The sequence below is a fragment of the Aethalodelphis obliquidens genome, unplaced genomic scaffold (assembly GCF_003676395.1).
Source record: "Aethalodelphis obliquidens isolate GAN/ISIS:26980383/991018 unplaced genomic scaffold, ASM367639v1 scaffold23, whole genome shotgun sequence".
Taxonomy (NCBI): domain Eukaryota; kingdom Metazoa; phylum Chordata; class Mammalia; order Artiodactyla; family Delphinidae; genus Aethalodelphis; species Aethalodelphis obliquidens.
Genome location: NW_020837967.1, coordinates 1,429,555 through 1,571,538, shown reverse-complemented (window position 1 = coordinate 1,571,538; position 141,984 = coordinate 1,429,555). Strand labels below are relative to the sequence as shown.

The 141,984-nt window shown below is 45.0% G+C and overlaps 6 protein-coding genes and 1 long non-coding RNA gene across 32 annotated transcripts in view; 3 read left to right on the top strand and 4 right to left on the bottom strand.

Annotated features, from left to right (window-relative positions):
- Positions 1-46,006, bottom strand: part of LOC113628238 (calmodulin-alpha-like) — a 135,987-nt gene extending 89,981 nt beyond the window's left edge. For 6 of the 21 annotated variants that reach the window (XR_003435939.1, XR_003435937.1, XR_003435943.1 and 3 more), the window contains exons 1-6: positions 18,978-19,091; positions 18,469-18,577; positions 10,007-12,810; positions 8,453-8,605; positions 3,967-4,266; positions 1,821-2,746 (exon numbers count right to left, since the gene is read on the bottom strand). Coding sequence is in view for 12 of the 21 variants with exons in the window: in XM_027121534.1 (XP_026977335.1) it covers positions 19,636-19,674; positions 21,134-21,676 (582 nt within the window). In the remaining 9 variants the exon portion in view is untranslated. Of the gene's footprint in view, positions 1-1,820; positions 2,747-3,966; positions 4,267-8,452; positions 8,606-10,006; positions 12,811-18,468; positions 18,578-18,977; positions 19,675-21,133; positions 23,051-27,250; positions 27,431-27,851; positions 29,977-31,947; positions 33,750-45,995 lie in introns of those variants that run through there. The other 15 variants (XM_027121534.1, XM_027121536.1, XM_027121530.1 and 12 more) reach the window with 14 other exon arrangements.
- On the top strand, positions 15,856-20,291 carry LOC113628242 (uncharacterized). Of its 4 annotated transcripts, XR_003435948.1 has the most exons (4): positions 15,856-16,735; positions 17,336-17,390; positions 17,529-17,618; positions 19,044-20,291. It is a non-coding gene; the product is annotated as an uncharacterized LOC113628242 (long non-coding RNA). The 4 variants fall into 4 exon arrangements; XR_003435949.1 differs by lacking the exon at positions 17,529-17,618 and having other exon boundaries at positions 17,377-17,390; XR_003435947.1 differs by lacking the exon at positions 17,529-17,618.
- LOC113628241 (calmodulin-like protein 5) lies at positions 34,005-35,749 on the top strand. The gene is given in 2 exon segments (XM_027121540.1): positions 34,005-35,108; positions 35,111-35,749. Coding segments are annotated over 2 exon segments (438 nt in total). The 5' UTR covers positions 34,005-35,038; the 3' UTR covers positions 35,479-35,749.
- Positions 38,071-44,636, bottom strand: LOC113628236 (uncharacterized). The gene is made up of 3 exons (XM_027121519.1): positions 43,996-44,636; positions 43,277-43,391; positions 38,071-42,872 (listed from the first exon to the last, which is right to left on the bottom strand). The coding sequence occupies exons 1-3, from the start codon at positions 44,546-44,548 to the stop codon at positions 42,374-42,376; spliced, it is 1,167 nt and encodes a 388-aa protein (XP_026977320.1). The 5' UTR covers positions 44,549-44,636; the 3' UTR covers positions 38,071-42,373.
- Positions 46,007-59,321: 13,315 nt separating the features above from the next.
- NET1 (neuroepithelial cell transforming 1) lies at positions 59,322-111,203 on the bottom strand. 3 transcript variants are annotated; one of them, XM_027121515.1, is made up of 13 exons: positions 110,966-111,203; positions 96,658-96,724; positions 95,349-95,411; positions 92,203-92,262; positions 65,320-65,427; positions 64,740-64,907; positions 64,080-64,142; positions 63,652-63,748; positions 63,219-63,295; positions 62,129-62,386; positions 61,517-61,687; positions 60,332-60,518; positions 59,322-60,030 (listed from the first exon to the last, which is right to left on the bottom strand). In XM_027121515.1, exons 1-13 carry the CDS (start codon positions 111,091-111,093, stop codon positions 59,624-59,626), a joined length of 1,854 nt encoding a protein of 617 aa, XP_026977316.1. In that variant the 5' UTR covers positions 111,094-111,203; the 3' UTR covers positions 59,322-59,623. The 3 variants fall into 3 exon arrangements, with proteins under 3 accessions (XP_026977316.1, XP_026977317.1, XP_026977318.1); XM_027121516.1 differs by lacking the exon at positions 95,349-95,411; XM_027121517.1 differs by lacking the exons at positions 92,203-92,262; positions 95,349-95,411; positions 96,658-96,724; positions 110,966-111,203 and adding an exon at positions 70,429-70,665.
- A 3,093-nt stretch (positions 111,204-114,296) lies between these two features.
- On the top strand, positions 114,297-126,328 carry TUBAL3 (tubulin alpha like 3). The gene is made up of 4 exons (XM_027121485.1): positions 114,297-114,377; positions 117,331-117,574; positions 123,531-123,679; positions 125,097-126,328. Exons 1-4 carry the CDS (start codon positions 114,297-114,299, stop codon positions 126,039-126,041), a joined length of 1,419 nt encoding a protein of 472 aa, XP_026977286.1. The 3' UTR covers positions 126,042-126,328.
- A 7,918-nt stretch (positions 126,329-134,246) lies between these two features.
- UCN3 (urocortin 3) lies at positions 134,247-134,729 on the bottom strand. Its single transcript, XM_027122097.1, has one exon. The coding sequence runs from the start codon at positions 134,727-134,729 to the stop codon at positions 134,247-134,249; it is 483 nt and encodes a 160-aa protein (XP_026977898.1).
- Between the last annotated feature and the right edge of the window lie 7,255 nt (positions 134,730-141,984).

Sequence of the window (141,984 nt, the reverse complement as noted above, 5' to 3'; positions counted from 1 at the left end):
TCAGAAGTCTAGAACCAAGGCTTTGAGGGGCTGGTTCTTTCTGGAGGTGTCGAGGAGAATCCATTTCCTTGGCTTTTTCTAGAGGCTGTGCAGTCCCTGGCTCGTGGCCCCTTCCTCACCTACTCCACCATCTGTGAGCTCCTGCTGCTGACCTGACCCTCCTGCCTGCCCCTTGGAAGAAAAAGCTGGTGGTGTAGTTTCAGTCCAAAACCGAAGCAGGGGAGCTGCTGTCCGAGGGCAGGGAGGACGGAGGCCCATGTGCGATGACCCTGTGGTCACACTGGCTATAATCCAACCGCATAACCCAGGGATTCTCCCAGCTCAAGACTTTTAGTTTCGTCATATCTGCAAAGTCCCTTTTGCCTTGTGAGTCCCAGGTCCTGGGGATTAGCATGACATCTTTGGGGAGGTATGGTGTGGTTCAGCCCCACTCCCCTCTCCATTCCGGCTCCCTAACTCATGCCTCCTTACAAATCATCAGAGGCTGCTGGGGAAGCAAAAGATAGGAGGTGTCCTGGCCTCCCACCCAGCCACTGCTTCCACATCGTCCCCACTAGGCCTCCACAGTGGGGGGCCAGTGAGAAGAAAGGCCTCGTCCTGCTCTGCAAGTCCATCCACTGTGGCACAGAAATGCTGAACGGCTAAAAGCAGTGACTTAAAGTCAGGCTCTGGGCATTGCCCTCTGAGTGCAGGTGCTCAGCGGGCAGGGGCTTTCACGGTGCCCGAGAGGCCCCGCAGGGGAGGGATGAGTGAGCTGGTTACCAAGTGGCTCTCTGGCCCCTTATCAGCGGTGGGAGCTTGGAGAAGTCACCAGAGCCCTAAGCCTCAGTGGCCTCATCTGGAAAATGGGGACAACGGTGCCTACCTTACTGGGTTGTCATGCGAATTAATTGGAAATTTCTTTTTTGTATGGAAAGAGCTCAGCAGAAAGCCGAGCACTTACTGAGGGTTCAGCGAATGCTGGTCATAATGAGGATATTCAGAAACTCTGCTCTTTCGTCTGTCCAGCCCTGCAGCATTCGGGGAGCTGACCAGGCCGTGCGGCTGCTGTGTGAGTGTGCATGTGTGTGTGAGCATGTGTGCGTGTGTACAGGGATGGGCGCTATGAGGCCGTTGAATCTCCCAGTGCGGTCCTGATTTCCCGCAAGGGCCCCTCACAGACCTCTGCCCCAAATGTGGGCTCCTGACAGACCTTCCTTCCCTCCCCCTTAGTTCAGGCACTCCACTCCGATGAGAGGATACTGCGTGAAACTGACTTCATCCCTCCAACCCGAGGCCCCCGTGTATCCTCCGGGTTGACCCAGCATTAGTCAGCCTGCGTGACTGCTGAGCTGTGCACTGGCCGCGACGCACCCCACGTGCAGACAGAGGCTCCGCGCTCCTGGAAGGTGCCTGGGTGTTAGCGCCCCGTGGTGCGCTGGGAGGGGTGTGTGTGTGTGATTGTGGGTGAGCGGCTGTGTGCGAGTGCACATAAGTGTGAATATATGAGTGTGAGTGAGCGTAAGAGTGTGAGCGTGCAACGGGCAGGCCGCGCGGGGCCAACCCCCCTCCGGCACCGAGTGGAAGCAGCCCCGGGGCGGGGGCGTGAGCAGAGTGCACCGGGCTCACAGCACCTGGAGTCTGAGCGTGAACCTGCTCTCCTCCCCGATGCTGGGGAACTGACCCCAGTCTCAAGTCACTGAGACGTGATTTCAGGCTCCGCTATCCCGCTGCCTCCGTGGAGGCCCCGGTTCTGGGTTTGCGAAGGATGAGGGAGGCCGGGACTTTCTGGGGAGCGGACGGCTCCCATGAAGGAGCAAAGGCCACGGGGTGAGACTCACCTGGTCCGTGTGGCCTCCGGCAAAGGCAGGCCGCCCTGCGAGCTTCGGTTCCTGATGTGGAACCAGGCCGTGGTTCCCGCCTCCTCCCTGGGCGCAGGAGAGGATTCAGTGAGGGGATGTCGGTGGGTTCCCATCACACAAGAAAGGGCCCAGCGCCCTGCTTGCTAAGCACTCAGGTCCCTCGCCTGGCACAGCACCTGCAGCCCTGCTCTCCCCCCACGCCCATCCCGTGCTCCCCTTCCCCTCCCCCTCTGCAATCTCTGCACGAGGAGGCCGGGAGAAAGTCCTGCCAAAAAGCTCCCTCAGCAGGGCGGAGGCGGCCCGGCCAGGTTCCTGTTTGCCTGAACCAAAGCCGCAAGGCCTTCAAAGGAACCTAGCAAACCCGGATGGAACGGCTTGTTTTTTCCCACACAGAAGGAGAAGGAGACAGAAAAGTGTGCGAAGTCAGGCTCCACTAAGCTCACAAAAGGCCTTTTGTTCCAGCTGAGACGGGTGAAAAAAATCACAGAATTGGGAGAGGGTGTGTGCTTGTTTCTCTGCTTTTAGTGTTTAGGTAAAACCACCTGGCTTCCCTCCCCATCTCCCACCCCGAGTCCTCTACCAATTAACCCTCTTCGTCTGCCGTAGAGAACGCTAGAGCCACGCAGCCAGCAGGGATTTCTGAGGTCTTTAGTCCAGCTGAATTTTAATTTTCCAAACAATGATACGTGATACTTATTAAATTATATAGCTCTGCAGTACTTGTGCATGTTTTGTATTGTTGGGAGTGATGCAACTAAGGCTCCTGCCTCAGGTTAACCAGCTGGTCCCCGGCTGAGCTGGGGCTGGAAGCAGGTCACTTGGGACTCAGCTCGGGCTTAGCCTGGGATCCTCCACTGTCATTTCTGAACTGATGTGGACAGTCTGCTTGTTCCCGACCCTTCTGTCTACAGTAAAGAGAGATCTATATTAAGGTTTGTTTGTTCCCATGAAATCATAAATCCCTCTAGGCAGGTCACTGTATGCCCGGCACCCCTGAAGTTGTGCCGTCGCGCACAACCTGTGAGAGGGAACAGGGCGGGCCTGCTTCCAGGGTTAATCCAATAGTGTCAATTCATCCCTCTGGCATGCATGGAACAGTGCCCTTGGGGGGAAATTATGCCTTTGCTCCTGAGACTGGGGCTCCAAATGCACATAATCTAGTATAACTGGGCCCAGCCGTGTGGAAAGAAACGAGGAAGTAAGGGCTTCTCAGTCCCAGACACCCTGGCTGGGGAGGCCCTTGTGCTCTTAGCCAGGCTGGGCTTAGGGGGAGGTGGATGTGTGGACAGGGGAACCATCCTTAGGGGGCAGACAGGAGAGTGTTTCTGGGGGGCTCTGATGGGGCAGAGCTCTCAGGCCCAAGGCAGCTAGAGAAGGAAGAATTCAGTAGTTTCTGTCTTGACTCAGAGGCAACCCTGTGAGTTTATGAGCTCTTCTCCCTCTCCATTATAAGCTCCGTTTCCTCATCTGTTAAAATGAACAGAGCTCTCCTCGGGCTCATGTGCAGGCCCACTGTCTACTGGGCCATGGACGAAGGCCCTGGCCTTGTGGGAAGAGTCTCAGAAAGGCAACCTTGCCATGGCCGCAGGACCGAGGGCAGAGTAAGGACTAATGGTGAGAATTTCTGGAGAGCACATTTTATCCCAATGGTGGGAAGAAGTTTCTATCAATAATAAGAAAACCCTACAATCGAGGTACGGACTCCCTGGCATCTCGGCCCTCTCTGTCCCTCCCTAACTGAGCTACTGCTGGGATGTGTGTGTGTGTGTGTGTGTGTGTGTGTGTGTATAGCTTAATGACACATCAAAAGTGTGCTGTGCAATCACATTCATGGTAAAAAAAAAGGAAGCTTTTTTGTCCTCAGGTTCTGTTAAAGTAGATATATCTTGAGCCAACCAAACACTGACCCCTGACTACCGAGTTCCACCCCAAAATCAAGGCTCAGTGGACAACCCAGTTAAGCAGCGCTTCTCAAAAAGTGATCCCTTTGGCCAGACTCACTCGTGTCTGGGTATGTCCACATTGGAAAAGCATTCCTACACCGAGTTGTTACGTTGATCTGCCAACGTTGAGTGGGGTAGGCAGACGAGCGTTAACTTCCTTTTGCAAAAGAGGAAATAAATACCTTGCCGGAGGTTGCATGGCCAGCAAGCAGCAGGCCTGGGAGAGGAAGGCGGGTCTTCTGGTTCCTTCTACTAAGCCTTGTCCCGGAAAGGAGTGGGCTGCCTCGGCAGTTGCTGCAGCTCCAAGCAGATAACTGTGGGACCAATCCTGGAAGAACCTCTGGAGCCCGGCTTTGTACTGTCAAAGTGTCCTCCTGCTCTGGTCGGGGCAGAATTTTGAGGAGCATAATTTGGCACTGTGCATGAGAAACTTTAAAGATGCGCTATGATTTGACCAGTTATTTTCATGGCTAAGAATGTACCTTAAAGCAATAATCAGAAATGGACACTAGGTTAAAAAGTTAGACATAGGATTACCATATGACACAGCAATTCCCCTCCTAGGAAATAAAAACATACGTCCGTAAAAAAAATGTTATATGGGAATGTTTATGGCAGCACTGTTTATATTTGCCACTCAAATGAAAACGAGCCAATGTTCGTCAGCTGTTGAGTGGATAAAATGTGACATATTCATACAAGGGAATATTATTCAGCAATAAAGGGAAAGAAGCCCTGACACTTCCCACAACACGGATGACCCTTGAAAACGTCAAATGAAAGAAGCCTCTCACAAAAGGCCATATACTGTATGATTCCATCTATATGAAATGTCCAGAACTGTCTCTATAGGGAAATTGATAGAGACGGAAAGTAGATTAGTGGTTGATTAGGGCTGGGGCAGGTGAGCAGGGAGGAACAGAGATGGGCTGCTATGGGTATAGGGCTTATTTTAGGGGGAACAAAAACATTCTAAAATTAGATTGTGGTGATGGTTGTACCACACTGAAAATACTAAAAAACATTAAACTGTACACTCTAAACAGGTGACTTGTATGGTATGTTATTTGTATCTCATTAGAGCTGTTTTTAAAAAAATGGACACCAGGATGCTGTTCTCAGCATTTTAAAATAATAATAGCAAAATATTTAAAAATAATCCAGATCCCTAGGAAAAATAATTAAAATAATTTAAAAATAATTAAAATAATTAAAAAATTATAATATATCCATAGATGAAATATAAGCAGTCAACAAATATAAGACTACTTTAGACCAAGAGAAAATGCTCATGATATATTATAAAAGATAAAATATAAAACATATGTAAAGTATGATCCCAGTTTTATCTAATTAAAAAAAATTAAATGTTTTATTTTGAGATAATTGTAGGTTCACACTCGGCTTTAAGGAATAATACAGAGAGGTCCTGTGTACCCTTCACCAATTTTCCCCAATGGTAATGTTTTGCAAAACTATAAGTAGTACAACACCACAACGGATACTGACATTAATACATAAGGCACAGAACGTTCCCATCACTGCTAGGATCCCTCAGGATGCCCTCTAAGGGCTATGCCCGCTTTCTGTCCCCATTCCCATCTTAACTCCTGGCAATCCCTAATCTGTTCTCCATATCTATAATTTTGTCATTTCAAAAATGTTACATAAATGGAATTGTACAGTATACAACCTTTAGTGATTCAATTTTTTTCACTCAGCGTAATTCTCTGGAGATTCCTCTAGGTTGTTACATGTATCAATCATTCATTCCTTTTTAGTGCCACGTAATAGTCCATAGTGTGGATGGACCGCATTCACCCAGTGAAGGACATCAGGCTGTTTACAGTTTTAGAGCATAACAAAGCTACTATAAACATTTGTGTACTTAAAATTTAAATATAAGTTATTTCTCTGGGATAATGCCCAAGTGTGCAACTACTTGGGTTGTATGGTAGTTGCATGTTTAGGTTTTCAGGTTTTTTTTATTTTTTACTTTTTGCGGTACGCGGGCCTCTCACTGTTGTGGTCTCTCCCGTTGCGGAGCACAGGCTCCAGACGCGCAGGCTCAGCGGCCATAGCTCATGGGCCCAGCCGCTCCGCGGCATGTGGGATCTTCCCGGACCGGGGCACGAACCCGTGTCCCCTGCATCGGCAGGCGGACTCTCAACCACTGTGCCACCAGGGAAGCCTGGTTTTTAGTTTTTTTCTTAAGAAACTGCCAACCTGTTCTCCAGAGTGGCTGTACCATGTTACATCCCTGCCTACAATGCATATATGATCTAGTTTCTCTGCATCATTGCCCATGTGGTGCTGTCACTCTTTTTTATTTCAATCATGAAGATACATAATGATGTCTCATTGTGGTTTTAATTGGCATTTCCCTAATAAATAATATTAAGCATCTTTTCATGTGCTTATTTGCCACCTGTGCATCCTCTTTGATGAAATGTCTCCTCATGTTCTTTGCCCATTATTTGCTGATTGGATTTTTTTTACTGTTGACTTTTGAGGGTTCTTTACAGATTCTAGATACTAGTCCTTTGTCAAATATGTGGTTTGCAAATATTTTCTCCCAGTCTGGAGTGGACATTCCTGACCTTAGGGAAAAGCACTCAGTCTTTCACTGTTAGGTATAATGTTAGCTGTAGGCTTTTGCAGATGCTGTTTATCAAGTTGAAGAAGTTCTTCTCTACTCCTTTTTTTCTGATAGTTTTAAAATTATAAATGAGTGTTGAATTTTGTCAATTTTCTTTCTGTATCAATTAATATGATCATGTGAATTTTCTTCTTTTGCCTATTAATATGGTGAATTGCACCAATGAATTTTTTTAAAAAATTAATTTAATTAATTTTTTAATATCCACCAATGGATTTTGAACATTGAACCAGTCTTGTATTTCTGGAATAAACCCACTTGGTAACAGTGTATAATTCTTTTTAGATATTGTTGAATTCTATTTGCTACTATTTTAAAATGGATTTTGCATCTGTAGTCATTGAGGATAGTGGTCTATAGTTTCCTCTTTTTTTGTACACTGCTTTTGGTGTTAGGGTAGTGCTGGTTCCATAAAATGAATTGGGAAATGTTCCTTCTCTTCTCTGTAAGAGATTGTATAGATCTTCTGGATCTGGAGATTTATTTTGGGGGGAGTTTTAAAATTACAAATTCAATTTCTTTGATAGTTATAGGGCTCTTCAAATTATCTATTTCATTTTGGGTAAGTTGTTGTAGTTTGTGTTTTTCAAGGAATTGGTCCATTTCGTCCAGTTGTCAGATTTATGTGGGAGAATTGTTTGTAGCATTCCATCAATATCTTTTTGATGTCTCTAGGGTCTGCGGTGGTATTTTATTTTATTTTGTTCCTATTTGTAATTTGTGTCTTCTCTTTTTATCTTTGTCAGTCTTGCTAGAGGTTTGTCAATTTTATTGATCTTACCAAAAACCTAGCCCTTTGTTTTGTTGATTTTCTCCAATTTTCTGTTTTTAATTTAATTGATTTTGGCTTTTCTCTTTGTTATTTCCTTATTTCTGCTTTCCCTGGATTTATGTTGCTCTTCTCTTTCTAGGTTCTTGAGGTGGGAGCTTAGGTTATTCATTTGAGGTTTTTCCTCTTTTCTAATATATTCACTTAGTCCTATAAATTTTCCTTGCAGTGCTGCCTTAGCAGTGTCCCACAAGTTTCAAAGTATTGTGTTTTCACTTTCATCCAGTTCAATGCGTTTCTTTAAAATTGACTTTGAGACTTCCTCTTTGACCCATGGATTGTTTAGATGTGTATTTAGTGATTTGAGGTTTTCCTATTATCCTTTTGTTATTGATTTCTTTTTGTTATTTGATTCCATATGGCTGGATAATATATTCTGTTAAGATTTTTCTGAATGTGTTGAGATTGGTCTTCGGGCACAGAATATGATCTATCTTGGTATCCATATCTTGGACTATAAGAAAATGCTCATGGATGTACTGTTACATAAAATATATAAATTATAAAATGTATGCACAGTGTGATCCCAGTTTTATTTTTTAAATACACACATATCTACATGAGAAAAATCCTGGAAGGCTATACACCAAATGTTGACTGCTCTTTATTTTCTTCCTTATCTTTTTCTGCATTAAAGTTTAAAAAAATCTCGCTTTTATGATCAGAAACTTTTTTTTTTAATAAAAAGAGCAGTGGCTTGTGTATAGGATATAGGTTCAAAGAACTGGGCTATCATTTACTTAACACAGCAATCCAGCCATCTCAGTTATTCTTACTGCGCTTCATTTTCAGCATCTATAAAATGGGAATAATAATATTCCAAGTTGTTGTATTAAATAAGCCAGAGCCAGCATTTGTTAAAGCCCTTGGCAAATGCTAAGAACTGTGTACATGTTACAGTGATGTTCTTCTCCTCATGAGGGAGCTGGGCTTTTTAATCTCTTGGGTCACTACAATGATTTGCTTTTAAGCGTCCGTGATTCTCTCACTGAAGAGCAAATAGAAGGACAATGGCATTAAAAGGAGTTTGAAGTGTGCTGTGCCCGTGGGTAAGGTTCTGCAAAAACTGCTCTTCTTCAGGTATTTCTGGAAGCCTTTGCATATAATTGGGATTATTAGGTAACTAATTTGGATTTTTTGGGAAAGTTCCAATTTGTTCTTTTAGTGTAAGAGTACTTACCGCACCATGTAATTTCATTTCCAGTGAGGAAAATATGGATATTAAATCCAAAGATTCACCCGAAAGGGGAAGACAAATCCCCGGATGTCTGCCATACACCTTCCTCTGGGCTCTTCCCCTCCCTTCTGGGTCCGTAATCCCCAAAGCAGGTGGCTGTAATCAAGAAGTTCCCAAGAATCAGGATATCAGTTGGATTTTATAACCCAATTTCCTAGTGGCCGGAAGGGAGTGGAACCTGCAGGTGTGTCAGGGAGGGACCGAGAGCTCTGGGGGGTGAATGGGTTCCCTCCACTATCACTTAATTTAAAGGTCCTTCTCCCCGCCCCTCTGTGACCCCCCCCCCCCCCCCCCCCCCGCAACTGAGCTGGCTCCCAGGGGACCTGCTGCCCTGTCTCTCACTGTCTCCTTGGGAACCTCCAGTCCTGAGGCTCAGGCTGGGTTCTCCCTTCCCTGACCTGCACCCGTATGATCAACATTGTACATTTTATTACTTAGATGACTATTTATAGGTGATAGTTTCGTGTCCATAGACCCTGGACCGTACATTTCTTGAGGACAGGGACTTTGTTTTGCTCTTTATGGCTCATAGAGGGTGTTCTAGTAGAACCTGTTAGTGGAGTGGTGAACATATAGGTATAGGTTTCCGTAGAAAGTCAGACAAAAACAGATAGAATTAGAGGGAATTAGAGAAAAAACAGAGTTAAGAGGGATTTCCAACTAACCGACATGTTCTTCTCCATCATGTCTGAGACAGAGGACATCCCAAGAAACCCTTCCCTCTAGGGCAGTGCCTGCAAACACAGGGGCGAGGGGCCCTGGACCAGCTCCTGCTGTTCCTGGCCTTGCTCCCGTCCTGCAGCCTGAAGGGAAAGGCTGCTCAGGGCTTTCAGGCCACAGGAAGGAAAAACAGACTGCAATAAGGCTGTGTCCCAAGAGCAAGTTCTTAAACAACTACTGAATAGAGGGGAAAAATATGTCAGGATGAAGTGGAGGTTGGTTGTATTTGGAAAGAAGTGGAAGCTCCAGGGAAAGATGGGGGTGGGTGGGAGAGTCCAGAGTGGGATGTGGAGACCAGAGACAGAAGTAATTGAGGGAAAGCTTAGAGTAAAAGGAAGGAGGGATGGAGGGGGCAGATCTTAAAGTAGAGAGATGCTGGTGACAGCAGGGGAGAGGAGGAGAGAGAAAGAGACAGAGGAGAGAAGACAGGGGAATACAGGTCTAAACGAGGGAAGAATGGAAAGAAAACGATGAGAAGGCTTCGAAAGAGAGTTAAACACATCGAGAATCAGAAACAGAAAACCGACAGCACGAGAGGTCTGGCAGAGAGAAGCCCACACATCAGGGGATGGGGGGCATGGAGGGAGAGAGGAAGTTAGATCTAAAAACAGGGTACAGGATTGGCATCACCACATCTTTTCTTGGCATTTAGGAAGAGCCTGATTTAAATGTTTGCGACTCTTGGACACAGACCCGAGGTGACTTGCGGGGCCGAGAATCTCGACCACCGAGATGACTTCTCGGAACATGTAGACCTTCCCCCAGACCTGCACTGACCTTGAGGAAAAGTAGACTCAGGCTTCTGCTTCTGGACCCTCGTAGGGCGACTCCCTCCACAGCCCGGGAGTGTCCCTGCAAGGTGCTCCCGTGGTGTGTTTGCAGACAATTTGTAGGTGCGGTCGGTCACAGCTGCCCTCACTTTCCTCCCTGATTTAGGCAGGCTGCAGTCACTCCGTGTACAGTCACGTTATCCACACACATTCTGGTAGAGAAACGGCCTCCGGGATGCTTCTCCCACCACTGCTCTGTGGTCTCAGTGCCACGTGAAGACATCCGATGACTCCAGGGCACGGGAGGATGGGGTGGCGAAGAGAAATGAGACTCGACATTTATGGAGCTTGAGGCTGGGCTGGGGAAAAATCTTGCAATCATCAGATGTAACACAGTAAGGGATGGACTTGGTTCCTCTCAAAGCCTAATCAGCACTGAGGTTTTCATGTGTTGGGAATACACACAATGATGTAGCTTGGGCAGTTGTGATGCACCCCACATCTCTTGGGTGACTCGGGATCTCCGGTCCTGGAGATGTTTCAGTTCTGCAGCCCACCTGTTGGTGCTTTCACTGAACAGTAGCTACCTGAAGGCAGGTGTTTCTCATCTCCAGTAAACAGCCTAGTGCCTGGCAGGGAGCAGACAGTCAACAAATAATTGTAAGATTTATAAATGAATGAATGAAACTCACGTTGGAATCAGTATCTGATAGTTCCTTCTCCAAGCACCATGAATGGAGCTTTGTCTGCACAATAGCAGAGACCAGTCCTGATGAAGATGCGATCCCAGATGAAGGAAATGTCCTTTTCCTCACCTACCACCTCCCTTCCAGCAGGTCGACGAAGGTTAGAATTGAGAATGTTGGTGGGGCCGGATTCCAGCATCCAATTTCCTACGCCTTGTTGAAGTCCCCATGTTCTAGGTTAAAGAAATCTTGTTTTTAGCCAGTTCTTTGGAGTTTCCTGACGTCCCTGCATTTTTTTTAAACAGAGCGCTTGCCTGTTGCAAAACCTCTTTGCCTGTTTTTGTTCCCTTTCAGTGGAAACCTCTCTTTGGCGCCAGAACTGAGTTTCCTCACAGGTTTTGGGTTACAAAGAGTCCTCCTCCAGTCCCGGAGCGTCTCCGCTGGGAACACTGTATTATTTTTTGAAATTGTGACTGTGCAGAATCTGAGACTTAGATGAGGCCACAAAGCCTCCAGATCCAAGAACTGAAAATTTACTTTCAAAATTACGTAGAGGACTTTGGACCCAGATTTTTGTTTGGAGAGCCTGGTTCTTGGAAATGCAGCTGGTATCTCTTGGGATATCTTAGAAAAGCTTTCATGCATAACTTCAGGCGTTTACTTACCAACCACCTATGCAAAGCCTGTGAGAGGGGCTTCGTGGAATACAGAGACTCCCCCCACGTAGCCGATGCGCCTGCACAGGTCAATTTTCTCATTCGGTGTTCTCTGTAGGTCTCTCAAGATCTGTGCTATTGTGAAACTCTTTTTCACCCCTGATCAAAATCTTCCCTGTGGATGTTTAAGACCATTTCCTGTGGCTCAGTTCTTCCTGGAAAGGAAGACTATCTTGTTTTTGGCCATGCTGCACGGCTTGTGGGATATTACTTCCCCTACCAGAGATCAAACCCAGGCCTGCAGTGGAAGTGCAGAGTCCTAACCACTGGACCGCCAGGGAATTCCCAGAAGACCATTTCTTTACCAGCTTCTGCCTAATCCCCCTCTTTCTGAGCTGAAAGACCTTAATCCAGTCCCTCTGGAGTATTTTCTTTCCTTCCTTTGGTGGTGCCGATGGTGATGGGGGAGGGGTCCGTGGGGAGAAGTTACAATCTCAGCCCAGGCTGATGACACATTCTGGGCTGTTAGCACCTGTTTTCCAACCAGGTCTGTCACCTTGGCTGCGATGGCTCAGGGAGAAGTTCTGGGGCTTCCAGCCCGCTACAGAAGGGGTACTGAGGATGGGGCCTGAGCTGGCCCAGCTGGAGACCTCCCCTGCAGGGGCGAGGAAGTCCATGGGGATTGATATCTTTATGGTGGTCATTTCCCCCAGTCAGGGTGTAATCAGTACCAGCAGTGCTTTCTGGAGAAAGAAGCTCCCTAAAGAAAAATCCGAAGTTGTGTCAACGGGCTGGGTGGAAACAAACATCAGCCCCTCATCAGAGACCCTGCTTTGTCTTCAGTTTGGAAGGATGGAGGGTCTGAGTGGAAAAAGAGTCTGGGAATAGCAGCCACTCCGCTCGCTGGTGGGCATTGGCCTCAACTGGCAGGACCGCACGCCTGGGGGCAAATGCTCTGCCATCCTCACTGTGGTCCAGGGCAAAGAACCCAGGGACGCACCTCCCCTCTGAAACCCTCTCCTCTGCTTCCGCCACTCTGCTGGCTCCTGGCACCTCTTCCATCCGACCACATGCTTCCGTCTCCGTGGGCACCTGGTGCCCACCATGTTGCAGCCCTGCCCTAGGAGTGAAGGACAGCGTCAGGGGCAGGACTGGGCACGTGGTTCAGGGGGCCCAGTGCAAAACGAAAATGTGGCCCCTGATTCTTAATAATTGAAAAATCGGTAGGAATTTCTGAGAAGGGTGGCGACAGCATAGCATTGAACTAAGCTCGGGGCTTTTCTGAGCGTGGGCTCTGAGCGATGCCTTGAGAGCTTGGATTCTGTCTCCAGCCTGTTTCTCCCCACACTCCAACCTCTCCCAGCTGCCTCGATTCCTGCAGCTTCCTAGGGGCACCGATGACCTCCAGATCTTCCACCCAGCCTGGCCCCAAACTCATGCTTCTGGAATGAGTTTGGAAGGCCCATTACCTGAAAAATCAACAAGACCGAAAAAAAAAAGGAGTTTATTATCTTGTCCCTTCTCCCGTGTCCTCCAGCCGTGAAAATAAAATGGAAATCCTTCTCTCTCTCAATTCTCACTTTCAGACAAGGATTATGCCATCAGCCCAGTTGCCTGAGTCCTTCTGGCCTCTTCCTTTCCTGAATCCCACCAAGCTCTGTCTAGTTATCTTCTTAACCCATTTCCCTCTTTCTGTCATTCACTCCCTGTGGCCACTGCCTTGTGTCACACCCTGTCCTCTCTCGCTTGGGCTGTCACCCAGGTTTCATGACTTGCTTCTGTTTACTGCACCTCTAATCTTCATCTTCGAATGGCCGCCAGCATGTTTTCTCCCCCAAATCAATCCCCTGCGTAAAAGTAACCCTTGCCTCCCCACTGCCTGCGGTGTGAAGACCAGACCTCTGAGAAGGGTGGGCAGGTCTTCATCGCCTCACCATCCTGCCTCCCCACAATGAGCTCCAGTGTCTCTGGTTGGGACACACTTGGTGTCCCCATCCATCCATCCATCCATTCATCCATCCTTCCTTCCTTCCATCCAACCTTGCATCCATCCATCCATCCATCCACCCTTGCATCCATCCTTCCATCCATCCATCCTTCCATCCATCCATCCTTCCACCCATCCACCCATCCATCCATCCTTCCACCCATCCATCCATCCATCCTTCCACCCATCCACCCATCCATCCATCCTTCCACCCACCCATCCATCCATCTATCCATCCATCCATCCTTGCATCCATCCTTGCATCCATCCATCCATCCTTGCATCCATCCATCCATCCTTCCATCCATCCTTCCATCCTTGCATCTATCCATCCATCTATCCTTCCTTCCATCCATCCATCCATCCATCCACGCACTTGCTTTGAACAATGACCCTCTGCCAGTTCTCTGCGAGGCATTCGGAGATGAAGTTGATGAACTCAAAGAGGTGACAGCTCCATGGGGAAATCACAGATCATGACAATATCACAAGGTAAGTGCAGAGGTCACAGGTCTGCAGCAAGTGTCACAGAGGACAGAGCGAAGGGATCTGACCCAACCTGGAGGGATTGGAAAGTCAGCCTTCCTGGAGGATTGAACAGGATTAGAAGGAAGGACAGGAGGTGATCGCTCCTTTGTGCCTCTGTGCCTTCTCCCATGCTGTACACTCAGCCTGGGAAGAGCAAATCCAGGCCTGCTTACCCCCCCACCCCATCACACTGCCTGGCTGCTATCAGGACTCAGCTGGTGAGTCACCTGTGTGTAGTCCTTCCCTGCCCTCCCCTGCCCCTCCACTGGCTGGACAGCCGAGGCATTTCCTCCTCCACACATCCACTTTCTCCTCCACCCCCCGGCACTGTCTTGTAACCACCTCTTTACTGATCTTCCCTCCATTTGTGGTGAGGTCCTGAGTCTTAATCATCTTTGTGTCCCTTGAAGTCCAGCACGTACACACACGCACAACAATATTTGTCAGATGAGCAGCATATCACTTGCGCGCAAGTCTGGTTTGACCACGAGCTTCATTCTTAGAGGTGCCGTATTCAGCACAGGGAGATGTGGCCCCACCGCCACTGGCATTGGTCACACCTGGCTAGGGCTCAGTGACACATCGACAAGAGAGACTTTGAAACGCTTAAGCATGTCAAGAGGTGAGGCGGCCTGAACGTGTGTCACATAAGAAACTCTGGAGGGAATTAGAGCTACTTTGCAGAGGAGAGAGTGTAGGGCAGGACCTGATGGTCTCTATAGCTGTTTGAAGAACTGACAGAGAGAAGGCGTTCGTCATATTTTCTGGGGCTGTGGAATCTACCCAGGATGTAGGTAGAAGGAAGAAAGACACATTTCAGACCCACATAAAGAAACACTTTCTAAGGATAAGAATTATCCAACTGTTGGCCAATTGACCTTGAACTCTCTAATGGACACTTTCAAGGAGATGCAAACCAGCCGTCTCTCTGGGGCGCTGTCATATTTAGGCCTTTCATCCTGGGTGGGAAATCAGGCCAGATAACTCCTAAGGCGGTGTACAGACCCAAGATTCTTCAAGTCTAAAATTTTATCCCTACCTCAGGCTCCCTGGTAAGAACGTCACGTTGCATTCAGTCAGGGGGATGGAGAGAACGCACCCTCAGGTTCTGAAGCACTGTGCATTGTCACGCCGACTCCAGTGACTGTTTTACTTCTCAGAGGTGCTGAGATTGGGAGAGGTGAGTCTGCAGTACCAGAGTCTGGGAAGCGGCAACAGAGTGCATCAGAAGGTGTTTTTCCATGTGGCAAGATCTCTTTTCTCCTTGGATTCTCTCAGAGTCTAGTGTGTATGACTCATGAAATCAGAGCTGGACCAGGAGAAAACCAGTTCTGGGACTCAGACTAAGACAAGAATCTGTGATACCCCTAACCCCGCCTCATACAGGGAGTATTGTGCACTTGTTGGGCAGCTGTAACCAAGAGCCACAAATTGTGGGGCTTAAACAACAGAAATTATTCTCTCCCAGTCCTGGAGGCTGGAGGTCCAACATCAAGGAGTCAGCAGGGCTGGTTCCTCCTGAGGCTGCTCTCCTGGGTACGTAGACGGCTGTCTTCTCCTGGTGTCCTCTCGTGATCGTCCAACTGTGTCCAAATTTACCCATCTTGGGAATTCCCTGGCAGTCCAGTGGTTAGGACTCTGCACTCTCGCTGCCCTGGCCCGGGTTCAGTCCCTGGTCAGGGAACTGAGATCCCACAAGCCATGTGGCATGGTCAAAAAATAATAATAATGAAATAAATAAAAACTGAAAAAACCCTCCACAAATTTCCCCTTCTTAGAAGGACGTCAGTGTTGGGACCCAACCTAATGGCCTCACTCTAACTTAACTGCCTCCATAATGACTCTATCCCCAAATAAGGTCACACCCTGAGGTTCTGGGGGTCAAGACCCCAATATGTGAATTTTGGGGGACATAATTCAACCCACGAGGACATGAGTCTCTTATGATTGCCCATCACCCCACGATGTGAGTCTGGGGGAAGGCAGCATTCTCCAACAGAAGCTTGGAGGCCCAGACATTACCGAGCTCCTCTCTCCAGTGACAAAGGCCTGGGCGGGCCCAGCTTTGGCCAGAGGGATGCCTGCTCAGCACTGCGAACTGATTGGCACCTACTGTCACAAAGACGTGGGCCAGGGCAGAACTCTCTCCTGGTGATGGCGGCCTCCTCCAGTTCCTCGGGGCAGCAGGTGCCCCACACTGCATTGCCCTCCAGTGCCTGGGCAAGGGTGGGGGGCCACGCGGTGAGGACCCCATGCAGGGCCCAGGGCTGTGGGAGGCTTCACAACACTCCCTCTGCAGCCATCCAGGCGCTGGCACAGCGGCTCTCATGGCTCCCTCAACACCAGCTGATGTCTGTCTTCTCTCTGCGTCCTGGCTGCCCACACCCTGCCCAGCAGCTGTTCCCACTTGCAGGCTTTTCCCATTGACGTGCCTTTTGCAGCTCTGCTGGAGCCTCAAGACTTCTGCAAGCTCAGGCTGCCGTCAGTCTCAGGCTGCTTGATCCGAGAAGCTTCTCTGTGATGGTGGGAAGGATGCTGGCTCTGGAGCTGGTCAGACCCAGGTTCAAACTCTGATTTACTAGATGTGTGATTTGGGGGAACCTATTTAGACTCTTGAGGCCTCAATCTTCTCTAAAATGGGCTCATTAAAGCAGCTGCCACACTTGCTTGTTTTGAGGATTTAAGGAGCTGAAAATGCAATGCCTGGTGAGCAGTTCACACCGTCCGGTCTCGGCATGGAAGCCTGCCTTCAGTGAGACCTGAACATCTATCCTGGGAGCCCTCCAAACCAGCCTGCAGGGCACGTGATGGATGAGAGATGGGCCAGCTCGGTGTCCAGGGAGATGAGCTTTACCCATGGGCTGGCAGTGTCGCACGAGGTCCATTTCCCCATGGCGGGTGGGGGAGGGTGGGGGAGGGTGGGGTCCCTCCACCAATGCTCAGCTATCCCAAGCCTGCAGGGCAGCACCAGGTGACCAGCCAGGACATCCTGGGCCCACCTGACGCTAGACTCCAGATGCCACCCCTCCTTCTGTACCAAGGGCCTGGCTCCTTCCCCTCCCTGGAGATTCTGAGGCCATTAGAAAGGTGGGAAGAGTGGAGGAGGTGCTTAGGGGACAGTGTGAGATTCCTTCACTGACTGTCTCCACAGGTACTGTCTCCCCGGGCATGGAAACCCGCCATCCTTTCTAGGTCAATTCAAGCGCGTCTCCCAGGACTAGCCCCAAGACGTTTCCGTTCCCCACGCTTGGCGGAAGGTGCCCCAGCCCCCCAGCCCCTGGCACCTGATCAGAGGGCTAGGGGAGGCCTTTAACCGGTTGCTTCCCCTCTGGGTCGGGGGACGGGGTGTCCAGGCACCTGAGAACCTGGTTGCTATAGAAACAACCACCCAAAAGGCAGGATGGTGGGGAGGTTGGCAGGTGAGTAGGGCCCAGACCTTTTTCAGAGACAGGTTTTTTTTGCTTTGTTTTTTGGTGGAGAAACACATCTTGTATTCCTCATTCATATTCATCGTGGGCAGTCTCCACCCCACACGTGAGTTTTAATTTTAAATTTCTCCAGGGGAACAACGGAGTCATTTTTAGCAGGCTGGTTTGGGGAGACTTTGAGCGGCCCCTGGAATCCGCAGGAGCCTGCGGGGCTGAGCTGTATTTGATTTAAAATTGGAAACAGGAGGCAGAAGAGTGGCTTTATATAGCCTGGGAGGTCCAGGAGCCCTGCACTGATTTATGACAGGCCTGCCGAAAGCACATGGAAGCCGAGGTAATATTTATAAATTCCTTCCCCAAGGATGGATGGAATGTTCTGAGCTGCAGTCAGAAAGCACCTTTTTGGGGGATGAAGGGAGGTTAAGTCCAGTTATTCGTGGACTGAAAGGAAAAGGGAACTTGAGCATGGAGGGGCTGCTCCAAGTCTGTTCCGGAAACGCGGGCTGCTCTGCAGGCCTGGACTCCTCGCTCAGGTCCTCAGGGCCCCACTCCCAACCTCCTCCCTCCCCCCTGCCCCGTCCTACTCAACGAGGCCAAGGACCTACACCTGGCAATTGCAGTGACCGCACTTTACCAACAAAACGTCTATCTAGGTGTCTGGGGACAGCACAAGTCCTGGCACTGTGGGGAGGGAGAAGGAAAAGAAGATGGAGTGTGGCGGGTGGAGAGGAGGCTGAAGACAGACGCGGGTGTGGCCCAGGAGCCCGAGTCCCTGGCCGAGGCCCAGGTGTGACGGGACACCCGGAGTGGGAGTGGCCGGTGCCCGGCATGGAGGTGGGCACTGTGAAGGGTTCGCCTGGCTGTCAGCAATCGTGAAGGACTTGCACCCACTGCAGTTTGGACACACCGACCAAGGCAGGGGACCCCCAGATTCAGAGAGCGCCACCCTCTGTGTGCCCCTTGGCTGGCATCCCTGTCCCTAACCTAGCAGTTTGGGAGAGCGTCCAGCCACGTGGCAGAGCTGGCTGATGGCCTTGCTTGAATGAGAAAGGACAACAGAAAACATTAAAAAAAATTGTGTCAGGAAAGTAAAACCCAGGGGGGCACATTCAGCTCTGTGGTCCCCTCAGCCTTGATGCCTGATTCCCATCTGCACGCAGAAGGGAGGCCCGTGTATCACTAACCTGTGTGTGCCGGTCCCCCATGGGATGCACTCCCCCCAGTGCTCCGGGTCACGAGAGCCAAGCTGGAAACTGGAAACAGCAGGCGGTGGTCTGAGGGGCTCTGCTGTCTCTGGGGACGAGGGAGAAACTGTCATCTTGGTTCCAGTCTGTTCAGACCCCTCATCCGCAGCCTGGTTTCTGGGTGTCACCGGCACACCCACGGGAGGGACAGGAGGTCTTTCCAAAACCAGCTGCGTTCCTGCCCTGGCCCCAGGGGTTCTCATGACAGGTTCTAAAGCCAGTTAAATGCAGGCAGGGTGGTTCCGGTGTGATGCCAGGAGGCCGGACAGAGATGCAGAAAGACACCTCACCCCTTCCAGCTTAAGTGCTGGCAGGCACACAGGTCCCCATACTTCAGGGCACCCACCAGGACAGAGGGGATTGAATGCCAGCTCCCCAGCCAGGCCCACACTGGCAACTGTAGACCCGTGGACACTGTGCAGGGAGACCTGGAACCTCCCCTTCCTTACCTCTGAGCACACGTTCCATGAAAGACACAAGGTCCCTGGGGATGACGTCAGTGCTTCTTTTGGCAGATGGGACCATGATGCACATCTGAGCCTCTGAGATGACAACGGGCTTGGCTCTCTGCTCATGGCACCGGGGCAGCCACATCCATGGCACCTAGACGTTCCGTCCACTCTTACGGGCTTGCTCCCAAGCCTGCACCTGCAGGAGTTCAGCCACCCCCGACTGTTGAGGCTATGGAAGGATGAGCCCAAAGAGGCCGAGCCTGCAAGGCCCCACGGTCAGAGCACTGGTTTCTTTTCCTGCACAAAGGGGGCTCTGCAGCTGCCCCGCCGGGGCCAGTTCCCAAACCAGACCCCAGCTTTTCCCTTGGACTGTTCCGACGGGTGGAAATACAGAGTGTTGGTGCTGGAAGGATGATAGCAATGGTAGCTGTCATTTATTAAGCACCTACTGCATACCAGGCATGTTAAGATGATTTCTGATCCTCACAAGTGCTGGAGGAGGCGCGATTCTCATCATCGGGTCACGGTGGAGGCCATGGAGCTCTAGGGAGGCTGTGAGTGAGATCAGGGGCACAGACCTGCATCCAACTCCAGCTCTGCCCCTTACCAGCTGTGGGACGGGCTGCTTTCTTAAGCTCTCGGTGTCTCGGCTTCCTCATCTGTAGACGGGGAAGCTGCAGAGGGTGGCCCCCTGTAGGGTGGTAGTGAGTCACTGCACAGGCAGTGTGCTCACAGCAGGGCCCGGCGCCCAGGAAGGGCCGCCAGAGTGTCAGCTGTCACCACGGGGAGGACGAGTGATTTGGGCCCAGTCGGCAGGGCAGCAATAACTACATTCCCAGTCTGTCCGGCCCCAGAGCCCATGCTCTTCCTTTTACATATGAGGAAACGTGCATGGTGGGGAGGGTGTCAGGAAAGAGGACTTGTCAAGATGGGCCAGCTGCTCTGTGACTGTCCCAGGGCTGGTAGCCCTCTCTGATGACCCCAGGTGTAGTGTCCACCCCACGAAAACACTGAAATAATCTCTGACAAGCCCCTTCGGCCTTGGGGTTATCTGATGCCACCTCTGGGAGCCAGGGTTTAACGCGGGAAGCACTGTCTCTTACTTTTGCACCACACGGGCCCTCTCCAGCCCTGACTTTCTTCAAACCGCACTTCCCAACAACTCGATCATGAATGTAAGAAATCCATGAACACAGACCACTGTTCCTTCCCCACCATAATCGACTCAGATCTTAGAAGCTCTACATGGATTTTTAACCACCCTTTGCTGCCAACTTCTCCATTTTATTTGAAATAAATATTCAAGATTTACCTTGCCTAGACTCCTCTCTGTTCGCTACGCCCATCAATACAAGATTTCACCGCACTTCCAAAAAGCACAAAAAGAGAGATTCCTGCCTCTTTTAAACCCTGAACTTAACAAGGATCATTTCCACTGGAACCAGAGAAAAACAGACGTTTTCTTTACTCCCCTGTGGCCTCTTTCTCCCTTTCAAATTTCCCTCCAAGAAGGTGAATACAAACGTGTTACAACTGACTCCCAGCTTTAAGAGACGAATCACCTCACAGCGGTTTGGCACAGAGACAGAAGAGAACACAAGAGCGCAGGGGAGTCGGGGGCGGGGAAAGGAGGTGGTGTTTCTCAGGAGGCCAGACCCTGGTTGTCAGCCTCCAAGAGTGCCCCTCGCCCCAGGGCCCTGGTCCACAGCGGATGGAGGTACCGGGTGCGCTTTAGGGATCCCACGCGGAGGGCTCCCGGAGGGCACACCGCGCCCTCCCTGGGGCATGAGCGGCCAGTGAGGCTGTGACCATCCTCCTGCCCTGGTCGGTGCAAAGGGACGTCCCTGAACTTCTGCTCCCGAGGGATGGAACATTTGGGATTTGCTGGGCTTGGGAGCGGCCTGTGTCATCCTGCAAGGAGAAGGTGGGGAGGTAGGCAGGAACGAGGAGAGGAGAGGAAAGGGGGACAGACAGCTGGATCAGGTCAACCAGCGGAGGAGCAGTGCCCGGAGGGGCCGGGGGAACGGAGGCAGGTCCTCCGGCGCCACGTGCAGAGCCCGGACACCCTGGGTGGGGATGGGGGTGGGGGTGGAGGTGGGTCTGTGGCCGCCCTTGGAAACCAGCAAGCGCACGAACACCTCGTAGCGCAGCGGCTCGTCCCCGTCCACGTCCGCCGCCCGGATCATCTCGTCCACTTCCTGGTCTCTCGGCTTCTCGCCCAGCCGGGTCATCACGTGCCGCAGCTCGGCCGTGCCCATCAGGCCGTTGCCGTCCTTGTCGAAGACGCAGAAGGCCTCCCGGATCTGGTCCTTGGCGTCCCTGCCCTTCACCTTACGGGCCATTAGGCCCAGGAGCTCGGGGAAGCCCACGGTGCTGCTGCCGTCGCGGTCCAGCTCGCCCACCAGGTCCTGGAGCTCGGCCTCAGTGGGTTTCTGGCCCGGCGACCGCAGGACGGTGCCCAGCTCCCGCGTGCTGATGGCGCCGTCTCCGTCCTCATCAAAAGGGGAGAGGGCCTCCTTGAACTCGGCCACCTGCTCCTCGGTCAGCTGCTTGGCCCTGACCGTTGCGGGGAGGAGGTCCTGCACACGGACGTGGCCGGGCGCCGGGAGGTGGCCGGGTGCAGGGCCGGCGGCTGGTGTTCTGGCCCCGGCTTGACTTGCTGGCGCTGAAGAAGGAGCTGGGATGCCTCTCACCATGCACGCGCCCGGCCCTGCGGTTGCCTGAAGTCCAGGTCCTGTTGGAACAGGAGTCCAGGCCCAGGCAGTGGGCCGGCCGGCTAGTTGCACTGACGCCAGCAGCTCTGGGAAAGGCTGGGCTCTCCTCCCCACCGCCCAGAGTCCCCGGGACCAGTGGGGACACCTCCAGAGAGGCTGGTAGACAGCCTCTAGAGAGATGAGTTCTGGGTTTGCCTACCGGAATCCCCCCGCCCCCCCCCCCCCAGTCTTCACACCCTCCACTCAGTGAAACCACTGGCTCTGAGCTCTTCACTGCCTGCAGCTGAGGGTTTTGGCAGGAGGAAGAACAGAGGTTGTCTTTGCCTGAAAAGAACTCCCTTTCCTTTTCTTTGGTTTCCGAAGTCTGAAAACCTTAGGGTTCCCAAGAGGGTTTTCAGAGGAGGAGAAAAGAAAAATATTTTTTCTTTAGATAGAAGCAGGCTGTCCCCAGATCCTCCAGAGGCTCATATGTATTCCAACCACAACACAGCTAGTTAGCGAGGAAACTAACAGAAACAAGCAAGATAATGAGATACTTTCAATAAATGCTATCAAGGAAATAAAGGGTGGTGATGGACAGCAGGTGGGGAGGTTACTTCTGCAGCAATGGTTGCGGAAGTCTTCTCTGCAGAGGTGGCACACAAGGGTGACCTGAGGGGGAGAAGGGGCCTTCCAGGCGGAGGCCAACAGGTTCCAGGTCCAAAGGTGGGAGAGGCTCGGTGTGGCCAAGGGACAGAAAAGAGGCTGGTGCAGCTGCAGCCCAGGGTGAAGGGGAGAAAGCGGGAGATGAAGAAAGGAAGACAAGCGAGATTTGTCAGAGGCGAGAGGAATTCACGTTTATCCTCCAATGCATGGGAACCCCTGCACATTTTAGCAAGGCCATGGCTGAAAGTCTGAGCTTCTGGTTTCGGGAATGGGAATGGACAGAGCTGAAGAAAGGGGTGTTTTTAAGAGGAGGTTCTCGAGAAGGTGAAGTGGGATGCCCACCAGGCACACACGCTCGGAGCTCGACTCCCAGGAAGCCCGGGGAAGGACCAGCCACGGAGTGAGAAGAGGTGGCTTTGCCTGTGGGAATCCATGCAGATCCAAAGTGGTGAGACCCAGAGGAGCCAGCGAAGGACGGAAGGAGAGGAACGAGGCCGGATGCTGCCCGACTTCGAAACTTACTGTCGAGCTGCAGTGATCCAGGCAGTGTGGTGCTGGCTGGAGAGCAGACAAGTAGATCAGTGTAACAGAATAGGGAACCTAGAGAGGGACCCCTATCAAGAGAGTCACCTGAGCTTCGACAATGGAGCAAAGACAGTCTCTTCAACAAATGGTCTGTAGTTTGAGTTTGGGTTGGGTTTAGATGATGATCTGTGAAAGAAAGAAATGACAAACTGAATGCTTTAGTCCTAATGTGTCTCCCCTCAAATTCGTATGCTGGGGGGACGTATTCATGAAATGCTGCAAGGGCAGGAGCAGGAGAACCACTGGACAACGGCGTGTAGCTGACAGCGCCCTGGGGAACCAAGGGCCAGCATCACGATGAAACTTGTGCCTGACACTGTCCCGCTGATGGACTGCATCCTGCCTCACCTACGAAGGGTAAGTGGACAACAGGTATCTGCAGGTTTCTGGGTCATGGCCTGTGTTCTTCAAAAAGACACGTTGAAAGGGAGCTCAGTAAGGGTTTTAAACAGAGCTGCTCATGACTCACAAGGCACAGGGCTGTGACAACTAAATTGTTGCAACTCGCTGGTTAGGAAACTATGACAGAGGGAATGTTTTTAATTTGCTAGGCTTCTGTATTCTCCCCCTGCGGCCTCTCAGTGCACTGACTCCTTTCCCTCCAGCATATACTTGTGGTCTTAGGACCCATTTAAACATTTCAAAATTACTGGGGACTCTAAAGAGCTTTTTAAAATGTCTGTCAATATTTACTGGGTTTGAAATTAAAACTAATAAAATTTTAAAATATTTAAATATATTTTTATGTATTTATAACTTTTAAAAAACAAATAAAAAACCCATTACACGTCAATACAAATAACGTAGTTTTATAAAAAAATTAATTACACTGTATAAAAAATAAGAGTGGTACCTAAAAACATAATTTTGCAAATCTCTTTAATGCCCGGATTTATGAAAGCATGTCTGCTTCCGCACTTGATCTGTGGGAAGATGTTTTGATGTGAAGTGCATGATAATCCAGCTTCACACAGCTATGCACAGCTGGCAAAGGAGAGAGCATTTAATGACCATTTCAGGTAACTGTGGTTATTCTTCGTCGGTACCATATCAAAATTTGACAGGCGGTAGCTTCTTAAAGGTTGGTTGTAGTGTGAACTCTGAAACCATGCCAACGAACTTTTCATCCTGTTCCATTAAAATCCATCGCTCACTCCTGTGCTTTGAATGGATCTTTTACTCATGCATGATTCTGTGATGCTATGCATTGGTCATTTGGAAAATCCTGAGTTCTGCAGATCTTCTGCATGTTGAATCATTGCATGTATAATTTTAAAAAATCACATTCATTAATATTACCACCAATCTCATTAGAAAAATCTTTAAGTATTGGGAAGTCTCAAGCTCACAGTGGCAAATACAAAATCTAGAAAGTTCTAATTTTCATTTGGATGCTGAAATTTTATTCTTGCAACAAATACTCAGTTATTTTCCTTGAAGTGCTAGGCTCACTTCATCGCTTTTTGAGAAAATGCCAAATACCAAGTCTGAGTAACCACAGTTTGTCTATCAGCTGTTTTTTCCCAAAAACTGGTGTTCCATGAAAAAAGCTTACCTTGTGACTTACGTATGCACACAAGTGCTTTTCTTACAACAAATCATACTAGACTACGCAGCAGAGTATTAAGGATGTGCGTGCAAGGGTTGAAATAATAATTTTACTACTTCTACAAGAACGTTCTTAAATGAAGCTGGCTTTTTAAAAACTTGAGACCATGTGGTGGTGAAGGCTATAATGACTGCTGGTACAGGAGCCTTGATTCTTGCTAAGGGGCTGGTGATTTCACCCACCAGTGCTCTGAGCTCAGTGCAAAAAGCTGACACGGTGAAAGTGGCAAACCGTGTCTGGTATTACGAGAATAGTTGTGACCACCCAGGCTTCCTGAAAGGGTATTGGGGACACCCTCCCCTCAAATGGATCCGTGGAACACACTTGGAGGACCACAGTGGTAGAGTTGAGAGTCAGGAGTGAACCCGGTGTAGAATTGCCTGGGCTGGAGGTGAGAGGCACCGAGGATGCTGGGATCCTGGTGGGAACAGCGGGGTTGGCCTCACAGAGTATAGTGTTAATAAGGACCTCAACAGACCCACAACAGGGGAGGGCCTGCTGCAGCTATTCCTTAGAAGAGCAGATGACCCAAGGTGTTGCCTTCCCCCCGAAATGGTGCTACTGTAGCTTCTGTTAAACAGAATTTGTGCCTCTCCTGCTGGGCGCTATAGAGAAAGATATAGATTGGGATGCTTAGTCTTTTCAACCAGCTCCATTCCTGTGCCCTCCTAGAATGGGTGTGGCCACGGGCCTCTCTCTCTCCTTCTCTCTCTCCCTCTTTTTCTCCCACCCCCCCATTTCCATACAGCCACTCACCAGCCCTAACATTTACTTATCTACTTCCTTTCCCCCCAGCAAAATGCAAACACCTTGTCTTAGTGTTATCATGTTGCTATAACAACAAGCCACCCCCTGGGGGGCTTGTTAACAGCAGAAACTTATTGCTCACAGTCCTGGAGTCAGGAAGTCTGAGGCCCGGGGAGGCCTGGCAGGGGGAGGGCCCTCTTCCAGGTTGCAGACTTCTTGTGTCCTCCATCACTGGATGGAAAGGACCTGGGCTCTCTCTGGACTCTCTTTAAGGTCGCTAATCCCACTGATGGAGGATCCTCCCTCCGGAACTCATCACCTCCCAAAAGCCCTGCCAACTAATACCATCACCTGGGGGTTAGGATTTCCACATATGAATTTGGCGGGGGCACAAACACTCAGCATAGTACACCTTCCCAGTGGAATATTTATGGGTCAACTGCCTGTTCATTGGGCAGTTACTCTGTAGCAAGCGTGTATCAGGCACTTTCATTCCTATTGTCTCATGTCTCCACGTTACAGATGAAGGATGTGAGAACTAGCAAATGCATGAAGGTCAGATGACCAGCAGGCTGAAAACTCAGGACCTAGACCTTCCAATTCCTACCGCTCCCCGCCTGTGGCTGTTTTCTTCGCGGTTCTCCCCAACTCAGTCTTAGACCTTCTCACTCGGCACCTGGAAAACCCACTCGGGAGGCGGGGGACTCACACGCAGTAGGTATCCTCCATTATGGGAAATGTTGGGACACACCTGCTGGTGCAGAGCCCTCCTGCCAAGCTCCTTGGGGATCCACCTGCCAACTGAGCCCCTGCATTTGATGTTTGGAGAGACCCTCAAAGTTACCATGACGAAGTGGAGCCGTTGGTCCTCATCTGAACCTGCTTCCCCTCAATCTCCCCATCTCTTAAAAAAAACCCGTCCGGTTGTTCAGAACCAAACCCAGAGCCACATCTAATTCCTCCCTTTCTCTCACACCTCATACCCCATCTTTCAGCTTCACCTCAACACATCCTCTGCGCCAGGCCGCATCATCTCCAGGCAGGACCACGGCCCCAGACTCGTAATGGGTCTCCCCTTTTGTGGTATTCTTCAGTGATGTCATTTTCTGCTGAAACGCTATAATGGGCTTTCTTTGGGTTTCAGTAGAATCCAAACTCCCTACGGTGGCCCTCTTGACCACATCACCACAACACTCTGCTCCAAGCACACTGGCCTACTTTCTGCTCCTTGAACACTCCCATCCTGATTTCCACCTTGGTATCTTTGCACGAGCTGCTCCATCTGCCTGGACACTCTGTCCCCGACATTCAAGCGGCCGCTCTCTCTTGTCACTTTAGTCAAAAGTCAAATATCGCTTCATTGCCAAGCCTTCCCCAACCGCCCACTTCTAATTAACCACCCTCCTCCACCTCATCCCTCTCCTGTCTTATTCTTCTCCTTTATTTTCTTCATAACTTTTACTTCTACATTGATCTTGCCTGTGGACCTGCTTCCTTTCTGTTTCTTCCCATGTAATTTTCACAAGAGGCAAGGCTGCTTCTGATTTCTTCCCCTGCCAAGCCCTCTGCGGTAGGATGGCCCCCGCGCCCAGGAAATATTTGCTGAATGAACAGAGTACAGGAGGGTCCGCCTTGCCTCCACCTGCAGGAGGATTGGACCCGTGTCTCTCTTCAAGCCCTTCCCTGTGGTTCAAACCCCATGGGGTGCCTCAGATGCTCTTGCCCAGGTGCCCACTTTATCCACTGTGTGGTCTGTCATCTCCCCTTACTGTTTGCAGGTTTGCCGAGTGGCTCTGTGGGGATGGGTGACCTCTGTGTTGACCCCTGGGAGCAGCTGCTGATGCTTTACCCTCTGTACCTCCACCTGTGGCTTCTCCCCAGTTTCACAGCCCTGCAGTGATGCTAGAAAGGTGCACCCCGCCCCCATGCACACAGTCGTGCATGTCTGGGCCTCAGGAGGATGGACTTACCTCCCAACTCCCTGCAAGCCGTCTGCTACCTGGCACTTTTGTCCGACTTGCTCTTTATTATGGGATGCTGCTGGCCCGGCTCCTTAGAGAGGCCCGAGCACAGTCAGGGTGATGAGGCCTGGCAGATCCAGCGGAGAGCGGACTTCTCCCCTCAAAGCCGAATGTCCGACTGGCATGAATCTAGAGGGACCAGGTGGAGGAAGGGCTCAGGATGGAGGTGGGAGAGGGTCCTGGGAAGCGGAGCGTGGCCCAAGGACCTGGGGTAGGGCCTCCATCTTCTCCCCTGTGGCTTTAGGGACAATCTGGAAACTCCCAATAGCTCCTTGGGGTCTCCCCGATTCCAACCTACTCTTCCCAGGGTGAATGCAGGGCTATCCCTCGTCTCAGGCTGTCTTTGGGGTGTTTGGTCTCAGCAGCTAAAGTTCCTACCTCTGACTTTCCATCCCTAAATCTCCCAGAAATGATGAGACACGCCTGGGTTTGCGGGGGGCATGCAGCTTGCATTGCTGTTCTGGGATGTTTGCAGTTCAGTCTAAGAAGCAACAAGACTGACAAAAACAAACAGAAATGATGAGACACCGACAGTGGAGTTCAGGCTCACCTGGGGACAGCGGTGGCCTCTGTACTGCGCACGTATTCTTGACCAGCTCCTCTACTGCTTCTTACTTTTCAAGGCCGGGAGGGGATGGCGACGCTTTGCTCTACTTTCCGACTTCCACTGACCACGGGAAAAGCAATACTTTCTTAGTCACACTCGTTGCCAGGAGAGGGTCTTCTCAGCTGGGGGGATGGGGGGGCTCCTTGTGTGGGAACCAGGGGTCCTGGCCCGTTCTCACCTCCCACCGAAGGCCGTTCCAGCCTCAGAGCCTGAGCCAGCTCTGAGAATGACGTTTGCTCAGTCTTGGTCTTGTGTGAATCATCAAGATTCCTCCAGGCCTGTCCCGGGCTGGGCTGCAGTTTCAGTTCAGGGAGGAGACCACTGATCTGGGATCGGAGCTGTGCATCGTTGAACTGAAGTCTGACAAATAACCAGGTACGTCATCTTCCAGGACACAGGCACGGCCTTGTGCCTCCTACTCAGGGATCACACGCTGCCGGGTGGTTCGCGTTTATGATTCGAGGCCTCACCTGCGGAATGAAGTCCGCCGAGTGCGGAGGCAGCCAAAGGCCTGGATTGTTCTGAGCGTTTCCTGGGTCTTCCTGGGTTGGCGGGTCCTCCTGGCAGGTCCTGCTGCTTTCTCCAGGCGTCTGGTCTTCAAGTCAGCCTCCAGGGTACACCCCGGGGCCCCACCTGCCTTTAATCCTTCCACCTGCACCCTCAGTCTCTGGGGGCCTCATCGTGCTTTCATGCCCAAGGCGACACAGGGACATAAAGTGGCCTGTGTTTAACTGAGAGCCACTTTAATTCAGCATTAAACCATCACCCAAAACCAAAGCACATCGGTGCTAAATCTCACAATAAAAGTAGCCGAACAAGTCAAAGTCTGCTTTCCTGGGAAAAGGACGATGTTTTGTGATTCCTGAGGGCTCAGTAATCTTTCCCAAGTAGCTCGTCCTGCAGTCACTCACTGCCTGCCCTGTCCGTGGGCAGGGGAAGGGGTTCCGGGCTGGCCTTGGGGCAGAGGCCAGAGGAGAGCAGGCTGGAGGGGCCAGGGCTCACGTGTATGACCCGCCCGCCTTTCAAACTTGTATCTGATGTTTTGAAAAAAATTGACAAACCGAAACGATTACAGGAACTGATATTGCGGAGGCGCTAGAACTCCGTGCTACAAATCTTTTGATATCAAGACGCACTTGGTAAGTGGTTTAGGAGGCCCGTCTGTTCCTCTAAGTCCCCATCGCCAGGGGATGGGGGGGCTGGGTGGCGGTGGTGCTAATTACATTGAGGAGAACAAGCTGCTCTCCCCCGAGGGGTCTGGGACTCACTAAGAGGCTGGAAAGGTGTTGGTTCCAAGTTCCAAGCCTTTGAAGTTTACGGTGGTGATGAAAACCTTTGTGTTTAATACAGGAAGATGCGTGTGCGTGCGCCCGCGTGCGCGAGGACATGCACGAGGCTCAAGCCTTCATGTGTGAATGCGTGTACCTAATGGTGAGCCCGTGAGGTGGGGAGGAAGCAGGAGGCTTGGGGCGTGAGCTGGGCACCTGGACAAGCCATCAGAAGGAGCAAAGTGGCTTGGAAAATCACAGTTCCAGCTCCCTTTGAGGTCATTCATCCAGTGGACTTGAACTTGGTCTCGGAGACCCTTGGACTCTGCAGAGGTCCTTCCAGAGACACCAAGGAAGCAGGAGAAGGTGAAGCGGAGCAACTCGATTTCCTTCCTTTCCCCACCGCCAAGCAGGAAAGTCTGCTTTTAACTGCGTCATCTGTGTTGGGCAAATTGCAGCTCTCTGGTTCATGGTTCTCACCTGTAAACTGGGCGCAGCGTGGCCCAGGGCACTGTGCGTCAATGCATGGAAGGTTCAGGAGGGTAGCTGGAACAGTAAGAGCCCAATGAATGTTAACGATTATCTGTCATACGAGTAAGATTTCATTTGCAACGTGGCTCAACTGCTAATGAAATTCTGAGAGCTACCATCCAGTGCAACACCCTCATTTTCCAGACACTGTAACCCATCAAGTGTGAGCAGTTACCCAGGTCTGTACTACTGCTTAGTGAGGGACAAAAATGGGCCTCGCAGTAGGATCTCCTGGCTCCAAGGCAGGTCCTCTTGGTGCTGCCCAGGATCTCCTGGCCCAAGGCAGGTCCTCTTGGTGCTGTCCTTGGGGAATGGACCTGAGGGCATTTGCAGCGGCAGAGGGAATCTCTCTGCAGCCCCGGTCTCCCTGGAGGAAGGGAGAGTGTCTGGTCACTGCAGGCTCTCGAGGTCTAGCTTAGCTCCGGCACATCTGTTGAATGGATGACAAAGGCTCTGACCAAGGTCACACGGCTGTGCTGGGATAGAACTCAGGTCTCCCGGGACGAGTGACCGACTGGAATTGGGTGAAGGTGGGGGTGGGGTGGGGGCTTGGTACCACTCGTGGCCTGTGTGATGGGGAGGATGGGGCGAGAGGGCTTATGACGCTGTGTCATCAACTGTGTGGTCCCAGCATCCCAGGGAGAACCAAGGTCCAGTCCTGACTCTGAGAGCCACCAACAGAAAGCCCTCCATGTGCCCGCCTGGGGACGTTGAGGCAGGAGGGGTGAGCTCAGTGCAGGGTCTGTCTGGGGACCTGGCACCCCACCCTCCAATACCCCCTCCATCCTCCATTTCCTCACCCAGACCACAGGCTTCGTGCCTGATCTGAGTTCTTGGGAGAGAAGGGACTAAAAGCTGGAATCGCTATTTTCGCTAGTGGGGCGCTAGCAGAACCAACATTTGTGCGGTCTCTGTAACCAACTGGATGCAGGAGAGACGGGCCTCCTGGCACCTGGGAAAGCTGGCTGCTCTGTGGTCAGCTCTGGAGAGCATCCCTGGGCCTGGGCAGCCCCTGACCCCTAGACCTGATGGCATGAAGGCCAAGGCAACCTTTCGGAGGGAAGCCTCGGGAGAGAAGACCCTGGGCGGGCACTGTTTTCATTCCAGAAAGGACATGGACGATGCATGACATGTGAAGTGCTGGGGAAGGGGAGGGTGCTCTGGGTTGGGGGGGAGCTCTTCATGGTGGCCAGTAAGAGAAAGGGCCCCCCAGGCTGTGCCCCAATCCACCCAACACCTTACTAAAAATGAAACAGGGTATTCCAAAACTGTGCCTTCTAGATACAAATAAAGTCCACTTGGAGGAAGGAATTGCAAGTGTATCTCAGGGGAAAGTGGTGTAGCTTGAGGAAACAAACAAAAAACTGTGAACCCAATATTTAGAACTGGTTTAGAGCACTTTTCACTGTAAATGATAACAGCTTGGAATATACTCCAAGGGAAATGGGCCAGTATAAATGACAGGCTCTACGAACAAGAAAAAAAGAGAGAATCACGTAACAGCAAACACCTGCCTTTTCTGATCCTGCGCGCTGTGGAATCAAGCAGGCGAGTCAAGCCAGGATCTGGGGGAGGGCGTGGAGAGCAGGACAAGGAGAACTCCGGCCAGGACAGAACAGAAGGATGTTAAAATTATAATAAAACGGAGGACCAAGGAAGGAGAAAAAGCTCCACTCTCTTTTCAAGATGCCAGAAAGTGGTCAGGCATGCTTTTAAAAAGTGAAGAAAGCTATGAAAGGAGAGTTAAAGGCTAGAGATCTTCAAAACACCTGCATTGTTTCCACCTGTTCAGCAAGCACAGCCATTACTAACACGGGTGAAGAAATTGGAATAAAATTAGGGGAAAAACCTCAAGTTCAAAGGAATCTGCGGAGCCAGAGACGAGGGTCTCAAGATAGAGAGGAGGTCAAGCTAGATCAGAGGGCAGCTTGTCACACAATGTTCCGGAAGATAGGAGAACAGTGGTAGACCTAATGAATACTGACGGCAGCAGGTGATGCTGAAAGGATATTGCAAAATGATGGCGTTCTCGGTAAAATTGTTTCCAAGGGCTTCATAGAGAAGTCCTGAGAACCACCTGTGCACCAAAGCCACTGACCCAGTTAGCTAATTGAAACTGTAAAACTGACTCGAATCAGGTAACCAGCATCATCTAGGCTGTGCCGCCCAGCCAGGTACTTGGTGAGAGGCAGAGAGCGGGGATTGAAACACATCTCCTTCAGGCTCGTCTGTGGTCTTACCATCGATCCACAGCCCCCGCCCTTCTGCCAGAGCAAAGCCAGGTCCCTGAGCAGAGCTGTGCCCGTGCTTTGCCACAGTTCATGCAGTCAGGTGTTGATGGAGTGGTTGAGCCTGGCTGCCAGCTCTCATCAGGGCTCCAAGGGCTGCGGGGGCAGGGCCTGGCTGTCCTCAGCGGCTGGCGTGTGAAGGTCGGTTATCAGAAGCTGAGCTGTGCCGTGATGCGTGATGCGGGACAGAAGGGGTTGGGCTCTGCAGTCAGGCAAACCCAGATGCAAATTCCCGGCTCTTCCATGAACCTGTTTTGTGACTTCTCTGAGCCTCAGTTGCTTCACCTGGAACATAGGAATAAACAGTGAGGACAAGATGAGATCACCCTTTAGAGCCCTTTGCATGGCACCTGGCACACAGGAGCTCAGGTGTGAATATGAACGTCACCCTCTCCCCCAGATAAATGGGGCAGAGGCATAGGCGTGGCTCTACCAGGTTAGGCAATGAGGTGTTGACAGGCGGGGATGGATGTCCACGGAAAGGGTAAAGCTGGTGACAACTGACATCACTGAACACAGATGCAAAAGGTCCTCATCAACCCATCACCGAGGGTGGCAGAGTACCAGGGGCCGTGTTGTATCGTGTACAGAGCTCTTCCTCACTGTCGACCAGTTAAAGCTGATACGAGACTCCAGAGCAGGAAACAGCAATTTCCCTAAAGAAAGAAGCAGTATGAGAAACACATTCTGTTTCTAGGAAACTTGTTGGCTGGATAGGATTGTGGCAGAGAGACCACAGCTATGGTGGCATAGAAAGGGCTCCTAGGGTCTTATGATGAGGGAGGATGGAAAGGAGACACACCAGCTGTGTAGATAAGACAAAAGCCTCAGGGCCACTTCTTAGAATGTAAAAGAGTTAAAAGAGTTACGAGAGGAGGTGGGTGTAGGAATGAATCCCATCAGAGGAAGAAGAAGGCTGAGATTCGAGTTAGGGGTGAGAGGTAAAGGGCGTCTGGATTGGTGAGACCGTGAACCACGGAGGTTGGGAAAATTGCAGTGATGGATAATCACTGCAAATATGTAGATGGTTTTAATAATTAAACATCTGTCCAAGAAGAGACCTGGAAACGTATCTGTGGCTTATGTACAGGCTTTGGAAGCAAGATGCTCAAGGGACCCAGGGCGGTGGTGCTCAGACGCGGGATAACAATAAGGGTGGGTGAGCTTGGGAACCATGAGATGGCTGATGGGAAACAGGACCCGACATCTACCACAGGGGAGGCGAAGTTACCTGCCCCAGCCTTGTGGGGAGCCAGCCCCGTACCCATAGCTTCCTGGGTCCAAAGGCAGTGATCAACCACCTGCTCTGTGGCCTCGGTGGGAGCCCTGTGTTCAGGGTGCGGGCCCAGCAGGGGTCCTGGGAGGGCAGCCCGATCACCCGCCATCTCTACTGGCCTGAAGAAGGGCGCGGAACCAGGGTTAGTCTCCCGGGATGACAGCGACTCCCACACGGTGTCCTCTCTCGCTTCCCGGGGTGGATCTCCCTGGGCAAGGGCAGGGCAGGGCCGTCCCCAGGGAGACTGGCACAGGGGGAGGGACGGGCAGGTCCCTGCAAGTCGGGGGAGGCAGAGGAGCCTCCAAGACCTGTCCTGCAGGTTCCTCGGTATTTCACCCACAAAACCCAAACAGCAGTGGACGCGCTGGCGTGTATTCCCAGGTCAGGGCCCTGGGAAGCTGAAGCCACCTGCCCTCGCGCTGGCTCTGGAGGCCTGCACACCTCCCACCAACACACACTCATGCACACACGTCACTCTCACACAGACACACGGCTACTGCACGTGAAGGCTCTTCCGCCCCAAGGGCTCACCCAGCCGCCCTGGAGGGGGTCACCCGTCCTGTCACAGCTGCAGGGGACTCAACATCCTCCAGGAAGGGGATGCCCCTCTTCCTGCAGGGTCCCCATGGCCCGAGCTCTTGATCTAAACTCTGCTACACAGAGCAGTGGGCAGAGATGAAACAGGTAAGACGGTGGGTCCAGGGAGTTTCCTAAACGGGTTTCTGTGCTTGGGGCTGACAGTAAACCCACGAGCCAGGCCAAGTTCACAGCTTCAGCCACCCGATTCTACATCCTCCTACCCCCTGGCATCTTCAGGGGCTGCCTACTCCAGCCCAGTGCTTTCCAGTCTTCCCGCAGCTCCCAGGCAGGACCCCTCTGAGATTGTAAATGAAGGGTCTCCTCCTTCCTGGTGTCTCTGTAGAGAACCCTGGTCTTAATAGAATGGAATCAGAGAAACTGGGGAGCTAGAGGAGGAGTATTCTGCAGGGACAGGAAGCCTTCTCCTCAGCTCTGAAATCACACTTTGAACATTCAGTTAATAAACAAGTCTCAGCACCACCTGTGCACCAGGCTCTGAATGCAACTGGCTCCCCGCTTTTCCGAAGCAAAAAGGCAGGCAGCCGCATCCCCGCCTAAGGATCTGCCAGCCACACGGGGCTGGAGAGCGATGACGCCCGCAGTGCCATTCTGGGAGAATCCCACTCAATTCTACCACCATCTGCCCTCCACCAGCCCCGCCCCATGGGATGAGAGCTGGCCAGCAGCCCCGAGAGAGCACAGGAACGCTGGACACAGCCCTTCCACTCCTCCAGTGTCTGCCATGTCCACTGAGGGAGGCTCCTCTCCCCTTCCCACCCGTCTCTAAAATTGGGAAAGCCCTCTTGAGCCCCCCTCCCCAGCTTGGCCAGGGTCCCTGTGAGAGTCACATGGGCAAAAGCCTCTGGGGTGCCGTGGTTGGCCATCGGGAGTAGGTGAGGCCCGGGGTGCCTGCCACCTCTCCTGGGCAGACCGGCCGCTCCAGTTCCTGCATTTCTCGCCTGTCCCTCCCCGGGAGGAGGATTTCACCCTAGGACGTGGGGTGGGGAGGGAGTCTTCTTGCTCCCTTTGCTCGGATTTTCAGCAAAGGAGGGGTTCCCATCCTGTGGCAAGGCTGCCGCTGGAGCTCTGTCCTCACACCGACACAGCCTCGGTCCCGCCGCTTGTCCCAGCTCTGACGTGAGCCCCTTGGGCGGGTTGGCAGCAAGCTCTGTAGAAGGTGCGAGAGACATGGCTGAGCAGCTGTCCAAAGAGCAGGCAGCCGAGTTCATGGAGACCTTCCACAGATTCGACAAGGACAAAGTGCCATCAGCACCCAGGAGCTGGGCGCCGTGATGCAGGAGCGGGGCCTGAACCCGTCAGAGGCCGCGCTGAAGGGGTTCATCGCCAGGGACGATGCGGACGGGGATGGTGTCATCAGCTCCCAGGAGTTCCTGGCAGTGATAGCCAAGGGGGTTCAGGCCCGGGCCAGAGCGGATGACCTGAGGACAGCCTTCCACGCCTTTGACCTGGATGGCGACGGCCACATCAGCATGGATGAGCTCAAGCAGGCCATGGCCCAGCTGGAGGTGTCCCAGGAGGAGTTGGACATCATGATCCGGGAAGCTGACGTGGACCAGGACGGGCAGGTGAGCTACGAGGAGTTCGTGCGCGTCCTCATGCTGAAGTGAAGCCTCCCGACCGCCGCCCCCTCCTGCCTGACGCCGGGCCTGCTGCGGGGTCCGGCCCGGCTTCTGAGCCGGGGACGCCAAGGGACAGTCTAGGTGGTGGGTGGGAGGGGCCTCCCCGTGGGGACCCCTGGCCTCTCCTGGGCCCGGTGTCTGCTCTCTGTCCGGCGAGACCTCGTGTGCTCGTACGACGGGGGTGCTCCGTACCTCGCAGGGCTGTTGTGAGGACCCCAAAGTGACGTGGTGATTGGAATAAAAGGGATCTGAGCTTCGAGGTGGTGACACTGCGCTTGAATGGCGGGTGTCCAAGGGCCCCAGACGATGGGGTTCTGTTGAGCCTCTCCCTCTTTCACTTGGCCCTAGTGGGGGACACGGCCAGCAGACCCCCATCTGATGCCCGTGGACGAGGAGGCTGGTGAGCGCCACGGGGTGGGAGGGGGATAGAGGGGGATGGAGGGGGTGGGAGGGGGATGGAGGGGGATGGAGGGGGATGGAGGGGGATGGAGGGGACCCGAGGGTCTGCCTGAGCTTCTGGTCAGGACCTGAGGCCGGAGCCTGGACCAAGGGCTGGGACATACCTGCACCACAAACGAAGTTTATCATCCTTTGCGTGTAGCCAACTGTTCTTCAGGCTCGAACTAAAAGAAAAAGATGCATGTGTGCATGCGTGCATATGTGAGCGCGTGCACGCACACGTATGCTTGTCCTGCCTTTGAGACATGGGATCTTCTACAGTGAAGGTGGTGGCCCCGGAGGACCGGCCCTGCCCCACCTGAAGGAGGGCAGGACAGGTGGGAACGGGAAGGACGAGAGGTGCTGTGATGGGTAAAGGGCAGAGGGCTGCACTTGGGGGGGCGTTTCCCAGTCAGATCTGAGGAGGACACGGCTCAGGGAGGAAGGGGCCCCCCCAGACCCCTTGGCTGCAGCCTCTCAGGGCCTTTCTGTGGTGGGGGGCTCTGAGGTGGCTCCCAGGCTGGGGAGCGCCCATGGAGGGGTGGGGGGAGTCCAGAACATGGAGATGGGAGACGAGGGTCTGCCTGCAGCACTGCCCCCCGCGTCAAGCTGAGGTACCATTTGAACTTGGGTTTCTGTGCTGTTGCTGTGTTTTTAAAAAACTCTCTTAGCCGGGGAATTCCCTGGCAGGCCAGTGGTTAGGACTCTGCGCTTTCATTGCCCAGGGTGTGGGTTTGATACTTGGTCGGGGAACTAAGATCCTTCAAGCTGTGCAGCATGGCTAAAAGAAAAAAACAAAACAAAACACAAACCAAAAAAAAAACAGCAACGAAAATCATCCTAGCCAGAGCCAAGGCGAAGGTTCTCAGCGCAGGGTAGGGAGAGGCAGAGCCCGCTTACCTGAGGAGTTATTGCAAAATACCTGCCCGGCCTTTACCATCCCCCTCATTCCGGCACGTGGGCGGGTGAGTGACAGCTCTGTGCCAGTGCAGTGGGAGCGGTATCACGCTACCCAGGTGCAGCTATGGTATCGATGAAGTTGTTCCATTTGGGGACATTTTCAGTGGGTCACTCAGCCTCCCGTGACCTCACAGAGGGCTGCCCCGTCCATCCTAGCCCTGACTCAGGGTCTGGCCGAAGTCCTTTCCTCAGACCTGGATTGGAGGGTGGGGAGACAGAGAAGAAAGGCAGGAGGCTCCTGTCCCTGAGGGTTCCGGGGGGGCGGGGGCTGGAGCATCTGGAGGAGATAAGACAGGAGACAAGAAGTGGGGCACAATCAGAGGAGGGGACGGTGGCAGCAGCAGGCACCCATCCTGGATGGGGGTGGTTCCCCCGGGTGGTTCCCCCCCCCAAGAAACTCCCCATCCTCTTAGGGACGCAGGTCATAGAAGTTAGTTTCTAAATGAGAGGTTCCTAAATGCCAGGCCGGTCCAGGAGGAAGTGTTCCAGGCTCTGTGTGGAAACAAGAAAAATAAAGACGTTTTGACAAACCTAATGTATTCAGTTTCTTAAATTCTGAGAATATGCTCTTTCTATAGTTTGTGTTAAATGTCCTTTCTTTCATGAAGTGACTATGATGGTAAGTGATAGTTTTGTGAGTTTTTTTTTTCTTTCACGTACTTCCTCTGAAGTGTGGGGAATTCCACAAGTGCCCAACATTAATTTTGACATCTTACTGTCCCGTGAGGCCCAAAGCTCTGAGGACAGTGGCTCAAGTCTGTGGAGTATAAAACTGGTTTTCTTTCCTTAAAAACACTACTCAGTAAACTCCAAGTTCAGGACTGGTGCTTCCTCTGGAGGGGGAGGAGGAGGGATCCGGGAGGCTCTTGATCAATGCCTCCAGGTTTTGCTTCCTAGGCTGCCTGGTTCTAGGATGCTAATACAGGGATGTTACTTTATTCTCCATATTCTCGTGTGTGTAAAATACGTTCTACTGAGAACAATGCAAGCAGTTCATGGACGGTTAGAACTTACAGAGGGAAGGAGAGAGGTAAAGCCACCAGCAGTCCAGGGAGGTGGGGGTCAGGCTGGGGTGAGAGGTGGGACCCCTGAGGCTCACCCCTGCCGAGCTGTTGCCGAAAAGTGTTCGATGGGGCCACAGGGCAGGAAGAAAGCAGAAATATCTCTTCATCTATCGCCTGGGGAACAGAACGGGAATCTGGGGGTCTGGGAGAGGAAGTGACTTACTTCAGGCCTCGGATGAGAGAAGGACCTGGATGGACCGCAGCTGCTTTCCAGGGGGCGTCCCGGTGGGCCCACCCTTGGAGGAAGGAGCCCTGGGGAGGGGTCTGGTGGGGACCAGGGCTTCACCATCTTCTTAAATCTGCCGGCCTGTGTTTTAGTGACTTTCTCTTTACACCGGACACTGCAGGGGACAGAAAAAGAGCTTCACGTTGGCTCCAGGTGGCCTGGATGACCTTGGTGGTGGTGAGGGGGTGGCCCAGGTTACCTAGCCCCTAGTCCTGAAGCTTCCCTGCCCCATCTAGACCCCAAGAGGATAAGGAGAGCGAGCTAGAAGCCTCCCAGGAGCCAAGGCGGCTCGAGGTCACATCAGTAAACCGGGGGCTCTGAAAGCCACCTCTGAAAATCCATTTGCTGAGACTAGTTCTGCAAATGGTCCGCTTGCTGGTATTTCCCAATTTCCCAGAAAATTATTTCTAAAGACACTTCACAGGATTACAGGGATTCACATTGGATAAGACGTTCTTAGCCGTTGCTGAATATTTCTCTGAAGTTTTGTTTAGTTTGGTATTTCAGTTTTTAGTTTGACTGTGGCTTGGAAATTGTTTGAGTTGCTGTCAGTTCACCTAAACATCGAACGATAACCTGACAGAGATGAACAGTCGCATTTCATCGCCAGGGTGGACGCAGAGCGGAGCTGACCTGTTCGCTGCTGTCCTGCAAACAGGAGCCGACACTCACCCCGAGTGCCTGGAATGTGAATCACACACAAAACTGACATTTGGCTAAGCAGAACTGAACTGATACATTTACGGGAACTGGTTGGGGTGAAACCACTTTGGTGAAAACAAAACTAATCTCAACTAAAGCAAAAATTCCTCCAAATCCTTCCAGGCATTGATTTTAATGAATTATGCTACCTCTGGTCAAAACAGATGTTTCAAATTCCATATACTAAATAATACATTTTCTTCACTGAATTGTCCCTGTATCTTTTAAATCTTAATTTATATCTATTCCTGACAGGCCTTCTAAGGTCCATATCAAATGCCTCCTCCTCCAGGAAGGCCTCCCGAACAGGACCTAGCATGTTGTGGATCCTTAACATATACCCTTGGAGTGAATGACTAAACATCTCCCTCTTACTATGAGTCTCTCAAAGTGCATCTCGTATTGTAATTCCTTGTGAACAAGGCCAAGTCTCCCTCCTCAGGACCCCACATAACAAAATAAAAGTCATCAACATTTACCCTAGATTGTAAACCCATTGAGCTCAGGGCGTGTGGATTTCTGGATTGGGGTTGGTTTAGTACAAACCCTCCCACCGTCTGCACTAGATGCCCGGAGACCTGGCAGGCTCCCTCCCACACGAGGCATGACCTCTGCAGGGAGGAGGTGGCTCCCATGCTGCCGATGGGGTGAAAAGGAATCTCTACAACTTCACACTCGACGGGAAGATGTGTGACTGGAGAGAGAGGGCACCTTATGCCCCGGCTTCTAAGAACCATGAAGACAGTCCGCATATGATCATAACATCCCAGCTGTTCTGTATTCGGGTTCTCCAGAGAAACAGAGCCACAGAACCGGTAGGGTCTGTAGAGACACGAGGAGATTTGTTATAGGAATCAGCTCATGCATTACGGAGGAGGCAGAGAAGCCCCAGGACCTGCCTGCTGTGGGTGGAGACCCGGGAGACCTGGGGACGTAGTTCAGTCCAAACCAAAGCCTGAGCCTCGGGAGCTGACAGCCTCCTGATCTTAGTCTGAAGGCTCAAACCAGACCCATGTCCGAGGGCAGGAGAAGGTGGATGTCTCAGCTCAAACCAGAGAGTGAACTTGCCCTTCCTCTCCCTTTTTGTTCTGTTTGGGACCCTCAGTGGATTGGGTGATGCCTACCCACAATGGGGAGAGAAATCTGCTGAACCCGGTCACATGCTCAGGGCTGCTGGACACACCCTCACACACGCACCCATTAACAGTTTCCCCAGCTCCATTTAGCCCAGCCAAGATGCCACATTAAAGTTAACCATCACAAAGTTCTTTCCCTCTCGGTGTAGGAGGGAAATAGATTCCAGGGCAGGTAACTGGTAGGACAAACAACCATTTAGATGTCAGGCCACTTGTACCAGTTGATAAGATTTCAGATCAATGCTTCTCTCTTCAAGCACCCCACTCCCCCCCAAAAAAGAAGTTAAGAGTATGTTCTCAATAGATACAGGCTATGCCCTAGATTCTCAGGAACAATCCAGATAAATTATCCAGCCCCATTTTCTGTCAACCTGTTCGGGTTCTGAGTTTGGGGGTCATGAATATGGCTGCCCTACCCCTCCCCTTCACCAGGACTCTGCTGGGTGGTCACGCTCCAGAGGGAGCAGCCCACTCCTGGGAAACCAGGGCCCTCCCCCCACCCCCGGCATTACCCAGCACAGGTGACCTCACCTGCCCCTCCTGTGTTCTGCTCCGTTATTACCACAACTTGGGAAAGGGCCCGAGTGCCTCTGCAAGCTCCGTCTTGCTCACCTGCCGCTGTTGGCTATCTCGGGCGCTTGGGTCTCTTTCCCACTCAGATGACCCCGCCCTAGGGCACTGGCACGAGCTTCCTGCATCACCTCTGCCCTTCCAGCCCGAGCCTTCTCTATAAGCTGTGATTCTCACTCCTGGTTGCCAACTAAAGCACCTGCAGAGCTTTTGAGAAAGGCCACGTGTGGGCCTCCCCCTCCATGATGTTATGACCCTCTCCTTGGTCCAGGGATCCCGGGCTAAGCCACCTGCTTCATGTTCCCAGGTGCTTGTATGGCCAAGGTTGAGAAGCCAAGAAGAGTATGAAACCCTTACCTGCCCCGAAGCCATGGTTCTGCCCAGTGCCCCAGGCCTGAGCCTCCTCTGGCCCACTAGGAAGGGGGCGCAGTGCTGGGGGGTGGAGCAGGGTGGCGAGCACAGGCTCTGCAGCCCACACTGGGAGGCTGCTGTCACCCAAGTCCAGTCTGAGTCACTTTGGGAACAGACAGTACTCTGCTGTGTGACCCACGGCCCCCCACCTGCTCTGCCCCCTGAGAGCCAACATGGAGCCCCCACCTTTCTGACCTTTGGCCCAGAAGGAAGTCAGTTCTCGGGGAGGGGATGCCAGTGCTCTCAAGGAGTACTAGTTTTCCTGCATCCAGACCCGTGTGGTCACGACAGCGAGGTGGTGATGGCGGTGACATTCACTCACTCATTCATTCCTCCCACAGTGTTTCCTTGAGCCCCACGCCTCCCCGTGGGCCTGTGAGGATGGGGGGAAGGTCACAGCAGGCTCAGGGGGAGATGGGAGCCGCCCGAGTGTGCAAAGAGGAGCCGACACTCACCCCGAGAGCCGGGCTCCTGCTGGAGCTCAGGGACTCCTTTGTCCTTGCATCTTCCCCTCCTTCTCTTCTTCCTTCACCATTATTTCCTGACACAGTGTTAGGCGCTGGTGATGCAAGAAAGCCTCCACTTTGAAAGCTCCCTGTATCGGGGACTAACGTGGGCACAGATGATCGCTGTTGGGGAGGGGGTGCCCACTGGAGAGCTGGTACCCCCTGGGATGGGGACTCACCCTGCCGGGGGCAGAGGCAGCTGGACATGACGTTTCAGCCGGGTCTCTCAGTGTCCAGGGCTTCTAAGACCATGTGGGTAGTGGGCATTTCAGGCCCAGGGAGAGTTCGGGGTTCACTGGAGCCAGGACTGCAGAGCCTGCCTTTTAAGCACCCTCTGTGCCCATCTTTAGGCTCGTGGTTCGTCCTGGTCAGAAGCAGCCTCATACCTTTGGGGAAGGCACCAAACACCCGGACCCCGTGCTTGTCCAGAGAAGTGTGGGCTGCCTAAACTGCTACATAATCCTCTCTCCTCGAAGCCACTGAAATTCTGGAATCTCTGTCTTTAAGGACGAGCCTCCTTCCCAGGGCGATGACCTTGGGTGGGCCTGCACTGGCTGAGCTGCCCCTGGGCTGGCCCTGCTTCAGAAGCACCTAAGGTCTGGAGAGAGAAAGGAGCTGGTGGGGCCTTTGGGAAGGGGGTGTGCAGGAGGGGGGCTCTGCTACCTTAGGGACTTTGCCTGAGCTGCTATCCTTGTCATTGGATCTCAGCCCAGAGTGCCTGCCTCACTATTGACGGTCGTGCTTCCACTCCAGGGAGCATGGCTCCGCTCTGTCCCTTGCTTGTTCCTCTGCGTCCACCATTCCTCCCCCCGCCCCCGCCAGAACATGAGTGTCAGGACCGCTGGACTCCATGCGTCCTGCGCATTGCTGTTATCCCAGCGGCGGGGCTGATTTCATAGGATGGATGAACAGCATAGACACGACCATTGCTTTCATTTCCAGGCGCCTCACCTTCTCGGTGAAGGGTAGAGATGGACTGGAACCTGCCCAGAGAAGGGTGACAAGGAAGACACTGCAGGGGGGGCGTTCAGCCCAGAGCAGGAAGACCCGAACAGTGGCTGCTGCACAGCTGAAGAGCCGCCCCTGGAAAGGGGTTCGGACCTGCTCCAAGCGGCCCCAGGGCCGGCATGTGTGCTGGGGGCGGGGGGTGAGGTGGGGTGGGGAGCCCGACGGCAGCTCAGCAGGATGACGCTCCCAGACCACAGGGCCACCCGAGGGGTCTGGGGCTGCCTCGGGAGACGGGGGACAGAGGCGTTCCCTAAGATGCTCGGGAGACATTTGGGAAGGACCGTGGAGGAGTCTCACCCATCTCGCGGGTCCTGGGCTGGATGGACGTTGATGTTCCTCCCGTTTCTGAAGTTCAACGGTTCTGTAGTTTGGGAATCGTTTAGAAGGTGGGTCTAAAGATCCTTGTTTTATTGGAAATACTGAGTGTTACGGGCTGCATTTTGTGTCCCCCCAAATTTATGTGTTGAACTCTAACGATGTGTGAAGTTTTCTCTGGGAAACAGACCCTGGACAGAGTGGGGAAGGCCAGGGATGGAAGGGTTGCTTCTACAAGCCAGGTGTGCCGAGGATGCAGACAGCCACCAGCACCCCAAGAGGCGAGGAGGAGACTCTCCCCGGAGCCTCCCGTTGGGAACCAGCCCCACCTGCCCACAGACACCTGGCCTCCAGATCTGTGAGGACAGAGCCACCAGGTTTGCGGTCACTCATTCCAGCAGCCACAAGAGACAAGTATAAGTGGGTAAAAAGTGTCCAGCACTTGCTCACAAATGCATGTCGAGGAAGGAGTTCCCTGGCTCTCCAGGGCATCGCCCAGCAGAGCCAGCGAGTTTCTCCTGATGCTCAGGGACGTCTGAGCAGCTCCGCCCATCTTTGATCACATCTGGAAAACAAATGATGCAGCAACTGTGGTTTGTTGGGTGAAAACACAGTTTGGGGAATAGCAGGGGTCCGGGGTGGGAGAAAAGTTGGGAGGTGTCAGATGCGAGATTCTTGAAGACCCTCCACTGCGAGGCCAGAGCAGGCGGGGGGACAGAGGCCTCCTAGGCTGTGGGGCAGCCACACGCCAGGCCCTGGAAGTGAGAGCCAGGGGTTTGAGAAGGGCTGGGGGGGCACCCACCCCCCAACTCCCGAGGCCGAGCCCCCCAGCCCCCAACTCCCGAGGCCGAGCCCCGTTAACCCCGGGCAGAGGGGTTGGGTGGCGGGTGGTCTTTGACGTGAGGATGCAACCCTGTAACTGAGGCCCAGCTGTTCCCTGGGGCTATGGCCCAGGCAAGGACGGGTGTCATGGTCCCTGAGGGGAGAGAAGGCAGGACAGGGCGCCCTATCACCAGGAGAGGAGGCCCAGGGAAGTCTGTGGGCATGGCGGGGTGGGCTGGGGGCACCAGGGCAGAGGCCGACCCAGGCTTTCCTCCTACAGCTGCTCAGAACACACAAGTGGCCTCGGGGTTCGGGAAGGAAGGGCAATACATTTGGTGAGGACTTACTCATGCCCACTGTGGGTGCGGGAGCGAAGCTGACCTTGTTAGATCTCTGGCAGAGCTCTTGGCCCTGGTTTGCTCGTTTGCAAAACGGAGGTAGCAACAGCTCTTCCTCTGCGGGCTTTATCAAGTGGTAGTTGGACTCCAAACCAGCTCGGATCTGGTTAAACATGGTGCAGAGGCAACCGCATGGGGCTTCGGTGGTGTGTGTGTGTCTTGTCGCAGGCTCCCGGGTCCCTGCAAGCGTGTGCAGAGCCCATGGGCTTCCGGACCCGAGAAGATGAGCTGGTTTCACTCCAACATCTTGGGGTGGAGCCTGAACAGTCCTCGCGACTCTACTTCCTCTTCTGGGTTTTCCATGAGGCAGAGGGGATTTCCTGGCAGGAACCACCACGGTATCTGTCAGGGCCAGTGGGCAGAGATATTGGAAACACAGCCTGTTATCGCTCCCCAGACAATGCTGGTGTCTTGCTCCGTGGTTGGTGCTAGCAAAAAAAGAACAAAAACAAAAACGCTTTTTTGGCATACGCACTTTTAGACCAGAGGATTGTGTTTGCATGTATGTTATGATTATTACGGGGTGGGGGCGGAAGAGAGGGGAGAAAGAAACAGAAAAGTAACTTGTAGACTTTTTTTCTTTTAATTTTTTGGCCATGCTGCGTGGCACGTGGAATCTTAGTTCCCTGACCAGGGATCGAACCCATGCCCCCTGCAGTGGAAGCGTGGAGTCTTAACCACGGGACTACCAGGGAAGTCCTAAACTGGTAGATCTGAAAGGGAGTCCGTTGTTGACTAAAGTTTGGGGCCTGATGGTACCTGAGATGATTTTAGGACTTAACCTGGCAAAGGTAACAAAGGAGAGAGGTGACCTCCCTTTCAAGGCAAGAGTGTCTCGGGCAGGACTTACCGTGTTGCTTTCAGGATGGTGATTGTTATTGTTTCCTTCTGGTTATAGCGAGGGAAGCTGGTTTTCCACTTATAATCACCATCTTTTAAATACACTTAACTAAACGCAGAATGTGTCGATTAAAGAATAGCGGGTAGAGAATGGTTAAAAAATGCAGAATTGTGACTGTGGCTCTAAATGACTGGGCCTGGATGTGCTCCAAACCTTCCATTATACTGAGGATGGGCTGAGGCCACGGAAGGCGTGGGCTTGAGCGAGTCCCAAGAGGGAAAGATGAGTGCCTTGGAGAATGAGAAAGACAGAGGATAAGTGACAGTGAGGGATGCAGGAGAGAACTTCACCTACATAGACTCTTCCAGGGGGAGCCGGGGGCAGGGCAGGCGCAGGTGGGGGCAGAGGGGCCCTGGGCCTCGAGCTCCTGCAGGTGCAGCCAGCCTGCCTACCTTGGCTCTCCCCCTGGGGAGGGGGCACAGCACAGGCACTTCCTAACCCTTTCTCAAGACCAGAGGGAGCTCAGAACTCAAGCCAGGGGCCAAAATCTGGCTGCAGCCACGGGGGGACCTTTTTAAAGATTCAACTTTCAAAACTTCTGATTCATTTCCAAAGGTTTGCAAAAACTCCCCGAGGTCTCAGAACTTGTTTTTGCTCATCAAGAAGAGCACCAGGGACCATTTCCTGCATCGTGACCTGTAGGTTTCCATCCAACCCAAAGGGAGGCGGAGAAGCAGGGGGTGGGAGGGGGATGGTCACTGTTTGGTCTGAAGTGAGGAGAGAAGAGAGAGGGCTTGTTCTTCGGGTCCAGGGGAGGTGGAGAACGAAGGGCCAGTTAAGTAACTCCAGGAGGGAGTTCGGAAGGCATCCAGAAAATATTCTCAATACAAATGAATAGGTGACAGTCGGCAGGTCATCTGGAAAACCTGCCCAAGCTCTGAAGCCAGGGGCTTAGCCAAGTCACTGCTGGAACCTTCTAGTGTACACAGAAGTCTGGATGGAAGGGTAGTGAGGAGGTGCAGAGAGAAGAGAGCCTTTCTAAGGCTGCCCTGCAGGCTCTCCTCTGCATCTCATTCTCCTGCTGGGCCTCCCAGCACATTGGGGACACGGCTGCAGAGGCTGGGAGACAGCCCTGCTTCTGAGGAAAGGATCTCTCCGGAGACTGAAGAAAGGACGTCTCCAGAGACTGGGTGACGAGAGTCCTGCCCAGGCCTGGGGGTGGGTGGGAAGCTGTGTAGCTGAATTTAAGGGGTCCCCTGGGGAACACCAGGTAGAACCTGGGGGAGATTGCAGACACCGCCCAGGCTGGATGTTGAGTTACCGCCGCAATTAGTGCAAGAGCCACCAGAAGCGTGAAGGACAGGCCATTGGGGGAGTGACTACCGTCCTGGCCAGTAGGCGGGGGGAGGTGATGCGTGGGTGAGGGAGGCGATCAGCCTTGAAGCCAGTCCGTGGGGCAGTGCAGCCCGGAGCAGCTCAGCTGGAGTCAGAGGAACGGGGCGCAGCTCTCAACCCAGCAGACAAGTCAGTCCTCCGCTGTAAAGTCAAGAGATTGAGTAAGACCGGGGCTTTCAAGGTCAGCTTGTTTGCCTTGTCCAGTGGGATGCAGGATTCAGGGACAGAGGGCATCAGGCCTTAGACCACAGCTGCGTCTGGTTGATGTTTATGACCTACTCCCCTGTTTGGGGCCCCGGGAGACGAGCCTTGGTTTCTCTTCCTGAGGTTTACACTAACTTGCTCTCTCTGGTTTGGTCCAAACCCCAGGGCCTATGAGCCCCCTCAGACCGGGCTCTCCCCAGGTCTCCCCACGACAGCTCCAACCCAGCTCACCTATCAGGGTCTGTACTTACCTATCACTACGATAAGAAGTTCCGTAAAAACTGTTACTAAACCTGGCTCAGTTTGCGTAGCAGCCAGACACCGAGGCACTGAGGTTTGCAGCCGAGAAAGAGCAGAGGCAGCCGGACGAGGAGACTGGAGAACAAACCGCAAACCTACCTCCCGAAGGCGAGGGCCTGGGGTATTTATGGGGTAAGGAAGCAGCGTAGTCTGAGGCATGGGGCGTGGCAGAAAGGTGATTGGAAATAAGAAAAAGGTGAGTTTCATTGTTGTTCTGAGCAGGTGTTAAGCTGCAGGCTTTTCCACGGGAGCTTGTTCAGAAGACGGAGGAGTTAGCAGTTCTGAAGGTGGCGTTTTGGGCTCCTGATGACAAAAGGTCACTAAGCAGATACTTGTGCATGCCCAGTTGGAGGGTCAGTGGTCCTAAGCAGCCTTAAGTGGCTGGGGCTTGAACTAGACACAGCTGACTCCAAGTTCCTGGAAAACAGCTAGGGCAAACATCTTATTGTTTGGGCTCCGTGACATGTGGAGGATGTTCAAGTCTTTCCTGGCAGCAATGAAAGCGAGCTTCATGGGTGAGGCAGGTACAGGTGCAATGGACTTAACTGGACGTCACCCTCGGCTGCAAAACCTTCATCAGCACACACAATCTCACAATTTCTCCAGGAGCAAATTAAAGAGTGGTTCTGGCCCAGCATCTTTGATGAGGTTGCATCATCCAAAGGCTCGGCTTGGGGCACGAGGTCTGCCCCCCACTCCGTGTCTCCCTCACGCGGTGGGCAAGCTGGTGTTGGCTGTGGGCACGAGGCATCAGTTCCTCCGCCCGGGGGCCTCTCCACAGGCCAGCGTGAGTGTCCTCACAGCATAGTGTCTGGCTTCCTCCAGGACCGAGTAAGGCAGAAGTGGCTTCAAAAACACGTCCAAGCACTTTCTCTACCTCAGGAGAACTGGTGGGTAGGACACGAAGACCAGTAATCTTACAGACGAGTAGAGAAGGTGATGCTCACACTGGAAAGTGTTAAATGTCACAGGGGTAGCCACAGACCCCCGGTGCGGTGGGGACGCAGCGGGGGGATGGGTCTACAGGGGTGTCAGAGGCCTGCAACAGGGGAGGCCTAGCTGGGTCTGAAGGATCAAAACCGAGGGTGATCATTAACTAACTCCATCACACCTGCCTTTACTAATCAAGGTTGTTTTAATTGTTGCTACAAAAAACTTGCTTGTTCTCCAGGCCGCATGGAGCCTAAACAATAAGATGTTTGCTCCAGTTTTTTTCCAGAAAGTTGGAGTCAGCTGCGTCTAGTTCAGCTGAGCGAGAGTCAGCTGTGTCCAGTTCGAACTGAGCTGGTTAAGACTGGGTGGGACCACTGACCCTTCAACTGGGCAGGCGTGCATGTCCACGTGGTGGGTGACCTTTTGAACGTGCAGAGGCCTGTAGCTTAGTTACGCCTGCGCAGAACGACCATCACCACACCTTTTCCCAATCAGCTCTCCCCACGCTCCCCAAGCCTCGGATCACCCTGCTTCTTTAGTCCTCATCCCTTAAGTGCCCCGGCCGCTTGCCTTCGGGGAGCCGGATTGGAGATTTGTTTTCCTATCTCCTCGCCTGGCTGCCTTGCGAATAATCCCTCTCTTTGCTGCAAACCTTGGCGTCTCAGCATTTTGGGTTGCCATACACGGGGCAAAACAAGCCTGATTCAGGATGAGTAGGAGGTCACTAGACAGAGGGAAGGAGAGAGAGGGGGAGGGAGGGGGGAACAGCTTCCCAGGTTGGGGAGCCAGCCTGGCTGCTGCAGGGGAGGGAGGCTCAAGGTGCCGGCATTGCCAGGTTAGGGTGTCACTTTTCACTGCTCTGATTTCGGCACCTTATTTCGCATCCCTTGGACCCATGCTGTTCAGCAGGCATATGCCAACAGCTGCACTTGTTTGTTACTGCAACAAAGAAACTCACTGCACAGTTCTCAGAGATCCAGCCCCAGAGGACCTAGCCTGTAAGTTAGAGCAGCAGAGAATGACTGCAGAAATAGTTTCCTCTTGTGGAAAAGATTCACGCCCCTGCCGTGCAGGCAAACATCATTTTGTGCTGCAGGGACTCTGCCCAGTTGCTCTCAGATGGGAGGTGCGGGAGTGTGTATTTACTTGCCTGTGTGTCATTTTCCTTTGTTTTGGGCAAGTGCGCTGCCCGCGGGGATCAGGCATGCGTAGGTCTGAGGGAACACACCTGACTCAGGCCTGCCGGTCCCCGGGCCGCGTGAAGGCGGTGCTGGGTTTCCAGCTACCTCTGCTGCCCTGTAAGAAGCATGTACCTTTGATGCTACGGAAACATCACCTGCTATTTGTCTATCCCTGTGGTTTGTGACGTTTGTCCCGTGTGGGTTTCACTGCTGGCTGTCTTGGGCCACATGTTCCTTTGGGGCAGAGACTCTGTGCGAAGGTGCCCCCCGCCCCCGTCCCTTGCCTGGAGGGCACTGAGTACAGGCCCTGGAAACGGGAGAAGAGCAGGAAGAAAGTGGGGGCGAGGGCTCCACCCTACACCTCATTCACCTGTATCTGCAGCGTCGACCTTGGGGAACTGCCTGCCCTTCCCCCTCCCTCTCTTCCCCGTCATCACAGCTTCCACGTGTTTTCTCTGACAATTGGGTGAAGAGCCAAGCCCTGAGCATCACACCTGGAGATGGCCCGAGATGAACATCCAGGTGGGCCCGCGGGGGTGCCTGGTAGGGAGAAGGCGGACCAGCTTGAACTCGATGCTCCACGGTTGGCGAAGGTGCGCGATGTCAGCTAACAGCCTTTTTCCAGTCCTGGGGCAGTTTCTAGGAGCGGAAGGGGGCCTGGTGCCAGCCTCTCAAGTCACGTTCAACGGGCAGCTATAGCCCGAGCCGCTGGAGGGGAGAGAATTACTTCAACCAGAGGGCTACAGCCTGCTCCTTCCTCATCCCGTCCCCCAGCGCTGCTGGGGAGGGGGCGATTGGCAGCCCTGGGCCTCTGCCCACGGGGCACGGAAGAGAGGCCCCGCTCGGACTCCAGGCAGAGACACAGAAGAGGCAAGGGCTTCTGCCCGGGGCTGGTCCACCCCTGCTCAGCTGGGACAGAGGCAGCTCCAGCCCAGACTCAACAGGGGTGGACAAACGGCAGTTCGGAGCCCCGCTCACCCAGACTGTGGGCACCCCGGGCACATGCCTGCCTTAGGTCCTGACCCTTCAGGAGCTGGAGGTGCGGCTGCCCTGGGTGGGCGGGGCCTGCGATTAGAGCCTGAGACCTGGCCTCTGGGTGCACAATGTCCCCGAGCAGCCGTGGGCTGAGAGCGAGGGCTCCTGGCCCGGTCGTTCAGGCAGACGGGCCTGAATCACTGTGCTAGGTGCTCGCCAGCAATGTGTGTAGAACATGTGCTCTGTCACCCCAGTTTTGATCTCTGTAGACAGTCTTTGAAGGATGTGTGCTCCTAGTGGCACATTGGGACTGGGTAATTTTTTTCTTTCTCTTAAAAAAAAAAAAAGACTTAATTTTCTTAGAGCAGCTTTAGGTTCACGGCCAAATGAGGTGGAAAGTGTAGAGTTCCTGCATTCCTCGGCCCTCATACCCACGGCCTCCCCCACCATCACCATCCCCACCAGACGGCACATTTGTTATAACTGATGAACCTGCATGGACACGTCATCCTCACCGAGAGTCTACTGTTGACATTAGGGTTCACTCTTGTGTTGTATATTCTGTGGGTTTGGACAAATGTATAATGACATGTATCCATCATTACAGTAGCATTCAGGGTAGTTTCACTGCCCTAAAAACCCTCTGTGCCTCACCTATTTATCCCTTCCTCTCCACTGACCCCTCAAAATCAATGATCTTTTTACTGTTTGCATAGTTTTGCCTTTCCCATAACATCTGTATAGTTGGAATCATACAGCATGTAGCCTTTAAGTTTCCTCCCTGTCTTTTTCATGGCTTGACAGCTCATTTATTTTTAGTGGTGAATAATATTCCACTGTCTGGATGCACTGTAGTTTATCCATTCATCTACTGCAGCACATCTTGGTTGTTTCCAAGTTTTGGCAATCATGAATAAAGATGCTGTAAAAGCATCCATGTGCAAGTTTTTGTGTAGACATAAGTTTTCAACTTCTTTGGGTGAATGCCTAAAAGCATGATTGCTAGATCACGTGGTAGGTTGTAGTTTGGTTAGACTGCCAAAACTGTCTTCCAAAGTGGCTGCACAATTTTGCCTTCCTGCCAGCAATGAATGAAGGGTTCCTGTTGCTCCACAGCCTCGTCAGCATTTGGTGTTGTCAGTGTTTTGAATCTGGGCCATTATGATGTTGAATATCTTTTCATGTTTGCCACCCGTGTATGTTCTTTGGTGAGCTGTCTACTCAAGTCTTTTTAAACTGGTTTGCTCATTTTCTTATTGCTGAGTTTTAAGAGGTTCTTTTTAAGAGGTTTTTTGTTTGTTTTTTGGGTATATTTTTGGGTAACAGTCCTTTATCAGATGTGTCTTTTACAAATACTTTCCTCCAGTCTGTGGAGCCTGTGGGGTCTGAGATGAGGGTATTCTCATTCTCTAGAGGCAATTTCTTTTTTATACTTTCCTGAGTTATCGAAATTTTCCATGATGAAAATGTATGATTTTATTTATTTTAGTTTGGGCTGCGCTGCTGCGCTCGGGCTTTCTCTATTTGCGGCGAGCGGGGGCTGCTCTTCGTTGTGGTGTGCGGGCTTCTCATTGCGGTGGCTTCTTTTGTTGCAGAGCACGGGCTCTAGGCGCACGGGCTTCAGTAGTTGTGGCTCATGGGCTCCAGAGTGCAGGGTCAGTAGTTGTGGCGCACGGGCTTAGTTGCTCCATGGCATGTGGGATCTTCCCGGACCAGGGCTCGAATCCGTGTCCCCTGCACTGGCAGGTGGATTCTTAACGACTGCACCACCAGGGAAGTCTGAAACTGTACGATTTTTAACAACAGAAAAAATTATTTTTAGAGCTCTAACATTTTGCTTTGATATATATATATATATATATATAATATATATATACATTTTGAAGAGCAAATATCAATTCTCAGAGGAAATAGTTAAATCTTCTGGATTGAAATAAGGACTACGCCACTTGAAACTAAATGTGAAAACAAGAGCAAGGAGTTAAAAAAAAGAGGATGTTTGTGCCTTACAAATAAAAACCACCCAGAGGAAGACCAGGAACGAACTGGAGAGCAAATGTAAGGACTAGGATATACAGCTGGCACAGACTATCACTGACCTACTTAAGGAAGACTATTATTGTTATCTAGGGTAGAAACATGACCTTTACATTTATTATAAGACTTAGAAGAGAGCCTTATGTAGGAAATTTACAGTTCAGCCCATCTCCAATTTTCCTTTCTTCGGGTACCATTCTAGAAAGTTGCTAAGATGTTTTGAAGGTGCGTTTTAAAGGTTTCCCTTAAAGACTTAGTGTTTAGGATAATGACCTTGTTGTTTCCATGAAGTGGAGTACACAAAACCAAGAGATTTGATAACTTATCATGATCTAATTCTTTAGAAAGATCATTCTGGTTGCTGTATGGAGGGTGGATTGAGAGTGGCGAGGAGTGGAATGTAGGGACCAGAGTTTACTGCCCCTCACCCTGGGTGGGATTCTGAATGTGATGTGAAGTCAAGGTGACGCGGCTCAGAGAGTGAGTGGTCATGGCACGTGAGTGAATTAGAGGAATCAAGGGTGGATGGACGGTGGTGTCATCTACGGAGATGGGGTAAGGTTCAGGGTGGCGGGGGAGAGGATTAGGGGTGGACAAGCAGTGGTCCTCTTGGGTCACGTCAAATGCGAGATCTTAGATTTCCAAGTGGGCACATGGGAGAGGCTGCCATGCCAGGTGGCGAGTCTGGAGCTCACGGGAGGGGTGAGGGCTGGAGGTGTCCTTTGGGAATTGTCAGGCACTGGTGACAGTAAAGTCATGGGAATGGATCAGGTTTCCCAGGAGCACAGAAGAAGAGGTCTGGGGACCGAGCCCTGTGGCTCTCTGCCATTTCAGGTCTGGAAGAGAAGGGCCCAGAGGAGAGAAGATGTGAGGGAGGGAGGACTAGGGGAATGTGCTGGCACGGCAGCTGGAGGACGAGGGCCTTCAGGAAGGAAGGTGGTGCCCGCTCCCAGGGACCGAATCTGGAGAATTAACCCAGAGGGCGAGGCCTACCGGGGACGGGAGGGATGGTGGGTTTAAGTTGGCTCTTCTTAGAGGAAGCTGAGGGGTAAGGCACATGCTGCTCAGGGCCACATGGGCCGCAGTGCGAGCTCCAGGTTCTCAGGGCCAGCGTGAAGGGCGGACGAGGCCTGCCAGGAGGGGACCCCAGACAGTGGGAGCCGTGGGGACGGACGCATGTGGTCCTCGAGCTGTGCCCGCTGGTCTGCCGGGGGCGTGGGGCTGATTTTGCAGAGTGCTGGGAGCACAGCAAGAACAAAGACTCTCAGGGCCCGTGTTTGGGATTTGGCAGAGTGGGGTTGGGGAAGCGCTGGAGACACCCTCTACCGGGAGCGGCTTGTGTCCTGGAGGGAGCAGGCTGGGGGGAAGGCAGGCTGGGTGGGCACCAGGCAGCAAGTTGGGCCTGTATTCAGAGGGACGAGGGAGCCACCTGATCACATAGGTTGTGGGTAACACAGCGGATGACACCAGGCGCTGGTCAAACCTGAGGGTGCGGGTCTCTAAACGCACAGAGAAGCCAGTGTTTGAGGGGAAAGAAAGGGAGACAGAATGTCCAGTTAAACCTCTGCTTCCTAGTTTAGGGTGGGCAGCACCCTGGTTGGAAGGCTGGGACCAACAGGCCTTGAGGCCTCGGCACAAGCAGAGAGCTTAGAGGCCAGGGCCGTGGAGCCCAGGTCAACCCACCCCCCATTTTCTAAACCAGGGAAATGGGGTCACGTCTTTTCTTCCCCTTCACTCCCAACACTTCTGCCAGCCCTGCACCACCCTCTTCCCTTTCAAACTGAAAGAGCACCTGTGGCCACCTGAGTGGGGGGACACCAACAGGCCACCCTCTGCCACCCCTTCCCTGCACCCCAGCTTTAACATCCCCCCACCCCCAGACCTCCTGGGACGGCAAGTTGTGAACACAGTGAGTGGAGTAAACAGCACTAGCAGTCCGAGCCCAGTTTCCAGCTCCATCTTTGTCACCTGCCAGCTATGAGGCCCTGGGTGATGCTTTGACTCTGAGCCTGCACCTGCATAACAAAGAAGATGGCACTCAGTCTGAGAAGTACAAGGCATCAAGGCTGGAGAGAGCTCTGGTTTTCGGTTTCCGATTTGAGAACAGTGTCAGCTCCTGGGAACAGAATGAAACCAGTTTCTGCAGAGCTGTGTGAAGAGGTGAACTGACCGGGGTCGTACCTGCTGCCTATTGGAACCAGACACGAACCTCTGCTGTGGTCACTACTCATAACACACTCGTTTCCAAGGTCTGCGGGAGTCCTCCAAGGCGGGTCCTCTGAACCTCCGTGGGCTGGCAGCAGAGGCGGCATCTTCAGGGGACACACACAGGCCGGCACAGGACTTTAACCTCAGCTCTGCTACACACCCGCCGGCTTATCCTGGGCGAGTCATGTGATGTTTCCAGATCTCAGATGCCTCAGCCGGTGAAAAGGGATCAGACTAAACTCTGTGTGAGGTTCCAGGCCTGACTTTATTGATTTGTCTCTCCTGGCCCTGCCCAGAGAGTGAGGGAAACAAGACCCCCACCCCTGCCCCCAGCAGCAGCTACAGAGGAATCTGAATTCCGTGGAAGGTCAGCTGAATTCTTCGAAGGTAGCTGATTTTGTCTCACTTTCTGGGCTACTCAGCAGCACAAACATTACCAGAGACTGTAATGCTGATTCCTCTCTTAAGGGGCAGAGATGTAGTTAACCAACTGGCCCTTGCTGGAAATTCTCAGGGTCAGGCCGCATGGAGTCACTTCACTGGGGACCTGGGAACATCTTTCTCACTGCCTCAGCTCAGGGTGGAAAACACGTTCGTGTGCCTGGGAAAGAGGACAGGTGAAGGAAGCAGATGATGGTAGAGGGAGACATACAGGGAAAGGAAAGTAGAGGGAGGAAAAGGCTGTGTGGATTAAACCAGAATCCAGATTAGTCTGATCCTGTCGCCAAACTGTAACAGAGGACACAAATGTTGAATTTAGGCAAAAGGTTTGTGTATCTGTGAGAGGGTAGAGAGCAAATCATCTATATTTGATAAACATTCTGCCTTTATTTTGAAAAGTGAAGACTGGGGGTTCAGAGTGGGTTAAGAGACTGAGAAGTTGGAAACATTAGGATCCTGGAATTTCATTAAGTTCTTTTTCTTTTTTAACTTCTGCTTTTTTAGTGAAAAATGTCACTTATCTTCAAAAAGATATGCAAAGAATATAATGAATTCTCATGATCTCTCATCCTGTTTAAGCAATCCTGAACTGCTGGCCAATCTGGTTTCATTTTTATCCCTAACCATGCTCCTGCCCTGTAATTTTGAAGGAAATCTCAGACCTCATACAATTTTATCGGCACAGTGGCTAAGAATCCTCCTGCCCATGCAGGAGACACGGGTTTGAGCCCTGGTCCAGAAGATCCCACATGCCGCAGAGCAACTAAGCCTGTGTGCCACAACTACTGAGCCTGCGCTCTAGAGCCCACGAGCCACAACTACTGAGCCCACGCGCCTAGAGCCTGTGCTCTGCGATAAGAGAAGCCCCCGCTCGCCGCAACTAGAGAAAGCCTGTGTGCAGCAATGAAGACCCAACACAGCCAAATATAAATAAATTTATATAAAAAAAAACCCCCATATCTAGGGGACTTTAAATATCCAGTCTATCCTGGATATTTCAGATTGTCTTATTTAAAAACAATTTGATTTAGGATCCAAGTAAGTCCATACATTGCAATGGTTTGACATGTCTCTTACGTCATAGATACCTCCATCTTTCTCTTTCAATTTTATTTTGTTGAAGAAACTGTCATTTGTCTTAATTTCCTGCAGATGCAACTCAGGCTGATTTTCTTGGGAAGACTGCTTAGGTGGTGGGGGGCACCACTGTCAGGAGGTACGCCGTGGCTGGTGGTCTTTATTAATGGCTGAAATCTAGCTCCATCAATCCATCAGGGCTTACAAAATGGTGATATTCTATCATGCCTTCTTCATTGATTAGCTGGGCTACTGCTATAAAGAAAATCTTCCCTTCCTCAGCTGTTCAGTTACCCTGAGATACAGTTTGTAGAGGAAAAGGCAGAATAAATGCTTGATTTTTTTTTAAATCAGTTCTCAAAGGAGTAAGTTGGTTTCATGAGATACTCCAAAGGCGATTTAAAAGGTTGTGCTTTTTCTTACAGACTCATTTTGAAGCTATGGATTTAAACATTTATTTGTTACCCTAGTGGATGCCCCCATTGTCTCAAAGCGTGCATGCTAAATAAGATTATGTACCACCAGACCTGAGGAAACCACCATATCTGGTAAGTTCCTCAGACTTGCAGTTGGTTCTGGAGTTGCTCAAATATGCAAGCAAAACCCCAAACTCCTCTGATCTAGGAAGTTCTAGACTCTAGGACTGAGGGAGATTTACTTTGCTAGGATATTCCTCTCATGGGTATTAGCTTCAATGGACAAAGGAATGCGATTCTTTCAAGGGTGTTCGCTAATGCTGATTAAGAAAAGCCCAAGTTTGCAGGTTGAGGTATGACCTGCTTTGAATCCCAGGACTTCTAACCCTAACAGACAATACTACCCACCAGTTTCCCCTTTAGGGACAGGCAGGAGTTCTAATAAGGAAGAGAACTGGAGAGATGCCCCCTTTGGTCTGTATCTCAGTCATCAAGACTGACAGATGGGAGCCTTAGCCAGGCATTGGCAGATGGCTGTAAAATGAATTCAGTAACATTAGCATTAGCCATACATATACTGTAGAAAACCAAGTACTGTGCTGGGTCTGCACATTTACTCAAGCACTAAACATAAAGTAGAGCTAAGCCGGCACAAGAGTGGCGAGTCGCCTCCCGGATCAGCTGAGAAAATGCCAGTCTTAATAGATTCAAGGGTGATTTAGTGACACTGGTGTCCCACTGGCTGACAGTTAATCCAGATACCCGAGCTTCCCCTCCCACCTGTGTGCACACATCCTAGGTTGAGCCCTCAGTTCAGAGAGACTACCTTTTGCTCAAAATATACAAACATGCTCATGGAAAGAAGTTAAAAGAAAAACTGTACTTACTTCAACTCAGACTCTGAAGAGTTTAAAGGCAAACTGAGAAGCTAATAGATACATGTCAGTACTTACTATATAGCATTTACATAATGGCTACTGGCTAGATCAGTGATTACTAAGTGCTGACCCAAGGAATGCACTGTATCAGAATCACTAGGGGGGAGTGTTTACAAATATAAATTATCAGCCCTCTACTCCCACCCCCCAGATACTGACTCAGTGAAACAGGTGTAGGAATTGGGGGAGGGGAGCTAGGGGGTGCGGCCCAGTTACCTTTATTTTTTTCAAAGTACCCCTCGTGACTCTGATGCCCAAACAGGCTTGAGAACTACTAGGCTAAATCATCAGATGTTCTCAAATATAGATGCAATTTATGAAGAGTGTCCATTCTACACAATTATTCAGTTTCTGGGTCTTATTTTTTCCCTTGAGTGAACCCAAGGAAGCTAGAGTTTTCAGTAAAACATCATTTCATTAACAATATTAGAACTACTATTGTTTCTACAACTTGAGGCTGATCAAGGTAATTCTGGAAGAGACTGTATCTTATAACATCTCTACAAATGATTAGAAATCTGCTGATTTTTCAGATCACAACCACTGGTATAATCTACACTACTGACTTTGAATTTCCAGAGTTAGAAACCTGAGATACCTAAGTTAAAATCTGAAATTAATCAAATTAATGAGGATGCTTTGCTAATAGCTTTACTATTGTATCCAGAAAGTGGCCAGATGTTCAGCTGTCTTCAATTCAACTGCTATTTCTGATTATAATGTGTTCTAAATGGTTTAATAAGATTCAAAAAACTTGACCTAATTGAATCTTTTTCTCTTACTTTTCAATGAATTTCAAAGGTGTAAGTATTTATGACTTTTTAAAGAACTTTGTGAGGCTTGCCATCACCCCCTTTGCTATACCAACGCATTCTGGCAAACGTCCCCCAAACATCCACCAGCCAAGAAACCTTTAAGGGTGATTATGTGTGTGACTTTCTTTTTTTAATTGTATAATTCATTTATACAGAGAAATCATTTGGATGTAACTATTTACAGTCTTTTTCAATTTTCATTTCCACTGGCCAAATATAGTTCACATAATAGTCAACATTTACTTGAGCTGATCACCATTACAAATCTGCCATGACATAGGGCTTTTAGCACCCCCGCCTTAAAGACTACGATCTCATTTGAACAGAAACATTTCATAGTAAAAGATTCACCAGTCTCTTATGAATACATCTGCCAAAACTGATCTCATATGGTCAAATTTTCAACACATTTTCTTTTCAAACCCATTATTTGCAAGTATTGTAAACCAAGGCAAATACAGTTCACTTCCCTCAAGCCTTCTACAACTTACTACACACTCTCAAGTTTAGCTTTTACTATCTTTCATAAATGTCTGACACAACCAGACATTTTTTACTTTAAGACAAAACTACACTCTTTTTCCCTCTTTTTTTTTTTTTTTAATACTTATTACCAGCCAACTTCCTTCCCTCTTGCTTTTCAGACAATATTAACTTTCCATGAAATCCTTAAGGTGGTTTTCTTCCTGTAGTCCAGAATATAGAGTCATTTCATGTATGTTCTAACCCTGAAATACTACACTTTAAAAACTGCAATTTTCTTAACTGGCTCAAAAACAGTATGGCTTGATTTCACTTGGTAAAGTTAATATGATTTAAAAAAATACACACACACACACACACACACACACACACACACACACACACACATTTTTAATCAAGGAAGAAAAACACTTTAAAGACATGCCAATTTGAAAAGGCATCAAAGTAAAAAAATAAAAGCAAATACTAAAAACTACTTTACAATGAAAAAATTAAATAATTGGCAGGTTAAATCAATGAAAAATGAGGAATGTGCAGTGAAAAACAAACTAATAAAAAGCATTCCAGTTGGTAAAATGGAAAACCTATTAAGTTTTGTTTTTCCAAGGAACTAATGTTTCAACATAAATTCTGAAATATTGCAAACATATATTCCAAGTAGATCTTAGATGCCGATGTTAAAATTTCAAATTCTGCATGCAAAGTTTATCAAATAAACACTGGTAAAATCCTTGTATTTGCAAAATTTTAAGCTTTGGCCAATATTATAAACATCACAATTGGTATTAAAAAGTGATGGGGCTTCCCTGGTGGCGCAGTGGTTGAGAGTCTGCCTGCCGATGCAGGGGACACGGGTTCGTGCCCTGGTCCGGGAAGATCCCACATGCCACGGAACGGCTGGGCCCGGGAGCCATGGCCGCTGAGCCTGTGCGTCCGGAGCCTGTGCTCCGCAACGGGAGAGGCCACAACAGTGAGAGGCCCGCATAACGCAAAAAAGAAAAAGAAAAAAAAAAGTCACGATGAATGCAGAATGAAGAGAAAACCCATTTCATAAGTATTTCATTTGATTAAAAATACCAGACTTACATGTTCTAGATGATCTGAGGAAAAAAAAAAAACACTGCAGTTTAACAGTAATCTGCATATATATCTTTAGCTGCCATTAAAAAAAATTAAAAAATAAAAAACCACCACCAAAACCCAACCAAAAACACAGAAAATGTGAAGACTGGTATTAAGTAACCCTGCAACGCTCCCATACTCACATTACAAGAAAGAACAACTGTACACAGTTATAAATAAAGTCTCTCCCCCGGTTACCACAGAGCTTCCTTTACACCAGTGTCTCTTTCCGCTTGCCACCGACCTGGGCTTTGTCCCTGGCTTTTCGGAGGCCAGCCTGGGCTCGGGGCGCTTTTGTGCCCTTAGCATTGTCTGCTGTGTGCACCGGGGTGCCACTTTCGGAAGCGTCTCCATCAACTTCCACCTGAGTCACGCTGGATGCCGTGGACGCCCGTCTCTGGGCCCTGGCATTGCTGGCAGGGGGGCAGTTCTCTCCGTACTCCTCGTGGGGCTCCGGCAAGCCCTGCAGCTCGGAGGGGCTGGTGGCCTGTCGGGAAGGGGCCATGGCAGCTCGGATACAATTGAACCACTGCTGCTTGTGGAACACATCATTGGCTTGTAGAGTGTGGGACTGGCCTGGAGAGGGGTCTTGGAAGCGAACTCGAAAGATATTTTTAGCTAGAAAAATTAAAAAATGGAAATCAGACTTAAAAAGTTTATTCTAGATAAAGTGAATATGGGTGCTGGTATTTATACAGCATGCACATGTTAGGCAGATACATTACATAGTGCCTAGATGTTACTTATTAGGTACATGTGCTGGTGTCAGAGCAGCACAGCACCTGCCAACTCAAGGAGTGTAATAGGTATAGGATGATGGAACCCATTTCATTTTTAGTTTTTTGTGTGGGGACAGAATTCTTATAGATTAAAACTGAGTTTATGATTATTGAAACTATTTTAAAGCGTGTATTTTTACCTTTATCTGAATTGCTGAAAGCCCCTCGAAAGGACCCTCCCATCCTCACATCTCCATCCTGCAGGTCTTCCAAGACCAGCTCCTGGATTGGGATTGGCTGCCGGTAAACCTGGTAGGAGTGACGCTCGTTTCGTGTAACAGGCCGAGTCAAAACCAAGATGTCTTGAAACAGGAAAATGTAGAGTTTCTGGAGAAATGAGGAAAAAAAAATGCTTCCTAAATATGGAAATTTGTGACTTTAAGTTGACTGAAATCCATTGTAAAAACAACTTGATTTGATCTTACTAATTTCATCAAATTGATTTACTAAGATCCCCCTTACAAATGACTTCATAACGATGGTGATTTTAAAGTTATGCATGTTCTCCTCGGAGAGCTTTTGTCATCACAGACTATATGCAACTTTTTTATCCGTGTGTAACATTAGATTCAGCAGCAGCTGAGCAAACGCTATGCACCACAAAGACCTGACTGTCGGTGGTAACGTGACTGGAAACACCAGGACTATACACCACAGTCTTCTAACAGGGTGAGAATTTAAAAATGTAAGCTCGTAAAAATGTTAATTGTTCTGTTTTGTCCCACATAAATTTAAGCTTTTATAGAACAATGAGGCCTCATGATAGAAATCAGAGATGAAAGATTAACTCTTTTCCAAAAAAGAACCTCAACTTACAAATTGGGCTTCTGAAAAGCACGTAATGAAATAAAAATACCATCCCATGCTTATACTTAGTTCTAGCAGGTAACTTTGTAATTAAGATTTAAAAAATAAGTTTGCTCTCATTCAATCTGCTACAAAAATTTGTTCAGTAGTGCTAAAAACTACTTCTATTACTATAAACTCTGCAAAAAATTTTTTTGAAGGATATGCTTTTTTATTAAACATCATAAAACTAATAATTTATTTAGAAAGGAACCCCTAGCCAAACAAGTTGATTTATGCTTCAAAACTAAAAAATAAATGATTACTGATTCTCCACCAAGACATTTAACTTATTCGGTAATGACAGAAACCAAATGTTTGCTTTACCAAAGCTGGTAACATAAAATCCAGTTACCTTCTTTCAGTATGTGATGAGTTTATTTTATAAACCTGCTTCATAATCAATGTGGAAAAAAATTAAACAGTGAGAAAAGGGCAGTAACTGCTCACTTCATATGTTAGTGTCCAAATGCACTTACATGTCCATTTTTATTTTTCAGTTCCCCATGGCAAAGCAATACTTTGCTAGCTTCAATTCTAGGGTCCTTCTGCTTTTCATCCAGATACTCCAGCTTGTCAATATAATACTGGCATTCTGATTCACCTTTCTTCAAGTTGATATCAGAGAGAACTCCTTGTATTATCAATATCTAAAAATAATAAAAAAAAAATCAATGTAGCATTTTCAGCATATTAGTTTATCCTGTTTCCCTACAGGACTAAAATGTCACATTAAAATGATAAAATGTTAAAGCTTGAAGGGACTCTAGAAATCGGGTAATTCAGCCGTCCCTTCATTTTACAGCCTCAGCCAAATGGGTGATTTGCCCAAAGTCACACAGCTAGCTGATGGAAGAGATCAGATTAGAATCCGGTCTTCTAACTAAAATATAAATATAAAATGTGTTATGTATTACACATCTCTTTATTAGTGCACAGTGCAGTAACATACGAGAACTTAAAACGACTACAGAAAACTTCACTGTGCTGATTCAACATGCAGACAGTGTGAGAGTATCATTGTATATCTTTCTCAGGCAAGCTAATATGTAAACTTGAAAAACGTAAGAATCACTTATTGGACTACTTACAGCTTCCTCCAGAAGCTGAACATCAGAGTGGTCTTTTGGAGTGTGTCTAAGAATTTCTTTCAACAGTAAAGGGTATTTAACGAGGCGGCTTCGAGGAATATCTAGGAAGCTCCAAAGATCTAGTTTTCGACTGAAGGGAGACTCAAGACATCGCTGGAGGAAGTCTTGGACTCTTGGATCCTGTTTCTTTTGATCAAGAAGAGCTTTGGCTGCCAGCTGGTTACTGCAGTAGCCTTTGTAGGCATTCAAGCCTGGCAACTGAAGAGTAATAAGAGAAAACAAAGTATAATGAGTTCCTGTTACAATTTAGTCCATTAGTAAGACTGTGGACACAAAACAGAAAACTTATAGCTATTCTTTTTTTTAATCAAAAGCTTATTATATGATCCTTTGAGGTTTATCACAGTAGTTCAGAATCAGTTTAACATTTGAAAAACCAACATAATTTACCATAGAATACTTATAGCTATTCTTGAAAGTTTTAACAAGCTGTGAAAATTCTCCTGCAGGTGATAATGGGGGTTGGATAGTATTTTGGGCCAATCTGAGAATGCCCTTTTTCAATTTCCCTAATATGGCTAAATCCAAACAAAGACTCATGCCTCCTACTTCCCCAGCCTCAGTTACATGCTGGTCTCCTGTATTCCCAGGACACCTGAGCCCTCCTCTCTCACATTCTTCAACAGCCTTGAGACTGGTTATTTACTGCCTGTTCTCTCACTTGACTATAAATGCAGAGACCATCTTTTATCACTGAATCTCTAGTCACCCCTCCTAGAACAGTGGCTGGCATCTGGCAGGCACTCAAATGTTAACTGAGAGAATAAAACAGATAACTGATGGTATATAATGTGGGAATTCTGTCTAAGGAGGAACATATTCTTAAAACAAATGAAACTGCATCATTCATGAAATATTTTTTAAACAGAGACTATAACTTCTACAGCTATGTAAATTTGTTCAGTTTTAACGCCTTATTTATCTGATTTTAGAATCCAGTAACTGGATCAAATCAATGTGATATTGATCATAAATGACAAGTCTGGCACATCTGTATAAACCTATCTGAAGGCAACAACTTGCTACATACCCAGTTCACAAGAATGTGACCAATCTGCTCTACTGTTCCACCAGGCTTGGTTGCTTCTCCTATTCTTGCCAACAAATCTGAAGTGTAAAGAAGCAGAAATGCCAATAGGTTTATTTAAAAAATAATTCAGGGAGGAGCAAGATAGGGGCAGGGGATTAAGAGGTACAAACTACTGTGTATAATATAAATAAGCTACAAGGATATATTGTACAGCACAGGGTATATAGTCAATATTTTATAGTAACTTTAAATGGAGTATAATCTATAAAAAATCTTAATCACTATGCTGTACACCTGAAACTAATATAATATTTAAATTAACTATACTTCAATAAAAATTTAAAAAATATTCAGCACTAAGTTAGAAGTTTAGATTTAAAATTACTTGTTACTGCTGTTCAGAATCCTATGAAAATTAGGTAGCATATCTTACCTTCATGCAGGGGTATATAAGCGTCCAAATCACCAAATATCTGTGTGAGTTCCTCTTCTGACATAATAGACAACTTTAACATGGGGTCATGGTAGGCCTGTCAGAGGGGAGAAATGTGTCACACAAAGAGATCAAGCAAATAAAACATGATGAGAGATCTGTACTTGAATGCAAGCATGACGAACTATGTAAAACTAGTGTGGATTCTATTTTATACATAAAAGAAATTAAAGTATATGTTAAGCCCAAAATAGACTTACTGATATTCATATTTGAAGAGATGCATCTAATAAACCTCATCTAAAAGAAGTATTCACCAGTAGATATTCTCTACTTTTCAACTTCTAAAGGTAAGAAAATCATCCTTTAGAATTTGTGAAATGTAATTTTTAAAAACTATGGCACATGATAGAAAGTTATTTACTGACCTTTCTTGCAAGCTTGAGATCCTCAATTAAATCCTGTTCACCTCGGGACATTTCATATATTGCCTAAAAAAAAATCCAGCAAACATCATAGATCACTCCTCCCTTTGAGAAACAAAAATTACATACAACTGGTATTTAACTGACGTTTTGAACGGCGCTTTTTAAAGTGATTCCGTCTGAAAACTAATTCAGAATGGAATCTCAAATTAGCGGATGCCGTAGGTTTCATAATTCTACCCCATCCGAGTTGTTAAACTGGATGACCATCCCCCATCTCAGGTGCTGCTCAGCATGTGTTATGAATGGCATTCAAGTACAAAAATGCAAGTTTATCTTGCCATAGGCATTAGTTTGCTATTCTTCTGGCAAAACATATGTTTAAGAATCAGGGTCGGGGCTTCCCTGGTGGCGCAGTGGTTGAGAGTCCGCCTGCCGATGCAGGGGACACGGGTTCGTGCCCCGGTCCGGGAGGATCCCACATGCCGCAGAGCGGCTGGGCCCGTGAGCCATGGCCGCGGAGCCTGTGCTCCGCAATGGGAGCAGCCACACAGTGAGAGGCCCGCGTACCGCAAAAAAAAAAACAAAAAACAAACAGAATCAGGGTCTATTTTTTTTTAGTTTAAGCCAGTACACATGGTCTTGCTACTGAGCATGGCACACCTCCTGACGTTTGATCTCTCTGGAGGTTAAAGACTGCTTCATGTTGACGTCTAACATCTCCGACCACAGGGCACTGCTTCTCCTTTTGGCGGGCGCCGGAACTGTAGATCTGCTGGATAACTTCTGGGCAGAAGCAGGGGATCTGTTGTCACCACGAAGGGTAAATGACTGAAAAGAAAAGAAAGAGGTGAACGAGAAGAAGGTTTGGAGGATACAGGAATTATTACTTTTTTTCTTAAAAAAAAAATAGAAAGACAAATTAAAAGCAAGGTTCTGAGAATTTCTCTATGCATAAAACAATCATTTATCCAAGCTTCTATCTAGCAGTATTCTAAATATTTATCAGTCAAAATTCTCTCTGGGAATAAAAACTATCAAAGATCTTGCTTTGATATAAGATACAAACTAATATAATGAGGTTATATAAATATTGTTCTGGCAACAATATGCCTTACCAGCACATTCCAAAAAAGGAAAGTTATGTTTAAGTATAATAGTAAAAACCTGTTTGTATGACTCAAAGAAAATGCAAATTTTAGGCTTCTATAAAAAGTCCCCTCACTACATTACTTGTCCCTACCTGTATGGTTTGACCAAATCGTCTGACGGCTCCATTTCTTACAGGAGAAATTAAATTTGCCAAGGATGTGACCCGAGCTAGAGGCCGAACTCTTTTATTGCTTGGCTCCTGTGAAAACAAAAACAAGTTATACTAAATGTGTGTTTAGGTGTAATGATTTCAAACAAGTTTGGACAAAGTTAAGCCCTCTCAAAAACCAGATATTTGTACAGTATAAAACGCAGAAACATGGAACTCTGAAAATGAATGTTGTTTTTCATTGTTGAAATACAAAGAACACTAAAGAATAACAGTAATTTATTAAATAATAAATGGTATAAGAAAGGCCAAATATCTGAACATCACTCTGAGAACATAACATACTATCATTAAACAGAAAAAAACCCAAAATTAAAACAAACAATTAGATTCTAAAAACCTTTAGAAGCTTTTAGCTTAATATAGAGAGTAACTTTTAAAAAACACCTCCTTATTTAGAAAAATTTCAAACATACACAAAAGGGGAGAACAGCATAATGGACCTCATGTACTTAATCACTCAGCTTCAGCGGTTTTTAGTATAACAATTTGTTTCATCTCTGCCTCTACTGAAATATTTTAAAGCAAATGCCAGACATTCTATCATTTTACTCCTGAATACTTCAGTTAAAGAATAGCTTTTAAATGAACACATCTGACATTGGAATGGGTCAGCTCTAAAGGCAGTGAGGTAGGTCCCTGTTGTGGAGGTATTCTAGCACAGTTAGGACAGTGGTTAAGAGGACACTCCGCCTCTGGAATCAGACTGACTGGGCCCAAATCCTGGTTTGGACACTTGATAGGAAACATCCTCGGTCCCAGTTTTCTCATCTGTAAAATGGGGTTAATATTAGAACTTCTCTTATAAAGGTGTCATGAAGATTAAGGTATGTTTAAAGGGCTCAGAACAGTTCTTGGAGCATACTAAGTTTTACCCATTACTAACATTCTTTCTTAGGAATATTTCCACTTACTATGTAAATGTTGGTATTTATAAATAATTAGATCCTCTTTCATACATTTAATTAACTTCAAGGAAAAATATATACAAATTCAGAGGACATATTATTTTACATGTATTGTTTTTAAAATAATAATAGTATAGCAAACATCATTTATCATTCAAAGACCTCAAAATTTTACAAATTTTTTTATTACTCTAATCTTACTGCTAAGAAAATGGAGGCATACCATTAGGTGACTCACACAGCTATTGAGATAAAGAAGGCCAGATCACAGAACAGGCCTATCCTTTATGATGTCTGTGGAGCATAATTATTTGTTTATATTTGGTGCCTTTGACAATTGTGGCATACTTGACAAAATAATTTTAATGAGACTTCAGAAGGATATACGATAAAAAATTATATAAAAATTACCACTTAAAAATGACAGATAAAAAAGTTTTTTTCCTAAGAATTATTTGATGTGACCAATCAAAGAATTGATCGGTCATAAAAAAGAGATGAGGAAAGTGAGTAAAAATAATTCCCTAAGAATAATTTAAAAGTAAAGTGGCAGAAAGGGTTAAAATCCTCTGGAAAGAAACTTAAATGATTTGAATATTCAAAGAAGCAGTTAGACTTATTAAAGCTCCTAAAGGTATATACACATATGAGGAGGGAATGTGACCCACTAAGGTAAGAAGACTTTGTGGACAACCAACAGAGTTCAGGCCCCTGAGTCCTTAAGAGGTGGTGCTGTAGACCAACCCTCCCCCGCCAAAATAATTAACTCCAAAGTAAAACTATGACTATAAAGCCACTAATGTGCCAATGTTAAATGAACCGAAAAAGAAGGCTCCAGGATATGTAGTAAAATGACACTGTGTGGCCAAGGCCATGTGTGGATGCCTTTACCAGACCCATCTGTGCGAGACTGAAGCGACACATGCATGGGCAGAAGGCGGCAGAAGGCATTCCTTTCTCTTGAGTAAAGACAGGACAAAGACGCTTCTGTTTGAATGGGGATATAATTACCTCACAAAGTAAGATATGCCAACGCCAACTAGAAACAAAGCAGTTGTCAGAAAGTTCTGTTCCATAGTTTGGAAAGAGGTTAATTCCTCTTCCTTGTTTAGATCATAACCCATTTGACTTCCTAGTAAATCATAAAATATTTAATTTCAGTTTAAAAGTGTTTGGAAAGGTGCTCTTCCCAGTGAATTTGAAAGGAAACGTTAGTTTGGCTGGAAGGAAAAGAATATTTGATATCTAATTTAATACATAAAATCAAAAAATTCTTATCTTTGGATCAGTACAACTATTAATTTCCTGGTAATTTAAAACTGTGATATTTAAAATAAAAACTACAGAATTTAGATTTAGATAATTAAGTGTAAACATATCTAAAGCACCTTTCTGAAACTAAAACTCTGAAATGTGGATTTTGTCTCTTTAGTGTGTCAGGATATAATGCTAATAAGCAGTATTTTGTTATTAAATATGTTCCACAGTCCTTTAGAAACCCACCTATAATCTCACTTCTTCACAAAGAGATGTTAGTCTCAGGGCTGTATCTAATCTAAAACGTCTGGTAAGAGCGCCTGGCTAGCTCAGTCAGTATAGCATGATACTCTTAAATCTCTCTGTACCAAAGTAGTGCTGAATCAGGAAGTACATGGGGGAGGGGATGGGGTGGGAGGACACCTTGTACTTTTCACACAGGCTTTTAAGATCCAAAAGTAACTTTCCTGCCTTACTAAAAGTTCGTATGTGATGAATGTTTGGCAGACACAACACAAACTTTTAGCATATATATTTACTTCAAAAGTATGAAGAATTTTAATGAATAAAATAACTCAAAAAGTGTGACTGAAATGTAAAGGCATAATACTGAATATGGCTCACGAATTTCAGGATAAATACATTATTTGAAAAAAATCATACAGACAACTTTTGTGGAAAAGTGTTATGAACTACGCATTCACAGGTCACCTATAGGGTAGGGACAAAAAATTGTCTCTTTATTGATTAGAATTTGGTTCATGTGAGCTACAACCAAAAGCAGTTTTTCTTTAGAGGTCTAGATGAGCCACTTTATTTTGGTTTGGTGTTTTGAGAGCTGGGATTCCGCCCACCTCTGCCCCTTTGCAGACACAATGCAGGTACAGGGTCTGGAGGTAAAGAAGGAAGAGAGGAGTAGGACTCTACCTATCTTACCATCACCCAGAATAAGGCTTTCATAATGGTTTTGCTGCCGTGGTTGTTTATTTTTGTTTTGGAGCATTGTTAACAGCATTATGGTAAATACAAGAAGCTTAAAGAACGAGTACAGATACTGAAACTACACACCCTCCTCAAAAGACAATCTGAAAACTTACGGGAATAGATAAAGAACACCAACAAGTTGTACATACTCAAGGAACTTTTTCTACTGTAGGCAACCTTTCACCAGGGCTAGAGTTCACTTTACGAACTGTAATATTCATTTATGTTGTTTACTTAGGTTACCTTTTAACCACACTATCTAGTTTAGCCAGGCAATCACATGCGTTGTTATAGGGAATCTGACTTGAGACGAGTTTTTAATCAATCTATTTATTTTACTAATCCAGTTGTAGTCAGATTTTATGCCTTAAAATATTTTCTGGATATCTATAAACAGAAAATTGTTAACATCAATTTCAAATCTTTTACTGGAATGTACCTTGCACATAAAAGCAACAACATGGAAAAATTCTGTTGTGAACCCGGTTTTTTTGTAAAACGTTTTTTTTCTCCTAATGATGTCACGTAAGAGAATATATTCCAGGAGGGTCTCTTCTAGAGTCAACCAAATCAAGACACACAAAAAAACATGTGTCTGGGTTTACTCATTTGGGTTACTAGATAAATAATTTTCTCCTCTACCTGGCAAGAACTTTAAGAAGAATGAAAAGAAAAAGTTATTTATAAAAAGATAAAGATGAGTTATCTCACAGGATGTCTTCCCTTTCCTCTTAGTAATAGAAATAGTCAAATTTAGTTATTTATTTAAGGCTGTGTTGCTAAAAACCTGACAACATTCCTGGTGTTTTTAATCTTTGGAATAAAGGTATGCCAGAACATGGCTGGCGTCTGATACCAAACAAAAAGACTAGTTCAAAAGACTAGTTCAGTTTTAGTATTTACACTGATGACCACTTTTGAGAAAACAAACATATAAACAAAAGCCAAAACCAAACAAATAGAAAAACAAAGCCAAATCACACCAAATAAAAGCATACCTTTGAAAGACGGCAGCTATTCTAACTACCAAAAGGTGTGCGTATGTATGATACACAGCTATACTGAGATATACAACACATTGCACATATTTAAAATGTATAATTAGATAATTTTGATATATGTATACAGCCACAAAACCATCACCCCAATGAAGATAAGAAATATAATAATATAGTATAACCATGGAGTGTATATATATTGTGGTGTGCTATATAAATAGAATGCCCACAATTAAGGCAACGATCAAAATTAAATAAAATGGCATAAAAATCACTTATTTTGATAAATGTTCATAAAGACTTTAAAAAAGTACGACTTACGTAATTAAAGCAAGGAGGGCAGAAGCACCTAAATAACGGTTTGTTGGCTTAAATATTTTAACACATTTTGCTTTCTTAAGAACAAAAGTCACACACAATGAACTTATTAGACGTGGAAAGAAAAATGAACACTAGGTCAGATGGCATTTTGTTCACTAGCACTAACTTGCAAGGAAGGGATTCTTATTTTCCTACTCCACAAAGCAGTTCTTAAGACTTACTAGGTAATATAAATAAATGCAGGTCAAAACCCCCCCAAAACCAAAAAACCCCAACCAAACAGAAAACTGTATTAAGCATCAGAAATGTGACCAATTTAACCAAACTGAACAGCATATACATTTAAAATGTTTTTCTTTTGTATAAAAGTTTGTGTACACTCAAGCTACACTATGCATAAATAGTTCCTAAACACATTTCAAACCTGCATGTAAATCAAAGTCATACGTTTTAATACTCAGTGAGATCAAAAGTTAAGTTTAACAATATACTGTTAATAAACTGTTAAACATCGTTCAAGTTCCGTGGAGTTAGAAACCTTCCTTTGGCTTTTCAAGTCTCACCTCCTGCTCTCTGAAGGACTGGTTGTTCACATCGAGGACTCGTATAGTCCTTTTAATAGGTAGGAGACCTCCGACCTCATCGTGCGCCACCATGCTTTCCGAGTACCTCACGCCCCCAGCCCAAGTCCTCCCGGAGTCGGCAGCCTGCAGGGAAGTTCCCGGCTCGGCCCGGCTCGGCTCAGCTCGGCTGGGCGCTCAGCTGCCCCGCGCAGCCATCACCCAGCGTCTCCGGCGTAGCGGCTTCTGCGGGCGCTCGAGACGCCAGCAGCACTCCAGGCTCTGTGGGCGGGTCCGGCTGGGCCGGGTCTAGTGGGCGGGCACCCGAGGGACACGTGACAGCCCTTAACTGACAGCGGGGCACACCTAGGCCTCTCCGCTTTCTCTGCCAGAGAAAGCTCTTTATCAAGAGGTTTGGAATTTCTATAGTGAGACCAGAGGGGAAAAGGAAACTGGGTTACTGTAAGGCTTTTCCTGATTTAAAAAGCATTCCCAAAGACAAATGAATTGCGTATCTAGGTTACCTTTCTTAGTACTTAGCTGCACACAGGGATACTTTTTCTATAAAACCCTATTTCCTAGAAAATAATTTAGAACGGACAACTTGACAACTTTAAGAAAATTGTAATTCAGAGTTAAAAAATGTATATACTAAAGAAAAGCCTAATTATCCAGGAGCCTTGCTTTTATATTACGTAAGTGCAATTTCTAGTCCAAAGCCTTGCATCTATGAAGCAACCCTACTTCTGTTGGTTTGGTAGGCCTGCAACAAAGCAGAGTTTCTTCTTTAACAGTAAGTACTGTATTCTATTTCGAAAAGTAGGATTTCCTCTTAACCATATGCTACTATGAATGATATGATGCTGATAATTTGCAAAAACATTTCTATTAGGATTTATTAGGGTCAGAGAAATCTGAGAAATCTATGTAAAAGGCACTATTCTAGATGCTATGGGTGATAGAAAAAAATAGGTTTCATATACGCTCCTAAAGCGCTAACAGACCATTGTGTAAAGCTAGGCCACATGAAGAGATAAGTAACGCAAGACAGCTTTTGACAAGTCCAAAATAAGCTGTACAGCTAGCAAGGAGTTCAGGAGAAGAAACCAATTCTGGCAGATGAGATGAGGGTGGCAAAGACACTAGGGAAGAGGCTGTAACATGTTGTTTCAGTACCTTGAAGGTCATGTTATTTTTTTCAAAGGTCTGAGCAAGGGAAAAGTGCAAGGCTTTCCCAAAGGAGCATGAAAAGCAAACTCACAGCCTGACGTCTCAGGCTGTGGGTAAAGACAGACGAGCAGAGGGCTTTACTGAGCACGTGAGAGAGATAATGAGAGGTATGTTGTAAGGTGGTGTTTAAGATGGCTTGAAAGATGGCTGGAACCATAATGCAAAAATCACAGTCAGGGATCAAGAACTTTGCCTAAGGTAGGACCAGTGGGAAAGGAAAAGGATATATGCAAGAAGTCAAAGATGCCAACAACTGTAAAGTTAGGAAGGGTAACTGTTAATGCAAATAAAGAAATACAGAGGAATAAGCTTTGAAAGAAAATTCTGGGTTTCATTTTAGATATACTGAGTCTTGGGTGGTGGAAAAACATGCAAATAAAACTATTGAGCTAGAACCTGGAAATGTTGGACAAGGACTTGAAGAGGTCAGAGGGTGGATTTAGACTGGGGAGTCGGAGACACAGGGATCAGAGTTGAAGCTCTGAAGTGAATGAGATGCCTGGGGGAGAAAATCTGGACAAAAAGAAAAGAGGCCCAAGGATCTAACTTTGGAGAGATGCCAAGGGAAGAAAAGGTGTTAGTTACGACAAAAAGATTAAGATGGGTAAGAAAAGATTCATGGATTTAGTGATTACAAGTTTAATGAAGACCTCAAGTGTGCTAGTTCAGCAGAAGACAAAAGAGAAACCACAAAGGTTTGAAGAGTGAATAGAGCAGAGTAATAGTGGACATAGACTATAATGACAAATAATCTGTAAAAAACAATTTACTAAGGTTCGCAGGACAGTGTTACTTCTTGCAGGAAGAAAGAATGCTGCCCTTACATAAACATCAATGTGTTTTGCATTTGGGATGATGTTCTTAATTTGTCTTTCTGCTTTTAGACTTTTGAAAAAAGTAATGGTGATTGGTTATATTTCGTCAACTATTCTTTATTACCAGGTCACACCTGGGCAACATGCGTGATGCAGTTGGCCTTGAGAGGCTGTTTGTGGTAGGTAGTTCCACAGCATTAAAGTGGAAGCACCTTAGAGATCATGGAATCCAGTTCCGTAATTTTACAGGTAAGAACGCTGATCCGCTTAAGCCCTCAGAGTTAATAAGAACCCAGTAGTCTGGTTCAGTTAGTTTCATCAGTTAAAAGATGGTTGCAAGTAAGGCCAATACTTTATGGCTACTTAGTTTCATAAGGGAATAAAGGACTTATGCAGAGTGGGAGTGAGGAAAGAAGTTGCTAGGGCATTCTCATGGTCTCTTACCTGATGTCTTTCTCCAAACTATGTTTTTCTATTTAGTTCTGATAGAGGTAAGACCAAGGTAACGAGGGGAAAGGATATCTCTCATTTCTCTCCTTCAGTAAGGATCCGAAGGGTAAAGGTAGAAGTCTTAAATGCAGAAATAGCCTGCAAAAACCAAGTAGGGTCTAATAGTGAATAGTCCCAGTAGAAAAATCCCAGCTCACCAAACCTAAAATCTTAGTTTCATTTTGGATGTTCAGGTTTGTGGTCTAAATATAATTCAGACAACTGTAGACAGCATCTATAAGAGCAACAATGGACAAGGAATGTTCAGTTAGCACTCTGAGCCATGAGCCTGAGAGAATCTTGACTCTAACAATGCTCTATAAAATACAAGGGCTGAAAAGGTCCTTTGTGATCATTAATTCATCCTCCTCAGTTTTCTTACGAGGAAACTGGATAGTGAGGAAAAAGAAAAAGGAAATGTGAGTCCTTACTCTGTGCCAGGAGCTTTATGCATATTATCTTATTCAACCAACTTTATGAAGTACGTATTATTACCTTCATTTTACAGATGGAGGAAACTCAGAAAGTTTAAGAAACTTGTCCCAAGTTGCATGGGTCATCAGTGGCTGAACAGGTTTGAATCTGGTCTGCTCAACTGTGGCTGCAACGTCTCTTCCCCGTGAGACAATCCGTGTACCACCTTCAGCACCGGTCTGTACAGCTCAGTGCTCAGGCACTGCTAGTTGTCATTCTACGAGTTAGGAGCAGAGCTGGGTTTAAAACCCAATCTCCTAGTCCCAGGCTAGTTTTGCTAAATAACTGCCAACATTTTATAGAGAAGGAAAGCATAAAACCACAGTAGAGAGATTACTTGTATTATAGGCAGGTAAATAAAAAGATAGTAACAAAATAGTTCCAGCTGCTTAAGTTTTAGAAGAGATCTTATTTCAATCAATGGTTTACTTTACTGATCATGTTATTAATAGCAATTATTTATATGACTTTCTACAATTGAAACACAGATTGGTTGAGTGTCTTTTCTTTGTGTAGAAAATCTAGAGTTTATAAACTTAAAAACATAACTGTGTTATCTAAAAATAATAATGCAGCTTTGTTTAAGAAATCAAGTTTTTGATAAAATTACTGTTTTCCAAAAACCAGGTTTAGTTATAGCCTCTGTTCTTCTGTTTGTATGGAGCCTTCAATGCTTCCTTTCCTAAAATTTGAATAAGGTAAAGAGAGAGATGTTTCCCTTCTCTACAGAAAAAGGACTATTACCCTACTTACCGTTTTTCTCCTTTTAATGTGAAATTAGAATTCTGGAATTTAGAAATAAATTAAAGCTGAAGAATAATCATTACTTTTTTTGGTACAGATATTTGTTTTTATTTACTTTTGTCTGGAACAATAACAAGCAATTGGAACTTAGGCTAGGAAAGCCTTATTATGGGTAAAGAAAAAACAAAAATCTAAGCTCTCTGCTGCCCTCTACAAGGGATATTGTGAAATGCAATTGCCAACCTACTTTTTTCCACTTTATGTTTGTAAGGGCTTATATTGATAGTAAAATTTTTATCTTTAGCCCTATGTAGCTCTCATGTTTTATATTGATAAATTAAACATATATTTTAAAATTGTACAAGTGTATAAAAAGATTACACAGTTCACAAGAAATATTTTAAGGACTTTTTCTAAATATAAAAAAACGATGTTCCATTTTAAAACTCTAGAGTTCAAGATTACAAATAACTACTATGTATCTCACTAAAAATAGGTTAGTTAAAAACAGAATTTCAAATCTTACTAAAAAAGGAAACACTGATTGAAATATTAACAAGATGGAACTTCTGAGGAATCAGAGTTCTAAAATATCTAGTAATAAGTTTAAAAACAACACTAAAACAGGCAGTTACATTTGGATGAGATGAGTATGAAAGAAGTTAGTAATGAAGTTGTACGTGGATTTGAGTTCTTAAAAGTCATTTGGATTAAAATTTCAGTATGTCCAAGCTTTACTAAGAATTTACTTTGGGAAAAGATCAACTCAGATCAGTTAATACTATTAGAAAGACTAAGAAGCTTGGTGTTATCAAAACCATGGTTCTTTTTGCAATGATAATACAAGCAGCAAATAAAACTGGGTATTGGTGCTGTTAGTGGTGACTTTTTATTTCAAGTACACAGGGATCTTCCAGTATCACGTAAAGATCGCTTATACTTATGTAACAAAATGTTGAGTGGGATTTTCTGCCTTTTTTCCCTGAAACTCAGCTAAGGTCAAAACCTGACGACCAACAACACTGTCTCGCACCGGCCTCCTGTTTTCTCAGCTCATTTCTTACTCCAGTTGTTGCTGCAGCAACCAGCCCCGCCTCCAACAGGTCCTGGCCTCAGCTGCGCCCCTCTTGCTTTCCACCCTTGGCTTCTCGGATGCCGAGTGTGGCATTTACACGTGTAGCCTGGAAGTGTGAGGGATTAACACCCCATGGGACAGCCATTGACTAATGGAGCACAGGAGCTAGTGGATAAAAGCCCCTCTTCAGACCCTTGAGAAGACAACTGTGTGGTGTATTTTACATGGCTCTTTAGAAGGTCCCATAATTAGATGTGTGCATGAGCTGCCTCCTTGTTCCCTGGCACCACACCTGAAAAGAGACTACCTGTCAATTATCTCGCGTCTCAGGCTCTGATTTCTGGAGGGAACACCGGCTAAGACACTGACACTGAGACTGGCACTAGAGATTAGACACACCGGATGGGATTCTGGAACTGGTCACTCATTGATAAAATGGTGATAAGGACCAAGATATGAATTGGGTACAGATGGAGCAGTGAAGCAATGACATATGTATAGCAGTGGTGACAAATGAACAACATGGGGGCAATAGTAATTGTAAGGATTGCAGAGTTGGCTGGCTTTTGTTAATTGCTTTAAAAGCCTGAAAAAGTAGGTGGTAACCTTCAAGTTCTCAGAGTCATTACAGAGGGAAAGGCCAAGTGGGAGCCCCTGAAATTTCACCCCCTACACCTGGGCCAAGGTAATAAACCGAAGCAATATTGCACACCGAGAGAAAACGCAGAGATGGCCATCAGAATTACAGCAGGTAGGAGTGGTAGTCTCTACTGTATCTCCATTCAGTTGATCTGTGTGCCTCCTGCAGCGAGATGGCCTGTGATGGCTAACAGTGGACCACTGAAAACTTAAGTGGGAGCTTTAATCTCAACTGTTGTGCAAGATGTAGAACCTTTACTGGGACAGATCAACACATCTCTAGTATTTGGTATACAGCTATTAATCTAGCCTGTGTGTTCTTTTCAATAACCATTAGTAAGGAGCAAACGTAGTTATCTTTTACGTGGTAAAGACAGCACTCTACATTTCATGTCCTGAGGCTGTTAACATTTTTGTTCTCTGTCACAGAGTCCACAAGGACCTTGACATCCCATAGAGCATCATGTTAGTCTAGAATACTGATGACACCATACTAACAGGATGTGGTGAATGGGAAATGACAAGTATTCTGGACAGTCTAGGAAGTCAAATGCATGCCAAGAAAATTCAAGGGCTGCCATATTAGAAAAATTTTAATAGGTCCAATGGCCTGAGGCTTTCTGGGATCTCCCCTCCTGGGTAAAGGTCAAATTGTTGCACTTTGCATCCCAGCACTAAGAAAGAGGCATGGCACTAGGTTGAAGAGAGCAGATACTGCACATGGAAATTCTGCTCTGACCCATTAATGAGGTAATCTGAAACGCTCACAGTTTTGAGTAGGATCCAGAGCAAGAGAGGCCACTGTACCAGGTCCAGGCTGGGTGTCAGGTGCCCTGCAGGCCATGTGAGCCAGTGTATCTGATCAAGCTTGAGATGTCTATGGTAGACAAAGATGCTGTGTGACGTCTTTGGCAAGGCCAGGAAGAGAAATTCAATGCAGATTCCTAGGGTTCTGAAGCTAGGTATGCTTTCCATGGCAGGAAACCACTTGCTGTTTGAACAGCAGCTCCTGGTGTGCTAGCAGCCATAGTAAAGACTGAGGACCTGCCCATGTTACATCATGTGACTAATGCAATTAGAGCCGCCCCAAATGAACAAGGCCAAGTATACCAACTGAGTCACAGGATTGGCCAGGTACCATGGAAATGGTCATTTGGAATCAGGCCTGAGCCAGTCCAAAGGGCATAAGTAAATTACTGAACAGATTGCCATGTTACCCGGTATATTACACTGAAATTTCCCCTTCAACTCCTCATCTGTTGGTGGGGGTGGGGTGGGGTTCTCAATAATCAACTAACATAGGAGAAAAACTTGGCCCTAGTTCACGGGTGGATAGCTTCATCTGTTGTTTTGAGCACGATTACGCACCCATTTAGGGATGGTAAAGCTCTACCCAGTGGGTAGAGCTGTAGGCAGCACATGTGGCTGTTCACTTTATACAGAGGGAGAAAGGGCATGAAGTACTGATCCATACAGGCCCCTGAGAAGTGGTGAATGGTCTGGCTGATTGGTCAGGGACTTGGAAGGAGCAAAATCAGAAAGATTGAGACAAAGTATTTTGGAGAAGAGGCATGCAGATGGCCCTTCGGAGTGTGCACAAAGTGGGAGAATCCCTGTCTCATGTTAATGCTTATCAAGAGTACAGAGGTGCTAGTATTCTGGAGGCATTAATTAAACAGGATGATTTATCTCGTGCATATCAGCAGGTCTCTCCCTGGGACTATCCCAGCAAAATAAGAAAAGGCCTGAGAAATAAAGCTGTTGGTCTTTGGGGCCCTGCACTTTTCATGCAAAGAGATTATTCTCTCTTCTCCTCAAGCCCTCCATCCTTTAGGGACTCTCAATAGCAGAGAGGGCCAATATGGCACTGACTCCACATGAGTTTCCGGTTCTACCAGTATGAGGAACAGAGAAGAGACTGGGGAGATGGTCTTACTGGCATGGTTGCATCAGGGTAGGCAGACCCTACCCTGGGATGGTAGCATGCACTGGAAGGGCTGTTGGTATGATGCTTGCTAAGGTCATCAAAAAGATGTGGCTAAATCTTGCAAGAGACTACCAATACCTAGGGGAGTTTCCCAGAATGGATTCCTCATTAGCCATCACTCATTCTCATTGATCCCATAGAGGGAAATTTAGAACAGAAGTTACAGCCAACAATGAAAAGGATTGTAATCTCATCCAGTAAGGTGACTATCTTATTTCCAGTCCTTTCTCCCTGCCTAACATCCTGGAGGAGACTGGGTCTTAAGGAGGTGAAGAGAGGTATTCAAAGACTAGAATACATGTCTCCCCCACAAATTTCTAGAGTCGCAGACAGCTATAATCTATGACCCCAATAGGATGTAAGCTTCATGAGGGCAAAGACTGTTTTGCTCTCTGTGTCTGGCACATAGTAGGAGCTCCAAAATATATTGATAGAAATGAGTGAGTGAATGAATGAATGAAGATCGAATATGCTGGGGAGTGGAGAAGAGCCACGAATGAAGTTTGAGATTAAAATTTTATCTTTAAGTACAGATAACAGAGGCTTAGAATGGCTATATAAGTTATACAGTCAAACAACTAGTAACACACAACTGTTAAGTCCAAAAGTTAGAGTTCATAACTTCTAAACAAGCTTCACTGGCCGTAGCATAATTTCATTTGATTTATGGCTTATTTTATATTAGTTAGTAGAACAAATAGGAGATGTTAAAAGAAATATAATTAATATCCCCAGAAACCTAACAGAGAAAATATATTAATAAAAAAAAGACTATTATGAGAAAACAAAACAAAGAACTAGAGATTGTGGAAATTAAAAAGAAATTGTCAAAATAAAAATGTCAATAGTTAGGCTAAATAGCAGAACAGGCACTAATGAGAAATTAGTACATTAAGGAATTCTCCCAGAAAATAGCACGAAAGACTAAGAGATGGAAGAATTAAAAAAAAAAAAGAAAGAAAAAATGGAAGAATAAAAGAGAGTAATAAACATATAAAGTAATTCAAGATGTTCCAGATATTCCAAAATCTTCTGAATAGGAGTTTTAGAAGCAGAGACCAGAGAATAAAAGGATGAAAATAAACTAAAAAACAAGAAAATTTCACAATGCTGAATTAAATATTAATCTTTAGATTAGGTAGGTTGGTAGGTTGTGTGTTTCTAGAAATTTGTCCACTTCATCTAGGTTATCCATTCTATTAGTGTACAATTGTTCATAGTACTCTTGTAATCCTTTTTAATCCTGTAAATTGGTAGTAATATCTCCACTTTCATTTCTAGAATTTAGTAATTTGAGTCTTGTCTTTTTTTTCCTTAGTCATTTTACCTAAAGGTTCGTCAATTCTGATCTTTTCAAAGAAACATATTTTAGTTTCATCGATTTTTCTCAATTTCTCTCTTGACTGTTCTATTCCCTATTTTATTTCAGTCTACTCTAATCTTTATTATTTCCTTCATTCTGCTAGCTTTGAGTCTAGCTTGTTTGTCTTTTTCTGGTTCCTTAAAGTGTGAAGTTAGGTTGTTGATTTGAGATCTTTCTTTCTTTTTTTTTTTTTTTTTTTGCGATACACGGGCCTCTCACTGTTGTGGCCTCTCCCGTTGCGAAGCACCGGCTCCGGACGCTCAGGCTCAGTGGCCATGGCTCACGGGCCCAGCCGCTCCGCGCCATGTGGGATCTTCCCGGACCGGGGCACGAACCCGTGTCCCCTGCATTGGCAGACGGGCTCCCAACCACTGCGCCACCAGAGAAGCCCCTCTTTCTTTTTTTCTTTCTTTTTAATGTGAGCATTCAGAGCTATATATTTCTCTCTTAGCACTGCTTTTGCTACATCCCATTAGTTTTGGTATATTTTGCTTTCATTTTCATTTGTCTCAAGGTCTTTTCTAATTTCCCCTGTGATTTCATCTCTGACCCATCAGCTGTCTACTAGTATGTTGTTTTACTTACTTGTGATTTTTCCAGTTTTCCTTCTGTTACTGATTTCTAGTTTCATTCCACTGTGATTGGAATAGTACTTTGTATAATTTCTATCTTTTCAAATTTATTAAGACTTGTTTTGTGGCCTAAAATATAGTCTATCCTGGAGAATGCTCTATGTGCACCTGAGAAAAATATATATTCCTCTGTTTTGCAGTAAGATGTTCTGTATTTGTCTGTTAGGTCCAATTGGTTTATGGTGGTGTTCAAGTTCTCTATTTCCTTATTAATTTTCTGTCTGGTTGTCTATCACAACAATTGGAAAAAGGTTTTACATATTAATAAAATCCAGGGCTAACAAGAGTATAGGGATATGTTTATTATCATAGACTGATGGAGAAGTGAAAATCTATCAAATTTTTCTGGAAGGCAAATGAACAGTATTATCAAAACTGAAATTTGCAACCCAGCAATTCCACTTCTGGGTAACTGTATTAGAGACATAAGCATGGTCCCTCCTTTGTGCACAAGCAAGAGGTACATTAAGCATTATTTTTAATGTGGAAAGAAAAGAAAAATATACTAAAGGGCCATACTTAAAGGACTGGTTAAGTAGACTATGGTACTTTAATAATATGGAATACTATTAAAAAAAAAAGCACGAGGTAGCCCTATATGTAGTGATAAGATATAAATAGCAAAAGCAAGCTATAGCATAAGTACAGGATAATCATATATATGTCACCATTATACACCCTGTGTGGAAGTAGGTAAATAAACAGAAAAGGACCTGGAACACATAAAATAATAACTGGTTGCCTCAGAGGATGGAGGTGATAAGAGGGGACTTGAAAAAGTTGTTTTACTTTTGTACAAGGACAATGCATTTGTGTGTTACTTTTACAATTAAAAAGCACACAAAAGTATTTAGATGCACATAGCATTTAGATGCACATAGCAGTCTAGGAATGATTCATAGCTATCTAGGAATGATTAAGTTTAAGGATAAATAGCTCTGGATTAATGGCTTTTTAGAGCATTATCAGGAATAATTGTTTTATATTTAATTTTTATATTTTAAGTTAAGAGGAACCATTTTGATATACCTTTGGTTTCTCTTAACTTTTATCACCTGTACCAGCAGTTGGCTTTATTTTCTGGACTTTTGTCACAGAGAAACAATGTTTTATTATTTTACAGGGCAACCAGTAGAGATCACAAGTTATATCAAAATGCAAAGTGAAGGGCGGTAAGGTAGCCTTGTTCAACAAGTTATATCAAAATGCCAAGTGAAGGGTGGTAAGGTAGCCTTATTCATAAGTTAAGTCACCAGCTTTTGTGTGTCAGCTAGCTTCAAACTTTTCAAATCTGTGCCCCAGGAAAATAACCAATTACCTGTCATAGTTATTAAGGAATAAAATACATAATTTAGTATTAGGCTTAATCTAAAATTGCACAGTACAGCAATACTCAAAATATAACACTTCAATAGGCTATTTAACTTTTAAGAAAATGAGATCCCCAAATCTGAACGTTGAGAAAAAGAACGAACCGTTCATATATTTTAAAAGATTTCTTCTGAAGTGTTTTGGTTTGTTTTTTGATCACTGACTATCAGAGTTAAAGAACTTCAGTCATAAAAATGACTCAGTATTACTCATCCCAGTATTATTTCACATTAACAAAGTAAACAGTCACTTCTGACTCTTCCTATCAGAAGAAAAAGGCAAGGTTATGGCTGCTAGGAAACAGAGCTGAGAAACACCTTTGGAATGTGTTTTTTTTTTAAATGAATAAACTTATACATACCACAGTAGTAAGACAACCTGATAAAAGATAGTGCTGAAATTTTACTTAGAGACAAATTTGATAAGCAATCACAGCTTCATAGCCAATGATGCATCACATGATAATTCAATTAATACTAAATTCTTCATATAAAATATCCTAAGTCAAAATACATAACACAATGCTCATGTTACATCCTTACCCAAATCCAAGGTCTTATTTCATTTATTTGACCAATATTACTTATCTGTTCATTCATCAAACAGATGGCTATGAAATATAGAGGTAAATAAAGTGAATGATTTTCAGCAACAGGCATTAAATGATCATACGAACTGATTACATTTAGCTTATTACATACTAACTATCGTACTTAGATGAAAGCCCACGCAAAAAACGGGATGGGGAGTCGACACAGTATCTATTTTTGGGGGAAGGATAAGTTTAAGAATGCCATACTCTAACTCAGTAGTTTTCAACCCTGGCTATAAGCAAGAATCACCTGGACATCTTAAAAACAAACAAACAAAAAAAACCAAACAAATTCCCTCCTCCCCAGATGTTCCTAGGTCCCAATGTCATCCACCCTCATTCCTTACACCATCACCCCACTTTCACATAGTCTGGGATAAGGCCCAGCAGCACATTTCTTCCCCTAAAAGCTTCCAGGTGACTCTGACCTGCTGGCAGGGTCGAGCACCTCTGTTTTGGCTGGTCATTATTTTCAAGGTATATATACAGCTTAATGCTACTGTGAACTTCATTGCTAACTTCTTTCCTCCTCATGGAATCCTAACTTGCTCCTTCCCCATTCAATTCTCCCTACCAAGGGGCATATAGGAGAAGTAGCCACCCTAGGCGGGTGGGGGCATGAAATACACAAAGAGAGGTAAGACTCTGGGAAGGGCTCCTGGAGATAATGCCTGAATAGCGGATAAAGAGGCATAAGCCAGGTAAAGAAAGGGAATGAGGATGTGCAAAGGAAAGGGAATAGGAATTATGATACGAAAAATTCTGGAGCGATGGAGTAGGGAAACTCATCATAAAGGGGTTTATATGTTAAGTGAAAGATCTGATTTTTATCTTTAAAGCAATAAACAGCTTCTGAAAGAACTCAAGCAAGGTACTAAAAAGACCAAGTTGTGAAGAAAGATCAATATGGAACCATAAAGAGGCTATAGGCAGGGAGGCCAGTTACAAACCCCTAGAAGCAATTGGATAAAAAGTTCTGAACATTAGGACTGTGATCTGGCTTAAGGATCCAGACTAGGAGTCATCAGTTTTAGACAGCAGCATCTACTGACTGAATGGGTTCTCCGAGAAGGAAACTAAGAAGAAAAGATTGATAAAGATGGAACCTTAGGAATGCTGTTTTCATTTCCACAGCCATTACTCCAATTCAAGGCCTCTAGACTATACCAGACCATTACTAACCTATACCAGACCATTACTAACCCATACTTTCTATACAGATGGAAAGACTATACTTCAGAAAATCATTTCAAGAATCCAGAATGTTGTTTCTGTTGATTTTCATGTGAGATCAATAAATTCTTCAGCCTATCATTTATAGCCTTCAACTAAGTGGCCAATTAACCTTCTGTACTTCATTTCTTCGTTCTCCTATATTTCTTTGACTCTTTCCAAATCATTTGTTCATCATTATATTAATATAACTGATTTTAATTCCTGGTATTTGTAGATGCCCCTTCTCTATCTGGGTTGGTCTTCCTAAGTTCACATTTGCTTTCATAACAACCCAACTCCAAACCAAGACCTGCAAAATATCTTCTATTACTCTCATTCCTCCTTCTAATACCAACTGGTACTTCTGCACAGTCTATTGTAATCTATGCAGGCATGATTTTGTCAGAGGTTCTTGTTTCCTGTTTGTATATAATCTTATCTCTAAGGTCCAGTATGGTGCTTGGAACATTGTGGGTGCTCCATGAATGTTTGTGGAATTTAAAAAAAAAAAAAAAGAGGGCTTCCCTGGAGGTGTAGTGGTTAAGAATCCACCTGCCAATGCAGGGGACACGGGTTCGAGCCCTGGTCTGGGAAGATCCCACAGGCCGTGGAGCAACTAAGCCCTTGCGCCACAACTACTGAGCCTGCACTCTAGAGCCCGTGAGCCACAACTACTGAGCCTGCATGCTGCAACTACTGAAGCCCACGTGCCTAAAGCCTGTGCTCCGCAACAAGAGAAGACACTGCAATAAGAAGCCTGCGTACTGCAACGAAGAGTAGCCCCTGCTCACCGCAACTAGAGAAAGCCCATTTGCCTAGTTGGTGAGTATTAGTTCATAATATAATATCTACCCTAAAAATTATAGTAATTCAAATAATTCCAGTAAATTCAATGTCAATAAAATCTGCTAAAATTACATTAGGTTTAGAAGAATGCTGAATTTGCCTTTCACCACACTGGGAACAAAATAACATGAGGCAGAATTCTGGGAATAAGGTGGTGGCAGTGGTACAGTTTTACAATTTTTCCAAATCCTTCCATAAGGACATGTAGAGCAAGTACAGCAAAACCAAAACCCAAAGTCAATATGCACAGCACTCTGTAACAAGATATACATCTCCATGAATCCAAAAATACACGTTAACATGGATAAACTAACAACAACTCTAAGACCTATATGGTATCGGATGAGAAAGCAGAGAAAAATAACAAAACATCTGCCAAATCTGAGTAGAGAAGAATCCCCAAAACTATTAACAGCTCCTCACTGCAGAGTGAGGCAAGCCATTCTGAGAATAGCAACTGCAACTGGAAAGAGTTTTATATACTCAAGGGTGACAGTAAGGAGTTTGTGACTGGAACACCTGAGCGTAATGGACTTTCAAAGCTCACTCAAAGGACAAAGCCCTACACATGGAGCAGGTTCTGGGAAGATTTCAAATACAAACACAGTAGAGTAGAGCTGACAGATACAGGAAAGAAAAAGTTCAGATAAAAGTTGAGGAGAAAAACAGGTCCTGGAGAACTCAGAAAGTATATCTATATATTTATCATTTCTTTCTTTTTTTTAGCCACACAGTGCAGCTCGTGGGATCTCAGTTCCCCAACCAGGGATTGAACCTGGGCCCTTGGCAGTGAAAGCACAGAGTCCTAACAGAAGAGGAAATTTTAGAGTCATGAAGCTCTGCTGACTCATTCCTTCTTTCTAAAACTATTTTCACATAACAATGACCAAGAAAAAGAATCATAATCAAATCCAATACAAAGTTTTTATATTAAAAAAAGATATAGGGGAAAAAACATCCCTACAAAAAATAAAGGCATTGGGGCTTCCCTGGTGGCGCAGTGGTTAAGAATCCACCTACCAATGCAGGGGACACAGGTTCGAGCCCTGGGCCAGGAAGATCCCACATGCTGCAGAGCAACTAAGCCAGTGCGCCACAACTACTGAGCCTGTGCTCTAGAGCCCATGAGCCACAACTACTGAAGCCCGCGTGCCACAACTACTGAAGCCTGCGCGCCTAGAGCCTGTGCTCCGCAACAAGAGAAGCCACCGCAGTGAGAAGCCTATGTGTTGCAACGAGGAGTGGCCCCTGCTCACTGCAACTAGAGAAAGCCCACGCACAGCAACGAAGACACAACGCAGCCAAAAAAATAAAGGCATGGTAGAAAAACATACTCACAAAAACTATAATATTCCAAAATTAGCTATGAAGGGACATAAATCAGAATTAGAAAGGCAATAAAATTAAGGAAAGAATGAGGCAGAAAATACCAAAACTTGAAACCAGACAAAAAGGATGCCCGAATGCTTTTTCATTAGATTATCTCATTTTCTAGGGCTGTGTACCTTTTGCTTGATTCACTATTTGCTATTAAGGTTTTTTTGTTACAACTCTGTAAGGGTAGATGTTAACTCTGTAGGGACTGATAGCAATGTAAATATATTTGGTAGGCAGACATGTAGATGAGGCTATTAATCTATTTTGTATCAAATTTAGCAATTGTACTCCACCATTCCTTATTTCAGTTATTAGAATACTTCAGTGTTTCCTATAGCTCTTTGACCAGCTTTACCATTCTGTTGGCTTACTCATCAATACATTAATACACTAATCTTTGACAGGTCTTCACTCTTTAAAGAAAAAGAAAAGGCAGATAGAGCGACTACCATAGCAAAACAGAAAACCCAATAAACACCAAAAATGAGAGTGCTTCCCCCCACACCTTTTGTTGGTCAGATGGAGGCAAACTGAACAGCTATGAGACCCACATGGTTTCAGCATTTGTGCACAGAGAAGCAAAGGGAAGGCAACTGGGCTTGTCTGATGGCCCCAAGAATAGGGGAACCCCCACAGTGGTGCACTGCGAACAGTGGTCTAAACTGGGAAGGATTCCAAGGACCAAAGCCTCATGCCATGGGCAAGAGCACTCCCAAGTAACAAGGTTTATTGGTGCTGGAGCAGTCTGGGCCACAGAAACTCTTGAAACTAACACTGCACTGAGAAAAATTTCTAGGAGTAGGATCCAAATTGAGCAGAACAGGTTAACAGAAGCAAAGACAAGAAACAGTCCAGATAAAAGAGAAAGGGAGCAGAAACGAACGATTTCAGAAAACATGAGGCCATACTTTTTTTTTTTTTTTTTGGTATGCGGGCCTCTCACTGTTGTGGCCTCTCCCATTGCAGAGCACAGGCTTCAGACGCGCTGGCTCAGCAGCCATGGCTCACGGGCCCAGCCGCTCCGTGGCATGTGGGATCTTCCCGGACTGGGGCACGAACCCGTGTCTCCTGCATCGGCAGGTGGACTCTCAACCACTGCACCACCAGGGAAAAGCCCCATACTTTTTTTTTAATAGATCTTTATGGGAGTATAGTTGCTTCACAATACTGTGTTAGTTTCTGTTGCACAACAAAGCAAATCAGCCATATGCATATACATGTCCCCATATCCCCTCCCTCTTGAGCCTCCCTCCTATCCTCCCTATCCCACCCCTCTACGTCATCGCAAAGCATGGAGCCGATCTCCCTGTGCTAATGCTGCTGCTTCCCATCAGCCAACTATTTTACATTCGGTAGTGTATATATGTCCATGCTACCCTCACTTCATTCCAGCTTTGCCCCCGCCCACCCCATGTCCTCAAGTCCATTCTCTATGTCTACCTCTTTATTCCTGCCCTGCAACTAGGTTCATCAGTACCATTTTGTTTTTTAGATTCCATATATATGCGTTAGCATACGGTATTTGTTTTTCTCTTTCTGACTTACTTCACTCTGTATGACAGACTCAAGTCCATCCACCTCACTACAAATAACTCAATTTCGTTTCTTTTTATGGCTGAGTAATATTCCACTGTATATATGTGCCACATCTTCTTTATCCATTTATCTGTCGATGGACATTTAAGTTGGTTCCATGTCCTGGCTATTGTAAATAGTGCTGCAATGAACATGTGGTACATGTCTCTTTTTGAATTATGGTTTTCTCAGGGTATATTCTCAGTAGTGGGATTGCTTGTCATATGGTAGTTCTATTTTTAGTTTTCTAAGGACAAAGGAGGCAAGAACATACAATGGAGAAAAGACAGCCTCTTCAATAAGTGGTGCTGGGAAAACTGGACAGCTACATGTACAAGAATGAAATTAGAACACTACCTAACACCATACTCAAAAATAAACTCCAAATGGATTAAAGACTTAACTGTAAGACCAGAAACTGTAAAACTCTTAGAGGAAAAATGGTCTTTGACATAAACCACAGCAAGATCTTTTTTGACCCACCTCCTAGAGTAACAGAAATAAAAACAAACAAATGGGACTTAATTAAACTTAAAAGCTTTTGCACAGCAAAGGAAACCATAAACAAGACAAAGAGGCCATACTTTTAAAAATCACTTGTGAAAACAACACAAGAGGGGCTCTAGAGTCATGAAGCTGAAAACAGGCTACCATGGCCCACTCCTCTCACCTAAAAATACAGGAAAGGAAAACTTAATGTACTTCATAAAAGAATCATGAAACCCATTTAAAACTACTATAAGAAAACAAAATGTGGAGTAGAATAATGTCTTTATAGCCTAAAATAAATGAAAATTATAGAAGCTATGAAAGAACATAAAGTTCAGAAATTAGGTAAGTGGAGAAAGGAGGATTTGAAATGAAGTGATAGAAGGAAAGAATTAAAAATAAAATTATTTCAGAATGAAAAAAAAACAATGACTAATGCATTGAGAGAAAAAGAAGGTAAAAAAGGAAGATGAATTTAAAAATAAAAAAGACAAAAAAATGTTTTGAAAGAAAGTGATAAAAAGATACAAAAAGAAGACCCAACCTAAGTATAAAGGGCAGGGAGGAGAGGCAAAAACAATAGAAAAAATACCAAAAACTATAATTCAAGAAAAAATGCTCCTAAAACAAAAGATGACTTGAAACTATATTATTATAACTTTTCAACAGTGGCACTTTATACCAGAAAACAATGGAGTAAAATATTTAATATATTCAAGGAAAGAAAATATGAGCCTTAGATTTCATATTCATCCAAACTAACCTTCAAGTATAAAGGCTGCAAACAAACTGATATGAACATTCAATAACTCAGGGAATACTGCTCCCATGAACACTTCCTCTGAATTTACTCAACTCTAGAGCAGGGGTCAGCAAACTTTTTCTGTAAAAAAAAAACAGTAAATATTTTAGCCTTTGCAGGTCACATGGTCTCTGTCACAACTATTCAACTTCTGCCACTGTAGTGTTTTTAAAAGCAGCCATAAACAATATGTAAATAAATGGGCAGGTCAGATATGGCTTGTGGGCCACAGTTTGCTGACCCTTGTGCTAAAGAATGAGCTTCAGAAAACCAAAAACCTAAAAAGGTATAGATATAAGGACTGGTGCTGATCATTAAATATATACTTACCTGTAGAACTAAGTCTAAATGGTGGTTATCAGGGTACACAGCATAGTTTATAATGGCTGAATGTGCTGACCCTGGAGATAACAGCAAAACTATTTTTTTAAAAATGGAGAATGATGAGTGTACATGAAAAGTAAAATAAGCACTTATTACTTTAAATATATTAACTTAGAATAAAGAGAGATTACTTCAGTCAGAGGAGAGGAGAGGAGAGGAGGGAGAAGAGGTGCTAGTTAATTAAAACAATGCTCACAGGAATGAACAAATCTACAATAGACAAAAAGAGAGAAGTGAAGGCATCATAGAAAGATAACCAATAGAACAAATACATGAATCTTCCTAAACACTGAAAGATATAACAAAGCTAAAACATACAAGTAAAACAAAAAGGAGAGAATAAAACAGAACACATAAGGAAAGATAACATGCTATTGTTTATCCAAGAAAGTGAGATATACAACATATGCAATTACTTATAATTTTAAAAAGTGGAAGGATAAACCATGAAATTAATAAAAGGAAAAAAAAAACATTTTGTATAGAAGAAAGAAGTAGGGTAGAAGAGCCAGGGATAGAAACAAGAATCTTGTAGAACTGACTTTGAAATTCTACACAATTTTGTTACATGGTTATAAGAAAAATTAAATTTAAAAAGCAGTATTCTTAAAAATTGCAAATAAAGTGAGTTGGCATAACTACACATAGAAGAGAACTAGTTCAATAATTTTAAAACATAAAATTTATATATCCTCACTATAACCTATATATAAAAAACAAAAAATGTGAAACAAAATTTTTTCAGTAATTTTATCATTTGTAGTAATGTGGTAGTAATTTGTAATAATGTAGATTTGTCTTTGAACCAAGGGTAAATCAAGTGAGTAATTATGTCAGTGTCCCACAGAAACCAGATTTTCGGTGCAGGTGAAAGAGATCTAGACAGTAAGATTAATGAGATTAAGTAAAAGATCCTTTAGCACTGAATTTAAAATATCAGTATAAACTCATAATTTATTTTATCTTAAAAAGTATATATATATTTTTAGCTCTGTCCATTAAAAAGGCCTAAAAACAATGATCAACTGGTAGCAACAAGTGTTCAAAATGCCCAGATTTTAGCCTCTAAAATCAGGGCTTTTAGAAATGACCGATTCCAGGTATGGAGCAGGAAAAAAAGAAATGTACAAGTTGGCTTGGAATAACCTGTCATCCAGGAAGAAAAGGAGGCCATTTAGCCTCTAGATATAAGGTGAGGGTCATGTCAAAAGGACATAGGGAATCAAAACGTTGTACACCTTAAATTTATACAATGTTATATATCAATTATATCTTAATAAAGCTGGGGGAAAAGGACATAGGAGCCCTCCTGAGGCAGCACCCAGAGACCGAAGATGGGAAAATTTGAGCATAGTAAGAGTAATAACTAAAATGGATCAAAACACAAAAAATGTGTTCATATCCATAAGTTCATAATAATATTAAAAAGAAAAATCATTAGTTACTTTTAGAGCATTTTAATGAATAAAACTCATTATTTTTGAAAACTGATAAAGGAAAGGAATCAAACACTTGTCCTACCTTTATTATAAATCAGTACCTTTGAGTAACCAAGGCTGATGAGGGGAATTTTCTCTTTACAGAAGTATTCCAGTTAATAAACAAAGGACTGATAAAGGCACAATATAACCCCTTTGCAACCTCCAATGAATAAATGGATCTAGGCAATGATAATTAATGTTGGGAACATCACAAAAAGACATTACATACCTTCTGAGGGAAGTACATAATAGCCCCAAACATTCTCTAGATCTAACTACCAATTTATCAGAAATACAGAGAAAAGAGGAACACAGGAAATGATACCATGGGGATGCAGTCACAACTTTTCAGGCTGTGGAAAGCTCCCCAGGAAAAAAGACATGGTTCCCTCAACAACAACAAAAATTTGCAAGAAAACAAAGAGCTAGAGAGGAAACCTATATATCAAAAGATACTAAAGAGATATAATCAATCCCCCTGTATGGACCTTACATGAATTACAATTCAAACAGATAAAATGAACAAAAACAAAACAAAACATGTTTAAGACAATCAAGGAAAGTGAGAACACTGAATCTGATGATACAGATGAAATAATACAATGTCTAGGATTTGCTTCAAAATAATCCAGGGGAAGGTAGGTGAGTGGATAGATGATATGAGACTGATCTGATGGTATATTAATTATTGCTGAAGCTGGGGTGAAAAAAAGGAGGATTGTCTTTAAGTAGATCTGACCATGGATTTTATTGTGGCAAACTCTTATTTCTGCATATGATTTCATTTGAAGCATACCTAAAAATACTCAGGGTTGCCATTCACACCTTTTTCTTTCTTTGAAAACAAGATTTAAAAAATGTAACTAAAACTGTTTTGCAAACAGCCTAACACTTAAAACACATAATTCTTCTATAAAGACATGTACACATACCCACAAAATCTGGATTGCCAGATTTGCTAAAATGTTGATGGGCAGACCTATAAAAATTTAATTTTTAGAAAATACCTTGTCTTTAAAAAGAAGCAGGGACTTCCCTGGTGGTGCAGTGGATAAGAATCTGCCTGCCAATGCAGGGGACCCAGGTTCGATCCGCGGTATGGGAAGATCCCACATGCCATGGAGCAACTAAGCCTGTGCGCCACAACTACTGAGCCCGCGTGCCATGACTACTGAAGCCTGTGCACCTAGAACCTGTGCTCCGCAACAAGAGAAGCCACCGCAAGGAGAAGCCTGTGCACCACAATGAAGAGTAGCCCCCTGCTCACCACAACTAGAGAAAGCCTGTGTGCAGCAACGAAAACCCAACAGAGCCAAAAATAAATAAAAAATTAAATCTTAAAAAAAAATTTTTTTCCAACCTTTAAAAAAGAAAATAAAAAGCAGCAGCTGCCATCATTAAACGTGATGTCAAACATTTTTTTAAAATCTTACTTTAAAAATGTATAACTTTTCCATAACAATCTTTTTAAAAAGGTTCCTTAAAACCAAGATGGTTCTGTAAAACTTGCCAACTGACAAAAATGAAATAAGTAATTTCAAAGATGCCAGAGTTTTGGACTTAACTACAATTTTACAGAAGAGGATTATTTGGGGGGGGCAGTTTTTAAAAATATTATTACATTTTTCTTATTCTTTTTAAAAATTTTTATTTGAGTATAACTGATTTACAATACATTATTAAATATAATTATTTACATAATTAAATAATTAAAAATAATTATTACAATTATTAAAAATAATTATTTTTAAGTTTGCACTGGGTTTTAGTTTATCATAGACACATTGGAAACCCCTGGGCTACATCTGGCTTGTAGACAAGTTGTTTGGCTTGCATAGCTTTTTAGGTTTGGGGGCTAGAGCAAAGGAGCAGCTACCTCTCTTGAGGAGAGGCATGGTGCCCTTCTAGTTCACCACAGTCCCCCACCTACTCCTTTCTCTGCATAGACTACAGGCCTGGTCTCCTTAGGCATGTGAGTTTTGTGTTCACTATTATTCTGAGGGAGGTTTTCTACTTGTTCTTAACCAAGAAGTAGAACAGAAAAAGGAGGAGATCTGTGACAGCCAATATTATTCAGTTTTGCACTTAAAAAATGCAAAATGCAAAAACCCCAGCATTCATTATTTTTACAGCACAGAAATAAAATGCTATCTGCATACTCTTAAATGCTTTTCCTTGCCAGAGCAGTAAGGCTTACCTTCAGATCAAGGCTGCTAAGGCTTATGACATCATCATCTTTTGCTCTTCGTTTTCTTTTCTATAAAAAAGAAAAAATTTTATTCTTATATAGAAGGCATGCATGTTAGTCCATTAAACAAAGACCACATACAACTAGAAAAATCAGTTTTAAAAAATGAAGTCTTAGGCTGTATTCATAAGAAAATTATTTTTGTGAGGGATGCCCATAAATTATCGCCAGCACATACTATATACTTTCTAAAAAGTCCCCTCTGACTAAATCATCCCTTGCTGTGAAGTGATTCCACCCTATTAAAAAACTTACTTATCTAAAGTTTTTCAGAACAGAACTCTTATGTAAGTCAAGTCTATACTTGTTAGAGAAAAAGTAAAATATGTTTTATATATAAAGATAACAAATTTCTTAAAAAAGGAACACATATTATTTATCCTATGGGGGGGTTGATTTCACTAGGAAAAAAATATCCTTTTCTCATGGCCCAAGTAATTAAGATTTGTTGCCTGAAGCAGGATTTATCAGGTGGAAAATGAACATGCATGTACCGGGAGTACCTTCCAGTTATCATTCATCACCTTCATTCAGCCCTACTGGTGCCAGTAGTGACAAAACTGTGTATATAGCTTTAAGTTCTGGTCCTTAATCAATACTGAAAAAGAATCCTTAAGTAACGTTTCTTCCCTTAAACCTCAAAATAACTTTTCAGGTTACTTGTGATACAGCCTAGCTCTTGTGAACTCTCAAAACTGACAAGCCAGGGCTCCCTTCCAGGACCTGGCCCCACCCTGAGGAGAAACTGTTGAGAGCAGAATCAACATAGAGCAGGATGGGGGCAACTGAGAAAAGGAAAGATAAAGTCCAGATAGAAGTGGGGGAAATATATGGAGCCTGGAAGTCTCAGAAGCAAGCCCCATGAAAACAACAAAAGAGGGAACTCTATGAAGTTAGAAAAGCTATCTGCACCAAGCCTCTTTGTAAAAGTTCAGGAAAACTAAATTCATATTAAAATGAACAGAAAATTCCCCAAGTCAAATTCTACACAAAATAACTGTAAGAAAAAAGAGAGAGAATAAGGGGCAGAATAACATCCCTACAGGGAATGAAGTCACCTCAAAAGGAAATGCTCACAGATGCAGAGCAAACCTATAAAATACTATTTCGAACTTAGCTAAAAAGACATTAAGAAAATGATACAAGACATGAAAGAACAATATAAATCAGAACTGGGAAAAACTAAAAAATGAGGTGACAGAACTCAAGAAATCTCTATTGATTCTAAGGTTATATCCAGAAGATGCAGCAAAGTATGAATAATATGATCCTAATTTTGAAAAGCAAACTAAACAAAAATCCTGCTTATGTGTATCTTATCTGTGAGGCTGTGTATTTGTGAATAATTATATGAGCAAAATATAGAGGGATACATACAATGTTGGTGACATGGGTTAGCGTGGAACTGGGGGAATGGAAGGACTTACATGGGGAGAAGAGAGGAAAGGGGGAGGAAACTGCCAAGCAAAAAGAAGATTGTACTAAGGGAAAAAAAGCATGTACAGGATCATACTTATGTATTTATATAAAATCTACACATGTGTGGGCATATGTATAAAGAAATTTAACAGATTGTAAAACATTCTACTGTATTTTCTTTTAACTATTTTAAAGTTTCATTTTTCATATTTGTATATTCAACCCATCTAGAATTTAGTTTTGTATGTATGTGGTATAAGGTAATTTGGCCAACTGTCCCCAGCCCTAACATCATTTGCTGAGAGCACCATTCTTTCATAACGCCTATGATACAATAAGTTCTCATAAGTCGGTTTCTGGGTTCTCTATTTCACTCCAACGGTCTATTTATCTACACTTGCACCCATATAATGCTGTGTAATTTCTGTACCTTTGGAGTGAGTCTTAATAGCTTATACGCTCAGTCATAATGCTCCCTGATGGGTACACTACTTTCCCGGTCCTGGGCCTTCTATTTCTCTGCATGAATTGGGATCTATTACATTCTAATGAGATTTCTATCAGAACAGCATTGCCTTTATGAATTAATTTGGGAAGAATGGACATTTTTATGCTATTGAGCCTTTCCTTGCATGAAATGGTATATCTGTCCATTTCATTAGGTGTCCTATGTTCTTTACTAATGCTTTCCAGTTTTTCCCATAAAAGTCTCACCCATCTTTTCATAGATTTATTCCTAGTTTAAAATTTTTTTATTTCAATAAAAGCATCTTTAAAAATTACATTTGTTGGGCTTCCCTGGTGGTGCAGTGGTTGAGAATCTGCCTGCCAATGCAGGGGACATGGGTTTGAGCCCTGGTATGGGAAGATCCCACATGCCGCGGAGCAACTAGGCCCGTGAGCCACAACTATTGAGCCTGCGCGTCTGGAGCCTGTGCTCCGCAACAAGAGAGGCTGCGATAGTGAGAGGCCCACGCACCGCTATGAAGAGTGGCCCCCGCTTGCCGCAACTAGAGAAAGCCCTCACACAGAAACGAAGACCCAACACAGCCAAAAATAAATAAATAAATTTTAAAAAATTACATTTGTTTGTTACTAACATACATACGTGCTATTGATTTCTTTTTATAACTTTTATGGCCTTGCTCAAACTCTTATTAGTCCTAATAGTTGCTATTAATATTCTCTTGGATATTCTATGTAGACAATCATATTGTCTCTAAGTAATGAAATCAGACTGTCTCTTCCTTTCTAATTTGTGTACCAGTTGTTTTCCTGTCCTACTGTGTTGGCTAAGAGCGCTAGTACAATGCTGAATAAATATGATGACAGCATGCTTTTTTCTAAATTTAAAGGGACTGTCACTATCATTTTATCATTATGTATGTTGTTTGTGGTAGGTCTCAGGCTAAGGAAGTTCTATTCTATCCCTGGTTTGCCAAGAATTTTATCATGATTGGGTGTTGATTTTATTTTTTCCACTCTTACTTCTCCTCTTTTCTTTGATTTACTCTATTGTTCTTTTTCTCACCTCTTGAGTGCTTAATTTTTGTTCTTTTCCCTTCTTAAACTATGTATTTAAAAAGTTATAAATCTCCCTCTTAGTATTCCTTAATCAATCACATTCCAAAAGTTTTAATACATGAACCGTTAGATATTTCTTTTGTCACAGAGACCTCTACACAAGTGTTTTCCCAAGTGAGATGCATCTGTCCCAGACGATATGCAAGGTAACTTTCCTGGAATACAGGAGGAAAATGTTAGAACTTCATTTTTATGTATTTCTTAATCCTTAAAAAATAAGCTTTACTAAAATTTAATACACAGATGATGAGCTCATCATCAACCACATTTAAAAATGTGAGTTAAAGATATGGCAATCTTATCAAATCCATTTTAGAAGTCAGCCCCAAACTGAAATTATCCCGACTATTTGAAATATACATTTATGTCCACTATCATTAATCTCACCCTAAGTGAGTACTGAGCTTTGAAATATTAGCTAATAAAGTTGCTACATACCTAAAAATTATAAATAAATATATCAGGGGTAATGCTCAAAATATTTTTGCTGATAGTCTTGCAAAATCAAATTTGGAGACACTTCTCTACTAGTTTTTCTGTTTAAGTTTAGGTTCTTCAACTAGTAAGGGAAAGGGACCAAGATGAAAAAAGTTTGAAAGGAAAATGTGGAACTGCATTAAAATCAGGAGACTCTTACCATGAATGCTTTACTGACCACTTAATGTATGTAAATGCTATTATTCACAGAAATCTCGAACAGGAGTCCCCAACAGAAAAACAAATTAAATACAGCAGAACAGAATACAAATGAAATGGCACATCCTCAATACATGCACATACGTAAAGTTTGGCAAACTAGAGGCAGAATCGTTTTTGCTATTTCCCCCAAATAAGAAGAGATAAGAATCATGTTCTATTTGTACATATTTTATTTATATGAGTATTGTGAAGTAATGAATATTTAATTATAAAATCCCCCAATTTTCTGGTGTCACTTTGCACAAGATTAGATGCCTCTGTAAAGTCTCATTCTAAAAATAATGGAGTCCCTCTATACTAAGATGACTAATAAAAGATTCATTCATTATATATATTATCTACAAGCATTTTTATATTTTTCAACCAAGAAAAAAGCTGTTAGAGTGTGTGCATAAAAATAGCCTCACGTTTCATTAATATAGTCTCTTAAGTTTAACACGGGTAGGGATGAGAGAAAGAATTGCATAGAGTTAAAGATGAATAGATCTGATACTTTTCAAAATATATTTTATATTTAATTGAAATAAAAATTTCTTTCAGTTTGTTAGCAGAAAAGAATTAAATTAGGCTGCCAAAGATGGTGATAGAAACTCTGTACTTCAAGGTTTTCAGAGGTATAGACAACTGAGCTGTACACCAGACTGAAACACAACCCAGGAATTAACTAATGTCTTGAAATAAAAAACCTAGGTGTCTACTCACCAAAGTGAAGTCCCAATGGGGGCCAGGTGTTAAAAATGTGAAGGAGCTACCTCTCTGAAGGGAATATCTGTTAACAGAAAATTCAAACAATAAATACACTGAGAGTAACTTCAGTAAAATAAAGCACTAGACAGATAAAAAGCTATCTTTTTCATAGTTTCAAAACTGTTCAAAGTAGCCTTATTAGTCATTCAATTGTAGAAATAAGAGGAAGGGTATGTAAAAAAGAAACCACAAAAAGTAAAAAATCAGGGTATAGGTTCTGGTCATTTTCAGAAACTTTACAAAAATGAAAGGAGCTTTATAAAATTAGTGAACAGATTAAGAGTATTTAAAGAAAATAATTCAAAACAAGCAGAGTTTATTCTAGGAACATACACATGGCTCAATAATATGAAATATATTTATACAATATACTGCACTAATAGGTTAAATAAAAACCAGTAAATGATGCAAAAATTACTTGATAAAATTCAGCATTCATGCTTAATATTTTAAAAATAAGAATAAAAGAATACTCTTATAATAAAACCTAAATGCATTTATTTTGTATTTCATGTTTAAATCTCTTCCATGTACTGATTTTTTTTAAAAAATTATGATTTAATAAACCAAATAAAAAGCTTTGAGTAACTATATAGGAGACAAAGGTCTCAAGTAAGATTAAAATTTGACTAGGATTTTTTCCTTTACTAGTAAGTGATACATTTTTATTCTGTGTCATCTTGTCATTCAATGTAAAGAAACAAAATAATCCTTATGACAAAAATCTGTCTTCACCTTTATAAAATATAAACCTCTATGTTTATAAAACATGTAGAAAATCACGAAACATAGCTAACACATGAAATAAATTTTATAAACTATATACTTATGAGAAAAGCAAAGGCTATTTATTCAGAGCTTGCTACGGCAAGGGAGATGGCCACCATCACTTGCGTTTAGGCAGACTCAAAGGCAGGCTGAGCAATGAGAAAGCTTTACAGTGGAAAAAAGGGAAGGCTTCTGGTGTACCCTGACTGGCAGGGGGAAGCTGTAGGCAGGCTAACTAGGACTAGGGCATCCTATGTGATTTACTGGGTGCAGATTTGATTTGCTCTAGTTGGTTTTAAGTTGGAAGCAAGGACAAAAATTAAGGAAGCTGGCAGCTACTGATCAAGTCCTGGCCATCTGGGGCTGATTATTACAGAAATTACTGCACTTAGCTTCCTGCATTGTCAGGCCATTGTCCACTTGTATATTCTGTCTCTCACCCTTGACCCTCATAAGGGGTCTATAAGTTACAGAAAACCACAGATGGCCATTATTTCTACAAATATTTAGAAGCTTAAATCAAACACAAAAACTTTTATAGTTTTCTAAGCTAAATATAAAGCAGAAGTTTATTTGACAAGGAACACAAGTGAAAATGGCTACAAGGAGAAAGAGGATAGCAAAATGGCTTCACAGAAGAATTAATACTTAAGTAATACTAAAGCTGAATCAAAGAGAAATAGCAATTAGCAAAGCATACAAGAGCCAGGAAGGCTCTTTGGGAAAGGGAATAGTACATGTTAAGGGGGAGTGAACTGAATTATATTCAGGAAACTGCAAGTAGTTCCTTATGTTTGAGTATCAAAAGAAATAAAAAAGGGCTAGATCATAATAAAGGGCCTCACATACAATCCTTAAAGAGTATGGACTTGATCTTGAATATGTACGGCAACTGTCAGCAATTGAGTTCTAAGAAAGAAGAAGGCTGGATTGGAAGAAGGCCACACTGGTCAGGAAGACAAGTTAAGAGGCAGTTCCAATATTGCTTACAACAGATGGTAAGGGGCAGAGGGGCAGCAGCAAGGTTAGAGAGGAAAAGCAGACCAGAGAGAGGGCTCAATGGCATAACTGGATGGAGAATTCTTTTCCTCCCTAGGCCTGTTCAGTTACTATTAAGGTTCCTGACATAGCGAAATAGGATGACACTAATAATAATTAGAAACAGTTGCACAAAGATCTTAAGTTTTTTTTTTTTTTTTTTGCGGTACGTGGGCCTCTCACTGTTGTGGCCTCTCCCGTTGTGGAGCACAGGCTCCGGACATGCAGGCTCAGCAGCCATGGCTCACGGGCCCAGCCGCTCCGCGGCATGTGGGATCTTCCCAGACCAGGGCACGAACCCGTGTCCCCTGCATCGGCAGACGGACTCTCAACCCCTGCACCACCAGGGAAGCCCCCAGATCTTAAGATATTTAAAGCAAACATTTCCTAAATAATTATTTGGAGCTCAAAAAAATTTTTGAGGGCCTCTTTAGTGGAGCAGAATAACCTAAGGAACTGATGATTTCTTGCCATTGCAGAAAAGTCAAGCAACAATGAAGAAAATAGCATGATTTTTGATAAAACACTAAGACATCAGCAATAAATTATAATTCACATGACTAAAGAATACATGGGGGGCTTCCCTGGTGGCGCAGTAGCTGAGAATCCGCCTGCCAATGCAGGGGACACGGATTCGAGCCCTGGTCCGGGAAGATACCACATGCCGCGGAGCAACTAAGCCTGTGTGCCACAACTACTGAGCCTGCGCTCTAGAGCCCGCGTGCCACAACTACTGAAGCCTGCGTGCCTAGAGCCCGTGCTCCGCAACGAGAAGCCACCGCAATGAGAAGCCCGCGCACTACAACGAAGAGTAGCCCCCGCCCGCTGCAACTAGAGAAGAGCCCGCACACAGCAACGAAGACCCAACGCAGCCAAAAATAAAAATAAACAAATAAAAAAAAAATAAAGAATACATGGATATGGTATTATAGTATACATAGATAATATCAATAATATTATAAGCAAATGCCAAAAGATTACAGGGAAATCAGGACCTTCATACCTTATGAGTCCACAGAGCACACTTTTTAAAAACACTCCTCTAGGTAAGTGCTATCATATACTACACAGTTAAAAAGAGCCCCAGTAGGGACTGGGTTGAGAAGCAACAATTATGATTTCCCAGATTATCTTTAATGTAATACAAATATTCATTACAAAGTAGTAATCATAGTGGCACTTAAAACAGTCAATAAACACTTCCTTTTGGATATAAGACAAGTATTAAGGAGAACACAAAACCAAAGCTATTCATTTCTTTATTCCCTAGAATTGTCCATACTGACCTCAGAATGAATCTGATGTTTGAAAGCTGGAAAGAATTAGCTGTTCGGAATTTTAAACAGGTCAACAAACTGGAAAAATATTTCCAATTGGATGGCAAGATTCTTTCCAGCACCAGTTGTAATCAGCTTTACAGTAATGCTATTTTTTCCTATTTCAGTAACAAGTACCTATTTATTTTGAAAACTCATGTAAAACAGGAACCCAAAAAACAAATTGTGCCCTGAAAGCATGTGAGTCAGTGCCGGCTTTCAAAAATCTTGGAAAGATATATAATCATTTTTTCACAGGGGTCAGACTCAAAATGTAATACAGCTATTTTAAATCCTTGTGGGAAAAATTTTTGATTTCATAAAACATTAAAAATGGCCTTTCTAGAAGATACCCAGTACAGTCCATTTAAAAGGGAGCTCAAAGGCTGAAATAAGAAGTGACAGTTCTTCATCTTTTCAAGAATTTTTGTCCAATCCTTTTTTTCATATATCCAAATAATTATAACATTTAAAGCATAAAATAAACTAATACCTAAAGGAACTAGCTTGGTATATTAATTGTGTTTCCTACTAACCCCATTGTGATTATTCCTTGGCCTCTAACACATTTCCTTTTGTATCACTTGGTGTGTTTTCAAACTATTATTTTTACACTAAACTAAATTTAGTCTAAACAAAGCGTAATTAAAATGGCAAAGTTGATGTTCAAAAGAAAATCATCCTGTTATTTCATTCTTAAACCGAATTGTATTTTCAGAGATTATGACTTGTGTCACTGTCCTCCTCTATCATGGCAGGTAATTAAGAGCTGAATTGGATTTATAATGGCAGATTTATAAATGGCAACATTTTCATAAAGTGTACCAGACAATATAAGTGACTATTCTAATTAAGAAGGAAAATAAACCACAAAAATATAAAGATACTGGCTTATAATAAGATAGGTATTTAAGGTTTTACAATGAAAATAACCAAAATGAGTTAGCAAAGTAATGTTTTTTTAAAAAGTAAGCTAAATAGAAGGGCTAATGATAGGAGTATAGCAGAGTAGGTCACTGAAATTAGCAAAAAAGAAGACTTGAGGCATAGGGGCATTTGAAATATGACAAAGTATAACTGAAAAGTTTTTGGATGCCTCCAGATCTGTTAAGAAAAATTACTTCCTATGTGAAAACAAGAACACAGTATTACTGATATGCAGCTGTTGGGTGCAACTCAAACACATTTCTCAGCCTGATTACAAACAACTATACGTAACTCACAGATAGCTAAATTAAAAATGTAATCTGTAAATGCCAAAGGTACCATGAATGCATCAATCTTATAGAATGAATGGTGTAAACTATTCTTTATAGATAACATTTGTTGGTATTTAGGGTGCTGAACTACTCAGTGTCTCAAGTGCTTTGCAAATTAGACAAACAATGACAAAATTCACTTATCTGGGTTTAATATCTGAGGAAGCAGACATCTCCTACTGCTTTGACTGCTTAGCATCTTAAGGGATTGTCTCCTCTCCACTTCGGAAAGAGCCTGGTGGAGCTGATAATCATGTAGACTATCTCCTCTACCACACTGGGGTTTTCTCACCTGTATCTGAGAGTCCCAAGTAACAGATACATCTTGGAACATCTCTAGTCCAGAACACAGCTGAGCATCTAGAAACCAGCATGCACACACATTCCAGACATCTCAACATCCTACACTAATACTCAAGGCTATCATTCAATGCCTTTGCGTTACGAATTTCTAATATACTTATCAGGTTGCCTTGCCCACAGCATCAGATTCAGGAGACAGGGTACAGGGGATAATGCCAGCAGCAAGTAATAGTGAGGGAAGAGAAAAATATCTAAAAGCTACTTCGTTAAAAATCTAGTAGCCTTTGGAAAACAGTTTGGCAATTCCTTAAAAGGTTAAACATAAGCTTACCATATGACTCAGCAATTCCAGTTCTAGGAATCTACCCAAGAGAAATGAAAACATATGTCCACACAAAGACTTGTATGTAAATGGTCACAGCAGCATTATCCATAATAGTGAAAACTGGAAACAATTCAAATCTCCAGCAACTGGTAAATGGAGTAACAAAATGTGGAATATTCATTTCATATAATGGAATACTATTTAGCAGTAAAATGGAATGAAATACTGATACATGTCATAATATGGACAAACTGCAAAACATGCAAATGCAAAAGATTATATATTGTATAATTCTATTTATAAGAGATGTCCAGAAATAGACATTTATAGACATGGAAAGCAGATTAGTGGCTGCCTAGGTCTGGGGGTAGGAGCAAGGACAAACTGCAAACAAACTTGAGGGAGTATTTGGGATGATGAATGTTCTAACAGTGAACTGTGTCTATAAATTTACTAATAATCACTGAACTGCACACTTACAATGGGTGAATGTTATGACATGTAAATTATATCTCAATAAAACTGTTAAAAAGTACAGTCATTTCAATGTGGGAGGAAACAGCCTTAGGAGCTAGGTGGGGGCATCCTTTTATTTTCAGCAACTAGTAATATAAATAGTAATAATAATGACAATCCGGGATTATCAAGGATTGGCTCAATTTGTGTTTATATGCCCTAATTTAGTTTTTTAAATGTTCTGAAAAATAGTCCATCCAAAAAGTTAAATTCCCTTAAAGGCAACAGGAATCATCAGCTCTAAGTTAACAGAACAGCTAGCTTGGCTTAAGAATATACCTTTAACCCTGGATGTCCATTCTACAAATTCATCAGTTTCACTAGGAAAACAAAAGTCAAAGATCTAGCATTGTGCTGTTACCAACTATACTGTACCACCTCTACAAAAACTGACAACAGAGGATATTGCTAAATATTCCTTGATAGAGGGTAAGTAAGTTATAGCTCTAGTGCTTCCTGCAGAAAACGAAAATAATGACACAAGATTTCTGGAGTATTTGCTGTGTCTAGGTACTATTCTAATGTTTTACTTGAATTACCTACCATAATTTTCACAACCTTATGAGACAGATACTATATGAAGTGAGATTTAAAGAGATTAATCACAGCCTTATGAGATAGATACTAATAATGAGCTAGACACTATGAAGTGAGACTTAAAAGAGATTAAGTCCTCAAGAGCAAGAGTTTGAACCCAAGGAGCCTGACTGTAAAGCCTAAACTCTTTAAACGCTAATGTTTTATTTGGCTGTGGGTCACAGTCTCAAAGAGTGTACATTCCCAGAGAAAATAATTAGCTGAGTCAAAGCTGGGGCTAGAACAAACACAGTGTCAGGAAAACTGGGCCAGAAAAGCAAGCCGCCTTCTGAGCTATGGGCTGCGTGGTGGGGCCCAGGGCTGCCTGAGGACAAGACCCTGGCCTATTACTACCCAGAACAAAAAGAGAGGGACGGTGGCGCAGGGGTTAAGACTCCACGCTCCCAATGCAGGGGGCCTGGGTTAGATCCCTGGTCAGGGAACTAGATCCCACATGAATGCCACAACTAAGGAGCCCACCTGCCACAACAAAGACCCTGTGCTAATTAATTAATTAAATGAAAAAAAATAATAAATAAATAAAATTTTTAAAAAACAAAAAAAATCAAAAAGAGAGGGACAGAAGAGGAAAAAGGAGCCAGAGGCCTGCCACATAAGAGGCAGCTGCACAGAAAGCTTACACCCCAGTGGATTCCAGACGTCTCCACTCTTTTCTCCCTAATTATCTTGCCCCTGCCATATCCTGTAGTAGTCATCACACACATTATGTTCAAAAAAATTTATTTACATGCAAATGTGTGTACACATGTACGTACACACACACACACACACACACACACACACGCTGCCTAGTTTCACTATGAATTCCTGACCACAAATTTCAAGTGATCCTCAGTTCTGCTCAGCAACGCTATTAGATTTCCCTTGTCATTTCCTCGCCTACCCTCTGAAATAACTATTTCAAACCTTTCTCTCTTTACTCTTCCAATACTCCTTCCCCACCCCCACCCCACTAACAGCTTTGACTCTGCACCTTATTATATTATACCCTACATATTTACACTGTCCAGTCTACCAACCATAGACCTTTTCTTCTCTCTTGTTATAGTGGATAAGCTCTATTATTTAAGGCCAAGCCTTCCACTTGTACACTGGGTCATATCCCAGTGTCCCATATCCAAGGATATGGGTCATATCCTTGTTTCTCTACTCTACTCTACTCTTAAAAGCAGTCAGAGACAAAGAATAAGAATTAGATATTAAATATAAATGAATCAAGTGTAACGATACAAATTCCAGGAGAATATCCCTTCTGAATAAGGGAAAATGGCCAGTGTAATAAGGTTGTCTTGAGGAAAAGCAATTGTGTGATCAATCAGGTTGTGAACCAAATTAGCTTTGCAGAGAACAATATTTTTACTTGAGAGAATGACTAACAGATAAACTGTCATTTGGACTTGAGTATTTTGCGGACATTTATCTATAATGAAGTATTGCTGCTGCCAATGATAAAAATTTGAGCTTTCAAATGAAAATCAGAATTTTTTGAAAACTGTACCCATCACTATGAGCATGGCATCCTCCCAATACTTAAAAGCTTTCACATGAGATTGGTGGTACTATTAATAATTGTGATTTTCTGATAGCATGTAACAGTATGTATCAACCTTTAGAAGATTTGCTTAACTCCCTGTGCCAATATTTTCCAAATGACAAATGCATAATGTCACAAAATCAAGGATGGGTAAAATAGATCTATTCAAAGTTTTAACAGACCAATGGATTTTAATGTAACAGAGAATGAAAAATTCATTGCTATGGTTTCAGATTCTAAATTCCAGTCACCTGTTAAGAAACTACCACTTGTCAAGCTCTGGTATATTACCAAAGAATATCCTCAATTACCTGAAAAGCCTATTAAAGTACCCATGCCTTACTGAACTGAAAATCTATGTCAGGGCAGATTTTCTTTATCTACTAATATACTTCATTCTTTATATACTTCAACTTTATACATTGCAACACATTATATACAAGGCGATATAAGAATCCAGCCCTCCTCTGTTAAGCTAGATTATCAGTGATGTCAAACTTATAGAACTGCTGCCCTAGAGAAAACCTGCACAGATACACAGAGGAAATGTACCAAAAACAACAACAAAAAAGAAACTAAAAACCAAATATACTGTATACAATATACCAAATAAACTCCATCTGAATTATGAAAAGAGATTTTAAAAACTATTATAGCTAATGATATTTCATTGTATAAAAGTATAATGTATTTAATTTTCTTGTTTTTTCTAAACTTATTATAAAAATGTGTTGTGATATACTTCCTTGTACACACATCTACATATGCTATGCAACTGCTTTCTTAAGATAAATCCCTATAATTGCTTGGTTTAAATATACACCTTATTAAAATGTTGTTTTATCTACCAGATTTCGCTCCAATATACATGCAGTGAGAGTACCAGAAGGAAAGGAGAGAAAGGAGCAGAAAAAAATATTTGAAGAAATAATGGAGCAGCAGAGCGGTGACAGGAGGAGGCAGAGGAGGGAGACCTCTAGGGAGGGTCTGCCCGGCACCGTCCCCCTCGCCACAATGCCCGAGCTGCCGCCATGGCTGCCGCTGGAGGAGGAGTAGAACATGGCTCTACATTCAATATTTTGCAATAAACAATAATGGAAAAGAATCTGAAAAAGAATATATATGTATAACTGAATCACTTTGCTGTACACCAGAAACTAACACAACTTGTAAATCAACTATACTTCAATTAAAAAAAAAAAAGACAACCCACAGAATAGGAGAACATATCTACCTGCAAACAATGTATCTGGTAAGGGACGTGTATCCAGAATAAAGAGTTCTTATATCTTAATAATAAAAAATATAAATAACCCAATTTTAAAAATGGGCAAAGGATGGCTCACTAAAATTGGCCACATGATTCTATTCATGTGAAATGTCCAGAAGAGGGAAATTCATAAAGACAGACAGTAGATTAGAGGTTGGGGTAAAGCAAGAAAGGAGTGTTGGGGAGGGGGATGAATAACTAAAGGGTATGGGTTTTCATTCTGAGGTGAAGAAAATGTTCTAAAATTGCCTGGTGATGGTTGCACACGTCTGTGAATCTATAGGACAACAATGAATTATACACCTCAAATGGGTGAAACTATAGTATGTGAACAATGTTTTTAAAAAAGGTGATATTTTCCTGTATGTTTTTTTTTTTTTTTTTTGTGCTACGCGGGCCTCTCACTGTTGTGGCCTCTCCCGTTGCGGAGCACAGGCTCCAGACGCTCAGCGGCCATGGCTCACGGGACCGGCCGCTCCATGGCATGTGGGATCTTCCCGGACTGGGGCACGAACCCTGCATGGGCAGGCGGACTCTCAACCACTGCGTCACCAGGGAAGCCCATCCTGTATGTTTTTTGTCTTTCAAATCAGTGTATAGTGAGTTTGTCTAGAAAAAGTTATAATATTTACATTGTCATATACATCAATCTTTTTCATTACGATTTCTGGATCTGATGTTATGCTTAAACAGTTGTCTTGCCCCACTATTAACTGACACTATCTTGTCAAACTTCACATGTTCTTGTAGATGATCTTACATCCTCTCCCTCCAAGGTTCTTCTAACTTCATTATTCTCCTCATGCTGCCTTTGCCACCACCCTTTTCTCAGCTGACACCATTTCCAACCTCACACAAAAAATAGAACCCTGGTGGGAAAGCCCTCAAATTCCTGCTTACAACATACCCCATCCCCCAAACTTACCTAGCTCTTAGCCAGGCTAGATTCTCTACCCTTAATTTGGATTCCACCCTTTTCTGCCTTGCTGGTCACTTGTTTCATCATCTTTTCTCTCTTGTCTCTTCAACCTCTCCCTGTACTTGCTTATTCCCCACCGCCCCCACCCCATATCAAGTTTACCTCTTCTTAAGATTCTACCCCACAAGCTTGCGTTGCCTCCATTATTCTTTCTTGCTCTCCAGTTGCAGCGAGAGTTCTTCAAAGTGGAACCCACACTTTGCGTGTCAAGTCCTCCTATCTCATTGCCAGCCATCAGATTCAAACACTCATCTAGGCTACTGCAGATAGAGTTCCCACCAATTCATCATCTTCACTTGGGGATTTTTAACTTGGTATCCATAGTTGGGCTGCAAGGGTCCACAAATCTGAAATTTTATGTATATGAGCACTTTTTAGGGAATAGTTTTCCTAAGATTTACTGTCATGGCATACAAGGTCCCTTGATGATGCGACTCTTACTTCTTCAGTATAATCTCTCATCACTACCTCCTCTGGGTCTGAGTCCTCTCTCCTACACAACTAGCGTCAAGCCACAGTGAACTAGTTACGATACCTAGAACTCATCATGCTCATTTGCTTAAGGGCCTTTTAACATTTAACATCCTTCCCCCATATGATGTCACCCATTTACACCTACGGTCTAAACTGGTCCTCCAAGACTCAGGGATTACTACAGGGAATCATCTCCTGTCCTCTCCAGTCAGGGTAAGTTCTCCTTTTATTTGCATCTATGGCATCATATATATACAGCTATAGTAACTGTTGTCATACACTATTATAATTATTAACTTTCTTCCCTATATCATTATAAGTTCTTCCAGAATAAGGACAGTTTTTTCCATCTCCATACTCCTAGTGTCTAATGCTCACATATTTCCGGAACAAATCACACTGCATTCTCTTCTCAACCCACTACAAACATTCTAAATTCAATATTTTAACTGTTTCATGGAAACTATCCGAGGTCAATATGCTCTTCTCATTAGCAGATTTAATGGTCTTTTCATTCCTTATCTAACTAAACTTTCCAGTCCTTCCTTATAAGTCACATTTGACATAGTTTCCCATGTCCTTTCTCAAAATCCTTTCTTACATTTGGCGTCCTGGATCCTGAGCTCACTTGGCTCTTTCTTACCTCACCAGCTGTTCCTCTGAGCATCCTCATTACCCCGACCTTTAAATGTGGGGAGTGCCTCAGGGTTAAGTCCCCAATCTCTTCATTTTTTAAAAATAAATTTATTTATTAATTTATTTTTGGCCACGTTGGGTCTTCATTGCTGTGCGCGGGCTTTCTCTAGTTGCGGTGACCAGGGGCTACTCTGCCTTGCAGTGCGTGGGCTTCTCATTGCGGTGGCTTCTCTTGTTGTGGAGCATGGGCACTAGGCGCGCGGGCTTCAGTAGTTGTGGCACGCTGGCTCTAGAGCGCAGGCTTAGTAATTGTAGTGCACGGACTTAGTTGCTCCGCGGCATGTGGGATCTTCCTGGACCAGGGCTCACACCCGTGTCCCCTGCACTGGCAGGTGGATTCTTAACCACTGTGCCACCAGGGAAGCCCCCCAATCTCTTCTTTATTCAGACTCACTATCTAGATGACTTTGCAATGCTGTGATTTCAAGTCTGCTTGCTGACAACCCCCCGATTTATACCTGGTTACACAGATGCATTCACTTTATGAAATTTCACTGAGCCAAAAACATTTATGATTCATGCCCTCTTTCATTCGACTGTTACACTTCAATAAAGCATTTTTTTTAAAAAAAGAGAAAAAAGCAGAAAAAGAGAAAAGAAAAAGGAAAAAAGAAACTGGTGTGATGAACTCCTTAATAAGAGTCTTATAACATATCCCAAGGCAAACTCCCCAGGTCTTTCCTTTGTAGGAACATGGAAACCCATTCTTCTGGTGCTCAGACCAAAAACCTTGGAATCATTCTTCATTCCTCTATTTCTCTTAACTCCACATTTAATCCATCTGCAAATCCCGTCAGCTCTACTTTCAAAACACATCCCAAATATGAATATTTTCCACCACATCTACCACTCGGATGTTTCAACTGCAATGGCCTCTTAGTTGGTCTCTCGGATTCTATCCTTGCCACGTAACAAAGTGATCCTCTTAAAAGACAGATCACATAATTTCCTACTGCTTCCCAACCACGGATTCAAATTTAAAGTCCTTTTGGCAGTCAACCATATACTACCCGATCTGGCCCTAGTCATCTCTCCGACCTCATCATCTACCTTTCTGCCCTCTGTTTCACTCCACTCTAGTGACCCTGGCTTCTCTGCAGTCCTTGAACATACCATATAGATTCTACTTGCACTTACTGCCTTTCTCCCCAAATATTCACATGGCTTTGTTCCTTAATTTCTTCAGATCTCTGCTTAAACATCATCGCTATCATCAGAGAGGCTTTTCCTTGTGATGTTTTAAAAACAGCAACATGACCCTCTCCTTATCTCTATCCCCCTTAGTATGCCTCTTCACAGCAATGACCACCTGATATTTTATTATTTATTTCATTATTGTCTTTCCTCCCCAAGCAGACTTTAAGCTTCAGGAGAGCAGGGAGTTCATCTGTTCACCAGAATTCCCAGTATCTACAACAATGTCTGGCACTAGGTAGGTGCAATGAATTTAACACTGCCCCACTTGATGTTTTTGAAATTCTATGTTCATTTTCCCTTAACTAGGCTTTCCCGATTCTTTCCCGACTCTCCTATTTCTCAGTCTCAGAGATGATGACATCTCTCTCTCTGCTCTTTCACTTCTTCTTAAACTAGGCTGTAATCAGTATAAAAGTTTCAGGCAAGGGTTATCGTAAACTTCAAAATAAAAATCAGTATCTAATGAAAGATACTGTTCTCTCTGCATGATAACTTACAATGAGTTTATAAATGCCTTGTCCATGAAAGTAAGGTGTTTTCCTTTCTCTCAAAAAGGGATTGGCGGACCTCCCTGGTGGTGCAGTGGCTAGGAATCTGCCTGCCAGTGCAGGGGACACAGGTTCGATCCCTGGTCCGGGAAGATCCCACATGCCGCAGAGCAACTAAGCCTGTGTGCCACAACTACTGAGCCTGTGCTCTAGAGCCTGTGTGCCACAACTACTGAGCCTGTGCTCTAGAGCCCCTGAGCCACAACTACTGAGCCCATGCACCGCAACTAGTGAAGGCTACGCGCTCTAGGGCCCATGCTCCGCACGAAGAGAAGCCACCGCAGTGAGAGGTCCGTGCACCTCAATGAAGAGAAACCCCTGCTCGCTGCAACTAGAGAAAGCCTGCACGCAGCAACCAAGACCCAATGCAGCCAAAAATAAATTAATTAAATAAATTAAAAAAAAAAGGGATTGGCACATGCAGGCATGACTGGAATGTAAATTATGTAAGGAACTGTAGTTTATCTCAAGTAATAATGTGAAGTGGACCACAGTGCTTCTGAAAAGATGGAGCAGAGGTGGAATTATAGATAAAAATCAACAAATAACAGTTAACATTTGTTGAGAGCTCTCTGTGTATGGGGTTACACACATGACCTCACTGAATTTCACAACTTACAGGAAGTGGGTACTATTATAATCCCAGTTGACAGATGAGGACACAACTTCAGGGATGTAAGGTCCAACCGCCAGTCACTGGAAACCCACCCCCTGCAAAACCGTGAGGGGAAAGACACGCCTTTAGCACTTTTTCACCCTCTCCTCTTGCAGACACAGCCTCTGAAACCCTCGGCTAGTGTCCTTCCTTTGTAGACACACGGGACAGAATGTGAAATGTGTCAACAGCTAAAAAGTCGGCGACCATCCTCTTTGCTCTCTTTACCCAGGAGGCTGGGGCCGTGAGCTGCGCTGAGCACCGACGTGGCCAAGGCTCCAAAGGAGAGACTCTGACCTCGGCAAAACTTTTCATATTAATGCTCGTTTTTAGGCTAAAAGTTTGCTGTCTGGTAGAAGTCCTCTGGCTCCAGGGACGATTCCCGTCCCCCGACCCCGCAGTTCCCCGGGGGCATTTAGGAACCTTCCCAATTCCGGCCCGAAACCTGATGGATGTTTAGAGGATCTCCAAGGCCACCTGAGGGAGGTGGGGAAGGAGACTGGAGGGAGGGGGAAGGGGAGAGGTAGGAAGGAGAGGAGTGGGAAAAGGAAATAAAGGACCCGGGAGAAGATGATAGGAAGAGGGGTAGGAGGGTGAGAGGAGGGGGACGAGGAGGAGGAAGGAAAAGAAGGGGGAGGAGAAGGAAAGGGGGGGAGAAGAGGGAGGGGGGAGAAGGGGGAGGAGAGTAGGCAGCCCGGCCCTCCCCTGCCCCTCCCCTCCTCCCACCCCCTCCCCAACCTCGGACCCAACGCTAGGGGTCCCCAGGCGCCGCCGCCCCCAGCGCTCACCTGTCATCTGGCCCCGGCCCGGGGGTGTCGGCCGAAGGCTCTGCGGCGCCGCCCGCGCTGAGTCCCGGGGCCCGGCGGCTTCGCCTCCGCGGCCGGCTCTGCTCCTGGGCCGCCAGCTCGGGCTCCATGGCGTGAAGGGGGCGGCGCGGTGGCCGGGTGCCCGGGAGGCCCGCTGGGAGCCGCACGGCGCCCGGCCGCTTCGGCCCGGAGAAGAGTTCCTGTCAGGAGGGCGCCGCCACCGCCGCCGCCGCCATCGCCATCTTCCGGGGTTTGAAAATGGCGGCCGCGCGGCGACCAGCCAATCAGGGGACGGCGTGCGGTTGCTAGGAAACGTGGAGTCCCGCCCCTCTCCTCCTACCTCCAGGCGCTTAACTTCATAGAAGCTAGAAGGGGAGGGTAGCCGAGGGGGTCACCCTGCTGAAAACGCGTGACCTGGGATTTAGTTCTGACTCCATTCCTAAATCCCCAAGACCCGATTAGTAGTTCACAGTTCACTAGGACTTTCACCACAAGCCAAGGCAAATTGGAAGCATTTTAGAACTTTCTTAGCGTGTGGGGAGAGGTTGAAAGTAAAATGAGGTTTGCACACGCTGAATTATTCATGTGAGATAAATCCCCGGTCACCAAAGGTATTGGAAAAATGTGTTCTCAGGGCTCTCTCTAGGAAACCAGTAAATCTGATTATGAGACCTCCTGTCTCCAGAGCAGAAGAGTCCAAGTGCCTTCATCCTCTAATTATAAGAAGGCACTACAGCACGTAAAGGACCTTCTCAAATAAAAAAGAAAATTGTTAAATAGCACATTCTTTGGTTTAAAATACTGCTTTCTTTATGTCAAAGGCTTTAAAAATCACCTCCCCTTTCACACTCTGATTCCCTTTCTGGGAATCTATCCTAAGAAATAAAATTGTATATACATTGAAGGGTAGCAATATATGCCACCTTAAACATGCTGCTTTGGAAGGAGGATTATTTTTAGCTGCAGGCACTTGAAGAACACCAGGTGCAAGAAGCGCCTTCTGACCTCCCCCCTTCTTCATAAAAGCAGGAGATAAATCTCCCCTCTGATAGCGGCCCTCCCCATATCAGGAGGATGGGGGGAGTCAGAATTCTCTACAAACAGAAATTGTTTAAATAACTCTTATCTTCCTTTGGTCTCCCCGTGTATTTTACTTACTCTTCCACAATTCCCTCTCATTGTCCAACCTCGTACATAAGCACTAAGGTTTTGCTCCTTCTTTGGGTTTTTATTTTCCTATGGAGGATCCTCTGTACATGTAAAAATCTGTTTGCTTTTCTCCTGTTAATTCAAATTCTGTCTTTTTTTTTTTTTTGCGATACACGGGCCTCTCACTGTTGTGGCCTCTCCCGTTGCGGAGCACAGGCTCCGGACGCGCAGGCTCAGCGGCCATGGCTCACGGACCCAGCCGCTCCGCGGCATGTGGGATCTTCCCGGACCGGGGCACGAACCCGTGTCCCCTGAATCGGCAGGCGGACTCTCAACCACTGCGCCACCAGGGAAGCCCCTCATACATTCTTAATACAAGAGGAGGATTCTTTCTTAAAGACATTTGTGATTTTCAACCTAGGTATACGTCGCAAGCAGATTTGGATAAGCTTTAGAGAATTCATCGGTAGTTGTGCACAGACTTTATCACAGGGTGTTCAGGTAGGCCCATCACAGCTCCTCTGACACCAGAGAAGTGAAAAACTGAAAAGAGGCTGTGCTGCTTTAAGTGTCTCAGCCCTCAGGTAGAGTCACTTCCTGCCCTTTGATAAAGCTTACCTGGGCGGCTCCTCCTGTCAGTACCACTGGGCAGTGGGGCACCTGCAGATCAACATGGTAAGTGGCTTCTATGTTGCTGACAGTGTTGCTGTCAACAGTTGTAGCAAATTTTTTTCATCACGTGTGTCTCTCTTTTCCCCCACCAAACAATTCTTCATGGATTCCTGACACAAGAGAAGAAATTTTTAAAGAGGCATTTGTTTCTTTAAATATCTGTGTTTGGATCAGATTTGAATCTGCTCTGAATCTCACCTATTCATCTATAATTCTGCTGCTTTTAGGACAAGCTTTGTTGATTTGTAGTGGTTCACTGCCTTTAACGGAAGCACTGAGGCAAGATCCTCTCCTTCCTTTAGTTTTTACATTTGCTTTAGACTGAGTGTGCTGGTTTTTCTGTAGAAACCGGTGGCTTCGTTTTTAGTAATGCTTTCAGAGTTTCTGGGAACTTCAGACCCAGGTCACCGTTGCTGAGCTCATAAATGTGAGGCTGGGTGAAGGGCAGGGACCTCTATGTTGTCCTCTCTTGAGTCTAGTTCTTTGAGGACAATAATTAATACAGTTACTTACAATAATTCTGTTTGGGGACCACCTCTTATGATCCACTTTCCTTTCACTCTCGGTTTTTTATTTCTTTTTTTAATTGACGTAGAGTCACTATACAATATTATGTGTTACAGGTGTGCTATATAGTGATTCACAATTTTCAAAGGTCATACTCCATTTGTAATTACTATAAAATACTGGCTCTATTCCCCATGTTGTACAATGTATCCTTGTCACTTATTCTATACCTAATAGTTTGTACCATTTAGTCCCCTACCCCTAAATTGCCCTCCCCCCTTCACTCTCCCCTCCGCTAACCACTAGTTTTTCTCTATATCTGTGAGTCTGCTTCTTTTTATTATATTCACTAGTTTCTTGTATGTTTTAGATTCCACATATAAGTGATATCATACATGTTTGTCTCTGTCTGACTTATTTCAATTTTTCAAGTCCATCCATGTTGCTGCAAATGGCAAAAATTTGTTCTGTTTTAATGGCTGAGCAATATTCCATTGTGTGTGTGTGTGTGTGTGTGTGTGTGTGTGTGTGTGTGTATACCACTTCTTATCCATTTATCTGTTGATGGACACTCAGGTGGCTTCCATGTCTTGACAATTGTAAATAATGCTGTTATGAACACTGGGGTTCATGTATCTTTTCGAATTAGTGTTTTTGTTTTTCTCAAATATATACGCAGGAGTGGAATTGCTGTTTCATATGACAGTTCTCTTTTTAGTTTTTTGAGAAACCTTCAAACTGTTTTCCACAGTGGCTGCACCAATTTATGTTTCCACCAACAGTGTTATTATCTCTTATGTTCCAGTCACAGTAATTTTTAGTCTTAGAATTTTTAATTCTTAAATGAAAGCAAGCATTCGAATTGCTTTTTCATCTTTGATCTTCTCACCCCATTGGACTTTCTCTCCAACATTTTAAGGATGTTTATTTTATATTGTTTTGCTCTTAAAAATTATGCCTTCCTACATCAGGGATCCTTGCAGTAATGGAAATGCTCTGTCTTGAGTGTATCAGTTTTGATATTCTGGGTGTGATCTTGCAAGATATTTCCACTGGAGGAAAACAGGTAAGGGATCCATGAGCTCTTTCTGCATTATTCCTTATAACCACACATGAATCTACAATTCATATTTATCTCAAAATAAAAAGGTAATTAAAAAACTGTGCTGTCCTAGTAATTCCCAATAAGCTTTAAAGCAGCATTTATGAATGTGCTGTGATATCACTACTGATATTCAGTGGGCATTTGACAGTCTTTATTTTATATAGTGTGACTAATATTTTAACAGATAGTTTGGAAAGGAGGAAAAGGCTAAGAATAAGGTGGAGATAGCCTTCTGTCCCCGGGACACAGTTATGAGATAAACTCAGCTGCTTCTCAAACCAGGATGGGCAAGATTGGTCCTTCTTTGGCCAAGTATTCCTGCCAAGTTCAAAAAGCTGTTTCCCTCCTATGTCTGTATCACTTGGGAGAACAGTCCCCATGAAGATCAGCAATTGTTTTTCATGTTGGCGATTATTTTTACTGTGAATATTAAGAGCAAGTACCCTGTGTGCATGACCTGTTGGACTGGGTGGAAAACAGCCGTGGAAGGATGTTGTGAGAGAAATCTACATGCAAGTGGTTTTAATGACGCAGAAACAAGGAATTCGCCGCCCCCCTCCACCCCCTCCACCCCCACCCCTCCGCCACTTTTAAGTTTGTACCTAAATCTAGGAATTGGGGTAAGTTTTGATCTGATCACAGTAGCTAATGTACTGAGATCATCTTAAGTCCTTTGGGAGGAGAGAGGATTGAAGCTGTGCTTTACAGACTCAGGTGTTAGAAGGCTGTTGATGATGGAATATGTTGTTTTGATTTTTCTGTGCCAGATAGAGGTTGGAAAAATTGGTTGGTACTAAGTGAAGTGCTTTGTAAATTGAGTTCACTTCCTTTGTCGTGAGAGACATGGTTGCATACAAAAGAAATCAAAGGGAAGTTCTACTCAGGTAATGAACTTGAATTCCTCGTAAAGCACAGAGTTCTGTGTTATGCCCGTGACTCAAGGAGACAAAGTACAGGGTTTTTATGGCTGAGCACAAGCAGAGTGAGCAGAGTCTGGGTCAGATGGCAGGGCTGTGACTGGCCACAGAGACCTCCTTCCCCTCGTCCAATCGGTGGTCTTTTTGTGGTTGAATCTCAGACCTTGGGAAAGTGCAGCCACGGAGGAGGAGGGCAGTGTTGCCTATCAGCATATCAGGCAGACAGCCTGAAGGGTCCTGATGATGCAGTAAACAGACTTCTCACCCTGTAAGACCCTCTGCACAGACTTGTTCCATGACCATTGGCAATCAAAACACAACGATATTAAAGCCAGCAATTGCTGTCCCTTTAGATTTTTAGGATTTAACTTTTTCTCCCCTCTCTTAGATGAGTAGATATTTAAATTACAAAAAAAAAAAGTTATTTGCCTTAAAACAAATAAAAGTGAATGGTAATTTAAAAGTGGGAGAGGAGAGGGGAGGCTAATGAGGGTGAAGAAAATAGGTAAGTTTAAACAGGAAAAAAAATTCTACCCAGATGTAACTAGAGTTAATATTTTGATGCATTTTAAAGACTTTTTTTCTGTGCTTATTTTTACTTTTATTTTATTTTATTTGTTTATTGATGTATAGTTGATTTACAAAGTTGAGTTAGTTTCTTGTGTACAGCAAAGTGATTCAGTTATACATATATATATTCTTTTTCATATTCTTTTCTATTATGGTTTATTACAGAATGTTGAATACAATTCCCTGTGTCATTCAGTAGGACCTTGTTGTTTATCTATGTTATATGTATTTATATTTATTTCTCCCCTCTTCCCCTTTGGTAACTGTAAGTTTGTTTTTTATGTCTGTGGGTCTGTTTCTGTTTTGTAAAGAAGTTCATTTGTATCATTTTTTAGATTCCACATATAAGTGATATCATATGATATTTGTCCTTCTCTGACTTAACTTCACTTAGTATGATAATCTCTAGGCCCATCCATGTTGCTGCAAATGGCATTACTTCATTCTTTTTTATGGCTGAGTAAGCTTATTTTTAAATGTATTTGACATCATACTTTATATACAATTATATAACACACGCTTTCACGTAACATTTTAACATAAGTATTTCCCATGTCATACAATTTTTTGGTAACTGTTGAAGGTTTGCATAGCATGCCATTGTATCGATGTACTTTCCTTTAAATGCCCAACAATAGGTAAATGGTTAAGTAGATTGGTTCTTGGTTTTTACTCTTATAAATAATGATACTGTGAATGCCATTGTGCCTAAATCTTTGCATTTTAGATCATTTCTTTCTTTTGTAATTCATTTGTTTATGTCATTTTCCTATTTATCTAATAGATGTCTCAAGTATTTTTTAATTGATGTATATAAAATTGCCTTATGTATAGCTCATATATGAAGGGCTATACATAAATCCTTTTTTATATACATCAGTATTTTTGTTTGTTTATTATAGTATGGAGTTTTTACATTTTGGGGTTATTAAATCTATAGCATGTTTCCTTGGTAAATTTTGCACTACTTTTAAGCTTAGAACATCCTTCCTTATTTAGAGCACATATGAACAGTAAATATAAAATCTCAAGATATGAGATTTACTGCAGTGGGTTTTAACATATATCAGGCTGTACATTGATTTTGGTTTTATTCCTTTCCAATAACTAATTTTTTTTCTGGGTGAGAAAGCTTGATTTTATTCCTATATGATATGTCTTAACTCATCCTTAGCCCATTACACAATAGATGCTTAATTTATGTTGTGTGAACTGGAGTCCTTGGTTTACTTGTTCCTGAAGCTTACCTGTACCTTGGTTTTTGGTTTCCATGAGACAGTTTTCATTAGCTTTATCACAAAGTTCTCTTGCTGGCATACGCTAGCCTGCTTTCTCTCAGCCCTGAGTGGACCTGCTGAGTGATGTAGCTCGTATTATCATGTTAGGAAGATGCACAGCTGTAACTTAAATACTACGGCTCATTTCAGAGGGAGTGCCTGTCTGTCCACATTGGCCAAGCTGGCGTCCAGATTGGGGATGCCTGTTGGGAGCTCTACTGCCTGGAACACGGAATCCAGCCAGATGGCGTTGTTCTCGACGGCAGGCAGTATCCGCAGGTACATGCCAAAACGGAGCCTATGGGTGCATCTTTCGATTCCTTCTTTTGTGAGACCAGAGCTGGGAAGCACGTGCCCAGAGCACTCTTCATGGACCTGGAGCCAACTGTTGTAGGTAATGTACATTTTACGTTCTAGTGTGTTTAACCGGGTCCACAACCCAAACAAGCAAGTATCAGTGGGTGGGATCATCAGATTACATGAATCTATCTGAACAGGATCATATGGCCCTTTTCCAAATTTAGAGCATCTCTCAGTGGACACTTAGGGTGATCAGCATGACAAACAAACCCAAAGGGAGGACTAGCTTAGCCTTCTTTCTCTGTGTGATGAAAAGAACAAAAACCTTGTTAGTTTCTCCACACAATCGACTGTAACAGAACACTAAATCTTTTCCTGGGTTTGAAAGCCAGTTGCTAGAAGCTTCTGACAAAGAATCTGAAATTTGGCATTACCTGCTTTTAGAGAATAGAATAGTTGAACATGATTCCAAAGAAGGAAGGAGCTAAATAACTCTTCTAATTGTGGGGAAATGATGATTAATGATTATAAAATGATTACTTACGATTATTAACAGCAAATGTTGTAGTATCTCGTGCAAAAACACTTGAAATGGAGCTGGCGAAATGCTGGGGAGAGAAAGGGTCTTGCTGACTTCAGAGAAGACTACAGAGGAGGGTGGGTTTGGGTTTGGTACTCTGTATCAATTATTTTCTGCTGTGTAAGAAATCGCCTCCAAACTTAGCAGTTTAAAAGACCAACAACCATTACTTTCTCCATGAATCTGCAGTTTGGACAGGGCTCAGAGGACAGCTCCTCTGGTCCATATGGTGTCAGGAAGGTAGACTCAAGTGGGAGCCGGAAGATTCACTTTGAAAGTGGCTCACTCGCTTGGCTGGCGAGTTGGTGCTGGCTGTTGGCTGAGAGTTAAGCCAGGGCTGTGGGGTCTCTGTGGGCTGCTCGTGCGTCCTTGTGGCATGGTAGCTGGGTTCCAAGAACAAGCATCCCACGAGAACAAGGCAGAAGTCCATGCCATTTTTATAACCTGACCTCAGAAGTCACATTGTGTCACTTCAGCTGTCCTCCATGGGTTGAAGCGGTTACAAAGATCCATCCTGGGAAGGGATATAGACCTCACCTCTTGATACAGAAATAGTGAGGTTCTAGAAGCACAAGTGAGATAGGAAATATCATTACAGTCTTCTTTGGAAAATACAATCTGGATTGGAGTTCATTTCCTCATCAGAACGAAGTCTGAATCAAGTAACAAACTGATGGAGAAAGTACGTTGATGTCAACGTGAGGGAAAGGATAGAAAGGTTTTTTAAATTAATAGGTGGAAGTTAAGAAATGTCAAGGCCAAGATTTATATTGATTCAGTATTACTCTGCTAAATGTTGTGAAAGAATTAAAAATAAGGAGCTACTGATGGCTTCAAGAATAGGCAACACTAGTGTGGAACCTGAGAGAGTCAGTCACGTCATATTCTGACTTGTGTTATAAGTGCCCTAAGAGAATATCTGAATTTTCGTTTCAAACAAATGGGAGTTTGCAACTGTGAGCTTTAGCTGGAGTCTGGTGTGCCATGATCCTGGGCAGGGTAGAATACGTCCCCGGAGGACCTTGGTAAATGTGGCTGAAGGAGCAACGTGAGAGGCCACACCCCAGCATTATGAATATTGTAGCAGATATTTTAACTTGCGCTAATCCAAAGACCTAGGCAAATAGGAGGACCCAGGATCAGAAGCTAAGCAAGCTGGAGGAGAGACAGTCGGCAGGCAAAGACCAGAAGAAATTCCCCAGTCCTCTAGAACTCAGCCTGGAGGGAGGGCAATTTTGAGGATCTTGAGCTGGTCCAAACAAAACGCCATAAGCTCCAGGGTTTAGAGAGGAGGCACTGATTTTCCTTGTTTTATTCAACAAATAAAAATGCCTCATATGGCCAGACACTATCTTGACATTGGAGAGATATATAGTATCAGTCTTCCTGGAGCTTACATTCTAGTGGGGTGCAGACCTATAAAAGCCAAATAGTGTGTCTGGTGGCGATCGGAGCATGGGGAAAAACAAAGCAGGGCCATAGGGGAAGGGAATATTGCGTGTGAGCTGAGGGGGCTGTTTTTCAAAAGGAACGTCAAGGAAAGCTTTACTGAGGAGGTGGTGTGTAGGAATCTGAAGGAAGTGAGGCCTGAACTTTACCTCTATGGAAAAGATCAGAAAAGACCTTATGGACCAAGTGATAGTTCTTCTGAGTCTGGAAGACTGGGCAGGGGGATTTTAATAGTTCACAGGTGAGAGAGATGGAAACCATGAGCAAAGACACATCCAGACACCTGTGAGTGTTGTTTCAGCTTGAAAATGAGGAGGACATTGATATAGGGGAGTCCTAGAAGGCTTAACCTGGAATGGAGGTAAGGAAGCCAAGGAACCATCAAATAATAATCATGTTTAAAAACCACCAAAGTCCCTGTGGATGCTGGTTAAGGATGCTGGGCCAGGTACATGATCTCTGAGCAGGGTGGAAACATGGCAGAAATTTGTATACTTGTGAATGGTGGTGCTATATCACTGATCTCCCAGAAAGTGGATTTTACTGAAGGAATTTATGGAACTAACCACCCTCAAGAACTCAATTGGACATTGTCTTGAAGAAGCAGGCTTCCATAGATTCCCTACTTAAACTGAACTCAGCCTTATTGCTTCAGGTGAGAAGCAGGTAGTCTACCTGGAATTATATGCCCACTTGTTTGTAAATATATCTTTAAAACATCCCAACTTTGGTGGTTGTTTTTTGGTGTGCATATGTTAGTTAAAAGTAATTTCAACTCAGTTTTATTAAATTTAAACATTTAGGGGTGTACCAAATTGTGGTCATATACATGGTCATACACAGGAGAGCAAGGTGTACTGAGGGGACCACCTTGCTCTTAGAAAATGAATGCTTTTCCTCTTAGGCAGGAGCTTCTAGGTATCTGATGCCAAGGCCATTGAGGTACATCTGCATAAATACATGACATGAAGCCATTATCATTATTATTTGTAATTGTTATATGGGCCATGCATCATGCTCTGTGGTCTTTAATCCTCATGAAAACTCACTGGGGTAGGTCTTGCTATCATCCTTATTTGTGAGAGGATATGACTGGGGCTTAGAGACACTAAGTAACTGCTCTATAGCTAAGTGAGGAAGGCCAGCCATGCACCCAGGGAACTGATTCTTGAGCACATGCTCTGAACTGCTATGCAATGCGTATCCCACCCGCTATAACCAGGGCAACATTCCCAGAGCCTCCCTAGCCCTCAAATACCGCTGCATCGATCTTCAGGAATCATGCTGTTTGGATAATTCTAAGGTAGGTGAGTGTGACCTGGCCCTCGGACATGCTGTGTCTTGATGTTTTCTTGGTTTAAAAGGGAATGAAACCAGCAAGGGTTATGCTTAGTTGTATGGAATACTGACATCTTCATGCTATTTCCCTGCTTCAGGCATTTGTGTTAACTGCACCAAGTGGTGTGGGCATTTGAGTTTGCATGCTTCTCTCTCTTTTTTTTTTTTTAACATCTTTATTGGAGTATAATTGCTTTACAATGGTGTGTTAGTTTCTGCTTTATAAAAAAGTGAATCAGCTATACATATATCCCCATATCTCCTCCCTCTTGCGTCTCCCTCCCACCCTCCCTATCCCACCCCTCTAGGTGGTCACAAAGCACCGAGCTGATCTCCCTGTACTATGAGTCTGCTTCTCACTAGCTATCTATTTTACATTTAGTAGTGTATATATGTCCATGCCACTCTCTCACTTTGTCCCAGCTTACCCTTCCCCCTCCCCATGTCAAGTCCATTCTCTACATCTGGATCTTTATTCCTATCCTGCTCCTAGGTTCTTCAGAACCATGGTTTTTTTCTGTTTTTTGTTTTGTTTTTTTTAGATTCCATGTATATGTGTTAGCGTATGGTATTTGTTTTGCTCTTACTGACTTACTTCACTCTGTATGACAGACTCTAGGTCCATCCACCTCACTACAAATAACTCAGTTTTGTTCCTTTTTATGGCTGAGTAATATTCCATTGTATATATGTGCCACATCTTCTTTATCTATTCATCTGTCAATGCACACTTAGGTTGTTTCCATGTCCTGGCTATTGTAAATAGAGCTGCAATGAACATTGTGGTACATGACTCTTTTTGAATTATGATTTCCTCAGGGTATATGACCAGGAGTGGGATTGCTGTGTCATATGGTAGTTCTATTTTAGTGTTTTAAGGAACCTCCATACCGTTCTCCATAGTGGCTGTATCAATTTACATTCCCACCAAGAGTGCAAGAGGCTTCCCTTTTCTCCACACCCTCTCCACCATTTATTGTTTGTAGATTTTTTGATGATGGCCATTCTGAATGGTGTGAGGTGATACTTCATTGTAGTTTTGATTTGCATTTCTCTAATGATTAATGATGTTGAGCATCCTTTCATTTGTTTGTTGGCAATCTGTATATCTTCTTTGGAGAAATGTCTGTTTAGGTCTTCTGCCCATTTTTGGATTGGGTTGTTTGTTTTTTGATATTGAGCTGCATGAGCTGCTTGTAAATTTTGGAGATTAATCCTTTGTCAGTTGCTTCATTTGCAAATATTTTCTCCCATTCTGAGGGTTGTCTTTTCATCTTGTTTATGTTTTCCTTTGCTGTGCAAAAGCTTTTAAGTTCCATTAGGTCCCATTTGTTTATTGTTTTTATTTCCATTTCTCTAGGAGGTGGGTCAGAAAGGATCTTGCTGTGATTTATGTTGTAGAGTGTTCTTCCTGTTTTCCTCTAAGAGTTTTATAGGGTCTGGCCTTACATTTAGGTCTTCAATCCATTTTGAGTTTATTTTTGTGTATGGTGTTAGGGAGTGTTCTAATTTCATTCTTTTACATGTAGCAGTCCAGTTTTCCCAGCACCACTTATTGAAGAGGCTGTCTTTTCTCCATTGTATATTCTTGCCTCCTTTATCAAAAATAAGGTGACCATATGTGCGTGGGTTTACCTCCGGGCTTTCTATCCTGTTCAATTGATCTATATTTCTGTTTTTGTGCCAGTACCATACCATCTTGATTACTGTAGCTTTGTAGTATAATCTGAAGTCCAGGAACCTGATTCCTCCAGCTCCGTTTTTCTTGTGAAAGCCTCTTTTTAAGCATATAACTAATCATATAGATTGGTATGCTTTTCCAGCACACAGCTGGCTCTTTATCTTAAAATGCAAAAGTACCATGCATGTGTGGTGGGTTGAATGTTGTCCCCCCAAAACTCTGCACCCACCTAGAACCCTAGAATATGAGTTTATTTGGAACTGGGGTCTTTGCAGATGTACATAGTTAAGATGAGGTCATACCAGATTAGGGAGGCCCTGTGTCCAATGATCTGGTTGGATATATGGATGATATATGGCCCATATAACAATTATAAATAATAATGATAAAATTGGCTTGATGACATGTATTTATGCAGATGTACCCCAATGGACTTGGCAGCAGATACCTAGAAGCTCCTGCCTAAGAGGAAAAGCACTCATTTTCTAAGAGCAGGGTGGTCCCCTCAGTACACCTTATGAGAAGAGAGAACACACGGACAGGAAAAGGGGGCATTGTGATGGGGGCAGAGATGATGTGATGTAGCTGCCGGCCAAGAACTCCAAGAACTTGTATGCAGTCACCAGAAACTGGGAGAGAGGCATGCGGCCATTTCTCCACCAGAGCCTCCAGAAGGAACCAACCCTGTCGACATCTGGTCATTGAACTTACAGCCTCCTGAGCTATGAGGCAATAAATCTCCCTTGTTTTAAGCCACCAAGTTTGTTGTATTTTGTTACAGTAGCCCTGAGAAACTAATAAAGGGTGTATGACGGAAAAACGGGCTTTCAATTTATATGGGGATAATTATACCTTTTCCTCGATTAAGAAGGGCCAGTTGGGCAGTTTACATCCATTTCTTTATAGGACATTAGAAGAGAGAAAGCGAGTCAGGGTACAGGGCTGTGCAAGAGTTAGGGGTGGGATGGAGTGGACTGCACTGACCTCCTTTCCTCTTGGCAGATGAGATCCGTGCAGGCAGGTACCGCTCACTCTTCCACCCGGAGCAGCTCGTCAGCGGAAAGGAGGATGCTGCAAATAACTACGCCCGTGGTCGCTACTCTGTGGGGCCAGAGATCCTCGATCTGGTGCTGGAGAGGCTCCGAAAGCTGGCAAGTGGCTCCTCTCTCCTTCCACAGGCAGTGCCTGTGTGCCTGTGATCCTGCGGGACCCGCCCAAGCAGCACTTTCTACCTACGCCTCCATCACCACCCAACCTCTCTGCTGGGAGCCTCCTGCGCATGCTCAAAGCTGGGCTGGTCCTGATGTGGGCACTGACTACCTTCCTTACTAGGCAGGGGAAAGAAGCCTTTGCACTTACTGTACAGCCCCCATCGACTATTTTGTTTTTCTTCTTATATTTATGAGGAAATATTTTATTTTATCTCCCCCTGTTTTATTGAGGTATAATTGACCTATAACATTGTGTAAAGTTAAGGTGTACATCATGGTGATGTGACACAGGAACATATTGCCAAATGATCACCACAATCAGGTTAGTTAATACATCCATCCCTCACATAATTACCTTTTTGTGTGTGGAGACGACATCATTTAAGATCTGTTCTCTTAGCAGCTTTCAAGTTTACAACACAGTGCTGTTAACTACAGTCACCATGCTGTACATTAGATCCCAATAACTTAATCATCTTATAACTGGAAGTTTATACGCTTTGAGCAGCATCTCCCACCTGACCCCAGTTCCTCACAACTACTATTCTACTCTCTGTTTCTATGAGTTTGGCTTTTTTCGATTCCACATATAAGTGAGATGATGCAGTACTTTTCTTTCTCTGTCTGACTTATTTCACTTTGCTTAACTGCCCACAAGGTCCATCCACGTTGTCACAAACAGCAGGGTTTCCTTCTTTTTAGTGACTAGCCCCCATCTACTCTTGCTTCTGCTGACTCGTGGCATATCTTTTTATCAGAGACTTCCAAAGAACTCTAAAACTTGTCATTTTCCAATAGTTACTAAGATCTGTAAAGTTAACAGGAGGCACATCCTACCTGGAGATCAGTTACTCTTTACTGACAGTTAATTCTTTCCTAAGGACCTGTGTCTGGAGAATCCTTTGTCTAGTAAAAATTTTGATGTTTGGCATAATCGTTAGGGAATACAGTACCTTTTACACCAGCACAGTAGATTGGGTATGAAAATGAAAGGTACTTCATCTACTGGCGGGGGGGGGGGGGGGGGGGATTATATTACTTCAATATTTTGCTTGTCATTTTCTTTGTTTTTGATAAAGACCTTACTTTAGATCACATACAGATAAATTCATCAGGGGTAGCAAAAGACAGTTGAATATTTATGCTTTGCTTACAGTAAAACTCTAAGCACTTGCCCCACTCCAGAAGTAACTTCTCAAGTATGTTTCAAAGTAAATATGTTTGTGATGAGTTAGTGATGGTAAACCAGTTCTTTCTGAAAGTTTCTGTTTGTTTTGGGGTACTAGTTGTGTCCCACGGTTACCACTGCTTCTGGGTTTATTTGGCTGAATTCTTATGTCCCTTTTACTTTCCCTAGGCGGAACAGTGCAGTGGTCTTCAGGGATTTTTGATTTTCCGAAGCTTTGGAGGCGGCACTGGATCAGGATTTACGTCTCTCTTAATGGAGCAGCTCTCCAGAGACTACAGCACGAAGGCTAAACTGGAGTTTTCTGTCTACCCAGCCCCCCGGATCTCCACAGCTATAGTGGAGCCTTACAACACCATCCTCACCACCCATCCCACCATAGAGCATGCAGACTGTACCTTCCTGGTGGATAACGAGGCCATCTATGACATATGCCATCGCAAACTTGACGTTGAACACCCCTCTTATGCCAGCATCAACAGGCTGCTGAGTCAGGCAGTATCTTCCATCACTACTTCCCTCCGGTTTGAGGGGGCCCTGAACGTGGACCTGATTGAATTTCAGACCAACCTCGTACCTTACCCTAGAATACACTTCCCCGTGACCAGCTTCGCCCCCATCATCTCTGCGGACAACGCCCACCACGAGGAGCCCTCTGTGTCAGACATCACAGCTGCTTGCTTCGAGTCCTCCAACCAGCTGGTCAAGTGTGACTCTCGCCTGGGGAAGTACGTGGCCTGCTGCCTGCTCTACAGAGGGGATGTGGTCCCCAAGGACGTGAACAAGGCAATTGCAGCCATGAAGACAAGGAACTCTGTCCAGTTTGTAGATTGGTGTCCAACTGGATTCAAGGTGGGCATCAATGGTCATCCCCCCCGGGCAGTGCCGGGAGGGGACCTGGCCGAGGTCCAGCGGGCTGTCTGTATGCTGAGCAACAGCACGGCGGTCGTGGAGGCCTGGGCCCGCCTGGGACACAAGTTCGACCTCATGTACGCCAAGAAGGCGTTTCTGCACTGGTACATTAGGGAAGGCATGGAGGAAGGCGAGTTTGTAGAAGCCAGGGAAGACTTGGCAGTCTTGGAGAAGGATTACGAGGAAGTGGGGCGAAGTTTCTGATGCAGATCTGACTGGTGACAATGAATGCTAAGCTTAAGTGTCACGCTTTACACTTAAAGGCTAGAGTTCCCTTGATGAGCAGAAAAAGGAAATTAAGTCAAGCGAGACCCCGAGTTCCAATCAAATGGGTCCATATTAACAATGAGCCCACATTTCCTTGTCTGTTAGTGTCACTCAGCACTGCGCCCTGTGAACCTTCTAAGATTTGGAGTCCTTTGAATTTCTGGGGCTCATCTTTTTTTTTTTTTTGTCAGAATGGAAACCTGGCTTTCTTCTTTGCTTTTTCAACCAAGTGACTGTGAAACCCTAAAGTGAATGCTCTTCCTTTCCTGTTCCTGAGGTGGAAAATAGCATGAAATGATTATTAATGTTATTTTCCCATATATATATATTTTGTACATTGATTAAATAATGAATATTTTCAATATGAGTCTTTTCCTTCTTCCAAGGCCTTAAGGTCTCAGTTTGCTTTTTATACAGACAAACAAATAAACAAACAACAAGAATATTCTTGGGTTTTTCAGAAGTTTGAATCTGTGTGTCCTGTAGGTCAGAAGGTGAAAGTGATTTCTTTCCGCTCCTCTGTCCTTGAGGACGTGTTTTGGAAGCATGGCCAGCAGAACCCTGCATGGGAGCCATTTAAGATGTTGAGAAAAATGGCAGATTCTTGAGCTTCGTTATGGACTTGCTAAATGAGAAGCCCTGGGAATTGGAGGGAGGGTCATCTGAGGATTTAAGTTCAAAAACCACTTCATGGAATTAACTTTGGGTATTAAACTGACTCATGTTCAAACAGGTGATAATTTAAAATGGACAAAACAGCTATAAATGCATTAAAACGACTAGCTAGATTTTAAAGATCCATGATGTTTAGTCTACTAGTTGGAAGTAAGATAAGACACTGCAAAGGTGCTCGCTTGGGCTTAGGTGTTGCTCTCGAGCTGATTGTAGGTAGGTTTCAGGTGCCTCATTCATCTACAGGGCTGACCTTTCAGCCTGGGCCCTCCAGTTATGCTCTCTTGGTCTCCACGTGGTCTGTGCTTTTGGTCCGGCTGGACAACTGAAGGTAACAGGCTCTAAAGCCTTGGCTGGAGGCCTAACGTTGTGGTTCTTGTTGTGAGATTTATCAAAGTGCAATGCTACCACCTTCTTTTTGCGTGTGCCACCTGGACCCGAGAACTGCCGCTCCATCTTTAACACTTTCCTGGTAGATGCTTTTACAAACCAAAATCACTGCGCTGAGATGTGGCCTTTAAGAGCTTCATTCCAACAATGTACCACTTTGCTTATTTTCAACTCACACTGCTGTCACCACGGAGGCTAATGACTGCAGTTTAGTGGAAGTATTTTTTAGACACTCTTCACCATGTTCACACGCATTCCTTTCAAGCTACACCGCTCACCCCTTCCCAGCACGTTTTTTTTCTTTTCTTCCTCTCTCCTCTGCCTCTGCTCCTTCTCACTACTTTCTCTCTTCTTTCCTTCTGTGACCGTGGGGTGTAATTCCGACTTCAAACCCAGATCAGACGTCACCTGTTGCCTGTGGCCTCTTGGGAATATAGGGAGAGTGGAGATACACTATGAGGTTTCTCACTATATTGAAAATACTGTAGTAAATTCTCATTGATGATATATATTTTTTCATGTGAATATCCTACATAGTAGTCTGAACGTTTAGTAGGCTTTTACTAAGAAAAAATATTTTTATGTACATGTGTTATTCCTCTCTTTGGACACTGGAGGGCGCTAGTGAAATGCTTAAATAATTGCCGTTCGTATGTTTTTTTTTAGTGTTCTAGAGGGCACTTGCACATGTGTGTGGTGGGGGGCGTGCGCACATGTGTGAAAAGACATTTAGAAAACTCAAAAAAGAACATTTAGAAGTTTCCTTTTGTTTTTAAAAATTAATAAACTACTAAAATTAAGCTTAAAATCCTAAACATTTCTTAAATTTTTAAGTTCAGCTTGTAAATCTTATTATTTCTAAGTTTAGCAAAGTTAAATAATCACTTTTAAAGGGATATGTTTGAATTTTTGGTGCCCTTTGCAATCTTAGATAAATGTTCAAATATTTTAGGTTGTATTTATAAATTTATTTTATTTTAAGAATTTTAATTGTCTGACAAATTTTCCCAAGTACTCTAATTCTTTTAGAATTTGAAAAAGAATATATACATGTATATGTATAACTGAATCACTATGCTGTACACCTGAAACTGTCACAACATTGTTAATCAACTATACTCCAGTATAAAATAAAAAGATAAAAAAATCTAATTCTTTTAAAATCGAACAAAGTAAACTATAAATATGGTGATTAGTATTCCTATATGTTCCAGACTGTCTATAAACTAGTAAGATTTTTATTTAAGATCACAGGTGTAAATTATTTACTCAATTTACATATTTAAAATTGGAATTATCAGGCTGACTATGATTCTTTTAGGCCAAATACTCTTAAATATTATACATACTGCACTTTAAATGCTAATTATGCACAGATTCCTTGTCACAAGAACTTTAATAATCCTTATTTAATTAACTCATTCACCAATTATTTACTGAGTGCCTGTCATGTGTTCCTCATTATTCTGACCACCGGGGATAAACATTAAGCCCTCCCGCCCCACCCCTCAAAAAATCCCTGCCCTCATGGTTTATATGGTAGTGAAGGTGGGGTGAAAGATAATAAACATGTTAAATAAGTAAGTTATATTGCATGTAAAAGGTGATGGGTACAATAGTGCACAAAGGAAATAATAGAGCCTGGTAAGGGGAAAGGAGGTTGCAATTTGAAATAGGGTGGTTACTAAAGGCCTCAGTGAGAAAGAGGCATTTGACAAGGAGTTGGAGGAAGTGACACAGGGAGAATGCAGATGCCTGGAGGAAGAACATACCTGGAAAACGGAACCTGCAAAGGAGACTCAGAAGGAGGGGCTATTGAGGAACGAGGGAAACAGAGTATGATGTCCTGAAAGCCAGGCTGGAAACAAAGTGTGTGCTGGGGGCAGGTGGTGGTTCAATGGGTCGAGTAATGCTTACAGATCAAGAGGCGTGAGGGCGGAGGCTTGACCACTGAATTCAGCAGTGTAGGGGTTCTGGCTGACCTTCGTGAGCAGTTTCAGAGGAAGGATAGGGATGGACGTCTGACTTCGAGAATGAGAGGTAAGTAGAGGGAACTTCCAAGGGAGCGCTGTCAAAGGGAGCAGAGGGATGGCCATCGCCCGGAAGGGGTCAAGGGCTTGTAGGCTGTCGTGTAGGTTTCTGTGCCGAACCAGGCAGCGGGTGGGGTGACACTGACTATGTGGGAGGAAGAAGGGCCAGTTGTTGGCTCAATATCATAAGCAGGCGAGAGGGGATGGGAAGCTGGTGCAGAGCACAGCGTGGCCCTCCACCAGGAGCGGCTGGGCGTGGGGGTTTCTAGCGTAGAAACAAGGGCAGAGTGCGTGAGTCCAGGTAGGTAGATGTGGGGTGGGATTGTGAAATTTTGCTTCTGAAGCATCCAATTTCCTTGGTGGAGTAGGAAGCAAGGTCACCAGCCGAGACTGGATAGGGAGGATCTATGAGAGGTTTGAGGAAAGAAGAGGAGGGAGAGTCAAGGACAGTAGGCAAGTGAATGGTGTAGAGAGATGTGGCCTAATTGCTGAACAGCTTTAAGAGCCCATTTGAGGCATCTCGTCAGGATTTTAAAGTGAGATCAATCAGTGGTGTGTGTGTGTGTGTGTGTGTGTGTGTGTGTGTGTGTATGTGTGTGTGTGTTAAGCTGTGTTCAGCTTCAAGGTGCAGGGGCGGTATGGTGGAGTATTTGAATTTCTCAGGGTTTAATGAATTAGGCAAAGCAAAAGTGGAACAAGAGAATGACAGGTGTCTACAAAAAACAATGATAATGATTGACCACGGCGTTTAAACTGGTAAAGCGTGAAGAGATGTTATGAGCAGAGGGTGAGGGACAGTGAAAAGGTAGCAGGATCAACGGATTACTGGTCTCAGTGGGGCTGAAAGACGATTGGAGTTGGTGTCCTAGAGAAAGCGAGCTGGAGAGACAGGAGGGGCCGGTCCTACAGTGTATGATCTGTGAGGATGAAGTCTGGGGTGTGGCCATGGGATCGCGTGGCCGAGAGATGGTGTTGGACGGGGTCAGGGAGTAGACCTGAGACCCGGGATGTGGGGCAGGTCATCTTATTCATGTTAAAATCACCAATCGTCAGGGCAGGAGGGGTGTCAGAGAGGTTGGTGAGCTAAAATGATCAGCAACTGAGGCAGGCTGACCCAGGTTCTGGTAAAGAACAGTGTCAACAGGGTGGTTAGGCTGATTCGATCCTAAGACATGAGGTTCAAGCTGGGGGATGATGATTTAGGGAGGAAGGAGACAGGACTGTCTCCTGGGGTTAAAGATGCTCGCCCCTTAAGAAAACACCATGTCATCCCATAGGCTTGGGGTTACCTTCCCAAGATAACTTTTTTGTCTTTTGCCTTCCCAGCCTGCCGAGGCTTCTAAGTGATGCTGACTAGGCTGTGACAGGATCTTGGCAGCTCTCATGGACGTGCTGAACCCTAGGCAACAGTCCATAACAGAAACTTCATTAATTAAAGGACGAGGTGGGATCATTGTGTCCTATGCCTGAAACTAATATGACAGTGTATGTTGATTACACCTCAATAAAAATACATTTAAAAAAGAACGAAGTGTCCCATAGCGCACCCTTAGATTTGAGTCTAACTAACTAACCTAACTAAGGTTAGTTTTCAAGTCTGATTCCATCTGTGGTTCTTACTAAGGTGGCTAGCTACACCATTTGATTAGGTTTTGTCTTTCTCTGGCTCTTAATATATAATCAATGTCTTTTAGTTTAGTACTACATACGTTTGAGCTCATGTACCTCCCATTTCTTGGAATTACATAAAATATCTGATTGAATTCTGGATATCACTTGGCTTTCCCTGATTATTTGGTTACAGCTTCCAAAATTATTCCACTGCCATGAAGCAGGCACCATTGTCAGCTGTTGGTATTTGTTTGCAGGGTTTCTTGCTGGGTAGAACATTTGGAGATCCTGTTATGCATGCACTTGTCTCCTTGGAGAAGGTTCACTTGGCGTTTGAGCCTCACTTTATTTTAAAAAGAGAGCTTAAACCCGTTTTTTCAAGAGAGCTCAACACAGTTCTCCCCCTTCCCGCCCCTCCCCGCAAATGATTTTACAAAGTGAAATCGAGAGTGAATCTTGGTTTTACAAGGTGAACTCAAGGGTGGCAGATGGCAGCGGTAGTGATCTCTGGATGTGGCCTTCTCCCTTCTCACATGTTGATGTGACTGTGACGGGGTCCATTCTGGGGACTGGAGCTCGGACAGCAGAATGCTGGCCTCAGCAGGAGCCCCCGGCAGGAAACCTGTGCTTTCCCACTGTTCTTGGTGGGTCCAGCTTTGGCAAATACTCCTTAGTTTATTAAGCAGATGCTTCTGTTCACATTTAAATCACCTGTAAGGCTCTGAGGGCATTCTAAACACCAGACCCACCTGCTGAAGACATAATAAGTCCTAGTATCTGTGTGGGGCTTTCCCAGCTGCTTCCACGTTTGTGGTTCACTGGGGCTCGTGCTAGCCCTGTAAGGCAACAACATGGTTCATGTTTTTATGCCCTTTGTACACGTGAAGGGCCAGCTATGCATGGAGGGATGAGCAGAGACTTTGCGGCCAGAGGGATCTGACTGTCACTTACCAGCCGGGAGACCTTGGACAGTTCCCTCATTTCTCTGGGCACCAATCTCTTGTTTCAGGGGCAAAGCTGAATCCTCTAGGATTCTGTTACATATGCCATTCCCCTTCCCCTGCCAGTAAACCTCACCACCTCAGATACATTTTAGCTTATACGTGATGGTGTATTTGCAAAAAGGGCAAGAGAAAATCTGGCATTTGCAATGATCTGTGCCTTCTTTTTTTTTTAATCACCCTTTTGATTGGAGCTTTTGTGATATAGGTACCGTCATTCAAAACAAAGCAAAACAAAACCTTTTAAAGCTGCTTATCAAAGTCCGCTAGAGGCTGCTGTTATCAAGGCTTTGCTCACCTAGCCAAAGGTCCTGAGGAAACAGCTGTGAACTTGGGCGTGCTTGGGGGTACCAGCTGCAACTTTTAAGTTCTCCTAGCTTTCGGTTGTTCATGGAAATGTCACACCTGCTTGATTTTTTCCTTAGCCAAGCTAATCTCCTGCTTCGTGTCCTTTGCACCTTTGGCGTGAACAGAATATGCACTATTAAAGCAAAAATAAATATTAAATGCAAATTTTAAGAAATCTTCAAAATGGAAAAAAAATAGTTACTTTAAAATATACTCATGAGAACTCCATGGGGTCACATTCATAAAGAGATTTCATGGGACATTAGCACTGAGGCAAGGTAAACGGTTTGCTCAGAGGCACATAAGAAGAGGAACCCAGACTCAAGGTAGGTATTCTGAGTCTCGGGCAGGATTCTTTCTGCTCTATCATGAGGGTTTTTTTCCCAGGATGGAAACAACGCTTGCATTTCGGTTTTTTGAACATTGGTTCTGTTAAGAGATGGGGTATTTTTCATTTCAAGTTTAGCTTAACATTTCAAAAAATGCAGTTTCGCTTTTGCCCATAATGTCCACCAGAAGCAGGATTGTTGAGTTAAAGGTAAAGTGAACTTGTGATTTTAATAAGTATTTCCAAACTGCCTCTCAGAGTTTATATTCCCGCCAGCCAGCAGTGGAGGAGGGTGGCTTTTCACCTCATCAATCACCGTGTGGGCCAATTGTCAAACAGGGACATTTGCCTATTTGATGGGTGACAAATTCTATGAGTACAGGTTTAATTTGTTTTCTTAGCAATGAAGTTTAGCATCTTTTCATACATTTAAGGATCATTTGTATTTGTGTGTGTGTGTGTATGATCTATTCATGTCCTTGCTTATTTTTTGGGGGGGATTGTTCTTTTCAGTTTTTAGTAGCTCTTTATATATTTGATCAGTAAGCCATCTGTGTTTTACATGAGTGGCAAACATTTTTCAAATCTGTCATTCATTTGTCTCTTTCTATCTGGTGGTGATGGGGTTAGTTGCTGGTGTGTGTGTATGTGGTTTATTTTACCATGCGGAAGTTCCTTTTATGTATTCATGACTTGTCACCATGCAGAAGGCTTTGCTGCCAGAGGCCATCAGAGTTCTTGCTGATGTCCATGTCTAGTGAACTTATACTCATATTAAACCTTCTCATCTTGCTCTGAATTCCTCATTTTTTTTTACACTAATTGCTATCACGTTGCCGTTCATCACTTATATACTCCCCAGTGGTATCTGCTTCTTTTCAAATTTTGCTTTTGTCTGTTCACTTAGACTGTTGAGGCATGGAGAACAGAGGCCTTGCCTCCCACATCAATATCCCCCGCTGGGTCCAGCACTGGGCTGGACAGTGACAATGGGTTCAAGAAGCACCTATTAAAGATTGGTAGCCCAATCCCTAGCAAGCATGGAGGAGCTGAGGATGTCTCCCGTTAAACCCAGGGGCCCACTCGGTGTCCCTGGGTGGGACCAGGCCATGTAGATGGCTCTTGATCGAACGACAACCGGCACAGTCCTGCATCTTGGCCTTTCCCAAACTCTTCTTCAGCCCCCCTAAAACCTCCAGGAACCATTCCTGTCCTGGGAGAGTTGGAAGTGGACTCACATGTAACCTCCCTCACTAGCTGTCCCCTTTCCAAGCCCGGAGGCCTGAAAGCAGCCAGCTGAAGAAGAGGAATTGAAACCAGCCAGGGGTTCAAGTAGCCATCGGTTTTAATGGGGGTGAGAGGGGAGGGGAGGGAATGCTGAGTGCCCTCATCTTCAGGCCTTGTCTGGGGAAGGTGGGTGTGTGGAGGGGAGAGAGGCTCTGCATGCCCTCTTCTCGGGCATTGGGTCATGAGGGAGCAGCATGGAGGGCAGGAGTGCATGACCTTTGCCTCTCATCGTGGGGAAGAGAGAGGAGATGCAGGATGTAGGTGGAGACATCAATGGCCTGTGAAGCGGGAACTATACTGCATTGGTGTGTGCATGTACAGAGGAGCAGGGAGCTGGGCCAAAGGCAGGAAGAAGCAGAGGGGTTGAGCAGTGAAGCAGCCTGGAAAACAGGGCAGATTCTTCCAATACGAACCAACCCTCCCCTCCACCCTGACCTCTGTCCCAGATGGGCCGCCCTCCTGCTGGCCTCTGCTTCTACTTCTTCCGCCCAATCTGGGCCATCAGGTGGGCGTTGGCAGCTGCCTTGGCTCGTAGGTTCTTGGCCTTGGCAATGTTGAAGAGAATGTTCATGATGTTAGTGGGGACATCGAGGGAGAGCGTGAACTTGGTGCGTTGGTCACTCTTGGCCTTGTCCTGGTACAGCCTCCGCCGGAGCTGCGCCTGGGACAGGTATTTGTGCCGGGTGCTTCTAGCTCCACCGCCACCCCCAGAGCCAGGGAAGGTCCTTTTCTCCTTGTCTTTCTCCTCCTCCTTCTCCTGGTCTTCTCCTGAGAGTGAGTCTTGGCTGGGCAGGGAGGGGAAGCTTCTCTTGCTCAGCAGGGGCGCATCCTCCAGCTGGCTTTTCTTGTTGAGGCAGCTGAAGATGGGCTCGGCTTTGTACAACTTTTGGGAGAGGCCTGTGCTGGGGGCCCCTAGGAGCAGCAGCAGTAGTAGCAGGAAGTGCGCTGGTATCAGCATCTCTCCCTGTAGCAGAAAAGAGCAATGTGGGAAGAGGGTGTGAAAGGGGGCTTAGGGCGCAGGAGGAAATGGATCAAATCCAGTAGGGCTTTGTTCATGTTCAACTTCACTGGTTGTCAAAGTGTGGTCTCTGGACCAGCAGCACCATGTGGAAATTTGTTAGAAATGCGAAGAATTCTCAGGTCTTGCTCAGAGCTAGTCAATCAAAAACTCTGGGGCCAGCAATCTGCACTTTCACAAGCCTGATGATGACTGATCCTTGCTTTAAATGATCCAAATGTATGAACTAGCTGCGTAGCATGCAGGGAAAGAAACACAGACTCTGCAATTAGTCAGGCGTAGGCTCAAATTCCAACTTGGTCCTTATTTGCCTGAGGGCGGTGGGCAGATTGGTTAACCTCTGAGAATGTCAATTTCCTCATCTGATAATTGGGGATAATAATAACTACCTCATAAAGGTTAAGTGAAAGATTAAATTAAAATGGAAAAGCTCCTGGTCTAACGAAATACTTAATGAAGACGGTTGGTTCATAACTATTTATATATAAATCATCTCCAGGTCCTATTAGGATAAGATTCAGTACACACACAGCCATCTCAGAAGTGATCTGTCTATATCTATATATCTATAAATTATATAAATAATATAATATAAATATAAATTATACCAATTATATCAATATAATATAAATATAGATATACAAATATGCCAGGTAATTGGGTCCTGCAGACCAGTATCTTTGTTGGGTTGTGTTTTTGGCTTTTCCGTTTTTTCTATACACCATTTGCTCCATCCTAACCCAGACAGGCTCTCCTTGCCTTGAACTCATTCTAAGTCAGCAGTTCTCAAGCTTCAGAGTGTTTAGAATCATGTGAATGGATTGTTCAAACACCAGCTGCTGGGCCCCATTCCAAGCATTTCTGAATCAGTAGGTTTGGGGTGAGGCCTGAGAGTCTGCATTTCTAACACATCCCTAGACGATGCTGATGCTGTGGGTTCATGGACCACGTTTTGAGAACCACTTTCTCAGTGTTCCAATCCATCTCTGAGCTCCTTAGAATTGTGTGTCCAATTCCCTGAGAACATTTTACAGGGGTGTGTGTTGACTGTGGAAAAGTGGACTTTTTTTCCCTGTCAATGTTGTGTCAATAACCAGACTTCCTGCTTTATCATTTACCGAGGAGCTCCTTAGTTGTTTTGCATAATAGTAGCATGAAATGTGGCTTAGCTTAGAATTAGCTGCCTCACACCTTGGAGGCATCTTAAAGCCTGGAAGAACTTTCAAAGGGCTTGTTAAGGCTGAAAAGATTTAAAAAACCAAAAACTAATTGACAAAGAAAGGGTTAACACAGGGTGGGGAAGTTGTTTTCTCTGTCATTCTATCCCTTTGTACCCCGCTCCTTTCATGGACCAGACTCAGCCCTGGCCTCCCACTAACTTGCTCAGCAATTAAATGCTCTGGGTGCCAGTATTTCCATCTTTGAGATCAGGGGATTGAGTTCCAGGCTCTTCCCTCTCTCTCTATCTCCTTGTTTAGTTTTGTTTAGCATTTGCAGCATAAAAGAACAGAAATGTCATTTTCTCCTCACTAAAGTCTGATTCCTAAGCAAGTTTCTCCTCTTATGTTCTTTGGATTCTTTTGCCGTTACCCTAGTGCAACAACACAAAGGTTTAAGATTTCCCTCCTACCTGCTCTGAAAACAAGTGGTCCCCGCCTAGTTAGATTTAAGAGGTAAAGTTCTACATCTTTATTTTTCTCATTTGGATACCTGAAACTGAGCCATTCTTTAGGGTTATTATAAGCAGTGCTTCTCTGAAGATACACACTTACTTCTGAGAGCTGTGACAGCCACGTCACGCCCTAGGATGAGAGGCACTGAGGAACCTGGGCTGGCCTGAAATTCAGAGCACCTGCAAGGGAGAGAGTGCTTGAAGGAAAAAAGTGAAGCGAGAAGGCAAATGTACAACTCTGTGGCTTCGCCCAGTGCCAGCCCCGTTTTCTAGCAGCGAGGAAGGCGGAGATAGTCCCCATGTTACCCAGCTCGTCTGCAAACACTGATAAGATGTTGAATTAGAAAACACTTTATAAAACGTAACTGCTGAACCTACGGGGCATTAAAGCATTTCAAAAGGTATTATAGTAATGAGATGTGGACTCGTGGAAGCACTTATGTGTCACATATACACACACAGACTTCCAAGCAATTCACCCTCAAGTGAGCAGAGAGGGTTCACTCATGAAAGACCCTTCCCCCCAAGAGGGAAGAGCGGCCAGGAGAAAGTTGACATGTTACAGATAACACTTGTCATTGGCAGCATTCGCATTCATGTTCTTACTTCATTCATTCTCAGAAGAGGGGTGTGCATGTGTGTGTGTGTGTGTGCGTGTATGGGTGTGTGTTTGCTGGATTGCTATGTTAGAGGAGAACATTGCAGACAGGATTTCTCAGAAGACTTGGACATCAGATGGAGACAGCAAACATCCATCTTTATGGTCCCCCCTTCACAGGTGGCACCTAATCATTACAGACATCTGTCCCCTCCCTCCACTGTCCCCAGTATAGCCAGGGGAAAAGGGTTCTAGGCTTTGAGGGCAGAGGACCTGGGCTGGGATGCTCCCCTACCCTCAAATGCCTTCCATCAACCACTTAACCTCTCAGTTGTCGCATCCTAAAAAGGAGACATTACCTGCCTCACAGGTTCATCGAGAGAAAGAAAGGAGATGCCCTTGGTAACCAATAAATGCAAGCATCGTCCGGCTCAGGCGGGCAGCGGGGCATTGTACCCTGAAGTTTCTACCCCACGCCTTCCCCCATCCACTCCATTTGTAAACACGATTTTCATATTCACAACTAGACTCTGTTCAGAAAAATACATTTGTAAGAACACATTCTGCCTCCAGTCTATTACCTTTTGCAAAGCAGGTCTCTCTACCAACGAAGGGAGGATCATTTTGCCCCCCCTGAGAAACTTCCCCATGGTCCCTTTAGAGCCAACTTCTTATTTAAAACACAGACCTTGGCGTTCAGCACGGTGCCCCCAGGGGAGTTTGCAACTCTCATCTCTTACCCCATCCAGTCCCCAGCACCTCCTGCCTAATTTAGGGCAAATCAATTTATCCTTCATAAAGAAGTCCCCAACCAAAACCTTACCCGTGAGTAGACTTCCCTCCGGAGTGGAAAAGCGCAGTGAGATGTGCAGCAGCTTCAGGACCGGGGGATCTGCCCCAGGACCATCCCCCCGAACTTCTGTCTATGCTGGGGTCGCTGACTCCTTTTCTTGTATTGTTCGTAAGTGGGCCGTGATATTTCCTCTCTATGGAAACCACTCCACTCCCTCGTGTGTGTGTGTATATAAAAGTGACAGATCACGGGGTGGTTCGTAAATCCAAACGCAGTGTCTACACTGGGATGCGATTCCGTTTAAAATACAACCAAAGCAGCTGTCCACGTCATGGAGATGACAGGCTGCCGGCATCCTCGACCCCTCCTATCCACCTTCCCTCCCAGCCCGCCCATCACTTCCCCCTGCCCTTCCTGCCCTAGCAACTCGATTCACTGATAAAAAGGAAAAACACTCTGTTGAACTGAGAAGCAGCTTCTTTGAAGAGTTTTATTACTCACCTTAGTTCTCATTAACTTCAGCTTTCCCGCATCCCTGTCTCTACACCCCTCCTTTTGGAAACCTGGCACCAAGACCTGCTTGAAAGTAGAGAAGAAAGGTCCTCTGCTGTCCTGTGATTCTTGTGGGTTCTGACTTGCAGTGTTCTCTCTGGTTGCTTACAAGGCTCTAGATGTTTGCGTTCATCAAAGGGCACGCAGAGCGGGTAGACACCTACCTAGAGCTTTTGGTGGGAAATCACTGGAACTTTACCCATTTTTATTTATCTATTCATCCAATATCTTTAGAGCACCTGCTGTGTGCCAGGTCTTGCAGGACCCTCAGGAATTCAAAGTGAATTAAGACCCCCGTTCTTATAAGGCATTGGCAGTTTAGAGAGATATGTAAAAGCAGGATAATTTCTGTGTGGCAAATGCCATAGCACGGAAGGGAGCATCCCTGTCCTGGAGACTCGAGACAGGTAATGTACCAGAGCAGAGCAGAGGGACTGCAGACAGAAAAGAGGCCTGGGATGGAGAACGCAATGCAGAGAGGGACCTGCAGGAGGCAGGTGGGCAGGAGGTAGGGGCACTGCATGCGGCAGAGGCCGGGCTCACACTGGGAGGTACTATGAGTTGAATTTTACTCTAAATGTAATGGTGTAGGTGTAAGGGGATTTAGGCAGGTGACCCCCTTATTTCACAGCTGAGACTGTGAGAGAAGTGACTTGTGGGGATTACACAGGCGCTTGGTGACTGAGAATCCAGGTCTCAGGTGGGCCCAGATCTCTTTTCACACCCACCTTGAACCTCGGGCTTAACCATCATGAAGGGCCGTGCAAGACCATGTTCTCTCCAGGTCTCCAGGCCAGACCACAGCTCCCAACCTGGATGGGCACTTTTAGATCTTGAAATTCCTCTATGATGATGAAGAGGTGAGTGGACTTCTGGAATTATCAAAACTCTTCAGTGCTCACAGGTATCTGTGTGAAACACATGGAAAGCCCTTATCCAGAAGGACCCCAAGCTCTGGCGGCTTCAGCCTTCATTGGGGCTACGTGGGGATTGGACCTCATTCGCGCTCCTTCTTTTGGAGCTGCCTGTCTCTCTGGCTGGCCTCCTCCTGAGGTTAGTGGCAGCATGGAACTAGGAAATCTAAATTCATTCTTTCGTATATTCTGGTCTTTGGGAGAAGGTTGTTGTTTTTGTTTGTTTGTTTTTTCCATTTCAGATCCTGAGGCAGTCATGGAATTTGTGTAGGTTGAGGGGTAGAGAGATGGAAATCTGAGTTTCACTCCCTCGTCTGCCTTTCTGAGCTCTGACATGCCAGGAGGGCAGTCTTGTGAGGATACCAGACGCTGCTCCCCTCGAGCGGGGATCCTCAGTCTTGGCCCTCCTGACGTTTGGGGCCAGGTGATGTGGAGGGGCTGTCCTGATGTTCGGCAGCTTCCCTCTAGCTACTTGATGAAGTATCAGCCCTCCCCTGCCCAGCTGTGATGACCAGAAATGTCTCCAGATATGTCCCCTGGGGGCAAAATTGCTCCCTGCCCCTCTCCTACGCCATGAGAACCACTGCCTTAAGGTATGGGGTTTAGGAGGAGAGACAATGGACGTTGCCTTCTCTTTTTGTGATCTGCTCTGACTCCTCTCAACTTCCTAGGAAACCTCCCCACTTGACACTGGAGCTCCATGGCACCAAACCGTCTTTGTGTCAGGGGCTGATGGCTGTCTGCTGAGCCTGCCGGCCCGTGTCCAGACACAGATGGGCTCTTGTGTTCCCACTGGCCCATCCCAGGTCATCTTTGGATTGGCTGATGGCTCCCAGGAGCTCTGAGGGTGTGAGCAGGCAGGCTCCGGATGGGATGCTCACAGACCTGGGCAGTGGGGGAGGGTCCTAAAGGTACTTTTCTTAGAGAAGAACACTTCAAGAAGCAGTCTGTTTGCTTTATAGCTTGAAAAGTGCTTCCGGCTGCCTCTGAGGGAGGATTGGGGACAGTCTAGGAAAGAAAGAGAACGATTAGTGAGCAAAAATCCCCAGCGTTTTGGTTCATATAAATGATGATTTCCCTTCCCACCCTTCTCTGAAGTGCACACGAAGCATTCTGCTATGCTGGCCCATTTCTCCGGCCTTGGTGAGCCATTGGTATTGAAGCCGAATCCAGCCTCTGTACCCTGACACCGAATTAATTCTCAGAGCAGAGTTTTGTGTGAAGTAGAAAAGAATAGCTTTATTGTTTTGCCAGGCAAAGGGGGCCACAGCGGGCTGATGCCCTCAAAACTGTGTGTCCCAACCTGGAGGCGGTAGTGAGACGTTCTATAGTAATGGTTCAAAGAGGGCGTGACCAGCTTGTGGACATTCTTCTGATTGGTTCGTGGTGAGGTAAGTGGGAGTCAGCATCATCGACCTTCTGGTTCCAACCGGTCTGGGGTCTCCGTGCTTGTGGGCAGCACACAGTTAACTTCTCCCACCTGGTGGGGGCTTCAGTGTCTGCAAAACAGCTCAAAGGTATTGTTATGTATATCCCTTGAGGGGGAACCAGGACCCTGCCCCAAAGCTACACTATTGTTTCTTGACTGCTCCTACCCTGTCTCCCGGTCCCCTCCCTTCCCAGATTAGCATCTGTTTGAACCTGCCCGTTGGAACTCAGGGAAGGTCGTGGAGGCTGAATGAAGCCTATTTCCTGTTATCAAGAAATGGGGGACACAGAAAGGCTTTTGTGCCTAGGAGCCCCACAGGGCCCTGCTCGGTATCGGTATCTTCCATGAATTCATCTCTATGAATGAGGGATGTAAATACTCGGTAGAGAGTATGTGGAGGGCCCAGGTGGGGAGAAAATCTGATCGGCTTCGTATATAGATAGAAATGGCTCTTACTTATAAAGCTCATTTCACCAAAGTGCCCAAAGCACTTACACATAATAACATAATTATTTTCTTAACATCTGAGCTAGGCAGTAAAAGAAAAAGGTAAGAAAAAGGAACTAGGGAATTGGAAGGACGCTTGATTTATAGGAGAGAGGCTTTACCTTGGTGTCAGGAGAAAGGGTTTTCACTTCTGCCTCAGTTTCTAGCTTGGTGACTGGATTGGGATGGTCACTTACATTCTCTGCTCCTGTTTCATAAAATGTAGATTAGTGTATCTTCTTATTTTTCTAAGGTCAGTGTCAAGATAGTATTTGTAAGAACTTGATAAAGTTTTACGTGGACACAGTATTATTCATCTTTATTTTTCAATTCTCCCCTTATTTCCCTTTTACTGATTTTTAGTTTACTTGACTCCTCAGTTTTCGGAGGGTGTGTTTTAATCTCCCATTGTGTTTGTGGGTTTGTCGATTTCTTTTGGTAAGTCTGTCCATTTTTGCTTTATGTATTTGGAGTGTTGGGTACGTACAGATAGCCCCTTTTATCATTTTACTATAAACACTTTCATGCCAAATAAGGGTTGCCTTGGAGTCTGCTTTGTCTGATATCAAAATTGCTATTCCAGTTTTCTGTTGGTTAACATTTGCTTGGTGCATTTTTTCCAGTTTTTTTCTGTGTCAAAATTCTTTTGTAGATGACATATACTGAAATTTTAAAAATCCAATCTAGCAATCTCTGTATTAACAAGGCATTTGACACATTTGTACTAGTAGTGATCACTGATGTGACACAT

What these genes read in the sequence shown, in the direction of transcription:
- LOC113628236 (XM_027121519.1), bottom strand. Translation starts at nt 44,548, where the DNA reads ATGCAAACACAATCCTCTGGTCTAAAAGTGCGTATGCCAAAAAAGCGT. An exon ending in CGCACCCACAGTGGGCATGA is followed by an intron (nt 43,392 to 43,995) that starts GTAAGTCCTCAC and finishes TTTGTTTTCCAG; the next exon opens with ATGTGATCAAAGATGGGCGG. An exon ending in TCCTTCCTCGACATGCATTT is followed by an intron (nt 42,873 to 43,276) that starts GTGAGCAAGTGC and finishes CCCAAACTACAG; the next exon opens with AACCGTTGAACTTCAGAAAC.
- NET1 (XM_027121515.1), bottom strand. Translation starts at nt 111,093, where the DNA reads ATGGAGCCCGAGCTGGCGGCCCAGGAGCAGAGCCGGCCGCGGAGGCGA. An exon ending in GATTTGGTCAAACCATACAG is followed by an intron (nt 64,908 to 65,319) that starts GTAGGGACAAGT and finishes TTTTCTTTTCAG; the next exon opens with TCATTTACCCTTCGTGGTGA. An exon ending in GTCACATTCTTGTGAACTGG is followed by an intron (nt 62,387 to 63,218) that starts GTATGTAGCAAG and finishes ATTACTCTTCAG; the next exon opens with TTGCCAGGCTTGAATGCCTA.
- TUBAL3 (XM_027121485.1), top strand. Translation starts at nt 114,297, where the DNA reads ATGGAAATGCTCTGTCTTGAGTGTATCAGTTTTGATATTCTGGGTGTG. An exon ending in TTTCCACTGGAGGAAAACAG is followed by an intron (nt 114,378 to 117,330) that starts GTAAGGGATCCA and finishes GGCTCATTTCAG; the next exon opens with AGGGAGTGCCTGTCTGTCCA. An exon ending in CCTGGAGCCAACTGTTGTAG is followed by an intron (nt 117,575 to 123,530) that starts GTAATGTACATT and finishes TCCTCTTGGCAG; the next exon opens with ATGAGATCCGTGCAGGCAGG.
- UCN3 (XM_027122097.1), bottom strand. Translation starts at nt 134,729, where the DNA reads ATGCTGATACCAGCGCACTTCCTGCTACTACTGCTGCTGCTCCTAGGG.